This window comes from Ahaetulla prasina, chromosome 2 (assembly GCF_028640845.1).
Source record: "Ahaetulla prasina isolate Xishuangbanna chromosome 2, ASM2864084v1, whole genome shotgun sequence".
NCBI lineage: Eukaryota > Metazoa > Chordata > Lepidosauria > Squamata > Colubridae > Ahaetulla > Ahaetulla prasina.
The window spans coordinates 68,563,846-68,708,024 of NC_080540.1; the positions used below are offsets into that span (position 1 = coordinate 68,563,846).

General features: G+C 39.0%; 5 protein-coding genes across 12 annotated transcripts in view; 3 read left to right on the forward strand and 2 right to left on the reverse strand.

Annotated features, from left to right (window-relative positions):
* Positions 1-206: 206 nt before the first annotated feature.
* Positions 207-51,905, forward strand: LOC131193276 (platelet glycoprotein IX-like). Of its 3 annotated transcripts, none has more exons than XM_058173287.1 (2): positions 207-318; positions 50,353-51,905. In XM_058173287.1, exon 2 carries the CDS (start codon positions 50,382-50,384, stop codon positions 50,979-50,981), a length of 600 nt encoding a protein of 199 aa, XP_058029270.1. In that variant the 5' UTR covers positions 207-318; positions 50,353-50,381; the 3' UTR covers positions 50,982-51,905. The 3 variants fall into 3 exon arrangements, with proteins under 3 accessions (XP_058029270.1, XP_058029271.1, XP_058029269.1); XM_058173288.1 differs by lacking the exon at positions 207-318 and adding an exon at positions 27,219-27,280; XM_058173286.1 differs by lacking the exon at positions 207-318 and adding an exon at positions 46,171-46,486.
* A 2,897-nt stretch (positions 51,906-54,802) lies between these two features.
* Positions 54,803-61,294, forward strand: LOC131193134 (platelet glycoprotein IX-like). Its single transcript, XM_058173025.1, is given in 2 exon segments — positions 54,803-55,064; positions 58,481-61,294. A coding segment is annotated over 1 exon segment (678 nt). The 5' UTR covers positions 54,803-55,064; position 58,481; the 3' UTR covers positions 59,160-61,294.
* Positions 61,295-83,601: 22,307 nt separating this feature from the next.
* On the forward strand, positions 83,602-103,213 carry RAB43 (RAB43, member RAS oncogene family). Of its 2 annotated transcripts, none has more exons than XM_058168340.1 (3): positions 83,602-83,940; positions 88,706-88,883; positions 93,232-103,213. In XM_058168340.1, the coding sequence occupies exons 1-3, from the start codon at positions 83,731-83,733 to the stop codon at positions 93,480-93,482; spliced, it is 639 nt and encodes a 212-aa protein (XP_058024323.1). In that variant the 5' UTR covers positions 83,602-83,730; the 3' UTR covers positions 93,483-103,213. The 2 variants fall into 2 exon arrangements, with proteins under 2 accessions (XP_058024323.1, XP_058024322.1); XM_058168339.1 differs by having other exon boundaries at positions 83,607-83,940; positions 88,700-88,883.
* Positions 103,214-111,749: 8,536 nt separating this feature from the next.
* LOC131192087 (haloacid dehalogenase-like hydrolase domain-containing 5) lies at positions 111,750-130,333 on the reverse strand. Of its 5 annotated transcripts, none has more exons than XM_058170909.1 (9): positions 130,015-130,333; positions 129,273-129,344; positions 124,557-124,766; positions 124,069-124,181; positions 123,302-123,362; positions 119,799-119,832; positions 118,260-118,428; positions 117,066-117,254; positions 111,750-114,364 (listed from the first exon to the last, which is right to left on the reverse strand). In XM_058170909.1, exons 1-9 carry the CDS (start codon positions 130,144-130,146, stop codon positions 113,950-113,952), a joined length of 1,395 nt encoding a protein of 464 aa, XP_058026892.1. In that variant the 5' UTR covers positions 130,147-130,333; the 3' UTR covers positions 111,750-113,949. The 5 variants fall into 5 exon arrangements, with proteins under 5 accessions (XP_058026892.1, XP_058026891.1, XP_058026890.1 ...); XM_058170908.1 differs by having other exon boundaries at positions 118,260-118,431; positions 130,015-130,328; XM_058170907.1 differs by having other exon boundaries at positions 111,751-114,364; positions 123,302-123,395; positions 130,015-130,326.
* A 5,142-nt stretch (positions 130,334-135,475) lies between these two features.
* The window catches only part of ISY1 (ISY1 splicing factor homolog), a 22,068-nt gene continuing 13,364 nt past the window's right edge, over positions 135,476-144,179 (reverse strand). Inside the window, exons 9-11 of the mRNA XM_058171772.1 lie at positions 138,992-139,104; positions 138,052-138,138; positions 135,476-136,142 (exon numbers count right to left, since the gene is read on the reverse strand). Coding sequence (XP_058027755.1) covers positions 136,035-136,142; positions 138,052-138,138; positions 138,992-139,104 — 308 coding nt within the window. The 3' untranslated portion in view covers positions 135,476-136,034. The remainder of the gene's footprint in view (positions 136,143-138,051; positions 138,139-138,991; positions 139,105-144,179) is intronic.

Genomic DNA, 144,179 nt, shown 5'->3' on the forward strand with positions numbered 1-144,179 from the left:
ACCCTTCCATTAGATTAAAGCATAACTCTATCCACAAGACAAAGAAATCAATACAGTTAATCATTTCTAAAAACTCTACTAATGTCCACTGAGGTTTTCTTGCTTAGAAGGAATGGCTATTGACAATTGAAAAACAGACATCCAATTCATTTTCTACTTATTCTGGACATCAATTTTCTTCCTTAGGTAGGAGAAATGTGCAGCTGGTGTTTCAATGTCTTTTCCAGCCATGTGACATCTCTGCAGTTATCATCTTATGACCCTTTTGCTCTGAAGACCTACAAGAATCCAGCCTTTCTGAAAACTGATTGCATTTATGTAAGTGCCAATGTTTGTTTGTTTGTTTGTTTATTTATTTTGTCACAACAGTATATATAAGCATAAGCATGAAAGTAACTATATAATATATAAGCATACATATAAATATAAGTATGTAATAACTATATTAATTGGATATAATGAAAGGAAACAATAGGACAGGAATGGTAGGTACGTTTGTGCTCTTATGCACGCCCCTTAATGTGCACAAGGGTTCTTCCAAAAGCCAAGAATCCTTTCTTTGGGGCAATTTCAGAAGTTGCTTTATGCCCCTACATCACTTTTGTGCACACAGAGTTGTCCTTGACATTACAAAAAAAAAGGAAGGTGACAGCACTTGTCAAGAATATCAAAACTGGCCTTTCTACAGAGATGTAGGCTGGAGTTACTGTGAATATTCTTCATTTCACTGGTGAAAGGATTTTTCTGTCATATGTCCTGAAAACATCCTCAGGCAGGAATCACTACATCCAGTAAGAAAGTAATTAAATAAATAGCTGGCCAATGTGCTACAGGACTTTATTTAAAATCTATTTATACATTTTGGGAAAATAGGATCCCTTTTACTAAATGATGAGATGGAGACTTTGAAACAACTTCTCTTCCCTTAGGTAGGATTTCAAGTTTGGGAGCTGTTTTCACCTTTTCTATTAACTATCTCCTTTTCTACTTATGACTTTAACTTTGCGGCTTGTACCTTTAGGATTTATATTGTTTTATTTAGTTTCCTAGTATGTTTTATGTTAATTCTATCACTAAGTGCTATATTTATGATTTATGATGAATGTATTTTTATGATGACTTTGATCATGATTTATGACTTATAGATAAGTGATAAATTTATGTACAATGAAACCTTAAGCAACGAAGACAAATTCCTTTTGTGTCCAATCACACTTGGCCAATAAAGAATTCTATAGCGCAGTTCTGTTTGTCATGAGGTTAATGAGCAAGTTAATTTTGGAGAAAGGCATCTATATGGTACCTCCAGCATAGATCCTGATCTGATCTTTCTGATCAAAAACCAGGGTAATCTGTAGAACTTTAATTCAGAGAGCCTTTCTTTTTTTTTTTTTATTGAAAAAGTTTTAACAAACAAAAACATTTTTCCCCCTTTCCCCCCCCCCAACAAAACCTCCTTCCCCCCTCCCTTCCCCTCTCCCCCCCCCCCCGGCTTCCTGGGTCAATCACAAGGTATTGTTATACATAAACCAAACATAGAGTAAAATTTTCCCTTCTAATCCAATTAACCTCATCCAAATCTTTTCATCTCCCAACCCCCCCATTACATAAAATAATACTTCCTAATTATTCAAAGGCAATCTGATATTTCTTAATCTGATATCTGTTTTGTAAATAATCAATCCATTTTTTCCATTCAATTAAATATCTTTCCTGCGTATTGTCTTTCAAAAAAGCTGAGATTTTAGCCATCTCAGCCAAATTAGTAACTTTCAATATCCATTCTTCTATTGTAGGTAACTCTTTTTTCTTCCAATATTGTCCAATCAACAGCCTTGCTGCTGTTATTAAATTCAGAATCAATTTAGTCTCAATCCCTGTACAATCCGTTATAATTCCCAAAAGGAAAAATTGCGGCAGGAACTTTATCTTCTTCTTCAGGACATTTTGAATAATCCACCAAATTCTTATCCAAAAGGCCTTAATTTTCTTGCAAGTCCACCAAATATGAAAATATGTAGCATCATCACAGTCACACCTCCAACATTTCGCTTGGATATCAGGATACATACATGATAATTTTTTGGGATCTAAGTGCCATCTATAAAACATCTTATAAAAATTTTCCCTTAAATTCTGTGCTTGTGTAAACTTAACATTTCTAACCCAGATTTTCTCCCATGTTTCCAACATTATTGGTTCCTGAATATTCTGTGCCCATTTTATCATACAGTCCTTTACCAAATCCTTTTCCGAATCTATTTCAAGCAACACATTATACAATCTCTTTATATGCTCCTGGGTCTGATTTCTAATTTGCTTTATTAAATTTTCCTCCCTTTGCATTATACCAATTTTTTGATCTTCTTTCCATCTAGCACTTAGTTGCCCAAAATCTGGATCAGAAACAAAAATCTAGGTAACACATTCATTTTGATAGCCGCAATCCTCCCCAATAGCGATAGCTGCAATTTTTTCCAGACACTCATATCATTCTGAACCTTTTGCCATAGCAAGTCATACTTATTCTTATAAAGTTTCTTGTTCGATGAGCTAATATAAACCCCTAAGTATTTAACCTTTTTTACTACCTCAAATCCTGTTATTTCCTCTAGTTTTTGTTTCTGTTGTTTAGACATATTTTTGATTATCACTTTGTTTTATTCTGATTTATTTTAAATCCTGATACCTTTCCATATTTATCAATTGTTTCCAACAAAGATCTACTTGAATTTATAGGATTTGTTAAAGTAACCACTAAGTCGTCTGCAAAAGCTCTAACTTTGTACTCATATTGTCTAATTTTAATTCCCTCTATTTTCGTTAACTCTCGTATTTTATCCAATAATGGTTCCAGAGTCAAAACAAACCGTAGTGGTGATAAAGGACATCCCTGTCTCGTTCCTTTTGCAATCTTAATAACTTTTGTCAGACTACCATTTATTATAATCTGAGCTGTTTGCTCTCCATAAATCGCTTTAATTATTCTAACAAAACAATCTCCAAATTGCATTTTCTCTATTAATTTAAATAAAAAATCCAATGCAATCGATCAAAGGCCTTCTCCGCATCCAAAAAAATAAGTGCTGCTGAAGTATTCTTCTTTCCAAATATTTCAATATATTAATAATCTGTCTAACATTATTCCTCATCTTTTATCAAGACTGAGGTTTAAGATTTTTGGTCTTTACCAATCCCATTAACACCTTCAGGCATTGGTTCAGCCCTGCCATTGAAATGTAGAGCAGTCATATGCAAAGGAGTCCACTGAGATAATTAAACTTGATAGCGCAAGATTTGAGCATTTGAGCATCTATTCAGAAAGCATCAAATAATTTTTTAAATATATTTCACATTCAATTGATTATCCTAAGAGATTGCCTAATGGTATTCTGGTAACTTCTTAACTTTGTGAATATGAATCTATTTTTTTCCTACAGTGTATGACTCAACAATATATTTGGGAAGAAGACTTTACTAAGTGCAGTGAAATGTTAGACAGAGGCTCTATACCAGCGGTGTCAACTTCGATTTCATTGAGGACCATATCAGGGTTGTGTTTGACCTCGGGGGGCTGAGGTGGGTATAGCCAGGGTGGGCATGGCCAGCTCAACGTCATTCATATCAGGGGCTCCTGTGTTGGCTCAGGAGCTCTGCCAGCAAAAATGGGCTCCTGAGCTCCATTTTTGGCTGTGGCGGCCTCCTGTAACCCTCCACCAGTGAAAATGGAGTTCCTGAGCTCTGTTTTCATTGGCAGAGACACAGTGGGACAGTCCACTGTTTCCAGGGTGGCCCCGCAGGCCAGATCTAACTACCCTGTGGGCCGGATCCTTGAGGCCTTGAGTTTGACACCCCTGCTGTATATGAGCAAAAAAACCCAACCCCCCCCCAAAAAAATTGGAACTATTGTTGAGACTGTTGTCTTGTTTTCTTTCCTTTCCTTTCCTTTCCTTTCCTTTCCTTTCTTTTTGTAGCCAACTTAAATTATGCTCCATTGTTGTCATCTTCAAGAAAAGATTGGAAAGCCTTTTGTCTGGGATGGAAGATCTCCTGCCTTGGGATGGGAATTGGACCAGAAGACCTCCAAGGTCCCTTTTCAGCTTTGTGGTTCTATGAACCAACAGTACTGGCTTAGTCATGTTTGCATCAGAGTGAAAGGGGGCCAGACAGCTGAATCTTCAACAGACAACAAGAGGAACCACAACAGCAAGCATAAGAGTTTATCATGTGGCTTCTTTTTCTTCCTTCCTTTTTTTCCCTCCTCCGTCTGCTTTAGAAAAATTAATGATTTGGTGCATTTGACATCATTGTTAAATTGAAATCTAAACCAAAACAGCTGCAGTTCCATAAGATAGAAACTCATCTTGTCAAAAATGTCACAGTTTACAACTGCAGAACAACTAGCAGCTTTGACCATTGCATGTTTGTAATTTATAACATGCCATAAGATTTACTGCATATTATCTCAGATAGGTTTTAGGTGCCAAAATATACCCCCACATTTCTTTTAAGTATCCATATATACTCCTGGGTAACCCCATCTGCAGATAAGCCAATCCTCCATTTTTTAAACCAGAATACATGAAAAGTGTGACATGTATGGACAAGCCAATTGTGAATCACCTATCTGGTTCCATGCCCAAAGCTAGACTACAACTCATGGTCTTCCAGTTTCTAGACTGATGCCTTAACCACTAATCCAACCACTAACCCATGAGAATATAGTTTTAGAAAAATGTTAAAACTCCCTTCATGATCCACCTTCATTTGTAACTAAACTCCTGTGATTGTCCAGATTCTAGTTTTCAGTTCTGATTTGTCCCTGCTCACCATTCTGGGTAAGGTTGAAAGGAACTACAGTCCAGCAACAATCCAAATTTTATTTAATTGAATATAAAGAAAGGAAACAATAGGACAGGAACGGTAGGCACTCTTATGCTCTTATGCAGTCCCCTTATAGACCTCTTAGGAATGGGGTGAGGTCAATAGTAGTTTTTGACAGGTTGAAGATTTGGGGACTTTGGGAAGAGACCACAGAGTCAGGTAGTGCATTCCAGGCATTAACAACTCTGTTACTAAAGTCATATTTTCTGCAATCAAGATTGGAGCGGTTAACATTAAGCTTAAATCTATTGTGTGCTCGTGTATTGTTGCAATTGAAGCTGAAGTAGTCTTTGACAGGAAGGACATTGTAATAGTTGATTCTATGAGCTAAACTCAAGTCATGTCGAAGACGGCGTAGTTCTAAATTTTCTAAACCCAGGATTTCAAGTCTGGTGACATAAGATATTTTGTTGTATTCAGAGGAGTGGAGAACTCTTCTTGTAAAATATTTCTGGACACGTTCAATTCTATTGATGTCAGAAATTAGATATGGGTTCCAGACAGTCGAGCTGTATTCAAGAATTGGTCTAGCAAATGTTTTATATGCTCTGGTTAATAGAGTAGTGTTTTTGGAGAAGAAGCTACGCAAGATTAGGTTTACAACTCTTAAAAGCTTTTTTTGCGATGTAGTTGCATTTATTTTTATTTATTATGCAATTTACTATATACCAATTTGCTTCTTGTACAGGGGTGGGTTCTAAATTTTTTTACTACCGGTTCTGTGGGCGTGACTTATTTGGTGGGCATAACTTGGTGCTCATGTGACTGGGTGTGTGTGGCCAACTTGATGTCACTCACGTCAAAGGTTAGGGTTAGGGTGCCTGGCCTCTCCTTGCCTCAAAGGTCTCAACGAAATACAATTTCCCTGTCTATTTATTTACTACTACTGAACATCCAAAATATACTATTTAATCCTATGTATGTATGCCATATGTGTACATACATATTATAGTGTGTATAGGTGCACAAAAAGATACATTATCTACTATATATACTGTATACACACACACACACACACACACAGCTCTTCTAAAACTATACACATTCAACCTCACTTACCACATTTGGAAAAACACACCCAGAGTCCACTTTCTGCCACACATTTAACTATAACTTCTGTACATTTAGATCTTGTACATGCTTTATTTTCTGTCATGATTTATGAGATGACAACTTTCTATTCCAGCTTTTTAACTTGAGTTACATATGCCAGAAAGAAAATTCAAAATCTTCATCGTTGTCAAGGGAGTCTTGCATTCTTTTTTACTAATTACCTCACTACACAAGTGATCTAAAGGGAGTGCTCCAGTCACAAGTGGGGGGAGGGGAAGCGGAATGATTGATTCTTCCATACGAAATGAATCCCCTAGAATCCTATGCTGCTTTTCTGGATTATGTTTTATGGATGTGTAGAAAAGATTGCTGTTGCATATAATACAATGCATAGTTTAAATGTATTCAGTGCATTCAATTGCTCTGGCAATTACTGTACGTGTGCAAAAAAATTACTGGTTAAATATTCTGTTTATCAGTTTCCTTATTATTATGTCTTCATCCAAAGTTTTTTTGACAATATTTGGCAATATATGATTTTGAACGAGAAAGTGAGACCCTTCATAACCCAAGTGATTTCCTGGATATGTTGATGAAGTTTTTTGAAGTTTTATATGGAAGTTGTCTTCTTCCAGATTTGTCAGATCTTCATAATTTTCTGGTAGTTTCCCATTTAAATAGAAAATAGTCTGACCTTGCTTAGCCTTTGAGATCTTTCTGAGTCTATTGAATGCTATCACTTAGCTAGACTCCATAATTGAAGGAGGGATAATCAGCCGAAGGCTTTCTGCTTTTCTCAAGGTTTTTTCCAGGGTTGGACCAATAGGCAGCAGCTGCTCTTCGTTTCCACTGAGGACATTTTCCTGAGTCTGCCTGCAGCAACTCAAAATTAATTGTGATTTTAAAACAAATACATGTCTTACTTTAATCTCTGCATCAAATAAATGCTTATGTAGACCTTTGGGTGTCTAGCTTGTCCTTTCGCTATAAATTGAATTTAGTTGGTTAATAATTGTTATCTAAACATATATCATGGGACACGGTGGCTCAGGGGCTAGGACATTGAGCTTGTTGATCGAAAAGGTCGGCAGCTCAACGGTTCGAATCCCTAGTGCTGCCGTGTAACGGGGTGAGTTCCCGTTACTTGTCCCAGCTTCTGCCAAGCTAGCACGTAAAAAGCACATAAAAATGCAAGTAGAAAAAATAGGGACCACCTTTGGTGGGAAAGTAACAGTGTTCCGTGTGCCTTTGGCATTGAGTCATGCCGGCCACATGACCACAGAGACGTATTCGGACAGCGCTGGCTCTTCGGCTTTGAAACGGAGATGAGCACCGCCCCCTAGAGTCGGGAACGACTACCACATATGTGCGAGGGGAACCTTTACCTTTACCTTTAAACATATACCTGTCACCTTAATTGAATTTTTCAAAATTAATGGGATACTTAATGTGAATCATGTTGTTATTTCTCACTCAGAAATAGAATAGAATTTATTGGCCAAGTGTGATTGGACACACAAGGAATTTGTCTTGGTGCATATGCTCTCAGTATACATAAAAGAAAAGATACGTTCATCAAGGTACAACATTTACAACACAATTGATGATCAATATATCTGAATATATTGAATAATATTATAATATTAATATTATAATAATATTATATTATAATATTATATAATATTATGATATAATATAATATTATAATAATATAAATATAATAATAATAATAATATATATAATATATATATATATATATATATATATATATATATATATATATATATATATATATAATAATATATATATAATAATTATATTATATATATATAATATATATAATATATATATATAATATATATAATAATATAAATATAATAATATAATATAATATAATATAATAATAATATGAATATATGGTCAATAAATCTGAAGTGGACACAGTTGGCTCAACCAAGTTGCCCTTGAAAAGCACCTCTTTTCCCTTCAGTTGATCAGTAGATATTACAATCGCTTGTGAAGGGCTCAATAAAAGAGGCAAGCTTTCCTCCCAGCTAGGAAGCATCTGGCTGAAACAGAGTTGTATTACTGTTTCTCTCTCTCTTTTTTTTTTTTATTCAAAAAGTTTTACAAAAATTTTTTCCCCCTTTCCCCCCCTCCTCTCCCCTCCCTTCACAACCCCCCTCCCCCCCCGACTTCCCGGAACGGGCACAAGGTATAGTTAAAAATAAAACAAACATATGCTAAAAAATTTTCATCCCAACTTAATTATACCCCTACAATCATCAATTCCTAACTTCCCCCAAAAACAATCAAGAATAATACATCATAATCATTCAAAAACAGTCTGATAACTCTTAGTCTGATATCTACGTTGAATATAGTCAATCCATTTTTCCATTCCTTTAAGTATCTTTCTGTATTATCTTTCAAAAGGCTGATATCTTCGCCATCTCAGCCAAATTGGCAACCTTCAATATCCATTCTTCTATTGTAGGTACTTTTTCTTCCAGTATTGTCCTATTAGTAATCTTGCTGCTGTTATTAGGTTTAAAATCAATTTAGTCTCAATTACTGTACAATCCGTAATAATTCCCAACAAAAAAAAATTGCAGGAACTTTATCTTCTTTTCAATACATTTTGTAAAATCCACCAAATTTTTATCCAAAAGGCCTTTATGTCCTTACAAGTCCACCAAATGTGAAAATATGTAGCGTCATCACAATTACATCTCCAACATTTTGCTTGCATATCTGGATACATACACGATAATTTTTTAGGATCTAAATGCCATCTATAAAACATTTTATAAAAATTTTCCTCAGATTCTGTGCCTCGTGAATTTAACATTTCTAACCCAAATTTTTTCCCAAGTTTCCAATAATATTGGCTCCTGAAAATTTTGTGCCCACTTTATCATACAGTCCTTTACCAAGTCCCTTTCAGAATCTATTTCAAGTAACACATTATACAATCTCTTTATATGCTCCTGAGACTGATTTCTAATTTGCTTTACCAAATTTCCCTCGTTCTGCTCTATACCAATTTTCTGATCTCCCTTCCATCTAGCACGTAGTTGCTCATATTGAAACCAAGTATAATTTTTCCCTTCCTCTCTTAATACTTGCAGAGATTTTAACTGCAAATTACCTCTTTCAGTATACAAAAGATCTTTATATGTAATCATTTCCTGATTCTGTTCTATATTTATATTCTCTATTGTATGTCTAGGACTTGCCCATATAGGAACCTTATAATTTAGTTTATAAGAGTATTTTTTCCAAACACGCAGAAGAGCAGTTCTTAGCACATGATTTTTAAAGGCCTTATCCACTTTTTTGTCATAAATTAAATATGCATGCCATCCATATAGCAAATCATAACCTTCTATATTCAAAATTCTGTCCTCTGTTAAATTAAACCAATCACTTATTGCAGAGAGAGCAGCTGCTTCATAATATAATTTAAAATTAGGCATTTTTAAACCTCCCCTTTCCCGAGAATCTTGAATTATTTTCATTTTAACCCTAGCTTTTTTACCTTCCCATATAAATTTATTAATTCCCTTCTGCCATTCCTCAAGATTCTTATCTTTCTTAATTATTGGTATCATCTGAAAGAGGAATAAAAATCTAGGTAAAACATTCATTTTAATAGCAGCAATTCTCCCCAGCAAAGATAATTGCAATTTTTTCCAAACAATCAACTCCTTCTGAACTTTTTGCCATAAAACCTCATAGTTATTCTTATACAATTTCACATTTGATGATGTAATATAAACCCCTAAGTACTTAACCTTCTTTACAATTTCAAATCCTGTTATTTCCTCTAGTTTTTCTTTCTGTTGTCTGGCCATATTTTTTATTATCACTTTTGTCTTTTTCTGATTTACCTTAAACCCTGAAACCTTCCCATATTGATCAATTATTTCCAACAAAGATTTACTAGAATTTATAGGGTTTGTTAAAGTAATCACCAAATCATCTGCAAAAGCTCTTAGCTTATATTCATATTGTCTAACTCTAATTCCCTCTATCTCCTTTACTTCTCGTATTTTATCCAATAATGGTTCTAGAGTTAAAATAAACAATAATGGTGATAAAGGACATCCCTGTCTTGTTCCTTCGCAATCTTAAAAGGTTCTGTTAAGCTACCATTGATTATAATCTGTGCTGTTTGCTCTCCATAAATTGCCCTAATTATTCTTAAAAACCATCTCCAAATTGCATCTTTTCTATTAATTTAAATAAAAATCCCAATGCAATCGATCAAAAGCTTTCTCTGCATCGAGAAAATAAATGCTGCTGGAATAAAATTTTCTTTTCTAGATACTCCAGTAAATTAACAATCTGCCTAACATTATTCCTCATCTGTCTCCCTTTTATAAATCCAGATTGATCATTATGAATTCTTCGCTGCAGAATCAACATTAATCTATTAACTATTATTTTAACAAAAATCTTATAATCATTATTTAAAAGTGAAATTGGTCTATAATTCCCAGGTTTAGAACAATCCTGTTCCTCTTTTGGTATCAATGAGATAAAAGAAGTTCTCCATGAGGGGAATTCTCCTAGTTGTATCTGATTAAATAATTCCTTAAGTGGACCTAACATCTCATCCTGTAAATTCCTATAATAACTAACTGTGAGCCCATCCGTACCAGGAGTTTTCCCCATTTTTAATTGTTTAATTACCAAAATAATTTCTTCAGAGGTTATAGGCCGATTCAGTTCATCCGTTTGTTCTAAAGTTAAATTTTTAACCTTATATTCCTTCAAATAATTATCAATATCCCTATTCAATATATTATCTTTAAGATATAAATTTGTATAATATTCTAAAAAAGCTTTTTTAATTTTATCCTGTTGATATCTCTTTGCCTTTATATTCTATTTTTCTATAGTACGTTGTTTTTGTCTTTTCCTTAAAGTGTATGCTAACCATCTACCAGGTCTATTTGCGTTACAAAAAGTATTATGTTTGGCATATTGTATATTTGTTGCCACCTGATCAGCCATTATCATATTAAATTGATTCTGTAATAACTTTATTGCATCTTTAAGTTTTTGATCATGTGGGTTATGTATTAATAATTGTTGTTTCTTATAAATTTCCTCTTCTAATTACCTACGCTGTCTTTGTTGCTTATTTCTCTGTCTATTATTAATATATATTAATACACCTCTCATAAAAGCTTTACTGCAGTCCCAAACCATTTCTATCGATGTTTCATTATTCAAATTATAATCAAAAATTCTTTCATCTGCTTTTTACATTGATTTACATTATCCTGATATCTAAACAAATTTTCATTTAATCTCCAAGTTCTTCTACCTCTTTTCCATATTGCAATTCCATCCAAACAGGACTATGATCAGACAAACATCTTGGAAATATCTTAGTTTTCTTCACCCTAAAAAGCAAATCATTAGAAATTAAAATAATATCAATACGTGAGAAGGATTGATGCCTATCAGAGAAAAAGTATAGTCTCTTTCCTCCAAATTCGCAATCTCCATACATCTCTCAACTCAAAATCTTCTATCATGTCAAAAGGATTTAGGCAGCTTTGCGTGTGCAGGTATCTTCTTAGAAGAAATTCTCTTGTCCTTTCGTGTATCTATTACTCCATTCCAATCTCCCAATATAATGCACGATTTATAATCCCATAGAATCAACTTATCATATAACATTCTATAAAATTTTTCTTGTTGCTGATTGGGTGCATATATACCAAACAAGAGAGTCCTTTTTGTTTCTATTGTAAGTTCAATAGCAATATATCTTCCGTGAATATCTGCCTCTATTAACTTGGCTGGTATATCTTTTCTCAAATAAACCACTATGCCATGTTTTTTCTCCAAAGCTGAAGCAACAAAATGTTTACCTAACTTTGAGTTTATTAAGTACTTTTGATCTGATAATTTAATATGCGTTTCTTGTAAGCAAATCACATCATTTTTAAATTGTCTCAAATAATGAAATATTTTTCTTCTCTTCTGAGCTGAATTCAAACCATTGACATTCCAAGTCAAGATTTTATTTGCCATTACTGGCCTGCTGAAGCTTTTGAGCGATCAGCTGAAGATCGTCCTCCCGTATCTTCGGCCGTGCTCCTCCCACCGCTTCTGTAGCAGAATCCTGAACTTTACTTTGAGTTTGTTGCTCCTTTTCTTTACGCTTAAGGGCTCCCCTCGTCAGTCTTTGTTCTTGTGGTTGTTCCTCAGATGGTAACATCACTGGAATCACCTCAGCTTCCACACCCATTTGAGTCTCTTGAATTCTTTTTTCTATTATTTCTACTTCAAGTTTCAGCACGGTGGAAAGAAAATCTTTGGCCTTAAGCACTGTGTCAATACGATATCTTCTTCCTTGATAATACACTGTCAAACCAATTGGAACCTCCCATCTAAATTGAATCTGGTATTTCTTAAGTTCTTGTGTAAAAAATGTAAAGTCCTTTCTATCCCTTAACATCTTGGGAGGAATCTCTTTCAAGACCTTCAGCTCCTGTTCTCCTATTTTCAAGTTTTTCTGAAAAGCAACTTGCAAAATTTGATTCCTCACTGTTCTTTTCAAAAAATAAACCACAATGTCTCTAGGAAGTTTCTTTTGCCTAGCAATCCAGGAATTAACTCTATAAATTTTGTCAATTTGATAAGCAACCTCTTGTGGATCAAGTTCAATAAGTTCAGCCAGAGCTTCTGATAAATTTTTTTTTAAATCTTTCCCTTTCTCCTCATTCAAGCCCCTAATTCTCAGAGCTCCTTCCATCATTCTATACTGCATCACCACCACTTGATCTTCATTTTGTCCAATTTGATTTGCATTCCCCCATTCTATTTTCTATTTGTTGATTTGACTGAACAATTTCTTGCACCTCCTCCTCCACCACCTCCAGTCTTTTGCCAAACCTTGAAAAGCCATCAAAATATCTTCTCTTATTTTTTATTATTCTCTTTATTTCTTCTCTTATTTTCTCATTATTATCCATAATCTCCTTAAACCTTTCTTCAGACACTTTCCTTGCTCTTTAATCAGATCTTCTAAAGCTGGTTCAGAACCCTTCTACCCCCAGTCTTAGGTGGTTTAGTAGCCATTTCAGTTTTAAAATTCACAAAATATAAGTCTAGAAACTTCTTTTCCCTTTAAGTATAGGAAAGCTCACTTCACTTCTTTAGAATCCACACATAACATTTCTTATCTTCTTAGTTACACAGGCTGTTTAGAATTCCATTCGTCACTTTCACTCCCTTTCAGGCGCCATCTTAAAGAGTCAGTTGAAACAAAGAAAAAAAAGTTTCTCTTTTTAAAAGGGAGAAGTCAGGAGATCAAAAATACTTGCAATCCAGTAATTGTTCGCTCGCACTCATTCCGTCTGCTTAAAGAAATCCATAAAGATAAGACAAATAGCAGAGATGGACACTTTCTTCTTTTCCTGCTTTTGCAGGTGCGCACTGAAGTCGGAGCTTATGGCAGGAATATTTATGGGACCATCGACCCTCAGGGCTCTGCTTAATTAAAAACAAAGCCCCTGGGGAGGTCTACCACTACACCCCCGCAGCTCTTATCTTTTCCCTTTCATCCAGGGAAAAAGATTAAAGCCGGCTTTTCCTGGCTTTTACGATGTTCAGTGCGGAGCCCCTTTAATTAGGAGCTCAGCGAAGAGGTGGCGCCACCGGAAGTCTTGTATTACTGTTTCTCAATGGCGCTAAGACCCCAGATCATTGCTTCTACCACTTACTTCAAGGTGGGCTGAAGTAACCTCTGTGATTCATGGATCCCTTTCTTTCATTAACATATTCCCCCATATCACTGAAGTTCATTCGTTTCAAGGAATGGAGCTCAAATGTTATATTTCCCAGATGCCTGAAGGAGATTTTTTCCCCCCTGCTCAGCATGTCTTTCTCTATGCAATCATCCTTCCAAAAGGATTTTCCATGCTTCAATTAAGTTTCACAGGGAGGTATTATGAGAAAATTCTTCCCCCTGGGCTTTTCAGAGTAGAAAGTGTGGTCAAGCAGGGATCTTCCTAAGAGTGGAAAGGCATAGCTTAAAGCAGGAAGCAACAATAGCTAGCAACACCTTTCACCGGCAAAGGCAGTGAAATTGAAAAGCAGTATCAAGAGAAATTCAAAAATAAACATCAAGGGTCCAGTAAATAAAGGTCCAGAAAAAAATTATCCCTTTTTCACCAGGAAAGAAGCTTTGTGAAATTACAAAGTCAATTTCAACTCAGCCTTAGTTTCAAATAATAACGCCCTCACACAAATCCTCATTAAATATACTAAAAATGCTTCTCTGTAATTTAATACTAAGTCAAGAGATGGTTTTAGGCACAGTGTTGTTGTGCCTAGATCTTACTCTAAGAACGTATCAAGTTGTTATCTATATTTATAAGAAAATGAAGGCTTATCTACTTAGCTCTGAAGCTTATCTTTCTATAAAAGGGACACCATTTATATTAATAAGCACTATCTGCAAAAAAACATTCAAATTGAACAACGATTTCTTAATTTTGTTAAAATACCTGGATCCTTAGAAGTAAACGGTTACCATTTCACTGGAATTGCTGAAATTAACCTTCTCTTTATTACCCAATACAACTAAATAGGAGCGGGCCTTGGCCGAGATGTCCCGATCACAGTAGCGGCTGCGGGTGACCTAGTCGACATGGTTTGACTGGCCGGATGGGCAAACTGCTCAGCAACTGCGTGAGGGGTTTTTCGCCCTCGTGGAGTCCGCGGTTGCTGAGTGCCAGGCCAGGAGCCGAGTCGGCGGAACGGGTGACGAAATGGCGGTGGTTGGATGGGGCAGGGTGGTGAAGTTCCGGCCTATCTTCTGGCCTATTTTCCGGCCCTTTCCCAGGCAGCATTTTCTTCGGCCTATTTCCAGCGTTTTCCCGGCCCACTTTTCGATCTTTTGTGGCGACGGTGCCGATGGTCACAGGAGCCCCGGCTTAGCTTTGATCCGAAGAGGAACCCCGGCTAAGCAACGGAATGTAAGAACCCCGTCAAGGTCCCCACGGGTCCCCGCAGAGCGGAGGTCGTTGTAGGGGGGGTGGCCGAGGCCATGGAGGCGAAGACGTCTTGTTGGGGTGGTGGACGATGCCTGAGCTATCCGTGGCAGTGATCGTAGCAAGCTCTCCCCATCTTTTTCCCTCTCTCTTTGGAACTCTATCTGGACCTGTTGGGCTATTATGGGCCGGCTATTTCTGCCTTGGTGGCCTGCGTGTGTGATGGTGTTCAATGATAGCGCTCAATGCATGGGAATCCTGCCCCCCTTGGACTCTGGAGCTTGGATGGGGGTTTGGACTTTGGAGTTTGGACTCCTAGACTCTGGAGCTTGGATGGGGGCTTTAGGTAGTCGTGACTGCTATTCCAGGCTTGCCATAAGATCTGGCAAGCGTCTGTTTGCGTTTCAGGATTGGCCTCATTGTGCCTAATCTATGTTAAGATCTGCCTTATCCTGGTTCTTCCCCCCCCCCCAGCACTCCCTGTTGATGGGGAGTGGGGTGTTTTTTTGAAGGGAATAGATTGGCAGCTGCGTCACGTTTAACGTCTTGCACTTTAACATCTTTCATGAGGATTACATGAGAGAGCATCCATCTTGTCTTCACCAGCCTGTTTTATCATCTTACCATCTGTGGGCTCCACGTTATAGGCCCCTAAAAATGACTGCTATACCATCATTCTGTGGTTTGGGATGAACTCTTTTTATGCCAGATTGGCCCAACACGAGATATGAGATACTCTTCGTTGGAACTCCGTCGTCTGCGAGGTTCCCCCGCCTTGCAGAAATGGCCCTCTACGTTACCGGGGGCCTATCTCAATGACGGGTTTTGGGACCCAGAGAGATGGCATGCGGCACGAAAGAACCTTTGGGGTTTTTTAGATAGATTTTTAAGGGGAGGGAGGGTGAAGTTGGGTGATGGGGGAAATCTGTCGGGGAGGGAGCCAGTCCTCGCAAATGCTCATGGCGAGATCTTATCAGGTTCGGAGGTGAAGGGGGAGGTTCACTATTCTATTCCAAAGGGACGCTCCATCAGCACGGTAAGTGGGAGGGGCAGATATGGCGGAAGTGAGGGGCCGTATCAGGTTCAGGGGGTGCGCACTCACTGTTTAAGAGCGATTGCGCGCTCCGGCCCCTCAGACTTTTCCCGTTCCTCATGCAGCCGGTATCCTCAGGGCTTGGACCTTCGGCTGATGTTGTGTAATGCACGGTCCGTGGTTAATAAAGCCCCCCTAATTCGAGATCTTATACAGGGGGCGGCCGCGGACCTTATGGGCATTACGGAGACCTGGCTGGGCACGGAGGGGGGGTTGCCCCTTGTCGAAATGTGCCTGCCGGGTTTCCGAGCATTCCATCAGCCGAGGGCCCAAGGTAGGGGTGGGGGTGGTGGCGGTTGTTATTAAGGAGAGTCTAGAAACGAGAGAGACCACTGTTCCACAGATTTCCGGCTGTGAATCCCTTTTTGTAAAGTGGGGTCATAAGGGTCAGTTGGGCTTGTTGGTCACGTACCTGGGTCCTTGCTGCGTGACAACAGCCCTGCCCGAGCTGCTGGAGGTGCTTGCCGGGGTGGCGATTGAGACCCCCAGACTTATGGTCATGGGGGACTTTAACTTGCCATCGACCGGTGTGTCATCAGCAGCAGCTCGGGAGTTCATGGCCTCCATGACGGCCTTGGACCTGACACAAGTAGTCGATGGCCCTACTCACATTGGGGGAAGCATGCTGGATTTGATTTTCATCTCTGGGCAGTGGTTAAATGATCTGGATTTAGGAGATTTAGTTACCGAGCCTCTGTCATGGTCAGATCATTCTCTCCTCCGTCTGGACTTTCAGACCGCCACTCAACACCGCAGGGAGACGGGACCAATACGTTGGTTCTGTCCCAGGCACCTGATGGACCCAGAGAGGTTCCTGACGGAGCTTGGGCCGTTACCTGAGGGTCTGGCCCATGGCACGGCTGAAGAACTAGTCGCGGCTTGGGAACTGGCTGCGGCTGGGGCTCTAAACCATGTCGTGCCTTTGCGGCCTCTGACCCGGCGCAGGTCTCAACCAGCTCCTTGGTTTTCCGAGGAGCTGAGGGAGATGAAACGCCAGAGAAGACGCCTAGAGAGTTCCTGGAGATCCAGCTGTTCGGAGGCTGACCGGACACTAGTTAGGTCATATAGTAGGACCTACCTAGTGGCATTGAGGGAAGCGAGACGTCTTCACGTCTCTGCCCTCATTGCATTGGCAGATAACCGCCCGGCTGCCCTGTTTCGGGTGACCCGCTCTCTCCTTCAACAGGAGGTGCGGGATAACCCATTACAGGGACGTGCCGAGGAGTTTAGTGGTTATCTATACGATAAAATCTTTCAGCGGGAGGGACTGGATCAAAATTGGGTAGATCCAGGTGAGAGGTCGGAGACGTGTCTTGTTGAGACTGTCTGGGATGAATTTGACCCTGTGGCTCCTGAGGACATGGACAGATTGTTGGGGAGGTTGAATGCCACCACATGTTTACTGGACCCATGCCCCTCCTGGCTGGTACTGGCCACGCAGGAGGTGACATGAGGCTGGCTCCAGGGGATTACTAATGCTTCTTTTTGGAAGGGGTTTTTCCTACTGCCTTGAAAGAGGCAGTGGTGAGACCCCTCCTCAAGAAGCCTTCCCTGGACCCAGCTGTTTTAGGAAATTATCGTCGTCTCCAACCTTCGCTTTGTGGCGAAGGTTGTAGAGAGTGGTGGCACATCAATTACCCCAATACCTGGATGAAACTGTCTATCTAGACCCGTTCCAGTCCGCCGCCCGGATACAGCACGGAGACGGGACCAATACGTTGGTTCTGTCCCAGGCACCTGATGGACCCAGAGAGGTTCCTGACGGAGCTTGGGCCGTTACCTGAGGTCTGGCCCATGGCACGGCTGAAGAACTAGTCGCGGCTTGGGAACTGGCTGCGGCTGGGGCTCTAAACCATGTCGTGCCTTTGCGGCCTCTGACCCGGCGCAGGTCTCAACCAGCTCCTTGGTTTTCCGAGGAGCTGAGGGAGATGAAACGCCAGAGAAGACGCCTAGAGAGTTCCTGGAGATCCAGCTGTTCGGAGGCTGACCGGACACTAGTTAGGTCATATAGTAGGACCTACCTAGTGGCATTGAGGGAAGCGAGATGTCTTCACGTCTCCGCCCTCATTGCATCGGCATATAACCACCCGGCTGCCCTGTTTTGGGTGACCCGCTCTCTCCTTCAACAGGAGGTGCGGGATGACCCATTACAGGGACGTGCCGAGGAGTTTAGTGGTTATCTATACGATAAAATTGTTCAGCTTCGGGAGGGACTGGATCAAAATTGGGTAGATCCAGGTGAGAGGTCGGAGACGTGTCTTGTTGAGACTGTCTGGGATGAATTTGACCCTGTGGCTCCTGAGGACATGGACAGATTGTTGGGGAGGTTGAATGCCACCACATGTTTACTGGACCCATGCCCCTCCTGGCTGGTACTGGCCACGCAGGAGGTGACATGAGGCTGGCTCCAGGGGATTACTAATGCTTCTTTTTGGAAGGGGTTTTTCCTACTGCCTTGAAAGAGGCAGTGGTGAGACCCCTCCTCAAGAAGCCTTCCCTGGACCCAGCTGTTTTAGGAAATTATCGTTCGGTCTCCAACCTTCGCTTTGTGGCGAAGGTTGTAGAGAGTGTGGTGGCACATCAATTACCCCAATACCTGGATGAAACTGTCTATCTAGACCCGTTCCAGTCCGGCTTTCGGCCCGGATACAGTACGGAGACGGCTTTGGTCGCGTTGGTGGATGATCTCTGGAGGGCCAGGGATAGGGGTCACTCCTCCGCCCTGGTCCTATTAGATCTCTCAGCGGCTTTTGATACCATCGACCATGGTATCCTGCTGCACTGGCTGGAGAGTTTGGGAGTGGGAGGCACCATTTATCGGTGGTTCTCCTCCTATCTCTCTGGCCAGTTGCAGACGGTGTTGGCAGGGGGGCAGATATCGACCCTGAGGCCTCACGTGTGGGGTGCCGCAGGGGTCGATTCTCTTGCCTCTCCTGTTCAACATCTACATGAAGCCGCTGGGCGAGATCATCAGTGGTTTTGGGGTGAGGTACCAACTGTACGCTGATGATACGCAGCTGTACTTTTCCACCCCAGGCCACCCCAACGAAGCCGTCAAAGTACTGTCCCGGTGTCTGGAAGCAGTACGGGTCTGGATGGGGAGAAACAGGCTCAAGCTCAATCCCTTCAAGACGGAGTGGCTGTGGATGCTGGCACCCCGGTACAGACAGCTGCAGCTGCGGCTGATTGTTGGGGGCGAGTCATTGGTCCCGGTGGAAAGGGTGCACAACTTGGGCGTTCTCCTGGATGGGCGGTTGTCTTTTGAAGATCATGTGATGACCGTCTCCAGGAGAGCTTTTCATCAGGTTTGCCTGATCTGCCAGTTGCGCCCCTTCCTCGACCGGGATGCCCTATGCACGGTCACTCATGCTCTGGTTACCTCTCGCTTGGACTACTGCAATGCTCTCTACATGGGGCTTCCTTTGAAGAGCACCCGGAGGCTCCAGCTGGTTCAGAATGCAGCTGCGCGGGTGATAGAGGGAGCCGCTCGCAGCTCCCATGTAACACCACTCCTGCGCAGGCTGCACTGGCTACCTGTGGTCTTTCGGGTGCACTTCAAGGTGCTAGTTACTACCTTTAAAGCGCTCCATGGCTTAGGGCCAGATTATCTACGGGACCACCTACTGCTACCGATTGCCTCCCATTGACCCGTGCGCTCTCACAGAGAGGGACTCCTCAGAGTGCCGTCTGCCAAGCAATGTCGGCTGGTGACCCCCAGGGGAAGGGCCTTCTCTGTGGGGGGCCCCACCCTCTGGAATGAACTTCCCGCAGGACTCCGCCAACTTCCTGACCTTCGAACCTTTCGCCGCGAGCTGAAGACCTATTTGTTCATTCGCGCAGGACTGGCATAGGATTTTAGATTTTTTATGGTTTTTAATTTTTAAATGGGTTTTTATGATTTTAAATTTATTTTAATTTAGGCCAAATTGAATAAGTTTTTTAATTAGTATTTTATATTGTATTTATATTATTGTCTATTTTATCTGGCTGTGAACTGCCCTGAGTCCTTCGGGAGAAGGGCGGTATAAAAATCTAATAAATAAATAAATAAATAAATAAAATATGCTAAACCTGAGTCTTGCTGATTCCATTTTGTCTTTCAAAAGGACATTGGAAGAAATGTTTATTTCTAGCATTCTACTGGCAAATATGACCAGCAATGTTTGTTTATGTTTATGTTTATTCAGATTTGTATACCGCCCTATCTCCCTAGGGACTCAGGGCGGTTCACAGGCAAATAAAATACATATAAATACAAGATAAAATGTCCGTTAAAAAACTTATTAAATATAGCCCGATAATTAAAACAATATATATAATAAAACCCATTTAAAATCTAAATTTAAAAACCTAGTCCAGCCCTGCGCAGACGAATAGATGTGTTTTAAGCAATGAATATTTTAATTTAAATTCTTCTCTACACTGAAACTGTTTTACATCATAAAGGTAACATAAAGGGAAAAAATGGCTGGATTAGATTTGAGCTAATGTCAATAGCATTTAACATTTGTTTTGTTGCCACATTGTCAAGGTTCTCCTGCAACCTTTCTGTCAGCTCTTCTATACCCTACCTCTCAAATATTTGGACTTATCCTACCCTCAAATATTTGGAGTTTGGTTGTCACAGATATTTGCTAAAATTAGGGTCTGCAAGAATGATATTATTTTGTCATATATATATATATATATATTTGCCAAGGTGATTATATTAGATATCCTATTTGTGACCCTATGTAGTTATTTCAGAAAATAAGTCAAAAGATACATCAAGGTAAGGCAGAAGGATTTTTTCCCCCAGAACCTTTTACAGAGATATGACCCAAATGCAGAGGATAAACAGCTTATTAAAAGTACAAGGTGAGAATTCTGAAGGCAGCTTACTGTACAGTGATGTTTGAATTTTGTGCTGAAATGTGACTTGGGAGAGCACGGTTCAGTCCAACTTTTTAAAGGAACAGAATCATCCACTATTATAATAGTGATAATAATAAAATAATACATCATAGGAATAAGAATAAGTTATGAATCTGCATCAACAAAAAATCATGATTACATTACAAAGCATGTACTTTAGAAATCTAATTTTCATTTAATTTTATATTTGTATTCCCCAGGCACTGCAGTAAATTTCAGAAAATGAGCAAAGCCAGTGCAAAGTAGTAGGCCTTTGCTACAATAAGCAAGAACTTGAGACCTAGGAATCTGGCTGGCCAGGGCTAAAATTGGCAATATATAGAAAAAGACTTTAGATATAAAAACAAGGGGGAAAGGGGTGTTAATTGAAGACAAGATAAGAGCTTCATCAGATAAAGTGGTTCCTGGAAAAAATTGGTGAGTTTCTGAAGGAAAGGGAAAAGTCACCTTGAACAGGCAAGGGATAAAACAAAATTTTAGAATGCAAAAAATATATAAAACGGTTGAAGTTTAAGATTGTAAGAACACAGAACAATGGCATTTATTTTACACTGTAGTAAGGCAGGATCTACATGTTACCCTTGACTCCCAAACTGGACCATCCCTGAATAGAATAAATGAGTTTTTATGCCCATACTGTCATTTGGGCTGCACTGACTAAATGTTCCACTAGGAAACTGGAAACTATCAGCAACACAATCAAGACCACAAGAAATCCACTCAGGATAATAATAATATTAATAATAATAATATTTTAATTTTCTACATCCAGAAAGGATGTAGAAATCCTTTACATACACAATACCAGACCCAATACCCAAGGCCAACCTCCAGACACCCAAAGAGGTTGAGATTGGCCAAAGGTGGCACAGCCTATTTAGATAAACATTTATTTCAGGATACCAGAAACCCCACCTATTAATAAACAAAAGATCCTTTCCTTGGTGTGACTACCACTTTGAGCTGCAATGTTGATTAAGCAGCAAGCTAGTTGATATGGTAAATAAGTGGGGAAACCCTACAAGTTCAGCAAGGTGCCTAACCGGTGAGCATTCCCTTTCGGTCAGCTAGCTTATTGACATTCCCAATAAAACCTAGAGAAATCCTAAAGGGGACTCTGAATCTGTCTATATACTACTCTTCTAAAACTCTTCCCTTTAACTGAGCAAATTGGTGCATTCAGGGCAAAGAACAAGGTACCTCAAAAGAATGTATCTAGGATCCAGGAACTGAAATTTGGCAAGTTTTATAAAACATGTTATGACATGAAATTATCATAAAACTGTTTATGAAACCATACAACGTATTACGAAACACTTTCTGTTCTATAGACTGTGCTATACAGCTCTAGTTGGGCTATTTTCCAGGTAGATATGTCTTAATGTAGCCCAACTTTTCAAGTGAAGGGCAGTGTTTTAGAAGCTCTGTCACTGTTGAAAGCACTGTTGCGCCTGGTAAAAAATGTCTCTGAAAGGATGACCCGGTGGGTGGCAGGTTTTCTAGTATGAGATAAATTCAGAGAGCCTCCTGTTTCCTAATCCCTGCCAAGCTGTGCTCACCCAGCATATAGATAGCTGGTGGCAGGGTCTCCAGAGCTATTGTTTATTGTTCCTTTAGTTCTAGGGGTGGTCAGCTTTACAAGCAGATAGCTCATTTTGTGGGCTGTTGCTGACAGAATACCGCCGATAGTAATTTTCACCTGCAGTGCTATCCATAATCATAATTGAGGTCTCTGAACTGGACATGTTTGTCACCTCATTCTAACCCCAATCAGCTAATGGATTTATGGGTCAGGACCGCTGTATATAATACTCAAATTTATGATTTAATAAAAGCAGAGCTTTCCAGAAGCTAACCTAACTATTTTAATGAGCGATAACAGGCAGTTAAATGAAGTGTCCATCATGTCCTTTAAAAAAAAGGGGGAAGGAAAGCTTAACTTTTTTAACTTTCATTTCATATTGCTATAAGTCAGCAACATACACTGAATGCATAAACGTCTGTACACACAGAGAGAAAATAATAATAATAATAATAATAATAATAATAATAATAATAATAATAATAATAATAATAACAGCAACAACAACAACAACAACAACAGAGTTGGAAGGGACCTTGGAGGTCTTCTAGTCCAACCCCCTGCCCAGGCAGGAAACCCTCACCATTTCAGACAAATGGTTATCCAACATTTTCTTAAAAATTTCTAGTGTTGGAGCATTCACAACTTCAGGCAAGTTGTTCCACTGATTAATTGTTCTAACTGTCAGGAAATTTCTCCTTAGTTCTAAGTTGCTTCTGTCTTATATATACCTCAGAAAACTGCAGAGAAGCCATCTGAGATGTGATAATGGATTCTATTATGACTAGACTTTCAGCAGACACAATGCTATCCCGAGTGTTAGACTAATTCTGATTTATTTCCTTTCCTTCCAAAGGAGGTAGGGTTGACAGAAAGAGATAAAGTGGTCTCCTTCCATTCCAAGCATTTCTTTTTGAGGGCTCATTGCTCTCAAAATCAACACCAGTATGACTACTATCGTAAATAACCTCCAAATCAGAAAGTCAGTTTCCCTGAGTTTTTACCCAGCACACTTCCACTGAATTATCCATGAATCAGAAAATCAATTTGGAAAAATCTACTTCATTGTAAAAAATCTACACCATTAGCAATGCTGTAGAAAAATATAAGCTGCCCTTGAGTTACAGTGGCAGTTGTTTTGGGGATTGCCATTACTAAACAATGTGGTTGTAAAGCATGACATCACATGACTGTGTCACTTAATGATGACTATCCAGGCAGTCCTGGTTGTTGTTGCAGGGATTTGCAAGAAGGGTTGCAAATCATTAAGCGAGAAACAGAAGGAGTCCCAGATCAGGAGTACCTTGGGGGTGGGGCTGCAGGGTGGGGAGAAGCCCTGGGAGGTCCAGTGCAGGCTGTGCACAGCTTGCAGTGTTGTAGTGCAATACAATTTGCGATTTGCCAGCAAATTTGGAAAACTCAACAGTGGCCATAGGATTGGAAAAAGTCAGTTTACATTCCAATTCCAAAGAAAGGCAATGCAAAAGAACGTTCAAACTATTGCACCATTGCACTCATTTTACATGCTAGTAAGGTTATGCTTAAAATCCTACAAGCTAGGCTCCAGCAATATGTGGATCGAGAACTACCAGAAGTACAGGCAGGATTTCTTAGAGGCAGAGGAACTAGAGATCAAATTGCCAACATATGCTGGATCATGGAGGAAGCTAGGGAGTTCCAGAAAAACATCTACTTCTGCTTCATTGACTATGCTAAAGCCTTTGATTATGTGGATCACAACAAATTGTGGCAAGTTCTTAAAGAGATGGGAGTACCAGACCATCTTATTTGTCTTGAGAAAGACATCTTGAGAAACCTATATGTGGATCAAGAAGTAACAGTGAGAACTGGATATGGAACCACTGATTGGTTCAAAATTAGGAAAGGAGTCTGGCAAGGCTGTATACTGTCGCCCTGCCTATTTAACTTATATGAATAGAATAGAATAAAAAATTTTATTGGCCAAGTGTGATTGGACACACAAGGAATTTGTCTTGGTGCATATGCTCTCAGTGTACATAAAAGAAAAGATACGTTCATCAAGGTACAACATTTACAACACAATTGATGGTCAGTATATCAATATAAATCATAAGGATTGCCAGCAACAAGTTACAGTCATACAGTCATAAGTGGAAAGAGATTGGTGATGGGAACTATGAAACGATTAATAGTAGTGCAGATTCAGTAAATAGTTTGACAGTGTTGAGGGAATTATTTGTTTAGCAGAGTGATGGCCTTCGGGAAAAAACTGTTCTTGTGTCTAGTTGTTCTAGTGTGCAGTGCTCTATAGCGTCGTTTTGAGAGTAGGAGTTGAAACAGTTTATATCCAGGATGCAAGGGGTCTGTAAATATTTTCACGGCCCTCTTCTTGATTCGTGCAGTATACAGGTCCTCAATGGAAGGCAGGTTGGTAGCAATTATTTTTTCTGCAGTTCTAATTATCCTCTGAAGTCTGTATTTTTCTTGTTGGGTTGTAGAACCGAACCAGACAGTTATGGAGGTGCAAATGACAGACTCAATAATTCCTCTGTAGAACTGAATCAGCAGCTCCTTGGGCAGTTTCAGCTTACTGAGTTGGCACAGAAAGAACATTCTTTGTTTTCCTTTTTTAATGATGTTTTTGATGTTGGCTGTCCATTTTAGATCTTGCGATATGATAGAACCTAGAAATTTAAAGGTTTTTACTGTTGATACTGTGTTGTCTAGTATTGTGAGAGGTGGAAGTATGGAAGGGTCTACCACCATTTCTACGGTTTTGAGTGTGTTCAGTTCCACAAGGCTAGTCGTTCGACCTCTTGTCTATATGCGGATTCGTCATTGTCTTGAATGAGACCAATCACTGTTGTGTCATCTGCGAACTTCAGTAGCTTAACAGATGGATCGTTGGAGATGCAGTCATTGGTATACAGAGAGAAGAGAAGTGGGGAGAGCACACAGCCTTGGGGGGGCCCTGTGCTAATTGTACAGGTATTTGATGTGATCTTGCTTAGCTTCACCTGCTGCTTCCTGTTTGTTAGGAAGCTTGTGATCCACTTACAAGTCTGTTCCGGTACCTGTAGCTGGTTTAGCTTAGTTAGAAGAATGTCTGGAATGATGGTATTGAATGCTGAACTAAAGTCTACAAAAAGGACCCTTGCATAGGTCTTTGGAGACTCAAGATGTTGTAGGATGTAGTGCAGAGCCATATTAACAGCATCATCTGTTGATCTATAACAGCGGATCCATGATGGTTTTCAAGTAGGAAAGCACTAGCCTTTCAAAGGTTTTCATGACTACAGATGTTAAAGCAACTGGTCTGTAGTCATTCAGTTCCTTGATGGTGGGCTTCTTTGGCACTGGGATGATGGTAGAGCGTTTGAAGCAAGAAGGAACATAGCACATCTCTAGTGATTTATTGAAAATATGGGTGAAGATGGGGGCCAATTGGTCAGCACAGACTTTTAAGCAAGAAGGAGTTATCTTGTCTGGGCCTGGAGCTTTTCCTGGCTTTTGTCTGTGAAATAGGTCCTGCACTTCCTTTTCTGTGATCACTAGGGGTTGTGAACCCAATGAAATGGGGTCAGTTGTAGGAGGCTTGGCTGTTGTTGGTGTGTCTGAGATGGGGGTTGTGGAGATAGGTGGCTGTAGTTTCCTTTCAAACCTGCAGTAAAACTCATCCAGGTCATCTGCCAGTTGTTGATTACCTTCAGCCTGGGAAGGAGGTATGCCATAGCCGGTGATATTTTTAAGAGTTTTCCACATTTTTGCTGGTTCATTTGCTGAAAACTGATTCTTTAGCTTTTCAGAGTAGCTTCTTTTTGCTGCTCTGATCTCCTTTGTTAGTGCATTTCTGGCCTGATTGTACAGCATTTTATCACCTTTTCTGTAGGCACATCATGAGAAAGGTGGGAATAGATGAATCAAAAATTGGAATTAAGATTGCCGGGAGAAATATCAACAACCTCAGATATGCAGCTGATACCACTCTAATGGCAGAAAGTGAAGAGGAACTAAAGATGCCGATAAAGCAGGAGAGTGCAAAAGTTGGCTTGAAACTCAACATTAAGAAAATTAAGATCATGGCATCCAGCCCTCTCAATTCCTGGCAAATAGATGGGGAAGAAATGGAGGTAGTGATAGATTTTATTTTCCTGGGCTCCAAGATCACCGCAGATGGGGACTGCAGCCAAGAAATTAAAAGACACTTGCTCCTGGGGAGGAAAGCTATGGCAAATCTAGACAGTGTACTAAAAAGCAGAGACATCACCTGCCAACAAAAGTGTGTATAGTCAAGGCTATGGTTTTCTCAATTGCAATGTATGGCTGTGAAAGTTGGACCATAAGAAAGGCTGAGTGCCAAAGAATTGTGGCCTTTGAATTTTGGTGCTGGAGAAGACTCCTGCAAGTCCCTTGGCTTGCAAGGCGAACAAAAAAGTCAGTCCTAGAGGAGATCAACCCTGACTGCTCTTTAGAAGGCCAGATCCTGAAGATGAAACTGAAATACTTTGGCCACTTAATGAGAAGGAAGGACTCACTGGAGAAGAGCCTAATGCTGGGAAAGATTGAGGACAAAAGAAGAAGGGGACGACAGAGAATGAGGTGGCTGGATGGAGTCACTGAAGCAGTAGGCATGAGCTTAAATGGACTCCAGAGGATGGTAGAGGACAGGAAGGCCTGGAGGAATGTTGCCCATGGGGTCGTGATGGGTTGGACACAACTTCGCAACTAACAACAAGCGCAATGCAAGTTCAGGTAATCTGGGAAAAGAGAATGTAGAGGCTGGGGAAAGAAGGCCCTGGTGTGTGCAAGCAAAGAAAGGCTGGGGGAGGGGAGAGCTACCAAGCAACTTGTGACCTTCCCTGCCAGCTTCGTCATTGACTTTGCTTGTGAGAGGCCAGCAGAGAAGGACAATAGTGATACATGTCCATGGGATATTGCAACTGGTCATAAGTGCAAGCTGGTTGCCAAATACCCAAATTTTGTTTACACAACCATAGGGCACTGCAATAGTTTGAACTTCAAGGACCACCATAAGTTGAACAGTAACAGAATGAATGGCCATAACTTAAATACTATTGGTAACAATGGTGGGTTGCTCCCGATTCTGTCCAGTTCTATAGAATCAGTAGTAAAACCGGCAGGAAGGTCCACCCACGCACCCCAAAGTCATCAAGGGGCTTCTGCACATTCACAGAAGTGCAAGCATAGAAGCACCAGCACAAGCGCATGCGCGCTCCCGTTGCGAACTGGCAGCAAAGGTAAGTAGAACCCACCCCTGATTTTAGAATCCCCACAATTTTAGAGTCTCCAAGGATATGGTGTAGCAGGCAAACTGCACCTGTAACACCAGACTGCCTAGTGAGCTTAGTAAACAATTATTCTTTTCAGATTGAGGTGTATAACTACTTCTGAAAGGAAATCTCATTGGATGCAGTGAATTTGACATCTAAGAAATTATTTACAGTACAGGATTGCATTGATAGGCTTCTGAAGCACTGGGCAATTAATTAATGTTGCAGGATCATCCCATTTTATTGATTTGCCATGAGTTCAGAAACATTAGTTTAAATCAAAGTCTTAATTAACTAATGCCATTTTTTCTTAATGAGGTAAGAAAACTTCATTTTTGGATTTATTACCATCATCATTTATTTTTTTCATCTTTGCAACATAATCCCAGTAAAATATGAAAAAATAAAACAATTAATTGATTGAAGTTTCCCATCCTCCTGCAAGAAAATATATTGAGACAATTAAGATATATTTCTTGGGAGATAATTCCTAATCTTTCATATGAATCAAACCTAACAGTTCATATAATTGGTACTTTTTGCTTTTTGAATATAATATTTACTAAGAATTTTAATTGCAATAGTAAAAACTAAATTAAACTAAACTTAGAGAAAGAGAATAGAATGGGGAACAAAGGAATGAAAAGTGCAGCAGAAAAGAAAAAATTAAATTAGGAAAAATATAATAACAATAACAATAAAAATAATAATAATAATAATAATAATGATATATATAAACAAGTGACATCCATCCTTGGTCACATGTATAAACATGTTTAATAACTATCACCAATGTAAGGTTAAAAACAGATATCTCTTCATTCTATATCCCATCCTTTATCAATCTAAAATCATTAAACATCAACTTTTCAATTCTGGTGGCAACAAAGAAATCCATAAAGGGTTACTAGAACTTTGCAAAAGCATGTCCTATTTAAACTTTGATCAAAGAAATCAATTTTATATTCCTCCCTTTTACTTCTACTGTAATAGACTTTGATTTTGATTGAATGAAAAATTAAGTCTATTTAAGTCTCCTTTAATTCAGTCATAGGATTTTGTCTCATTCTTATTTATACCATCACATAAATTTCTTCAAGGCTTTAACAAATCATTTCTGTAGATACAATAAGAAAACCTTTTGGCTTATCCCAAATATGCTTTTTCAAAAGGCAACTAGACTTTCTGGTTTTCTTTTAAGATGTTTTGCTTCTCATCCAAGAAACTTCTTCAGTGAAGAAGCTTCATTGAAAAAGCACCTTTGGGACAACCATGACCTGGATAAGTGAGAATCTCCATAGATATTTTGGCTTATCATTTCATTCTTGGTATTTCATTTGTGTTTCCTTTTTAATTTTTAAAACTTCAGCCAGTTTCTTTTGTATATCCAGTAAAGCATCCAGTAGTGCCTTAAAAATCTGCAGAAAGGCCAATTGGGGCAAGTGATGAAATGTTTACTATTACATCAAGATACAAATACAAAAGAATGAAACTTGGATACATGTAAAGGTATTTACAGAATCTGATTATTTAATCCAAAAGACAAGATGAGTATCACAAGTGGAAAGAGCTGTAGAAGCTTCTTGGATGAGAAGTGAAAGGTCTTCAAAGAAAAACCAAAAAGTCCGGCTGCCTCTTGAAAAAGCACCTTTGGGACAAGTGGAAATGCAAACTCATCCTTTTGTACATGTATGCAACATCATTGAACACAGTACAACACTCATTTCATCATTTGTCCCATTTGGCAGACATTGCTGGACATGTTTTCTAAATTTTAACTTTTGGAAATTTGGTGTTATCATGGTTAGGAATGAACTCCTGTATACTTATTGAAGGAATCACCAGAAGTTGAACTGGAATTGGGAGTTTTTTACCTAAACGCTGAAAGAAAAATAAAACTCCATCCATCATTACAATTTGTAATAATGTTTTGGGAAAAAATCCTTCTGTTTAAATCAAAACAAAACAAGGATAGCTAGTCAATTAGCTTTTGTTAAGGGAAAGTGACATTCATAACCCTTTGGATATAAAAACAAAATCAAACAGCTTTTAAAAATGACCTGGCTCAACACCAAAACCTTCCAGAGTTCTGAGGTCACAAACCATAGCTCTCCTGATTCTCACTCTTTTATATCATCCATAAATTCATTCCTAATTGCTGTGGAGGACAAGAAACTGTCAGGACAATGCCACACAATTCTTCAACTTATAGCTCATCAGGCAGAAATGTCAGCATTGTTTGGTGCTGGGGCAAAGCTCTATTTGTGCCAGCTGTTTTTTATTTTTTTGTACAAAATCAACAACAATCTGCCCAAGTGCTGTCTAATCTCACCGCATATATAATATTCTATAATCCAATCATTAGTACCATTCAGTCGGTGGTAAAATGAATTGATATAACCTTTGGGCCCCTTATTTTCTCATTGTCAGAACATAAAATGGACTCTGATATAATTGAAGCAACAACACAAATCTTAGTGGGTTTCATATAATGCTTATTTTCAAAATAATTCTATTTGATTAAAAAGGGCATTCCTCTCACATATACATATGATTGCAGCAAATTTGCTGGATTTCAAACAAAGCAAGTTTTGATATAATTATCTGATGGGGAAAACAGTTTGGAGGAAAAGTTATGGAACTAGGATAATATCTCTATGCACTGTACAGCAGGTGATGTTTATGTATTATAGGGACGTTAGTAGATTTTACAAGCCTTTAGGTCAGGAGTCTACAACCCCTGGGCTGTGGCCCATTAGTGGGCCATGGCCTATTTGAAATTGGGCTACATGAGTGGCTGGCTAGAGTGCACATGTGCACACAGCTCAACCTGTATGAGCAGTGGGCCAGTGGGCATTCAGTGTGTGAGTGGCAGCCCGCTACTCACACAAGTTGAGCTGCATGCATATGTGCTGGCCTGACACTGATGCATGGGTTGTGTGCACAACCGTGCTGGCCCGCTGCTCATGTGGCCCAGTTCCCCTTTCTCCCCTACCAGCTGGGCTGCCATGCCGCAAAGGTTTGAGACTGCTGCTTTAGGTAGATCAGATAAGGAAAGCAATTACATATGAAGGCTAAAATGACTTTTATTGACAGTGGTTATAATAACAGAATCTTCCAAATCTGATTGGACTGTATCTTCTTGTCCTTCTTATAATTCCATTTTTATAGAATTAGAATACTATCTGTCTGGACTGCTTCTAGATCAGAGGTGGGTTTCAGCAGGTTCTGACCAGTTCTGGAGAACCGGTAGTGGAAATTTTGGGTATTTCGGAGAACCGGTAGTAAAAATTCTGACTGGCCCCATCCCCATCTATTTTCTGTGTCCCAAGTCCCAGCTGATCGGGAGGAAATGGAATTTTGCAATAACCTTCCCCTGGGTTGGGAGGGAATGGAGATTTTACAGTATCCTTCCTCTGCCACGCCCACCAAGCCACGCCCACCAAGCCATGCCACACCCACCAAACCACATCCACAGAACTGATAGTAAAAAAAAATTGAAACCCACCACTGTTCTGGATGTTCTGAATTTAAACAGGTTCATGTTTTTTTATAGCTCCAGAGACTAATTCAAGAATCAGTCCAACCAGGAAATGAATTGCCTCAGGTAGCTGGCTTGGATGAATGGAAAGGAAGTATAGGCTCAATATCAGTGGTGTGAATCAAGAACCCTGGATACGATACCTTAAAATAGGTTGTCACCTTCCCCTTCGGGGGAATAAAGTACTAACCCATAATCTATGAGACACTAAACGTAATCACCCAGCGCGGTTTGCTTTTGCATATAGAAAGTGATGGGTACTGCTATATATCCATCCTATCTTGGACTATCCTTACACTTTGCCATTCACCCAGAGTAGCTCCTGTAACAGACTGTCCAAAGTAGAAGCTTTCATTATTATAAACAGAAGAACACTAACACTGACATCCCCTAAACTCCACTGAAGATGTTACCTAGCCTGGTATTGAAACATTCAGAAACCAACCCACAAGCTCTGAGAATGAACCTTCACGCTCAGTTTTCATTATTATAGAGGGGAAAGAAGCCATTACCTTATTTGAGAAAAAGTAAAGGTTGAAATCTGGAATCCCATTGGGATAATTGGTGTGTTATTTCCTTTACTTGAAAGAATATACAGTTGGTGAAGTGGTTGTGACTGTGCTTATGATCTTACTTTAGCTTTCCTTAGCTTATAGTCCTGTGGAGGTACTTAAAAGTGAAAATTGGACACAAAGTTACTCTTTTGTCATACAAGTGAAAATGTTTGCTAAACAAAGACTAGCTATATGCTTATTTAGACTCTTTTGACCTATCCCAGATATGTAGAAGCTGCTGGATGCATATTAGCCTAAGGGAGAGAGAAGGGAATATAAGCATACATGCAATGAGAACAGCTTTCAGCTTTATTTGAGAGCACAAAATAGACTAGACTAGACTAGACTAGACTAGACTAGACTAGAATAGAATAGACTAGAATAGAATAGAATTTTTTATTGGCCAAGTGTGATTTGATACATGGAGAACATGGTTTGTTTTAAGGTCAGAATAAAACAGCCCACTCAGAACATTCTTTTGAATCCTTTCAAATTTATATGGCTTGAGGGTGAAGGTTCATTCTCCAAGCTTGTGGTTTGGTTTCTGAACATTTTGTTATCAGGCTAGGTAACTTCTTCAGTGAAGTTTAGTTCTTCTGTTTAGAATTTAGAATTCTTTATTGGCCAAGTGTGATTGGATACATAAGGAATTTGTCTTTGGTGCATATGCTCTCAGTGTACATAAAAAGACAAGATACATTCGTCAAGAATCATAACGTACAGCACTTAATGATAGTCATAGGGTACAAATAAGCAATCAAATCATACTAGGAAACAATCAATATTTTTCGGGGGGAAACTGTTCTTGTGTCTAATTGTTCTGATGTGCAGTGCTCTATAGCGTCGTTTTGAGGGTAGAAGTGGAAGCAATTTATGTACAGGATGTGCAAGGGGTCTGTTCATAAGGGCTTCAGATGTGGGTGTATCAAGTGAGGTTCTTTTGATGGGTCACATATGAGTCATCAGTGAGTCTTGTGAGGGGGCTTGTGATGAGATTACATCAGGTCAGGGTCATGGGAGGCAAACTGCTCGTTGCGCGTGTTGGTTGAGGGTCAGTGCTGTCTTTGGTTGACCGTGAAATTGTTTTGGATTCTGAGATGATCGTAGGCCATTGTATCTGTTGATGGAATTGCTTGTGGAATGCCAGTCTTTAATGAATTCACGAGTGTGGTGGATGGTAGCGTGGCTGTAGATTTTTGTGTTGCTCCAATCAAATTGCTGCTTCCTTGTTCTGAGGGCCTTAAAAGTAAGTTGCATGGTGAGTCATACTGAAATTGATTTGCCTGGTCTTAGTTCTAAAAACTTGGTTGAGGGGATGTTTTTAAAACATTTTTGATGGAAACAGTGAAAACACACTATTCTTAGCAGCATAAAATATGAAATGAACAGATACAGTAACAGAAGTATCTATTTTTGTAAATAACCCAACCGAGTTAGTCATTAGATCTAGAGAAAAGAAAATTATTTTAACATGCCTTTCAGTTGGTACATCTCCTTTATATGTTTTCTCACTGTTTTGAGATTTTCTTGTTGGATCTATTATCTATCTATCTATCTATCTATCTATCTATCTATCTATCTATCTATCTATCTATCTATCTATCTATCTATCTTTTTCAAGGAATTCCTCATTTCATATTTCTGTCGGCACCAACAGCAAGCTTTAAAAAAAAATCTCCCTGCCAGGTACAAGGTTAAAAAAAGAACTATATTGCTCTTTTCTGATATTTTTTATTCTCAACAGGAATAAATGCTGGCTGTAAAAAAAATTAGAGATGATGCTTGTAATTTTTCAATCGTATGACGTATGTTAACATTAGAAGAAGATGCAAGAGCAGCAATAAAAGAATGTAAGAATATGCAGAATAGGTACTGTATCCATACCAAAGCTTAATAAACGAGCTAAACCAGACTTATTTCAGTAGTTTCAGTAGTTTTTACATTTACACCTCAACACCTATTAACAAATGCTAATTGCACCTATAAACATACCCTTTTACATTATCTACTTGCACAAAAAGGCACAACAGAACACAATGTGACCTATCATTTTTAAAAATTTCCTAGGGGCTTAGTTACCCCTGCGAATGCGTCTTTGTTCCCACAGAGGCAATTTCCAAAACTATCCATTTACTCTGCACAAACCTGACACTACCCATTTCCTGTGCTGCACATACCAACCCAAGTGCTTTTTTTTTTTTTTACCCTTTTCACACAATCCTTCTCTACTGCATGATCTTTGACAGGGCAAGACCAGGTAAAGATGGACGGGGGAGGGGTTTGAAACAATCAAAAAGCTTTAGAAAATCCACATATTATCCTAATCAAAGAAAGGACAGTAATAACTATATCCTTTACTTGATTTGTATGCCAAATACACCATTTTTTTCCACCTTCATGGGAGAAGTTCAAGAGGCCAAAATAGATAAGTTTTCTTTTTTAAAAAAACAGACACATCACAACAAGAATACTTTGTTTACTGCAACAGGAGAGTTAATCTACTTCCTGGGTTCCATGATCATGATATTGCTTGGACCCTACCGAAGGTTATGCTTTTAAATGTTTTAATTGTCTATATGCAATAGCCCCTTCTATCCTATTACTTCAAATTCCTAAACGAAACGGAGAAACATTCAAAGGTTCATTAAAAAAAAAAAGCAAAATCACCACACACTTACTTTCCAGAACATTCTTTTTATCTCAGCAAATGAACTGTAAGGACTGCCCCACCACACAATTAAGATAGCAAGTAAAAAAAAATCCAGCTTCATAAACCAATAGACATTCAGGATTGGTTATGCAAAGGACTGTACTAAACAACTATTATCGATAAGAAGGAAAATAGGATCTGCCATCCATTCAGCACAAACCATCGATGCTTCTCAGTAGGAGACTGACTGCCAAAACTTTCAGCCGCAGAAACACGCAACGGGAGCACTAAAATTATTGATTTCTTTCCTCAAGATTATTGACTACAACCCACGAGCTGTAAAACAGAATCTAATTATCTCCATAAAAGGCACTAGGATGAAAAAAAGGTCAAATGCTATTATAGGGGAACTGGGGTTGGGGGATGGGGGGTGGAGTGAAATTATGTCCTTGAAGTCAGATTTAGGAAACACATCCTTGACTGTGGACAGTTCAAGGGTGAATTATTATACAGAAATTATCATTCATCATATCTGAAAGTTGATCTGCACTATCATTCTATGTGCAGATCAACTGAGCAAAGAGAATTTTTTTTAAAAAAAAATATTTGCCTGAATTTGGATGGTAGCAGTCTATTTTCCAGAGTATACAGAGATAAAAAGATGTTAAGGCACCGAACTAGAAATAAGGAGATCATAAATTCTAATCTCACTTTAGGCATGAAAAACTAGTTGGGTACTTTGGGGCAGTCACTCTTTCTCTCCGCCCAACCCACCTCACAGGGTTGTTGTTATAGAGAAAATAGGAGGAGAAAAAGAGTATTAGGGTAGTTTGCCATCTTGAGTAATTTATAAAAATAATAAATGCAAGGTATAAACAAATAAAAATAGATACTAAAATGAATGATGCCAGAAACCATTTTTTTCTGTAGCCACTCCAGTCATATCAGAGTTATGCTATTTTGTTTTTTCACAAGATGCTCAAGAAAGCAGTGACTTAAAATATATTTTCTTTTTTCACAAAAATAAAAATTATGTCAGTGATTCCCTCATTTATCCATAATGCAGTGTTATTCTGGATGGCTCCTTGAGCTTCTCCACCCCAAATGATCTTGAGTCATCTCCATGCCGCTGACCCACAGATCACCTATTTTAAAATGAACACACTGATTCAGAGAAGATGGATGGACTCACGGTAGTGATGAATGCACGGTTGGGAGAACAGGTTAGGAGAAACTGTCATGGAGGAGATCTATCTATGTGGTCACTAGGAGTCGAAAACAACTTGATGGCACTTCATCAAACCATGAATCTGACTCAGAGAAGAGCAGAAAGGAAGCCGAAAGTAGTGGGAGTAATATGGTGAGGAAACAATTCCATGTATTATTTCTATGGATGTAGCATTTCTTCAATCTGTATTTTGTTCTCCACTCCACTTCTATTAAATTTTAAAACAACAACTGTTGCTACGTACCCGTAAGATAATATAGTACCTTGTATTATAGTTCAATGTAGTATAGGTCCTGGATAATTGTGTGGGGTGTTTTTTTACAAGAAAAAAGAATCAAACAAAATAGGTGGGTTAAGATGGGGTGCAAAACATTATGTTCTGTATCTATTTTCATCACTCAGTACTAGTCTGGGGACTTCCAGTCCAGATCAGAAAATCTAGGGCTTTTACTCTTCTTTCAAACCGATGCATGATACTGAAGGCATTATTTCAATTTGGGGAAAAACTGAAACTTACATGTCAGCCAGTCTGGATTGTATGGGATATGGTGTAAGATAGTGAGAGTCAACTTTGCAATTGCCTCTTTGGTAGCCAAATTTTGTTGTGATGCAGCGAAATTTCTTTATTTTTTCCAAATTATGCCTAATTGTTTGTTTTTATTTCAAAGTTTTCAGTATTGCAATGTGATCTGCGTTCAAGGAAATTCATGCAAATAACACCATCTGTGTTCTAAAGTCATGAATTTTCCTCTGAAGTCTGGGGCAGGGGGGTGTCCCCTCATAGATGAAGCTTTGTAATGACATTGCATGGATTGATGCTTCATTTCTTGGTCATAATAATAAGCCCATTTTTCATTAGCTATCACAATGCTGTGAATAATTTCCTTACCTTCATTCTCATGGAGTGACAACAAATGATGGCACATGTCAAGTTTTTTTCTTTGTTGGCAGACTGATAGGAACCTGTTTTGCAGAAGTCGTTTAATATTGAAGAACTTTAATAATGTGATCCACATGTTCCTGTGAAATACTATTTTCTTTTTGAATGATTTGCCAATTGTCCTTAATCAGCTCACCTCTTTTTCTCATGGAAAACTCATTGATTGTACCAATTGTTTTACTTCATTTATCTATTAAAAAATAAAGGCAGAATTAAAAAAAATTAAATTGGTACTTCCCAGTTCACCACATTTACAATTTTTGGCCCAGCAAAACACAGTATTCACTTCAACAGAGCCATTGCTGTAAACACTTGCATTTGCTAGATCAATTTGCTAGATCAATTTGATATTTTTGATATTTGATATTTGATATCAATTTGATAGATCAATTAAGCTAATCCTAGGCTTAGAAAACCTAGAACTCCATCGCCTTCGATAAGACCTAAGTTTAACTCATAGAATCATCTATTGTAATGTCCTTCCTGTTAAAGTCTACTTCAGCTTTAATTGCAATAATACAAGAGCAACCAATAGATTTAAACTTAATGTTAACCACTTTAATCTAGATTGTAGAAAATATGACTTCTGTAACAGAATCATCAGTGCTTGGAACACATTACCTGACTCTGTGGTCTTTTCCCATAATCCCAAAAGCTTTAACCAAAAACTTTCTACTATTGACCTCACCCCATTCCTAAGAGGACCATAAGGGGCGTGCATAAGAACACAAACATGCCTACTGTTCCTGTCCTATTGTTTTTCTTTTTCTTCTTATATATATATGCTTATACTTCCTTATATTTCCTCATATATATGTTTATATACTGTATAATCTTTTTGTGTGATGCCTATATATATTGTTGTGACAAATAAATAAATAAATAAATAAAATAAAATAAATTGGAGGAACTACCCAGGCAATTAAAAAGTCAATAAATAACAGATTATTTAATGTGCAACCATGACTATTCACTGCAGGCTTTCGTTTCACAAACAATAGCATCCCAATCTTTTCTCAAGCAACTTCCCATTAACTAAACTAAATGTCAAACAATATATCAAAGCTATCTATCCAAATTTCCTACTATGACAAAGTAAAGTTCTTGAAGAATGTGATGCTGATTTGCAGCTTAAATCAGACAATAAAAGCTTTATAAATATAGAATTAGAGTCTATATTTTATTTCTTAATGTCAGAGTATTAATATTCATAGACTGGAATAGGTAACAGGTCAGCCAATGAATAGGCATAGCAACTACGTCAGCCATTTAGGACTGTTTGAAAACTGAAACACAGTATTTGTTTGTATGAGGCCATAAGAGACAGTTTGGAGTCTGGAGTCGTGACTTAGATTTGCTGAACTGTATGTAAGAGTTGATTTGGCCTCAGTAATGGAAGCCTCTGTACAATATATTAGCCTCTGTATTTCTCTACTCTGTGATGACTTGCTTCTATGAATATTGCTTCTGTGTTCCTGATCTGTCTGCTGAATTCTGCTGAATGATATTGTATATAAAGGAGTTTCTTATGTAGTTGAATCCTGCAGAATTATTCAATTGTGTCTGATTGTGTGTGCTACAACAAACTCTGACACTTAATGTTATGGGAGCTAAACTGGTTCTGAAATTCCATTCCATTTCCATTTATTAAAACAAAGGTGAGAGTTTCTTAAAATTGGTCTTCTGTATTTCACCTATTCTAAACCTAAGTCTTACTAGATCCTGTTATGGCACATGTGAGAATTCAATATAATTTAATAAGTATAGATTTTCTTTCAATGGATGACAATACTTCTTGGTTGTCAACCCTTTTGTAAAAGCATTAGAAGCAATGTCGCAATTTAAAACAGAACTAAAACCACCAAATTATATATATATTTTAATACTAGGTTATAGAAAAGTGCTTTAATATCAGAGCAGGAAGATAGATGCATTGAACTATATAAATAGCTAAAAGAAATGAAGGATAACCCAACGTGATTGAATGCCCCACAATAGTTTGTGTTCTGGAAGAGTAGTTTACATAGGCTTCTTCTCAGATTCATGTACCTCATCTGGAGGTTTAGTTTTATCCAATTAGCCTAAATTCCAGCTACCGAAGAGCAGCAGGATTTCAATCACTCCATCATTTGTATGCATGAATCACTTTACAAGAGAATGCAAGCGGAGCTCCCACAACTGACAGGATAATCAATTCTCAGAAGAAAACTGTCCATTGGAAGAAACCTTTGAGAATGCAAGAAAGTGGAACATTTATTAGAGTCTGCTACATTTTAGCTCTTCCATAAAAATGTGGGAAATTCTGCAAAGGGTCACATTCTCTCCGCTTAATATCAAACTAAGTGTGCTATGTAAATGTTAGAATGTACTTTAACATTAATGTACCTTGAGCACATCTGGTCAGGCAGGGATAACACTCCACCAAGGACATTTTCAAAGGAGGGAAGTGGAAACTATTGATCCAGGTTCCACACATGAGGGGATCCCTTCTGAAAGTTACTTTGTATTTGAAATGCCCAAATGGATCTTCCTTTTTTTATTCAAGGCAGAACTAATCAGTTACAAAATAATAGCAAGAGTTATTGCAGAATTACCAATCTTATTATGCACTCCCAATTACTGGAATATTGGCTTCAAAAGCAAACACATGGAGAAAAGATAGATATAGACTGGGTTATGTGTGTGTTTATTTCTTATGTTCAGTTGTGTCCAATTGAATACAATTGTGTTCAATGTGTTTCTCAGAGGTTGCCAGGACAAATCCCCATAGTTTTCTTGACAAGTATTTTCAGAAATGGTTTGCCATTGTTTCCTTCCTAGAGAAAATGACTGGCTCTAGGTCACCAAGCTGATTCTGTACTTTAGGTAGAACGGAAACTCAGGTTTCTAGCCTGATGTCTTAATCACTGCACAAAATTGGCTTACTTTATACATCTATAGATATAAGTAGATAGATATAGATGTAGACTGCAGCAAGAAGCATGTGTTGAAGGGGCTGGGGTTGGCAGTATTCAAAAGAACACCCTGCCCCAAGCCTCCCAAGGTCTTAAAAAGTCCTGGCTATACTGTATCAACTCATTGAAAAATGAAGGAACACATTACTCTGAATCATAGGCTAGCACAGTGGGATGAAACATTAAGTTATATATAAATGAGTACGATAAACATTAAAAAAATGAAAAGATAAAGTTGTTTATTTCAGATGATGTTTTTACAATGAACTGTTCCGCTCTCAGAATCAGAACATCACAGATTGGAACTATCCATATGTCTCTCCTCTTTCTTTCTTGAGCCTTCCTTATTTCCCAGTGTCACCTTCTGCTCTCTGGTGTAGCCGAAAGCAACCCTATTACTTACTAAATCTTAAGAGTATAACATCTCGGCTGCCAAATGGGACATAGTCAGCTGATGGTTGATTCTATCGTTATTCGCAACAGGAACTCTTGCGCCTGCGTAGGTGCCCCGCCTCGCAGGAATGGCCCACCACACTATCGAGGGCCGGCCTCTATGACGGGTCTTGGGACCCACAGAGGTGGCATGCTAAAAGAAGGGTTTATGGGGTTTTTAGAAAGGGAATTTTAAGGGTGGGAGGGTAAGGCGGGTAATGGGGTAACCCGTCGGGTGAGGGCCAGTTCCTGCACATGCTCATGGCGGTTTTTCTTTATTAGGTCCAGAGGTTATGGGGAGAGTGTGTTCCTATCTGTGAGGGTGGTTCTATTGACACGGTAAGTGGGAGAGGCAGATATGGCGAAGCGAGGGTCATATCAAGTTCGGGAGCGCGTGCTCGATGTTTGAAAGCGATCACGCTCCGACCCCTTGACTTCACCCGTTCCCGGATGGTCAGGATCCTCAGAGCTTGGGCCTCCGGCTGATGTTGTGCAATGCTCGGTCCGTGGTGAATAAAGCCCCCTCGTTTGTGACCTTATACAGGGGTTCCGCGGACCTTATGGGCATTACGGAGACCTGGTTGGGCACTGAAGGCGTGCCCTGGTTGAGTTGTGCCCGCCGGGTTTCCGTGCATTCCATCAGCCGAGGCCCAGGGTAGGGGTGGGGGTGGCGGTTGTGATTAGAGAGTCTAGAGCCGAGGAGACCACTGTACCTCAGATTGCGGGTGCGAATCCCTCTTTGTGAGATGGGGTCATAGGTGTCAGATGGGTATGCTGATCACGTACCTGGCTCCTTGCTGCGTGACAGCTGCCCTGCCCGAGCTCCTGGAGGTGCTGGCTGGGGTGGCAGTTGAAACCCCCAGACTTTTAGTCATGGGGGACTTTAACTTGCCATCGTCCGGCTCGTCATCGACGGCAGCTCGGGAGTTCATGGCTTCCATGACGGCCTTGGACATGACCCAAGTAGATGATGGCCCTACTCACATTGGGGGTGGCACCCTGGACCTGATTTTCTCTCTGGTCAGTGGTTGAGAGATCTGGACTTAAAGGAATTAGTCATTGAACCTTTGTCATGGTCAGATCACTCTCTTCTTCGCCTGGACTTTCTGACCGCCATTCACCACCGCGGGAGACGGAGCCGATACGTTGGTTCCGTCCCAGGCGCCTGATGGACCCGGATGGGTTCCGGACGGAGCTTGGGCCATTTCCTGAGGGTCTGGCTCACGGCTCGACTGAGGAACTTGTTGCGGCCTGGGAACAGGCCGCGACGGGGGCCTTGGACCGTGTCGTGCCTTTGGGGCCTCTGACCCGGCGCGGGTCCCACCCGGCTCCTTGGTTCTCCGAGGAGCTGAGAGGGATGAAGCGCCGGAGAAGACGCCTGGAGAGTCTTTGGAGGTCTAGCCGTTCGGAAGCTGATCGGACACTAGTGAAGTCCTATACTAGGACTTACCTAGTGGCATTGAGGGAAGCGAGGCGGAGCTACGCCTCCTCCCTCATTGCATCGGCAGATAACCGCCCAGCCGCCCTGTTTCGGGTGACCCGCTCCCTCTTACACCAGGGGGAGCGGGATGACCCGTTGCAGGGACGTGCTGAGGAGTTTAACGGTTATCTATACGATAAAATCGTTCAACCGGGATGGTCTGGACCAAGATTGCAGTGATACGGGCGAGATGCGTGAGGGCGGTCTTGGTGACATTGTGTGGGATGAGTTTGACCCTGTGGCTCCCGAGGACATGGACAGGTTGTTGGGTAGGTTGAATGCCACCACGTGTTTACTGGACCCGTGCCCCTCTTGGCTGGTGCTGGCCACTCGAGAGGTGACACGAGGCTGGCTCCAGGCGATTACGACCGCTTCTTTGGTGGAGGGTGTCTTCCCGGCCGCCTTGAAAGAGGCGGTGGTGAGGCCCCTCCTTAAGAAGCCGTCCTTGGACCCGGCTGTTTTAGGTAATTATCGTCCGGTCTCCAACCTTCGCTTCACGGCGAAGGTTGTAGAGAGTATGGTGGCATATCAATTTCCCTTGCACCTGGATGAAACTGTCTATCTAGACCCGTTCCAGTCCGGTTTTCGGCCCGGTTACAGCACGGAGACGGCTTTGGTCGCGTTGGTGGATGATCTCTGGAGGGCCAGGGACAGGGGTTGCTCCTCTGCCCTGGTCCTATTAGACCTCTCAGCGGCTTTCGATACCATCGACCATGGTATCCTGCTGCGCGGGTTGGAGGGATTGGGAGTGGGAGGCACCGTTTATCGGTGGTCCCCCTCCTATCTCTCCGACCGGCCGCAGTCGGTGTTGACGGGGGGGCAGAGGTCGGCCCCGAGGCGCCTCACTTGTGGGGTGCCGCAGGGGTCGATCCTCTCGCCCCTTCTGTTTAACATCTACATGAAGCCGCTGGGTGAGATCATCAGTGGTTTCGTGTGAAGTACCAGCTGTATGCGGATGACACCCAGCTGTACTTTTCTACACCGGACCACCCCAACGGTTATCAAGTGCTGTCCCGGTGCCTGGAGGCCGACGGGTCTGGATGGGGAGAAATAGGCTCAAGCTCAATCCCTCCAAGACAGAGTGGCTGTGGATGCCGGCATCCCGATACAGTCAGCTAAATCCGGCTGACCATCGGTGGCGAGTCATTGGCCCCGATGGAAAGGGCCCGCAGCTTAGGCGTCCTCCTGGATGACCGGCTCTCTCTACAGGACCATTTCACGGCCGTCACCAGCAGACCGTTCTACCAGGTTCGCCTGGTACCCCAGTTGCGCCCCTTTCTGGACCGGGATGCCCTATGGACGGTCACCCACGCACTCGTGACGTCTCGCCTGGATTACTGCAATGCTCTCTACATGGGGCTCCCCTTGAAGGGCATCCGGAGGCTGCAGTTAGTCAGAATGCGGCTGCGGGTGATAGATGGAGCCCTCGTGGCTCCCGTGATAACACCATCCTGCGCAGGCTGCACTGGCTACCTGTGGCTTTCCGGGTGCGCTTCAAGGTTTTGGTAACCACCTTTAAAGCGCTCCATGGCATTGGGCCGGGCTACTTACGGGACCGCCTACTGCTACCGAATATCTCTCACCGACCCGTGCGCTCTCACAGAGAGGGTCTCTCAGGGTGCCGGCGCGGCAATGTCGTCTGGCGACGCCCAGGGGAAGGGCCTTCTCTGTGGGGGCCCCCACCCTCTGGAATGAACTACCCCCCGGACTTCGTCAGCTTTCCGACCTCCGGACCTTCCGCCGCGGGCTTAAAACGTATTTATTTAATTGTGCAGGGCTGAGCTAGATTTTAAATTATTGGTTTTAAATTGGGTTTTATTTGATATTTTAATTCTAAATTTACGGGCTTGTTAGAATCAGTTTTTTAATTGTTTTATATTGTATTTATATGTCTTTTAAATGCCTGTACACCGCCCTGAGTCCTTCGGGAGATAGGGCGGTATATAAATTTGAATAAATAAATTTGAATAAATTTGAATAAATAAAGGTTTGGGAGTTTGGGGGAGAAACTAGAAAGAAACTGGAAAGCTAAGGAGAGTTAGACCAGGTTAGTACTTGGATGGGAGAGTTTTTTAGGACTGACAACTAGATTGGGAGGTCTACCATCCTGTAAATTGTCTATAATCTTAATATTTGCTAATGGTCTCCTATCCAAGTACTAACCAGCTCCCATCTTGCTCTGTTTTTTGAGACCAGCCAAGGATGGCTATGTTTTGGGAAACAGAGATGGATAAGAAATAGATTGGGGATGTGCTTCATTTTGGATCCAAACTCAAACAGGTGCTTTGGGGTATACGTGGGTGTATGCACCATATCTGTCACCCGCTTCTTTAGAAAGTTACGACTTTCCTATGCTTATAGAGTAGTCATGCATGCCTAGGAAAATTAAAGAGATGCTAACTGGATACCCACATCTACAGAAAAGCACCCTTTTGATTTAGATCTAAAATACTATGTCTCCCAAGACACCATTTTATTTGCTGTACTGATAGGATTCCTCTTTCTTCATTCCAGAGGGACCAGTGGCTGTAGAAGAGAATAACTGAACTTCAACTGAGCGCTGGGTTTCTCTGGGCCAATAGTGACACCTATCATGCTAACAAAAGAGTCTGAGCAAAGTAAAATAACTTAATGCTACTCCAGAATTATTTCAGAAGAAATTCAGCTTTTTTGTCCTCTTTGTTTCTGGGGGTGAACTTGAATATATGTCAACAGAATTGCCCGAGTAATGCTGAGGAAAAAAACCAAACAGGTTTCAGTTCTAAAATGGAACATGTTAAGGAAGAAACAAGCATAAGTCACTTCTAGATGAGACAGGTGGCATGCACATATAATAAATTAAACAAATAAAAAGTAACAATGAGTGGCAGCTTGGAAAAGAAAATCGGAAGTAGGGAAGAAAATTGGCTTGGAAAGCCTGTTTTTCAGTACATTGAAATCAATACAATAACCAACCAGTTCGTAAAGTAGGAAAATGGTTAGTATAGTATAGTATTGTATAGTATTGTATTGTCATTGTACATCATGTACACAATGAAATTGGTTATAATAATCAACAAATTTCTTACTTATTAAATGCTCAGCCAATTTTAATCTGGTGGCTATGCCCACTCATAGTGGAAGCAAACAGATATTTCTTAAATCAGGGACATCCTCAAGAGGAAGTATAAAAAAATCAAATGGCCGCATTCACATTATGGAAACCATTGCCCACCTATAATTAAAGTAACACACATAAAAACACAGGTGGGCTTTCCAGTGTGCAGCTGCCATATGACTTTTTTGAACCTCCCCCCACGGACGCACTACCTCAGCTGATTGTTCTTACATTTTTGGAGAACAGAAATAAAATAAAGTGAAGAGGAGAAATGACACTTGGACTTCATTTAGAATTCCGTTCCATGAATATTCTCCAAATCAGAACATCTTCCCCTCCCCTCACACAGTCTGATGATGCAGACAGGAAATGCAGAAGATACGTTTTTTGGGGGGGAGGTCTAAGTCTGCTGAACTGACTGACTGAATCTTTGCTGGCTGATTCCAGCGCTGCATTCATTAAAAGTCTCGTGAGCAACAGATTGTGACAACAAAACTGACAAGCTGACAAGGTGTTAATTTTAATGGGAACTATTTCTATTTCCACATGAAGATCATTTTGAAAAAGGTTGAAAAGGTTTATTCTCCTGCTTGTAGCTATTTTTCAACCAGCTCTTAAATGTTAAGAAACAAATGTGTACTATAAATCATTTTATAAGTCAAGATTACCAATTAATCTTTAGCGTTCTAAGGAATAGACCTAGATACCCTTTAGGCCAGTTTTTCAAAATAAATAATAATTAAACAGAGTTTCAAAACAGGTGGTGGAGCATGGCATAATTTTAATGCCGAGATTTCTTTTGACTCCTCATTTTTCTCTTAAGACAATCATTTATCATCATTTTTAAGAGGCAGGGAGCCCAAGTATACAAACATACAAAATTGTGATTAATTTAAAGTTGCGTCGGATATTTTAAACTTCTGCATAGGCTTTGTGGAATGAAGAATCATGGTTACGTGAGGATGATGTGTAATGATGTGTATGAAAATCTGAGGGAGAGGAGAGCTGGTCTGCAAGTTCCAAAATTTTCTATGATAATCATAAAGCATGAAGACTTGACGGCTGTTTATTAACCTAGGCAAAAGCAGTGCCATGGGGGTGTCCATGAGAAGGGATAAAAAAAAAACAGCTGTAACAGTATGACTTTTTATATGGCCCATGTATGTAGCACATGTAAAAAAAACAACAGGAGTTTCAATTGCATGATTGCAGATGCCATCCTAACTTTCTTGACCCTCTGCAGAGTCAGGCAAATCTCATCCGTTAAAAACCAATCTTCTTCAGACTGGGCCACCGTTCACTTGTGCACTTCACTTACCTTGTTTTTCCAGTGAAAACCACTGGGCCAAAATGTCACTCCTGCAATTCCCAATTCTCTCTGAAGCAGCATTCTACTGAGTGAGACCGATGGTCCATGTGACCAAGTATGTGTCTATCCCTGCAGCCTAAATGTCTCTTGTTATTAGACCGACCAGCATACATAAACCATGGATATGCTGGGTAGAATACTTTACTGGTGAGGAGTGCATAGAGCAAGGATGAGAGAGAAAGATGTGCACCCTTAAAGGAAGCTCTCCCACTTCCCACCACCACAGGAAACACCCATCAAGTATCTGAATGGCCCTTGAGTTCAGGAGATAATGATGGAGACTTGTCTTCTGTGGGAAGCCCTTATTAAACTCATTTCCTTCCTGAATTCAAAAACCACTTATTGCATTTGCTCCATTGGTGCCAGTTAAGAAGCTTCAGTGAGAAGAACATAGCCTCTATTTAAACAAAAAACAAAAAAAGGTAAGAAATATGATTCAATTCTCTTTTTAGCTTGCACCTTTCTCTTTCTTTCCCCCCCCCTTTTTTTTGGCACCTTTTCTCCTAGCTTATTTTTCATGTTAAACTGCTGAAGATAATCTGCAGCAGACCTATCTGATTTCGTGTCATAGTTTCTTCTTGAATAAACACACCCACAAAACCAAATCACCCTTTTCCTACTGTAGAGACTGTTCGTCTTAATGAACCCCCATGCATAAAAAGCAAGATGACCCAGACAGCCAGTGCTGACCAAAGCAGCCTCTGGGTAGACTTCTCAGCCAGTGTGCCATCCACAAGAGTCAAGTTAGGGACAAGACTAGTTGCAGTGTAAACAAGGATGGTGGCAATCTGAATTGAAACCCCACTCACCCAATAAGTTTCCGCTTCACAGAGCTAATGCAACCACATTATCTTGCCTGATCTTTTTTGCTGCTCTTTCTTCCTCACCAGATCTGTTTTCCCCTCTTCTGGCATCTTTTTGCTCCTCTGGGCTCCTTATGCCAGTGTCTCACTGGGAAAACCAAGGGAAGCTGAGCAATGCATGTACGCAATCATTTTAAAAGATATGAAACTCCTTCCAAACTCCCGTGAGGAATGGAAACTTGCATGCTATTCATCATGCTGCTTTCTTGTCTACATTCCCAAAAGTTATTTGTAGTCTTTGGCCATCTGTAGGTGGATCAGCCCTTGCCTAGATAGGCAAATGGAAGTCCCTGTCCCCTGAAAATTAGTGAAGCCCTCCTGCTTACTCCCATTAATTGAACATCTCTTTGAATTTCAGTTAAATGTCTATGAGGCAACTGATAGGAATGGCATCCCAAGTCTAAATATTTTATAAATGAAATTTGATTTTCTATCACATTAACTGTTTAGAATTAGCAGGTTATGTGGGTTATATTCCAGATAAGAAAGTGACTAACAGTTTAATCCAGTGTTGGCTAACCTTTTTGCCATCGTGTGCCAAAAGGGGAAGCACAGGGGGGGTCGTGCACACATGTGTGTGCCCATAACCATAATTCAATGCGTCCCGCTCCCCTGCACATGTGCGTGTGACACACACCCCGGATTCCCCCCACTTTTGGCATGCAGTGGCACGATGGCCCCAGTAGGCCCATTTTTTGCTGTCTCCAGGCTCCAGAGGCTTTCTAGGAGTCTGGGGAGGGTGAAAATGGTTCCCCCCCAGAGGCCCTCCGGAGGCCAGAAACAGCCTGTTTCCTGACTTCCGATGGGCCTGAAAGGCCCGAAAATCAGCTGGTGCGCTGCATCTGAGGTAGGGCAACACTTGCGTGCCCACCGATATGGCTCCATGTGCCACCTGTGCTATAGGTTCGCCATCATGGGTTTAATCCATTAAGAGCAAATGTGACTGATCTCAAGAGACTTAACTTCCAAATAAATGTGCAGAGGACTGCGTTGGAAGTGCTGAGTAATCATGCAATGCACAGACACGGCTGTCTCAACTTTATATTCAGTGCTAAATTATTATTTTAATAAATAGTACTTCATACTAAGATAAGGATTAAATATTCCCTTTGGGGAATCATTGATTTTACCCTGACTGATAAATACATTCTAAGCATCATCTCTCTGTACTTTAAAAAGTTCTAAAGATTCTTAGGGACAATTTCTATAATAAAATTGAATATAGTAATAGGATATTATTGTACTTTGAACAAAACCTATAAGCCCTTGGAGGATTATTCTAGGCTTCATTAGAAGAAACAGTCTATCAAAATCTTTTTTCCCCCTCTACTTTGCATTGGTGAGATCGTTGGCAAACCTAGCACTTTCGGCATATAGAATGGAACATTTTTAACACCACCCTTCATAATCGGTAAAGTTGTTAAAATGTTAGACTAGAAATCACTAAACTGTGACTGCTAGTCCTCCCTTAGGCACAAGCCTACCTGTGTGATTTTGGGTCAGTCATTTTTCTCAGACCTAAAACAAAGGAACTAACTCAAGGCACTTCCATTCTGCCTATTATGGATTATCTATTTCTAGAAAATTTTAAGAAGAGGCTGGTCAGCCACCTCTTGCAAACAGCTTAACTGGTTTTCTTGCATACTGAAAGATGTTGGATTACTTGACCCTTGTGGTCTCTTCCAACTCCACAGTTCTGTGATTTTATGAATGATGAATCTAATCAGTGTCACATGTTGAGCTGGGCAACTATAGAAATTGAAAAATAAAAGATCCAACATATACAAGAATAACTATCTGATTGGCTTTTATTTGTGCTTGATTGGCTTTTTATTTGTGCTGCCTTAGAAAAGTTGGCCATCCATGTAGCATTACAACTATTCAAAGACCCATTTAAAAAATCAGATCACTGTCTGTGTTAGGTAGGGTATCATTTTTTATGAAAAAGAACACATACATAAGAAGTATAGAACTCAAAGCTTCAAACCCCTGTGTGTCATTGGCTTATTTAGCACTTCATCTCAACTGAATGCATGCATTGACTCCATTGAAAAGCAAAGCTTTTATGATAACATCAGATTATGAAAGATGCATCGATGTTTGCTGTATAATGCATCACCAACAATGCAAGCTGTAGTCTTCAGAAAATGAGCAGCTGAATGAGCCATCAAAGACAGAACAGAAAAAGAAGAGGGAGAGAGGGAGGGAGGGAGAGGGAGAGGGAGAGAGGGAGGGAGGGAGAGGGAGAGGGAGAGAGATGTTATTTTAAAAGAGCTTAATTTTTTAGCAGTGTGAATATAGGAATTTTCTGCCTGGTAGAAAAGTCCTCCTTATCGCATAGCAGTGGTGATTCCTTGGAGAGAGTGAGAGCCACACGAATGTGATCTGTATCAATTCTGAAAACTACTAAATGACTACTATGACAGTTTATCACCTAAAGCAGTATTTCATAGCCACAGCAACTTGAAGATATGTGAACCTGACTTCTGGTAAAGTCCACACATCTTAAAGTTGCAGAAGTTGAGAAACATTGGCCTGAATGAAGAAGTTAAAATAATGTAGGCAAAAAGGGCCTTATGACCCTCCAGAACCTCTTTAGACTCCACCCCACAAATCATAGTCTCTGCCGAACTCCTCAGAATGGATAGCCATATTCAGTTTTTAGACAATTCTAGAGTTTTTGAATAGACCAGCCTTTCTCAATTATTTTGCCCTGGTGAAAACCCTTGAAATAATGTTCAGGTCCTAGGGAACCTTGCCTAAAAACAACAAAATGTAGGCAAACTCCACAATACAACTCATTTCTAACCTACACAATTCACATTTTACAATGTTTACAAAAACAGCAAATGTGAGTTGCACTGCATGAACATTCATACCACTGTGAATGCTGGCATTAGGTGGCATGCAAAGTTTTCTTTTTCAGTCACAATCTCTCATAGAACCCTAACTGAGAAAGGCTAGAACTGGAGCGTGGGGTTAATGTATTCAAAACCCAAATATTATTGTTGAAATTAAAAAAAGCATCAGCATCCAAATATATATATATATATGAATACTTATGGCTGCTCAGCAGGCTAATTGAGGTGAAAAGAGAAATCTAAACTAAGATGGAAGAAGGGAAGAGGGATCATCTAAGAGATATGGCCAGTGGGGAATCAATATTTGTTATCCAGGAACTATCTTACCATGACATTTTGGTGATCAAATTTCTTCCCATATAGAAGACTTGGGAAGTCTAACTAAGAATATAAAATGGCTTTAACAAGGATTGCCTTCTGGGTCCAAATTTAACCACACAGTTTGGGCAGCACTACCATCACCTCCTGATGTTCTTGAATATAACTCCCATCTTCTGGTTGAATAGAACAGACAATAGCTCATACATATTACATTTGTGTATTTTTTGTTTGTTTGTTCCACAGCTACAAGCAAAACAGCTACAATAATCTCAATGATCAAAGGGCTAATCATGTTGTTGTTCTTAAACACAACCCAAGCTTGGATCTGCATGCTTTGTCCTTGCAAGACTCTTGATTCCTGGGGTTGGGCAGCAAACTGCAATTTGATGGAACTCCAGGAGATGCCCCTCCTGAATTCGAGCATCAAAATTCTTCATCTGCAAAACAACAATTTGACCACTGTTCCTCTTGGTGCTTTGGACAGCTTGACCAACTTGGAGGAAATTAATTTTTCCAACAACCCTTGGCACTGTGACTGCTCTATTTTATATCTCAAGGAGTGGCTGGCAGACTTCAATAAAAGTTCTCTTGCAAAGGCTACCTGTAAAACTCCAGCTTCTCTAAATATGAAAGCCTTGAGCCAGCTGAAAGGGAATGAACTGGAGGGATGTAGGAAACCCCTGCCAATCAGTTGCCGTGATTTTTTTTTGAGGGACTTTGGTCTAATTATTTTGGCAATCGTTGTCTTAATTTTAGCAGCATGTGTTTTGCAACGTTCAAAACGGTTAGTTTTCCAAGCCAGCAGAAAGCAGCATTCTTCTGAAGTCCCACTGCTACGGTTCCATGACCTGGAAAATCAGAAGTCCAAATGAAATGCTGCCGTGGGCAATAAAATGTTGTAAGAATAAAACCACCTATGTAATATTGTATTTTTGTGAACTGAAAGTATCTATACTCACAATTAAAGGCCTCTTTTGGTGAAGATATCACACTTTCTCAAGCACACACATTTCCATGTGTATATGTCAATAATCACAATATCATTGATATTAAGCCAATAATTCTGACGGCTGTATAAGTTGTTTTGCTATGTAATTATACTCTACTTATTAATGCTCTGATATGCATAACTGAAATGTGTTTCCATGCATCACAGGTTCTGTTGCTATGGCACTCAGTCATTCAGCCATATAATCATTCACAAAGAGAATAAATAATCCTGATCTTACGCAAACTTTGTTCAGTGTGGTAGTAAAGCATATTCTTACATATAAAAAAATGGAGTTACTCACATATTCACTGAATACCAGGACAGAGAATTTAGAGCTTTCATCTTTTACAATTCCATCTGAAAAAAATAATTTGAATTCTATAAATTATGGTTTTGCTAGCAAAAATATTTTATGGACAGAATATTTAGGATTGGAAAATAGTTTATTTTTGCAGCATTGCAATCTCTCTCCATTTAGAAACTAGAAGTTATCAATCCATTTACTGAAGGGATTATTAATTTTTTTAAAATATGGACATTTAATTATTCAGCAATTTGATGAGTAAGTTTGGTAGCTGTGTCACAAATTCATCCATATTTCCTTCACAGAGTTCTACTTGGGCTTTTTGCCAAGCTCTGTTTCAGATGACTCTTTTAATGAGAAATTGCACTAACAATATACTGTACCATCTACAGTATATTGGGAGTCGGGGTGGTGTTTACAATGGTTTCCATTTATGATCTTTCTGTATTTTCCCATTATTTGTTTTCCCAATATGTATTTATTATTTATCTTCTTGCTTGCTCTGAGAAGAATTAAAGGAGGAAAAATGGACAAATTGCACAGTTTTTGTCTTGCTAGTGAATGTTGAGAGTTATCTAGATTAGAATATGGAAGTATCCAAGGACTTCAATTTACTTCAAACAACTTTAGTCTCAATTGTATAGGCTGAGTAGTCCTAGTCCATAACTGGTGTGAAAATCATTTTAGAATAATGCACCATCATGCCTCTTATTATTTAATAAGCACTATATCACTGAAAATTGTGTTGGATTTATTGATTTAAATGAAGCAAACTTATAGTTCATGTTCCACCAATTCTAGTAAAGAGTTCCACAACACAAATTTCCAGGTTTTTCTTTATTATTCCACAAATATACTTCAAATTATTGAAGTGTCCTCAGTTATGCTCGGAAGACATCTGTCCTTGTGATCTATATTCTATATAGATGATATCATGTCTGAATTTAAGGGTTTTTCATCAAAAATCAATTTTTTATGCTAGAGAGAGCGTGCCAGAAATAAATATATTTGCATGAAATTACAATTATCTAACTAGCATTGGATCAAAATTTAATCATTGTAACATATTACAAATATGTAATTTAAGTTAGTCTGGATATAAATTCAGTTAGTCTTGACCATAAATTTAAATGAAACTGCTCTAAGCATGGCAGACTCTGGATTTATCAAGGATTATCATTATCTCCTTAAAGTCTAAGCCCTTTTACAAATGATAAAATGTTTTACTTAATTTATTTCATCAATCTGGACTTAATACTTCCATTTTTATCATGGGTTATATGAGATATAAATCATACACTATATCAGTCCTTTCCAGCATGATTCCCTACTGGTAAAAGGAACCCCAATTGCCAGAATTCCCAAGCAAACACATCACTGAAGGAAATGTTAGCTGGTTGCTCAGGGAAGTATAGTTCCAACACATTTATAGAATTCCCAGTGAGGAAAGTTTATTATCCTACTGTATTACAGAAAGGGACTGGCTTCGCAAATGTCAGAGATCTACCCTCTCAGCAGCCATTGCAAGCCTAGCTAATGATAAAGAATGGTAATACCACACCTGACTCTGCAACCAACCATAATTTTATTAAACTTGTATGTTAGCTGACTCCTAACAACCCTAAGTAGCTCACAAAAGTAAAATAAATTACAATCAAATCAATAAAACATAAAGATAAAACAAGGAAAGCATGATGAAGTGAAGAGTCTTACTCTTTCTTGCCATAGGCTTGGGTAAAAAGCCAGGTGTTGATGTTCTTCTAAACAACAGCAGCAGAGTGGAGGTCTATCCAGATCTCGGAGAGAACCTTGTCTCAAAGGCTAGGTGCCAGAGAAGGCACCCTTCAGGAGTCTCAATAGTTTAATCAAAGGAACACAGAGCATGCCAACCCTGCCAGATCCAATTGGCTGCAGCAGATACAGAAGCAGGCAGTCCCTCAAGTAACCAAAGTCTATGCCATGTAGAACTTTATAGGTAATCAGCATCTTGAATCACACCAGGAAGAAAACTAGCAACCAGTGTAGCTCATGAAACAGAGGTGCTACATGGTCATATGGAACCATGCCTATGACTTAGGTAAAGCTTCTGGGTGATCCTCAATGACAGCCCTATGTAGATAGTGTTGCACTAGTCAAGACACAGTGCAACTAGGATATAAGTGGCTATCTGAAGGGCTTCCTGACCTAGGAAAAGGTGCAGTTGGCATCCCAGATAAGCCAATTGGTCAAGGAAGCCTCAATCCAGAAATCCACAACAAAGGGGCCACCATTGCCCTTGAACTCCTGTGCTCAACAGCTGTGTTTCAAGCCAGTATTATGTCACTCATATTAATCAATAGATACCATGGGAAGAACAAGTAGACAGCCAACATTTTTAGTTTTTGGATCATTCTTTTTTTAAAAAAAAGAAGGTCAACATTATCCAAATTCATCAAAAGAAATGAAAAAGCGATAGAGAACCAGTAACTGGTTGTTGCATGAAGAAAACTGGCCTGGATTGGGGATTTTCCCTATTGGAAATCCCAGGGTTGGAAACCCCTAAGTCTTCAAAACCACAAGCAATCTCTTTTGCCTTATAGAATACTGTTCTTTGCTGAAAATATTATAATTTGTTATTTTATGATAACTGTCTGAAAAACCCCTAAGCAATGGAAACAAATCCTTCACTAATGATGTGCAAAGAAATGTAACTGCATTGTAAGTTTTGCATCATTTATAAATTAATGAGTTGCAGCTCCATTATGTGTGTAGTGTTTAAATTCCATCATTATTGCTGGTTAATGCAATATATATGATAATTGGTTTTTGTGCGAAGGTAAACCTAGATCATTTTATTTCATGTAAAATTAACATGAAAATATTTTCTGCTCTAGAAAGTTCATTAGGAATATGAGAGTTTCACGTAGCAGGCAAAATGGAAAGAAAACCCACACACGTGTCCTACCATTCTATGCTGGAGAAATGTCTATCAACATCTGAAAAAAAGTCCTTGATTCTTGTTCATTGAATTCACATCAACGTAGACATGTACCAATTTTCATTTTCCATATTTTTTTTAAAAAGGCTTCTTTATTTTAAAGATATTTTTGGAAATCAGAACTAAAGTTAGTTATAGCAGAGAATGTAAAAATGTTGCTCTGGGAAACATAAACTTTAGAGGTCTTGGAGAATTGTTGAAGGAGTGCAGCTTTCTTATTAGAAAATAAGCAGAGCTCTCCTTATCAGAAGGAACCAGGGTGTTGTTATCAGGGGAATTCTTCCAGAGACAGAGTGAGTTAAGCTGCAATGGCGGATGAGGGAGTATCACAAGCTTATCTTCCCCGGCCACTTCTTTCATAAGCTTCGGGACACTTCCTACATAGCCAATCAAATGGATTTCCATAGGGCGTGCTGTTGATTACAGTTCTCATTGTAACAACCCACAGAAAGGTGGGATAACTATGCCAGCCACTGAAAATGGATCATGTGCAAAAAGTTTCCCACAGAACTTTGGAAAGGTGATGTGGTCTGTGAATCAGCTCTATCTTTTCCTGTACTGAAAAAAATGCACAGGGTTGAAAGCTGATTTTCAGATGCTGAAAATCAATGTAAATATTTACAAACAAAATTAAGAGAATGCAAAGGTGTACAGAAGACGTTCTCATGTGTCTTTGGCTTGAGGTAAGTTCTTTTTCTGGTATCAAAGGTGTTTTTTATGTCTTTTTATACTTCTAAAGAGAAAGAAGCAAAAAACTGCAAAAAAGACCACAATGGTAATAAAAATAAATTATTGTTTTTGTTGGTCGTACAGTCAGCCAGATATTTAGACTGGATTTGGCATTTTTATCCATCTATCAAATGTTTCCCAAGGCATAGGCAGATGTCGTTTGATAGGGTTAAAAGTTCATTGCAGGATGTAAGCTATTCCAAGTGAAGCTGCCTTTTGCAATTGATTGATGGTGATTTCGTCAATGCCAAAGATGTTCAAGTGATGCTCCAGCTGTTTTGGGCCCAAGGTACCTATTACTATTGATACTATCTTTGCTTTCTTTTGTCATAGTCATTCTATTCTATTTGCAAGTCTCTGCATTTTTCTCTAGTTCTTTCTCTTCTCTTCTGCTGTTTCTAGGGACTACAACATCATTATTAATTATTGTTATTATCCCATATTCTTCCATTTTATACTGTAGGGTTTCTAAAACTTTTAAATGGTTTCTATTTTATTGCCAACTTAATAGAATAAGTGGTCTTCCATCATAAGCTAGAAGAATCTATCATAAACTTTCCATTTCCATTGTTCAGGTTATTGCCTATTATCAATATGTGAAAGCAAGACTGGGGGCACCTGAGGATTTCTAGAAATGGAAGCTCCAATCCCTAAAATAATTCCTTCCCACAAAGGGAAGGAACCCCAAAAGAGAACTAAGCATATTCGGGGCTACAGAACATTTAAGTAAAAGCTGTATCGAGAAATAGAAAAGCAGATTCACATGTGAAACATATGAATTTGGCAGGTCCTTACTTAAATACAGAGGACCTACTTTTTAAAATAAAAATAGATTTTTAAAAATAAACATTTAATATTTTCAGGGCACATATATACAATATAAAGGAGTAATTTTACATGAATGGCTTTAATTGCTTTAAGTACTTGCTTTTTACCCTATGATGCATAATTAAGTTTTTTGAACGGGTTGTTTGAAAAATTGCACGCCTCACATTTTGCTGCTTACTATCAGAGACAGGCATTTTGCCTTGCTTTTATTTATTTATCAAATTTTATTTATGCTTTGAGAATGCAGCTGAATTTGCTGCTACAGCTGCAAAGGGGGAAGGGCCAAAATAGGGCCCCACCCCCATCTCTCCCCTGTCTTCACTTAGCTCGTAGTGGTATATTCAGCTATTGCTTTAAAGTTCCTTGAATTCTATATATTTCTCTCCAGACGTAAAGCCCACAACGTTATTTGCTTTTATTTGTTTTATCAAATTTAGAGACAGAACACTTTGTGCTGTTAACGGTATAAAAGAGAATAAAAACAGAAAGAAAAACCACAAAATATCCTAAATGTCTAGAAAGATAAATACGAAAAAAAAACACAACACCTATCCCATACCAAAAAAACCCCAATAGGGTCTCAGTGACCACAGCAGGCCTGAGATCACTTCTAGGTAAGGGCAGGAAAGCTTTTCCTAGTTAGGTGTTTTTTATATCGGTTGGGCCTGCATTTTTTGGTCTTTCCAACAAGCTTGGAAATGAGTAACGTCTGAGATAACAGCTTCAGATAATTTTCTGCTCTGCATTCAGCTCCATCTATCTGTTCCTTGACTAAGCAGATGATTCCACTGGCCTACATTTTCAGCCTTTCAAAAAGAGTGCCACCAGCACGCAGGTAGTCCTCGACTTACAACAGTTCATTTTTTGACCAAAGTTATAACAGCACTGGAAAAATGACTTACAACCATTTTCCACATGACCATAGCAGTATCGCCACAGTCATGTGATCCGAATTCAGATGCTTCAGAACTGATTCATATTTAAGGTAGTTGCAGAGACTCGGGGGTCACGTGATTTCCCCTTGTACAAGCTTCTGAGAAGTAACGTCAATGGGGAAGCCAGATTCACTTAACACCTGTGTGACTAACTTAACAACTGCAACCATTCACTTAACAATTGTCGCAAAAAAGATCGTAAAATGGGGCAAAACTCATTTAACAGATGTCTCACTTAGCAATTTTGGACTCAACTGTGCTCGTAAGTCGAGGACTACGTGTAAATAGGGGCAGAATATGCAGAACTGGCTGCTTCTGTGCTATTCCTATCCTTCCTCCACTGAGATAATAAATGTCCACTTACTTTATTCTTACAATAATTCTATAATGCAGAAAGGATTCTGATAATGGCTTTCTCATGATTACCCAATATTCCTGGTGATCGCAGATGTGAATTAAATTTAATAATCTGTCCATTCCTCCTCCTTTGACAGATCACTCTTTTATGACTGTTCAAATAAAATCGAGTAAGTTGGTGTTATACTATATATCACAACTCTTTAAATTTTGCATAGGCATAGCAGACCAATAAAGTTTCCTCAAATTTTGGATTTTTTTTTTATTCCGTGAAAAAGACGTGATCCTCCACTTCAAAACCTACTAGAAACTACTTTCCCATAATTTGAGAACAACATCCCCTAGGGCTGAATATGTTTAATTTATTCTGTAAAAAATGTTGCATTCTGAGCATCTTAATGCATTTCTCTGTAAGTAGGTTGTTCCCGCAATTCCATTTAGGAACTGAAAAGATTCAGACCTGAACTTGAGAACTGAGAAAAACGTTTCTATGCATAAGCCTTTGTAAAGATCAGTGCTTACCTTTGAAGGAAAACATTCATCTTTTGCTTCACAGATGGTCTAACACAATGAGAAATAAATTGTTTGTATGAAAATTAGCTTTCCCTTCCTGCTGGCTGCTTATAAAATTATTGATTTCTTATTTGAAAGGGGCAGTCAGGAAAAGATTCAACTTAGATGTAGACTATCATATATTGCAAAAGCTAAATTCATTCTGTGTCTGATATGAAAATATTTTTAACTATAATATTAAAGTAAACCTCAACTCCGAGGGGGATCTTTTATAAGCAGCTCAAAATATTAAAAAATTAAATCACCTATTCAAATATACGATGAGCATGAGATATTAATTTACGTCAGGGATGTCCAAAGATCTGTGGACTTCAATTCAGAGAATTCCCCAGCCAGCCATGTTGGATGAATATTTCTGGGACTTGAAATGCACACATCTTAAAGTTGCCAAGTTTGGATACCCCCAGTGGTGGGATTCAGCCAGTTCACACCACTTTGGGAGAACCGGTTGTTAACTTTCTGAGCAGTTTGGCAAAGTTGGAAGCAGTTTGGCTGTTGGAAGAAATCATTAGGGCAGAGAACCGGTTGTTAAATTGCTTGAATCCCACCACTGGATACCCCTGAGTTATTTCAACATATTTTACAGGTTTATTGTGGAGAATGTTGAGCAAAATTAAATGTTCATAAACCTACACTAATTTATTTCTTTTTATGGTTATCCTAATTTAAATTTTCAGGATGATCCCATGTCAAGGCTTATTGATTCTTCTGTTTCTTGAAGCTGCCTTTGCAAGCCACTGTCCACACCACTGTACATGCTCTCCACCAGGAAACAGTCCACTAAAACTGAACTGTAGCTTCATGGGAATGATGGTGCTTCCACTTTTGCCAAGTCAAACACAAGAGTTGTACCTCCAAGGCAATAAGCTAGCCACGATACCTGCAGGAGCATTTGACCATCTTCAGGTGTTGAAGATCATCAATCTATCTAGGAATCCATGGCATTGTGACTGTGGGATTTTGTATCTGAAAAACTGGTTGGAAGACCAAGAGGGAAGCTTAGCTTCTAAAGATGTTAGGTGTTTTTCTCCTCCTGCACTTCGCAAAAAAATGATATCTGAGCTCAAGAGGAACGAACTGCAGTTGTGCTTCACTTCCCGTACACTTTGTTCCGATTTCTTGTTCAATGATGCATTCATCTTCTTTTTTATTCTTATTCTTTTTATTATCAACTGTTTCTTGATAACAAAACGGACTAAGTTTAAAGTGGATGTTTATGACAAGAATTTATAACCAACCCCACCTCCCCCCACCCCAGACCCAAGAACACTGCCTGCTATTTCTCATCAACTGAAAAGAAGAACAGGGAAAAGAGTACCAAGCCATTCATCATTGCTTGTGACTACTGTGCATTAGGTTGCGGAACAAAGAGAAAGGTCAAACAAATTATTTCTGTTTATCATTAAAAGTGAAACGGTCAACTGAAAAGCATGACTATTTAGATTGTTTGTTTTAAAGAACAGAAACTCATTAAGAATATCTACATGGAACCAAAACCATAATTTGCAGCTTCTAAGGTAAAACTGAAATCAAAGAATTAGTGTCTCATTTTAAACATACTTTTGATTTTCATAACGTGTTGGAAATCATCTGATGAAAGCACCTCCCATATTTGTGTACTATAATTCAAGTCAAAGATCAGGTGGACAATTATGGCATTTGATTAATAAATCAGTATACTGAATTATTTAGCATCTGTTGACCTGGATTCTGTCCTGGTTGTGGTCATTTTCATTTAATCCATAAACAGTTTTTGGCAGACAGAGTCCAGATGCTCCAGATGCTGATTAGTATATGCCACAATTAGAAATTCTTTAAAGACTTTCTGTTTACACTAATGCAGTGAGTAGTATACACATCTGTCTATGTTTGCTGCTGTTTTTGTTGTTATTAATATATCTATCAACAACACAAAAAGCAGTTAGCAGCAGATATGATTTCTTGGCAAGATTGCATGGGAAAACTTATTATCAAAGTGTATTGGTTTACAGTAATTGTCTTTTTCTGAATTCAATTCAGGATCATTGTACTGATCTCAAAGACTCTAGTTTGAGAAAATACTCTCTATATTTAACGCTTTGTACCAACCTACTTATAGATTATGTGTCTTCCAGATCACCCACAGAGAGATGTTTGCAGTCAGGCGAAGAACATTTTAGGATTGTGCACCCTATTCCTTTTCCAGGAATACTCACTTGGTGTTTATCTTGCAATACATGGAAATATTTCATGAATATCTTTGTTTTATTCTGCATTTTTTAAAATGTGCAAATTCATGTCTACTGATGCTTATTGTTCTCTAATATTTCTGCAACAACTGATTGTTTTAAACTGTTTTTAACCATCTGAAGGAGGAGGCAAGGGCAAACCACTTGTTACCAAGAAAACTGTGGGGATTTATCCAGGCACTTGCCAGGAGTCAACACCGCTTGATGGCAAATACACACAAAAAAGAAGAATTTAAGTTAACTTTTATCAGCCTGGTATTTCCACATTAATTGGACTACTCCCATCACCATGGCCAAAATAACTATGGATGATGAGAACTGTAGCTCTACATGAATATAATTTTTTTGCAGTTTAGGAGAAATCATACATTCAAGAAGCCTGCAAAACATACAAATAGAAATTGCAATAGTAAGAATGATTTTCACCAACAAAACCAGAGAAAATAATTTAATAAATTATTTCCTTGGATAATAAGAATTTTACCATAATGACTATTAAATAGTCATAACATTCAGAAATAACATTCTGAATGTGTCATACAATACTCTTCTTCTCATCAAATAACAGTACTGAAAAATTAGAAGATGGTATCAATCAGTATCACTCTGTAGATGATACTTTAGAAGGTCTGTTTAAAAATGGGATTCACACTCAGCAAAATAACAAAATTCAAACCCAAAGTTTCAAATTAAAAGGGTTTGAATCCTAATGAGAATCAATCAAAATACTGCCACATAAATCATGATAAAAGCTTATCTATCTACATGAATTGGAATACAATTCATGGAATTTACAAAGTAGACTGGTGAAAGCATTTGAACTGAATTGTTTCTGTTAGGATGTCTGGCAATTTCTCTCCCCACCCATCACCTAAGGTTTTCATCTGCTTTCCGCAAACAAGCATTTCAGTATAAATGGAACTAAGATGACCTATCTTTCTGTATATTTTTAACTGCACGCTTTTAACATAATTGGTCAAATGTAGCCTTCATGTATCACATACATTTCATAAATACACATTTAAGTCTTTCTTTGATTCTCCCACTGAAATCAGTGGAATTCAGCTGATTGATTTTACTTGGGATGGGCTCCTCCTCTTAAAAATAAAAATGACTTATTCTGATCTCAGAAGCATAAACATATATAATATTTCCTGTAAAAGGGATCTAGATGCAAGCTGTACTACAAGATGGAGTGAATATCCCTGTTTTGTGTAGAAAGAAGGAATAAAGCTTGAGTGAAGCCTGGCAAAAAGATTTCAGGGGAAAAAAAAGAGAATGCCAAAAGTTCGGCTGCTGCCAATGCTTTTTTTTCTGCCCGCATTATTTATGTACCTGAAGCAGCTGCAAACCATGAGGCACTTTATTCCACTTCACGCTTTCTCCTTGATCTCTAGAAAGAATTAGACAAGCCCTTTGCAATTTTCACAGTCACAGTTCTTAAGTTTGTGAGATAGAGCTCCCTAAGAGAATACAGGCAGATGATAAAGGACACACCACCAGAGGCCTTGGCACGAGACAGAAAGAGAAAAGAGATTCTTTAAAAGAGACGTGGTGGGAAAAGGAATTAGAAATCAGAACCACTGCAGGAACAAATGAAACATATATTCTCCTAATGCAAACAAGCATTTTAAAATTATACCAATAGTTCGATTATAATTGCCACAGAACCAATTGCCTTGTGTATGTAAAAGGAGTTACATCTGTGGAATTGTTTGTGAATAGCAACATGGATATTGTGCACTCAGTAACTATTATTCAACATATTAGATCGTGGGTACCACAAGTTTGAAGCACCTATTGAGATGATGGATGCCTAAGTATCAGTACTGACATATACTTCAGCTGCAGCTCCACCATCAACATGTAGAGCCATTCTAAAACATGCATGAGTCCAGAAGTAAAGATTATTTAAGTTTCTCTATTTGGAAAAGGAGCCTTTTGCATATGCATGGCTCCAGTCTGGGCTGATGTCAATTACAGGTGATCCAAGGAGTGCAATGGATGCTTGTCTGTTACTATCTCAAGAAGGGCTAACCCAGATGTCCCTGATGGATAAACTATAATGTACAGTTAGTCCTTGACTTACAAAGTAATAGAACCTACAAAACATTATTGTAAGTTATGACAGTCATATAGCAGGTCATCATATGACTCATCTAATTTATGACGAATAGAATAGAATAGAATAGAATAGAATAGAATAGAATAGAATAGAATAGAATAGAATAGAATAGAATAGAATACATTTTTTTATTGGCCAAGTGTGATTGGACACACAAGGAATTTGTCTTGGTGCATACACTCTCAGTTTACATAAAAGAAAAGATACGTTAATCAAGAATCATAAGGTACAACAATGATAGTCATAGGGTACAAATCAGGAAACAATCAATATCAATATAAATCGTAGGATACAAGCAACAAAGTTACAGTTTTACAGTCACAAGTGGAAGGAGATGGGTGATAGGAACAATGAGAAGATTAATAGTAATGCAGACTTAGTAACTAGTTTGACAGTGTTGAGGGAATTATTTGTTTAGCAGAGTGATGGCATTTGGGAAAAACTGTCCTTGTGTCTAGTTGTTCTGGTGTGCAGTGCTCTATAGCGTCGTTTTGAGGGTAGGAATTGAAACAGTTTATGTCCAGGAGTTGTGAACACAACAATCATAAAGCAAACTCCACAGCCATTTGGTGAATGCCATGTGGATTTTAGGAGCAGAGATAGATGCTCAGGCAAAATTGTATCTATTATCTGCCTAATCTTTTGCCAAACCATCATTTATGATGCAGCTGGATAGTAATAAATAGTCTGACCTCTGCCATAAAAATCTACCCTCTCTTCTGTAGAAAAGATGGATGACAATGATGACGATACATTTGCTAAGACACAGTACAAACAACCAAGTTAAAAAACAACAACACCGCATGCATGTACGTACATATTTATTTGGTTTATAGAGCCCTTCTTTTGGTCAAAAGCTCAAAGCAGCATACCCAGCACCCTCTCCTCCTATTTTCCCACAACAGCCCTATGAGATAAGTTGAGATGAGAGAGGAGACAGTTTTTTGTCCTGATGACATGTATCAGATATGGGGTTATGGTTATGGTTAAGGTTAGAGCTCACAAATCTCTAACTGCCTGTATCTGTGCAAAGCTTTGTAACATTTATTCCCCTGCATCAAATACTATTTGACTCTCCATAACTCATAATGATATGCTAGTTCAAAGGTTTTCCTATCTGGATGAACACTGTAGATTTCTCTATATATATGTCAGCCCCCCATTAGGAAGATCATCCCTGAAATCAATTCCATAAAAAGCCAAGTCACATGTACTAAATGGCTACAATCACAGAAAATTGCAATTCTAACTGTGATCCTCCTCCTCCTCCTCCTCCTCCTCCTAGTTCAGTGGATTAGGGAGGCCTCTATCTGAACTACTTCTGAATGTTATCTGGCTGTTATCAATTTTAAAAAAATGTTTCATCCCCTTTTGCCCAAGGGCTGCCTTTAAATATGCCAGTTCCTGCATATCTCCATCAAGATCATAGCCTTACTCTCTATTATATAGGACTTTAAAACTTCAGTTCATACAGTTAATGAATACATGCATAAATCTTTGGAAGCATATCCATTATTGTTTGTAGATCCAAATTCTAAGCTGTAATAGAAAGTGTCTGACAGGAAAACATTCATTAATTTCTACCATTACATTTAAGCCTTGGGGGTTAAAAGGCTCATCTGAGTACTCAAATACCCATTCCAGATGTGTCTTCTTTTTCTTCTCCTTCCCTCCCTCCCTCCTTTCCTCCCTCCCTCTCTCTTTCTCATCTGGGGAAATCATGATGGCTTAGGAAAAAAATCCCATACAATGGTCATGGTACAATAAAATAATGAGCAATCATTCAACAGAATATAGAAACAATAGTTATAGATGACAAAAAAAGAAAATCAATCCCCAAATGTTCTCCAAAAGAGCTACAACTTAATCAAATTATAGAAGGCAATCAGAAAGACATCAGGCTAGTTCTGGAGAAGATTTTTCCATATCATAATTGAGAAAGAACTGTTTCTCACCTCAGTCTCCTTTACCTCATGAAGATGGGATATCATCAGCAGTTTCTCCTAGGAGAATTGTCTCATGCAGGTCAATTCACATACGGATTGGATGAAACCTGGCTTAATAGCAGTAAGTCTTAATGGACAATCAATTAAATATGAGCCAGTAGTGTGCAGCAGCAGCCAAAAAAGCCAATGCAATCCTAAATTGCATTAACAGAGGGATTCAATCAAGATCAAGTGAGGTACTAAAACACTCTATAAAGCCTTAGTAAGACCACACTTAGAATACTCGATGCAGTTTTGGTCACCACACTATAAAAAAGATGTTGAGATTCCAGAAAGAGTGCAGAGAAGAGCAACAAGGGTGATTAGGTGAACGGACACTAAAACATATGAAGAATGGTTGCAGGAATTGCATATGGCTAGTTTAGTGAAGAGAAGGACCAGAGGAGACATGATAGCAGTGTTCCAATATTAGAAGGGCTGTGACAGAGAGGAAGGGGTCAACCTATTTTTCAAAGCACTGAAGGCCAGACAAGGAATAATGGATGGAAACTGATCAAGGAGAGATTCAACCTAGAAATAAGGAGAAATTTTCTGACAGTGAGAACAATCAAGCCATGGAATAGCTTGCCTTCAAAAGTTGTGGGTGCTTAATCTCTGTAAGCTTTTAAGAAGAGACTGGACAGACCTCACCCCATTTCTAAGAGGTCTGTAAGGGGCGTGCATAAGAGCACAAGCGTGCCTACCGTTCCTGTCCTATTGTTTCCTTTCGTTATATCCAATTAATATAGTTATTACATACTCATATATATATGCTTATATACTGTATAATTATTTCATGCTTATGCTTATATATACTGTGTGACAAAATAAAATAAATAAAAATAAATAAATAAATAAAAATAAATAAATAAATAAAAATGGTATAGGGTCTCTTGCTTGAGCAGGGGGTTGGACTAGATGACCTACAAGGTCCCTTCCAACTCTGTTATTCTGATCTATTCTAAAATTCTGCTTAAAGAAAGCAGTTCTGCTGGTATCTAGGTGCAAAGGTATATACGATTTCACAGTTTAAAAATAGCATTTTGGATTGCACTGGAAATGTATTAGCACTCAATGCAGGGTCTACAGATATAATATGTCTACTAATTGGCCAGACTACTGCATTTATTGATGATCAATATGCCCATAGACAACTCTGGAAATTTCAAGACATGACTTCTAATGGAATTATTACAAAGTAACACACTATTTTGATAACTTCTAATTATGTTTTTAAAATCTAGAAGAAAATTTGGATTATATGTAAATTTTAAAAATTGAAAATGTAGGTATGCTTCAGAATTTAACTGCCATTACCGCACTTTTATTCCTTAAAAGAGGCCTTGCTTACACAGAACAGACTTTAGGGCTAGCATTTGGTAATAGGGATAAGCCATCCAGAAGCAAGATGCTGATAGGAGACCCAGTTGCTGAACATTTGGAAAGTCATGGGGAGAGAATATCTTTACTACAGGACCAGATGTTGTTTGGAAGAGTGATAAAATATGAAGCAGCCTCCCCTGCCTGAATAACAGTTCCCAGGTGGAGAAGATGGGACAATAGCTTTCACGCCGCTACACAGCTCTAAAGTAGATTATCAGATTTTAACCAACTCTTTCAGTCTTTGCTCTGTGAATGGGACACCTGGATTATATGATTGTGAACAAGAAAACCTAAGTGCCATTTGCTTCAAAATACTAGAGTGAAATGGTTTCATTTAAGAATCTATATCCGGCAGTCATATCTTCCAATAGAAAAGAATATATGCAGTTCAGAGCTGAAACTATGGAGTCCTTGATGGGCTCTGTGCCTGGTGTTTGCTTGCACATGTTTCATTACTCAACTAATGGGATGGGGAGGTTCCTATTTATAGACAATAGCTTGTCCTACTAGGTAGAGGTGGTGGTTTTCTCCTTGGTAGCTCCTTGATTAAGGTATTGTTTTCTGCTTGATTGTTTGCCTGGTGTTAATATTTTACACACAATTACACTAATAGTGGATTCCACTTACCTTCGCTACTGGTTCGGAACTGTGACCGTGTGCATTTGTGGGCTCGCTTTGCTCACCCGCGGCCCTTCTGCACATGCACAGACCATCTGTGATGACGTCTGGGCGGGTGGGCAGAGCCTCCTGCTGCTGCCACTACCAGTTCGCCTGAACTGGGGCAAACCAGTAGAAACCCATCACTGAATTACACGCCATTCAAAGGAGACAATAAGAAAAAGTTAAGCAGGAAATTAAAAAAAATCTAGAAGCCAACACCCAGATAGGCAAAGATGATCTCTTAGGACGTATTAAGAAACTTGCTCTGTCTTTCAAACATAGCTGCTATCTTAATCACAATATTTAGGCCTGCTGGTTAGGAACTGGCTGTTCTCAGAGCATTCCTGAATGAGTAGAAATGAAAGCACACTTTTTCTGAAAAAGAAAGGTCCTTGTTACTTTTATTTTTATTTTAAAGACGCAAAGACTAGAAAATACAGGAATCATAGTATCATGCAAGCTGTTGAAACCATGGATACTAGAGAACAGATGATGAGTTAGAATACCCAAAGTTACATATAAGATTAGGCTCAGTGGGATCTCATTACTGAAAGAATACAAAGGAGTTTGGAGATGTGAAAAACATTGAGATTGTAATGTGTCCCCCTACACAGCAAGATGTGTCAGCCCCAAATAACCTATGGTTACAAGATCTTGTCCCCTGGCAATTCTGCAGACTAGCAAGAATATTAAACTGCCATGTGAAATTGAAAGCACCAAATGTGGATAAATATGAGTGAGTAATGTGCCTAAACACAAGGCATATCATATACACTCTGAAAAAATATAGAGAAATTTTAAGTTTAGTCTAACAAAGAGAAATAGATGGATCAGTCATTTAGCTAATATCAGGCTAGGTTTACATGTCACATTAAACCAAATGGTTTTTTTACTTTGAGTATCAAGATCTGTAAATTATAGCTTATCATTATGTTATGCAAGCCCAGCCAGTTATATGAATTAAATCAGGAATAAACCAAATTGCAAAGTAAATCATGGCATAGTGTAACATCAAGAACAAAATAAGATCATAGTAAAGTCAAGCTTTGGCAGTATAAAATACATACCAAAAAGCAGATTGAAATAAGCAAAGCCTTGAGACAACAGTAAAAGATCAAGACGGTTTTATAGCAACAGGCATCTGGCAAAATAATAATACAGTTTATGTGAATCACAAAGTCTTTAGATAGCACCTTTTAATGTAAAACGGGTAACACTGGCAGGGCAGGATGTGGGGGGGATGTGTATAGTACATAGACAATGATTAGAATGACAAAAGTGAAAACCATTGCTTTCTATAGTTATTAGTGCTTTCCAGGACTAATGAATTATAGCTGTTCAAAGACATGTTCCTTCCACTGTAGTACCAGTGTAGCAAAATATCACTAGAGTCCGGTGGCACAGTGAATAAAATATAGTATTGAAAGCTAACTCTGCCCACTGCCTGGAGTTTGATCTTGATGGGCTCGAGGTTGACTCAGCCTTCCGAGGTTCGTAAAATGAGGACTCAGATTGCTGGAGGCAATAATGATGAACGTATCTTTTCTTTTATGTACACTGAGAGCATATGCACCAAGACAAATTCCTTGTGTGTCCAATCACACTTGGCCAATAAAAAATTCTATTCTATTCTATTCTATTCTATTCTATTCTATTCTATTCTATATGCTGACTCTATAAATCTCTCAGAGTGCTTAAAGCACTACAGAGAAGTGCTATTGCTATTTCTATTATCATGGTATCTGCAAAGGCTAAGTCAGGGCTACCCTATCTGTACTGCAAAAATAGATAATAATGGTATATCAAAAAGAAAATAGGAGAAAAAAACTAATTGTGGATTTTTTTTCAAACTAGCTATGAAAAGAAATACTAGTAAGGACTTCAAATTAACATCAAGTTATTTATGAAAAAGTTTTCAGAAGAGGTTATCCTGGAAAGACTGGCTTCTGTTTGAAAAAGTGCTTCCACCCTAATGAAATTTTCAGGACTGCTGATTTACACATAGTGCAATGAATCCTCCTCCCCCCACTTGTCCCACAAAAGCATGAGGATAAAGAAGAAGAATATACTCATATGATATGTATCCACTCAGAAATAATCAATACAATTTAAATAAAAATACAACACAACTGGGGAACGACAGATCAGCTTTGCTTGCTAAGTCTGGTGTCTAGTGTCAGTAATCAGCTTGTTCTTTTTAGAGAGTCCTTTGTTGTTACTTATTATTAAATAAGCATACATACCTTAAGTTGCTACTGAAAGTAATTTAACCAGGTAGCAGCAATCTCTGCTGAAGAAGTGTTAGTTGGATCATTTATTTTATTTTTCAAAATAGAAAGCCAACAGGTATAGAATTGAAAGGTATGAAAACTACCTTTCAGATCTGACCTAAAAAAATCCAGAGTTTTTCAGGCCTATGTGAAACATTCTCAATTAACACTAGTGTTCAGCAAAGGTTTTAATGTTTAGATTCATTGCAGCAGTCCTTTCTGCTGAAAATATCAAAAGCATCTTTTGAAATAAACCTTTGTACTGAACACTGCATACTGTTAAAAACAAACAGATTCATTTCTTGTTATGATTAAATTAGCATTTAACAGATTGTACTCAATCCAATCCTGTCTTGGGTTGCGACAATCTGTAAGGATTTCAGTATAGGCTCTCTTAAAATGTATGTATGCGTGCCTCTCGCTTCTGCTTAAGATTCTGACAAAATAATTATATATTACGAATTTTCAGTTCAAAGCACTGAAAAGACAGCAGCATAGGTATTATTTGGGCAACTACTTGCAGGCTCCTGATATCAGAGCAATGGAACGGGCAGCTTTTCAAGGTGGGATCTGCATCAGTGAATGCCACATGGTTCAAAAGCCACATGGCATAATTAGAGCCTAAATGCCGAGGGAAGGCCATCTGTGCAATATAAAGTTATTCCCAAAACTTGCCAAATCATATATCATTAGTTAAACCACACATGCTCACCAAAAAGCTCCTTACCAAACAATGATGGTAATGGTAATCACTGCAAAATCGGTTCCCGATATTTTTGTAGAGCAAGCTAGGCAGCATCCTGCACCTTATCACTATTTTTCTCAGTGCTCCCTGAATCAGCATGTCCTGAAATCTGTCTTAATTAGCTCTGTATTGTGCCAACTTGACAAATAACACAGAATGCTAAGTAGCCAGGACTACTTAATGTTAACAGGCAAACTGCACACATGCCTAGCACACATGCCTAGCATCAAAATTCTTTCGTTAGACATTCTGAATGATGTTTAAGACTCCCCACGACCAGTTGAGGCAGAAATGAAATAAACATAAAGACAACAGAAGAATAAAAGAATAAAAGAGCTAAGACTTCAGTTAAGCTAAATCATCAGTCTATTCAAATTTAACACAGAAACATCTCAAGACACAGATGCACTATATGTATGCGTATGTGCGCACACACATACATTCCAGTGCTGTAGTGGACATTAGATTTCATGCAAAAAAGATGCTTATGAGTATGCACTGCCTACCCATTCTTAAACTGAATGTGTCTTTATCAGGAGTGAGCAGGGCTGATTTGGCATGGCTGGTGGGTGTATGTGTGTGAGTGTGTTTTTATAAAATCACAGATCAAAAATTTGTACTTTTATAGACCTGCATAAGCAATGTGAGATACAGAAAATTAATATGTTTTTTCAAAAAACTAAATAATATTAAAACAAAGATTACGTAATTTTTTAAAACAAAAATATGAGTGTGTATGTAAACAAGTCTAAAAAATCTATAGGGAGGGATAAAAACATTAGATCAATACAAAAAAATAATATGTGGCTAACTAAGTCTATTGCAATGCAATACAATGCAATGCAATATACTCTTAACTAACAATTCAAATACTCATTAAGATTAGTTTGAGGCACAGGCAGGGATGAAATACCCCCGGTTCGGACCGGATTGCCTGATCCAGTAGCAATGACAGCAGGTGGTTCGGAGAACCAGTAGCAAAAATCTACATACCCCTTCCGCTCATGCTCAACTGAGCCCCATGATCATCAGAGGGTTTTGGGTTTTTTTTACTTTTAAAAGCATTTTTTTCCTTTGGCTGAAAAAATGCTTTTAAAAGTAAAAAAAAAGCCTCTGATGATGGTGCAGCTCAGCTGGGATCATCAGAACCCTTTAAAAGCATTTTTTTACAACCTCTTCGGCCAAAGAGGTTGTAGAAAAAATGCTTTTAAAGCCTTTGGCGATCCCAGCTGAGTTGCCTGATCATCAGAGACTTTTAAAAGCATTTTTAAGAACCTCTTTTTACAACCTCTTTGGCCAAAGAGGTTGTAGAAAAAATGCTTTTAAAAGTAGAAAAAAAAAAGTTGGCCACGACCACCCAGTCACATAACCCCACCACCACCACCAAGCCACGCCCACAGAACCAGTAGTAACGAATTTTATATTTCACCCCTGGGCACAGGTCATCATCTGACAGGTTCTAAAACTGCTGAGCAGAACCTGACAACATTGTATGTTGTGGTATAATTACAAGCAGAAGAGAAATATAAAATTGTTCTGTGCAACCAGGATATTTATACAGTAATGATGAAATGAGGCACGCAATGTTAACACAAACACATGCTCTGTTGTTTCTGTGTGTCCAGAGTCAAACTGTCTCTCCAGGTAGGGAATTTTCCTGTATCACCCTTAGGATAGCTGTGGAGAGAGCATGACATCATGCCAGTGTAAAGGTCCTTTGGTAGCTAGGTATTTTGAGTTTGGTTAAGTATGTGATAGGAAGAGAAGTTTTCCTGGCAAAGTTTTTCAGAAATGGTTTGCCCTTGCATCTTTCCTAGGGCAAAGAAAAACTGACTGGCCCACAGTGACCTAGCTGGATTTATGCCAAAATTGGAATTAGAACTTACAGTTTCCCAGTGTCGTGTCCCACTCCTCCGCTGACGGCCGGGTCAGGGAAATCCAAATCAGGCGTGCCTCTGCAGCTCTGCCAAAGTCCTAGCAAAGTCCTCAGGGCAGGCAGGAGACCAGAAAGTGACTTCAGCAAGATATGTTTAGACTTTGCCTGACTCAGAGAATGCCAGAAAGCAGGTCCTTTATATAGGCCATGGGGTATGGCTCCATGACTCAGCACTTATCCAGGCCTGCCCCTCCCTTCCTTCTGTTGCCTCCGCCTATCAAGTCTTCTGACGCGAGGGTCACTCCAGTCTGCAGCTGTTGGCAATTGACCTCCCTCAGGCTCACATGCTGTGGAGGAGGGGGAGGGGTCTAGTTGCTCCGTTTGCCTGGGCATGGAGCCAGAGCTGGGGGCTGGAGATACTTCCTCCTCTTCAGCCTGTCTGGGCATGGAGCCAGGGCTGGGGCCGGGAGGCATACTAGGACATTCCTCCGTGTTTGGAAGCAGATAAGAAGGCCCCGGCTGTGGTGAGATCGGACGAGACACAACACCCAGTTTCTAGCCCAATGCCATAACCACTACACCAGACTGACTCTCCTATCATATTGATATTTAAGAAAAAACATAATCCTGTACAAAGTAGACTGAATATCATTATTTTGGGCTGCGCTTCCTTCTCCAGTCCATTGCTAGTCCAGTCCATTGCTAGTATCCATAGCTATATCTACAACTGGTTCATATGTTATAAAATAAACAGGTTAGAAAGGCTTTACTGTAGCATTGAATATACCACTAATGCTGTTCCATAGACAGTTCCACTTTTGCATTCCGAGTGGGGGCTGTAGTTTTTTTTTAAATATTAGGAAAAGTTAAGCTGTTTGTAAAACCAGCCAACTTTAATTGATCTCAGAAAAGCTAAATAAGGTTCGTAAGACTCAGTTAGTATTTGATGTGAAACAACCAAGTCTAGGCTAAACAAGGTAGTTGAAAAAAACATCCCCAAAGAAGCCAGCATCAAACAACTGATCATGAATTCAGCAGGAATCAAACTCAAGTTTTTATCTTTAATATCATTCTAGGCATACACAGGAATTTTGGTGCATTTCCTCAAAATGGTAAGACATAAACATTCAGTTACAGGGGTGTTTGAAAGGTACAATACAGCTTGGAGATCACATATATACTTTGGGCTATGAGTTGGATTGATTGGGGGAAAATATTTTAGCTCAGCGTAGAGTACATGATTTGAAACAAACTCCTAAGTTTGATTTTTGGCAACTGCTCTCTAAAATCATGGCGAATTGCTGCCAATCTGTGTAAAGAATTATGGGTAATTTCTGGCCTTTGGAACTAATTTCAGTTCTTTCTGGAAGCAATCAATTCAAACTTGTGGCAAGTAAGATCATCCTATTTCCAGTGATCTGCTGCACAGAGAAAGATAAGTGTGCCAGGGAGGAAAAAAAAGTGGGATTCTGCAAAAAGGAGATTTTATTCAACCAAGATTTACTTAAGTTCCATCTATAATTGGTGTATGGCTCCTGAAAGATTATCCCTATTGGAGCGCTCAACAGAAAAAGCACTGTCGACCGCAACTCAGACTTTTCAGTTTCTATAAATGCGATAGATAAAAATTCATCAGACTTCATATTTGTGAAAAATGGCACTATTAAGATTATTTTTCTATGTTTATTGTGAATTTGAAAATATGCTTTTTATTTTGCAAAGAAAGTTCCAATAGTTAAACAGATTTTATCTCAAGGGTCTCTGAGAATCAAGCTTATTAAGATGATGTTATATGGCTAACAGGCTATATCTCATCTTGTTTAAACCATTTGGAAGCTTGGAGCTTCTTCCAGCTACTAAAAATGACTAGAAATTATACTTCTTTCCATCTGGCATCCAAATAGCTGAAAAATTAATCTCCCATATTTAATTTACATCTCATTTTAGAAAAAAAATCAATTTTACCCATCTTTTTTCTCAGGGGTTTGCCCTGTATACAAATAAGCACTATCCAGAGGAAGTTTTTACAAGAAACTAAATTGTTCTAAAAGTATACTGCAGAGTTTATGCAGCATACAGTAATTCATTTTTATTATACTTAAACAGAAAGTAAATGATTTAGTTAAGCAGAATTTAAATAGTATGTACATATTTAGATATAGATATAGTGTCAGGGTTCCAAGGGACACCCCCAATGAAATAAAACTCTGAGGCTTGAGGTTCCCCACAGTTCCACTTTATTAGAGATGTCATGTCGGCACAGCTGGGAAAACCCAAAACTGAAAGCTTCCAGGTTTTCCACACTCAGTTGGAACTCAGTTCACAGCCCTGCCCCACACCCACATGTTCATCACATTGTCCAAGCAACTCTTCACACTCAATTGGATACAATCTTCAGGCAGTCTCCATCAGACGCAGGATGTCCTTGAAAACAGAACGTTGTTATGACTAACTTTCTACCACTCCAACAACAACCTCCCTCCCAACTTCCCCAGCTAAAATATGTGGCAGTTAAGAAGCAAAAAAAAATTGCCTTCCAAAACTGACATATAGCATTTAGACTTATATACCGCTTCACAATGCTTTATAGCCCTCTCTAAGCAGTTTACAAGAGTCAGCATATTGCCCCCAACAATCTGGGTCCTCATTTTACCCACATTGGAAGGATGGAAGGCTGAATCAACCTTGATCCTGGTGAGATTTGAACCTGGTGAGATTGAATATCTTTGTTTGTTAGATTTATAAGCTGTGCTGTAGGAAGATTCACTCTACTGCTTGTGAGAATTGTGTCATGTTCCTTCATAAAAGTTCCTACTTTCTTTTATTCATAGCTCTTTCAAACTCTCCATATCTAGCAGTGGTGGGATTCAAAATTTTTTACTACTGGTTCTGTGAGCATGGCTTGGTGGGCGTGGCATGGCTTGGTGGGCGTGGCAGGGAAAGGATACTGCAAAATCCCCATTCCCTCTCCACTCCAGGGGAAGATTACTACAAAATCCCTATTTCCTCCCGATCAGCTGGGATTCGGAAGGCAGAGAATAGATGGGGGCGGGGCCAGCCAGAGGTGGTATGTACTGGTTCTCTGAACTACTCAAAATTTCCACTACCGGTGCTCCAGAACTGGTCAGAACCTACTGAATACCTCTGATATGTAGCCTTAAGTATATTGCAGCTCTAGTTAATTATTTCAAGTGAGAGATTGGAATTAATAAAAAGCTACCTCTACCCAAATTTGACTCTTGAAAAATAAAAAAAAAAGTAATATTTATCAAGGGGGGTGGGAATCCACCAGTGATGTCTTTCATATTATCAGGAAATCTAAAAGCATTTTAAATAAATAACTTAGAACTACCTAAAACATTTTACTTTATTTTATAAGGTAGATAATAGAGCATGTGTTACCAATGAAATGTAGCTTTGAAGATGTTGCTTCCTTTAGGATTCCAAGTGGCCAACAAATGAAATTAAATATTTCATTTCATCTCTTTAGAAAATATATCTCCTGTGAATCACTAAAGAATTGGTACTCATGAATAAAATCTGAATCAAAATTCCTATGATGGACTCAGAAAAAAGATAACAGAAAATAACAAAATAACAGAGTTGGAAGGGACCTTGGAGGTCTTCCAGTCCAATCCTCTGCTCAGACAAGGCAAATTTTGATAGACTAGACTAGACTAGACTAGACTAGAATTCTTTATTGGCCAAGTGTGATTGGACACACAAGGAATTTGTCTTGGTGCATACGCTCTCAGTGTACATAAAAGAAAAGATACATTTGTCAAGAATCATAAAATACAACACTTAATGATAGTCATAGGGAAAAAAATAAGCAATCAAATCATATTAGGAAACCGTCACTATAAATTTTAAGGATACCAGCAACAAGGTTGCAGTCATACAGTCATAAGTGGGAGGAGATTGATTATAGGAGATATTATGAAAAATATCTTCCTATCAGTAAGATCAGTTCAGCAATGACAAAGACCATCCATTGTATTGGTAATAGGTTCTCTTAACACAGAGTAGGTTCAAGAGGAAGCCAGTTGGAAGGATGGTTTAATTCACATTCCGGCAGTGAGCAGAATATTGGATTCAATGGCCACATTACCCCTTCTTTGTTTGTGATTCTATGTAAGATGATACAATAAAAAAAACCACAGAGTCCAACTTTCATTGTTTGGCTACTATTCATTGCTAGGATATTTTTCTTCAAGCTGTTCTTGAATAGGAAGTGCCTAGCAGGATCACATCAAGAATTCCCTCCAAAGGTGGGAAATAACAATAGCTTTTCAAGCTAAAGTCCTCGCTAAAGAGAGAAAAGGGAAGCCATTGTCATCTTTAACCGCTTGCCCTGCATTGTCATCTCCATAGTGATTTCCTTTGCCATTTCCTATTGCTGTCCCTGCACTCCAAAAATTTGATGTTTTGTCTGTGGTGGGAAAACTGTATAAAAAGAGACTTTTGACTTTTTTCCAATGGCAACATTATCTTCCCTTGGGCTTTTTACCTTTTTGAAAACGTTTGTAACAAATTCTCTGCAATTGTAAATGTACAAAATGCTGATTAACAAGAGAGAAATAGCAGTCTTTAAAAACAAATGGGAAAGGACAGCTGGAATTTCTCAAGAAAGACAAAATATTGATAATTAAATATGGAGACCTTAAACACATTTGCTTAACTTTTGCTCAAATTCTGTCAAGGAATGATGGTCCTTATACTAGATCAACATTGTCATCTAGTGGCCATTTAAATACTCTGATCAGGAGAAAAATGAGCAGAGTAGCTGCTTTTCCCTCTAAAATATAAATAGCAGGAGATCACAGGGATTTTTCCTTTTAACTGTGAACAGCTCATTTCAGAATTTTGATTAGTTATTTATTTAGCCAGCATCAATGTTACATAGCTGTGCCATGAATACAAGATAAAGCTAGTTGGTTAACATTTAGACATGGGTACACAGACTGGGAGAAACTGGAAAGGTGATTAACAAGCATTTTTTTGATCTGATCAGGGGGTGTTTTTTTACTTTCATCCAGCACTTGAAGGACAAAAGGAGGCAAACATCTCCTCTCCTTGGAATGTATGAAGGATCAAAAGAAATGTTTTACCCCTTTGGAGAGACTCAACAGTTTTAACTACATAAACAGGGTCGGAACAAAGAGCATTTTGAAGAGCTATCTTTATCAGTTGAATGCCTCAGATTTTCCTTTTCCTTAATAATAATTTTATTAATAATTATAATTGAAAAATATTAAAAACTAATGCATACATAAAAAATACAAGAGTAAAAAAGAAAAATTAGAAAGTGCAGGAAAAAATAGAAAGAAAAATAGAAAAGAAAAAGATTAGGAAATAACTTTTCCCTTGATTACAAATATGAACAATTTTAGTTAACTTATCATCTTCTCTTATAATACAACAAATGCTGTCTTCTTCCCATATCTCATCTCTTAACTATAAAATATAAACAGAATCTTAAAACTGCTTATAGCGGCTTGCAAAGCTCGAGCTGAGCCTGTGGGCCACCAGGTCATAAGCCAGCAGCAGCTCCTTCCTGTCACTCAGCCCTTGCCTTGGGGTGACAGGAGAAGGAGAAGCCACTGGCAGGGAGGCGAGCTGCCCCAGTAGGACTGGAGGCGGGCATGGCTGGACGCTGCCTGGAGCATGAGGCGGGCAGGCCTGTTCACACTAGCAAAAGTTCATGCAACCCTCTCCTGCCAGGGAGCATGACCGCTTCCTGGCCAGCATGCCTCTTACCGCTTATTGCAACCACTTCCCTGCCAGTGGATCTCCATGAGTGAGGAGATGCACTCTCCTCCGGTCTCCTGCTAAGAGACAGAGGCTGCTCCTGGAGCAACCAGGAGAATGAGAAGCCGCCAGTGGAGGCAAGCTGCCACAGTAGACTGGGGCCATTTGCGCCAGCAAAAGTTGGTGCAACCCTCTTGTCCTGGGGCAGCTTGCCTCCCCACCAGCAACTTCTCCTTCTCCTGGCTGCTTCAGGAGTAGCCTCTGGCTCTTAGCAGGAGACCGAAGGACTGGAGGAGAGTGCAGCTCCTCACTCATGGAGATCCACCAGTGGGGAAGCAATTGCAGTAAGAGGCACGCCGGCCAGGAAGTGGTCATGCTTCCTGGTAGGAGAGGGTTGCACGGCCTGCCCGCCTCACGCTCTGGACAGTATCCAGCCATGCCAGCCTCTGGTCCTAATGGGACAGGTTGCCTCCCCGCCAGCGGCTTCTCCTTCTCCTGGCTGCTCCAGGAGCAGCCTCTGTCTCTTAGCTGGTGTGAACGGCCTGCCACCACAGCCTGCCACTGCCCTCTCTGCCCACCAGCTGTTCCTGGTGCTGCCAGGGAAATGGTTGCCGGGTGCGAAACGGTGGCTGCAGCAGGAGTAGCAGGCTGGGGCTTCCCTCCCTCCCTCCGAGGCCTGAGGCTATGCCAGAAGCCCGCTTGGGTGGGGAAACAGGGAAGACCCAGCCCATCCATCATTGCCACTGCCACCGCCCCCTCGCACCCAATCAATCTGCTCCTTTCAGAAATTTGTTTTTTTTCCAACACCAAGACTTGGATCCAGAGGACTGCAGACTGCCTCTGAGCACATGCAGAGTGGAAGACTCCGCTACCCTTCAGGGCTGAATGCGGAAAAAGTCACCCCCAAGGCAAGGGCTGAGTGACAGGAAGACGTTGCTGCTGGCTCTGTACCTGGCGGCCTACAGCCCAAGCTTTACAAGCTGCTGCGGTAACCATGCAGCCTCGCCAACTCACCAGAAAGCCCACCGCATACAGACACAGCAAGAATCGGTTAGGCCAAACTGCTCTGTTTTGCAATAGCAATGTTCCAGGCCCAAAATGTGGTGCGGGGGGGCAAGGGCATGTGGGGGACACGCGTGCACAGTGTGGGGCGCATGCACAGGGAGGAACATGTGGAGTCGTAAGCACATACACATGGGGGGGTTCGCATTGCATTATGGGTGCTGGCACGTGTGTGCACTATTGCGCGCACACACACACACTTCTGGCACGCAACGAGAAAAATGTTCGCTGTCACTGTTCTAGCTGCTAGGTTGTAGGTAATGATATGTTTCTTTCTTCGCAGGAAATACTAAAAAAGTGGCCTAATTGTGTCATGATTGGGCATTAAACCATGATTAAATTAATGTTCTTTTTATTAATTATTTAAAAATCCACCAAACTTAGTCTAAAAGAAACTTTTATAATGCCACAATGGATACTGTTAATATATACAGTAACACAGGGCAACTACTAATGGCTTAGAGAAGGCAGCATTTGGGTTGTTGTTGTTTTTTTTTGCTTCAGCTCTATTTTATTATACATGCAAATTGTAGTATTGTGCTCAAATTATATAGCTTCTTATATAGTTACTCATATAGCTTTTTGCACCTGCAAAGGAGAGATATATTAATCCAGAGAACTATATACATGCAAAAACAGATAAACAAATCCACAGCAGTGCTTACTTGTCAAAAGTTTTGTTTCTGTTTCCCAGCTGGCAACATCACTTTACATAAAAATATGAAAACTTTTTAGTGCTCATACATTTTATAACAGCTGCTCACAAAATGTATATTATAGAAATACACTGTATACTTTTAGAACTAAAAGGATCTCATTACTTCATTTTGTGAAACAGAACAAATGGGAGAAAGCATAAAAAATAACTGAGAACATCATTTTCAGGAAATCTGTTATTAGTATCTGACATTTTATTGAAAAACTGTAGCAACAATGCAAAATGTTAGGGTAAAAACTTTGATGAACACTATATTCCAAAATAGGAGATACATTTTATTATTTATGATATTCTTTCATAACAAATCAATGATGGATCACTTCTCTGTACTAAAACTCAACTTTTTCATTAGATACTGTAGGAAGTAAGCACCCACCCCACTCCTAGAAGAATAAAATATTTTAGGAAATATTAAAAAGGCAGTATATATTTCCCTGGATGAGAAATGGAGAAACATGTTTTAAAGACAAAGCAGCTCTCATCTTCCTGCCTCCCCCCCACCTTTGTCAATGGGCCAGAGGCAGAAACCCAATTCCCACTCCCCTTTGTCAATGGACCATCATCTGCAACACAATAGGACCCATCTAGCAACAGAAACTCCCCACATGGCACCTGGGAAGATTACATCAGTCAGCAACGCTAGCTAAGACCCCACCCCCTGGTAGTCTGACAACCAATCAGGGTACTCTTCCTGTGCCCCAGGAAGTTCAAAACTCAGAAAGGGCATAAAACCAAGGCATGCTCAGCATCTCGGCCCTTTTTCTGTTCAGGAACTCAAACCATGTGATCCTGTCCACTATTAAATCATCTTTCCAAGCAGTCTACATGTGTCTTTTTCCCCACTTGGAACTGAACCCAGATGGACATTTCTTCGAACAATACTTCTACACAATCATGTTGGCAATCAATCAGTCCTGCAATAGAAAGTCAATGTTTTTGCTTTTTGTTTTTGCTTCAGAATCTAACAGTCCTATTAGTACTTTTGCCTAATCATTACAGTAAAATACAATGGTATTAAATTAATTGCTTCTAGTTCAGTGTTTTACCTAAGATAGATTCCTTAGTTTACCAAATTATAGCTGCCGGCCAAATGGAAAGTTTAATTTGTACCAAGAATAAATTTTGCAATGTACTGTCAAAACCAGAACTTAATCCTGGAGTATGTGAAATACAATAAAGCTGGATTAACATATGCAAAACAGAACTCCCTAATCAAGTAACCAAAACAGCTCCAGGTCTTCTTTGATTATAATTATAAGTTAAAATTATTGGCTGCCCAATTCTTGACTCTGGGCAGCATACAATATAAAACTCACAATATAATGCAAATTAAAACAATGCCATATGGCAATGCATCTGGAAAAATAATACATGCCAATCATATTTACAAAATACAATTCAGAAAACAGTGACTTAAATCACTAGGACTGAAAAATATTTAAAGCTTTAAATAACTGTTATAGCCCTTCTCTTCTCACTTAACTACATAGCCATGCTGTCAGACTTCAGCTGTGCTCCTGACAGAGGCTACGCAATATAAGGTAAAGGAGAAATGTATTATTTCCTTTTGCTGGGTGAAAATAACTAAAGTTGAGAAAGATGAAAAATGCCTCTTTCCCCTGACAGATGTCTTTATTAAAGGATATAACTCTATCAGAATATAGAATGTATATAGGAAAATTATTTATTATGTTTAACTGAAGCTACAGATAAAATATTTCATAAAAAGAAAAGCAGGGGGGAAATAAAAAAATGTTTTAAATAGGAAACGATCCAGTAACTTTCAAAAGATGTTGTGAAAGAAAAATAAAGACAAAATTAATCATAAGGAAGTGGGCAACAATCAGTTTAGACAGAGTTTAAATGGAATGGCATTTCAATGACCAAAAGAAAGGAAGAGAATTAAAACAATGGACTTTCCAGTTAAAGCAATGACTGCAAAATTTGGATACTGAGTTAAGAGTGAGAGATAAAAGATAGATGCTTTCAAATTATAAATTTGGAAATGGCCATTAGGAATGCTATAGATGGAAAGGAAGAAAATCAATCGGCCCTAAACTAAATAAAACTGATGGTCTCCTGAGACAATAATCAGCAAGCAGAAACACACATCTTTGGAGGTATGAGATATAGGCAGATAATAGATGAGGAAAAATTAATATGCTTGGCAAGGCTTCGGGAAATAAAGAAAGGCAACAGACTGCACTGCTTGGGAGGAAGATCTTGTCAGTTAAATTATATAATACTTCACTTCACGTACAATACAACCCCATCAAATGTTACGATGAGGTCACAGAAAAGCATATAGGCCTGATTTACTCAAAAAGATAAAACTAATGATATACTGGTTTTCAATAGATTTTTCAATCCAACTAAAATCCATTTAAATGTGCTACATTTTCTTTGTATTTTAAACCCTTTTTAAAGTAAAGGCTCAAAGCACTTAATATTTGAAAATGAAATACTTCAGGAAATATGGGCATTTTTCTGCATATTCTCCAGAGAGTGACAAGTTCTGTGTATATGAAATATAAAGTCTAAAAGGCAACATTTATCAGTACTGTGAACTGTAGCTACAATACAAAAGTCACAGTATTCTGTCAGATACAGGTATGACTTTAGTAATGAAATATTACCTCAAAATCCAAGTAAAAATATACGTACTGTACCCATTCTTATTTTCATTCCATACTTAATATTTTAGAATGTTAAATAGCCCACAATTCATATTTTAAATATGCAGAGCAGATCTAGCTTTTACACCCACACACCCACCACCATTTCTGACTTTCCTTCGGAGATGTTCATATATTAAGATATATTCCTTGGAGGGTTTTCATTCCATTCAACTACAGTATATGATCACACTTTTATTACAAATCATGCTAATCAAATTCTCAAGGATTGAGAAGGCAGGCCAAAGCCCATTGTTTTTCTTATGTCCATTTTACGAAGCTTGAAGAGAGTTTATACATTTGTAATCACTAATCTTACAAAATATACAAGTCAATAGTTTATTGACACTATGCATAAATTGAACGCTGTTCATGGAACTGGCATAATTCTATGACCAGATCAATTGTACATGTACTGAATGGAATATTTGAATGCATTTATTAATGTCTACAGCTATACTTCGTGTTTACTTTTAAAGTTAACTGCAAAACATTTCTCATAAACAATAGTGGCAAATGTTCACACCAGGGAAAACTGCAGATTTATTTTGATTAATAATGATTACTTTGAAGAATACTTCTATAAAAACTGACTAGAGAGAATACATCTAACTTTCCATTCAAGAAAGTTTGACAGCCATAGATGTATTTCTTGCCGAGTAATCTATCGTGACTTAGAGATTTGGTTATCGTCATTTTATGAAGGAAAATGTAAGATAATTTACAGAACAATTTACTGCATAGCAGAATCAGTATTTTTCCCTTTCATTACCAAATTTGCTTTCTTGGCTAGGCACTGTTTCTGAAATTAGTGTTCTAATCAAATTTGAAGCTCATGGATACTGTATTTGAGCTCAAAATCCAAACCATTTCTAGAGGTATGCAAGTGATACAGAAAAGTCCTGGCTGGTCCTGGAGTTTTGTAATCCAAATATGGCCCCACACACATATGTAAACATGCAGGTACAGACACACATATCTGATTTTCATACTGAAGAAGTATGCGCCCCAATAAACAATAGCAACATACAAGTAGAGCACAGATCTTGTGAGCCTGGCAAGAACAGCTAAGCAACCTGAAGCAACAGACACCTCCTGTGATATGCTGGAAGAAGAAACAACAACTAGACCAGGGGTGTCCAACATTAGCAACTTTAAGACTTGTGGCCCAACTCCCAGAATGCTGATTGGGGAATTATGAGAGTTGAACTCCACAAGTCTTAAAATTTCCAAGGTTGGACACCCCCGCACTACAGTAAACTTTTACAAAGGTAGATCCTAATCTCAGACACCTTTACAGCCCTTCATAGTGTCAACAAGCATACAGAGGACTAGCTCTGAACTCCCTTATTAAAGCTTTGGAAACAAACATACTTGTAAAGGAAGGTAAAGTTATTTAACTATCAGCCTTAGTGATGGAGAGGCATATAGAGAAACACAGTTATTATTACCATGTAACATTTTTCCATTGTGTGAAAATTATGGCTCTGGTGCAAATTTTGGCTCAGGACTCTGAGAAAATGTTCTACATTTTAACACAACCACCTGTTCCTTTTGTCTTGTGGAATACCTGGTATCCTTTGTACCAAAGAGCTTTGGTAAAAATTACTGAAAACTAGTAAGCAAACGCATTCAGTATCCCTGTATTTCCTGCACACTGAGGGACATCTTGTATAAAGCATGTGCTCGTTTATTCCAAAATTACAAATAAAGATGAATTATAAATGACTAAGTGAATCTAGCAATTAATTGCAGGGTTGCGCCTTTCCTGCCAACGTTTCCTGCTGCAGGGAGCTCATCCAGAACTTATTTGATCACTAATTTTTACACACGTTGGACTGGCCACCCTCACTGTGATTGATTCCGTAGTTTTGCCGCACCCTAAAGACCAATAACATTCTATGTTTGCTTCCAAGCAGATCAGTTTTTGTTTATTTCGGGTATTCTTCTAGGAACTGTTCCCGTTTAAAGTGCACTATGTCAACTATTTGCATGTAAAACAGACGTTGCGTCTAATTCTAGGGAATTCAGCGATCAAAGGTTCAAGGTGCACAGCACACACCCAACACACGGGAGGGAGTTTCTCTAGGCGCGCTTCCCCCTCAGGGCAACCAGAGAGAGAGAACGTAACACGGAAATCCGGCCATCTTAATGGGCGACCTCGCCCTCCAAGCCGGGGGCGGGGCGGGCAAGGCCGCTAAACCCGCCCACTTAAGCGTGAAGGGAATCCTACCCTGCACTTTCGCCCCACCCTCGACGCCTGGCGCGTGGGAGCGGGGGGGGGAGGGGAAGGAGGAAGGACGCAAGCTCCCGCTGCGCATGCCCACTGCTTCGGCCTGGCAGAGGAAGGCGGGCGGGGAAGGATGCTGACTGAGGCCGGCGCTGCGGCTGCTAGACGGGAGCGAGGGGACCTGCGTCGGGCAGGCGCGGTGGGAGCAGCGCCGCGGTCATGCCCAGCTCCCCGTCGGCGCCTCCCGGGCCGGACCCGGAGGAGCACTACGACTTCCTCTTCAAACTGGTGCTGATCGGCGATGCCAGCGTGGGAAAGACGTGCCTGGTGCAGCGCTTCAAGACCGGGGCCTTCTCTGAGCGCCAAGGCAACACCATCGGCGTGGACTTCACCATGAAGAGCCTGGAGATCCAGGGCAAGCGAGTCAAGGTGGGCAGCGGGCGGGCGGACGGGCGGGCGGGCGAGGGATGGGGGACGGGGACGAGGAAGGGAAAGAAAGAGGGAGGGAGGGAAGGAAGTGGCCTCGCGGCCATCCCCCGTCTTATCTCCCTTCGCGCCGCGGGCCGGGCAGGTAACAGGTGTGCGGACAGAACAACAGCTGCGGTCGGGGGAGAAGAAGCTGGCATGGCAACGTCCCTTTCCCGGGAGAGCCAAAGGCGGCCGAACGTCTTCACCAGCCGACCTGCTGACATCCGTGGCTGGGCCGAGAGAATTCGTCGCCAAGGCAGAATTTGCCGAAGGGTTTGTGCTGGCAGGGTTGCATTTTGGATACCTTTTAAAACCATTTAAATCAGGGGTCTCCAACCTTGGCAACTTTAAGGCTTGTGGACTTCAACTCCCAGAATTCCTCAGCCAGCTAGCTGGCTGAGGAATTCTGGGAGTTGAAGTCCACAAGCCTTAAAGTTGCCAAGGTTGGAGACCCCTGATTTAAAAGAAGTAGGATTGGACTCCGTGTCTCTCCCTCTCTCTCTCTCTCTCTCTCTCTCTCTCTCTCTCTCTCTCCCCCCTCCCCCACCCACCCCTTGCTAAGTTCAGAAAGTTTTTTAAAACACACACACACACACACACATTTAGGTACTGCAAGGTTGGTAAAAATGCCTCAAGGGATATTCTTTGCCTTTTTGGAGGTGCTTAAGAAACCTTTGAAAAGCCTCTTAAGCTTCTTGGAGAACCTCAGTGATGATAATTCCAGGCCTATTCAACTAAAACTACCCATAGGAGCTTTTTGGTAATATTTGAAAATAAGATGACATTAGGAGTTCTTTTGTAATTGTGTTGATACACAGTTCCGTGGACTTGGTTTGGAGCCTGTTTGAGTATGAAAGAGTCCACTTTGCTTTTGATAGGAGTCCACTTTGCTTATCTGATGAGTAATAGTAAGTATAAAAACTTGTGACAAACTTTGAGACAAACTTCTTTACTTAACTTAGGAGATGGCTCCACATCTCCTAACTTTTAAGATTCAGTTGGTATTGTTTAGGAATTAGGTTGTAATCCCCATATAAGTAGTTTTGTCATGACAGGGCCCATAACTCATGCAAATATTCTGCTTGTATGCTAAAGCATAGATGGGCAGTCTGGTTTAAGTATCATTCCAGAACAGAATTAACAGAGTTGGAAGGGACTTTAGAGGTCTTCTAGTCCATCCCCCTGCTCAGGCAGGAAACACTATATTGTTCCAGTTCTGTGGAGCATTGTAAAATTAACTGGGAGGATTTTTTTAATGCTTTAAATCAGGATAATTTGAATTTTTAAGTTTTTTCCCTTTTTCATATCTATATGAAAAAGTATATTGTATTGTATATGTATTGTAGACATCTAGATCTGAATACACTAAATATGCCCTTTCACTATTAAAGGTAGATTTTATAAAAATGCCCACGTTTCAGGAAAATACTAGTATTTGCCCTCAGTACAATAAACATGTTTTATTATAGAGAACATGAATGCCTGTAATGTACACTTTAAAAAAAAATAATTGTCATGCTTTGTAATGTGGATCAACAACATTTCATGTACATAAATAAAAGGGGAGGAACTTAGATATCCGGGTAGGATTTTGTAATTTGACCTGGAAAAGTTATTGGCATTGTGTCAAAGAGTTTTAGGATTTTAATTGACTTTAACAGACATGTTGTGTAACTCCTTTATTATATGACACAGTACACCAAAGTGGGCTATAAACCTGTTCACAGCTTGGGAAAGTAAATAGAATGCTTTTCCAGACCTTGTTTTTGAAAGTAATCAAGAAATTTTCCAAAGACAATGTGTGCAATATTTTACAATTAGTTATTGCTAAAGTATAGGTTATTCTTGGTAGGTAAAATTTAGTTATTTATATCCATATGGAAGTTGCTTAATTCTCTTTTATTCCAATCCTAATGTTGTAATAAGATATATAGATATTAACATATATTTAAAAGAAAGCCTTTAAATATACTGATTTAATAATAAAATATTGAAAGAATCAGTGTTGAAAAGGTTCACTTAAACTATTGAATCCAATTCCTACTCTGCACAGGAATCCAAACTGAAATACCTATGACATCTGCTTGAATACATATTTTGAAGGAAAGGTACTATCCTTTGGAATGAGATAGAATAGCTCTTGGCCTACATGTGGGTGACTAGAATTCAGAAGATAACCCAAAAGTTATGCCCAGAAGGTACACCAAAAACATTCCAGCAGGTTCAGCTGTTGATGATTATGAATTGTCTAAAAACAGAGTTTTCTAAGCAAGAAGGGGTTACAGATAAACCTTACTTAGTGACCACAATTGCTTTTCCATTGACTCAGCCTGAAGTTGGGTGTGAGGCATTTCAACTGCAATCATCATAAAATGCATACCAGTTGTGCCCAAGTGCCCAAATGTCAGTTACGTGACTAGAGGGGCATTGTGACAATCATAAATACAAGGACTGGTAGTAGAGTTACTTTTTAAGTATCTTTGGAGCCTAAAATGGTCATTAAATGCAAGATGTGCCTGAATACAGACTTGGAAATACCTTATTCCTGTAAAATAAGTATTCAATGTTATTTGATATAAACATCTTTATTTGGACCTCAATAGTAATCTTGGGTCTTTTTCCGGAAACTGCGGAAATGTGGCAAGGGCCCCTCCAGAATATTCAACAACTGCTCTTGAAACTTTTACTTTAAGAACTTAATGCTGTAGGGAGAGCTGTTTGTGTCTTCTACAGAGACAACTTCTTAGAAGAAAATAAGTCAAAATGCCCCACTGTATGGAGCTTACATAATACCTCTTGAACTACAGTACTTTTAATGCTGATTTTGACAATTGATTGGTTTCAAAGCAAAATATTCAGCCACAACATTTATATGTCAATATTTGCACACAAAGTTGACAAAATTTCTTCTACTAATGTTATTCTCTAAACTCACATTGTTCCATCACATTGTGTGCTTGCTTTTAGCTAAGTTAATAGGCATTATAGTATTAGGATAGTTAGCAAGGAGATGGAACTAATTAATATTTCCATATTTACTATTGCAGCATAAAATAGAGCAGATTTTAAAAGTATTTCGCATAGCATATTAAGAAATAGTCATAGAGCAACTCTATAATGTTTCAAAGACACATAATTTCAAATATGATATGTGCACCTGGTTTTGTATGTAAGTAATACAGGTTTGCAGTGTGATTTTTGCAAAAACTATTAAAATAATTATATTTACTATTTTGAAGTCTATGAGTACAGAAAGAGCTGTTCACATGTTTGCTTGTAAGGCTTGGAACAAGCTGTAGTCTTACATTTTTTCAAAAGCAGAGGGCAGAACTTTATTTTTGCCTCAATAATATATTATGATTTAAGTGGAAAAAATGTGATTAAAATGTATTCCTTGAAAGAAAGGAAGAAATATCTATATACACTATCTATATACAGGTAGTCCTCACTTAGCAACTACCTCATTTAGAGACTGTTCAAAGTTATGACAATTCTAAAACAGTAGGCTTAAAAGACTAGTAGCTTCCACAGCATCCCACAGTCACTTAATTACCATTTGTGATCTTTAAGGATGGCTTCCAACAAACAGAGTCAATGGGGAAGTCAGCAGGAAGTTACAAGTCACAGTCATGTATGTCACGCTTAATCATAGTAGAACTAACATAAGCCTGGCATTGTCCCAGTTGCAGTCAGCTAGTGAAGACTACCTATACTTTTTCATAATTACATGGACTGTTGTTAATAAGAAATGTTAATCAAGACTTTAAATGTAACTGGTTATCAATGTCACCATTTATTTATTGTTTATAATTTTTATAAATCATTCATTCCAGAGGCTCTAGATCATGTTGCCATCACTTGATGTTTTGTGACATTTTCCCCCTTCGCAAAGCTGGGTTGGTTGTGGTCCACGCGTGATACATCCAGCCCACAAGTCACCAGTTTAACACCCCTGCTCAATAATATCAATAATACAGTATGAATAATAATAATAATAATAATCCAATAAAATACAAATAAACCTATAACAAATGCAGTATCTCTAGTGACAAAGATATTACTGCTAATCTTGATTCCTATTCTACAGTATTTCAATACAATCCGTATTTTCAAAATATGTCACTCAGTTCATACGAACACAAGGCAGTGTTTTCTAATGCCAATCCTAAAGTAAATCATATAAAAATCTAAAGCAATACTTTTGTTTAAGTGGTGCCCTTTTGTTGGACTTGAAGTTAAGTATATTCAGAGGAGTGCGGTGCTTCAGAGCTTGTGGGGGTGCACACATAACATGGCCAACTTTGAAAACAAATGTGTCTTCCAGGTATCATAATAGTACTGCAGCAGTAAAGAACGGCTTTGTGATATAAAAAACAAATATAACTGCACTTGTGGTTAGAGGTCAGTTCTCTGTACATCACAGTTATAATTGCCCTAACCTTCCTCCCTTTGTGGAAACCAGTAATGTTGAAGAGTCATGGGTGCTTATCCACCATTGCTCTCTTAAACTTGCTGCTTCACTTTCCTTTGCCAAATAGATCGGGCATGTTGGCTGTGGCAACCCAGCGATAATGTATTGTAATTCAGCTGGAAGTGAAATTATTTTGTGCTGTTTATATGTTTTTCAGTCAGTATGCATAAGAAAAGGTCATCTGATAAGTACAACCAACAACTTATGATTGAAGAACTTACAGGCTTACTTCTTTTTTACTTCCTTTAGTTACAGATCTGGGACACGGCTGGTCAAGAAAGGTTTCGGACTATAACCCAGAGTTACTATCGAAGCGCCAATGGAGCTATTCTAGCCTATGACATTAGTAAGAGAGGCTCTTTCCAGTCCATTCCTCGCTGGATCGAGGATGTGAGGAAATATGCAGGCTCCAATATAGTACAGTTGCTAATTGGTGAGTGTGGAAAGTTGGTAAGACAGAAATAAAAAAAGAATTATGCCTATATATGTATTGGGAGACAATAGCAACTTGTGCAAAGGCATTTTCCTCATTTCCAAAAATAAAAACATTTCTTCCTCATTTTGGATTGGATTGAATTACTGCATAATAATTGATGAAGCAGGAAAAAAAATACTTTCAAGCTCTTATACAGTTTACTTTGTTTACTTCAGCCTTTTATGGTTGTCTCAATATTCCATGCTTTAAGGATCTTTATTTAACAGTATATTTTGACCAAGTCAAGCCACTTTGTGAGTCTGTGCTTTCCTATCTGTTGGGACATGTTCCATGCTTATGCCATGATGGCCCACAGAGTATTAAGTAAAAATCTTTGGGGATTTTTAAATAGGGAATTTTTAAAGGGGGGGAGGGTAAGGTCGGGTGTTGGGGGAAACCCGTCGGGGAGGGTATGTCCAGTCCCAGTGCACGCTCACGACATTATTACAGCCGGTCCGAAGACAGGGGGGGAGGGGTACGTGCAGAGCAAAGAGTATTATTCCATCTGTACGGTAAGTGGGAGAGGCAGATATGGCGGAGGCGGGGGGTCGTATCGTTCTTCGGGAGCACGTGTTCGATGTTTAAAAGCGATCACGTGCTCCGGCCCCTCAGTCCTCACTCGTTCCCCGGAAGGTCAAGACCCTCAGAGCTTGGGTCTTCGGCTGATGCTTTGCAATGCCCGGTCCGTGGTCAACAAGGCTCCCCTGATTTGTGATCTGATTCAGAGGGAGTCCGCGGACTTCATGGGCATTACGGAGACCTGGTTGGGCACAGAAGGGGGTGTACCCCTGGTTGAACTGTGCCCTCCGGGTTTCCGTGCATTCCATCAGCCGAGGGCCCAAGGTAGGGGTGGGGGGGTGGCGGTTGTGATTAAAGAAAGTCTAGGGCCGAGGGAGTCCACTGTTCCTCAGATAGCTGGCTGTGAATCCCTCCTTGTGAAGTGGGGCCACCGGAATCAGATGGGGCTGTTGATCACGTACCTGGCTCCTTGCTGCGTGACTACAGCCCTACCTGAGCTACTAGAGGTGCTTGCTGGCGTGGCGGTTGAGATTCCCAGACTTTTGGTCTTGGGGGATTTCAACCTGCCATCAGCCGGCTTGTCATCAACGGTGGTTCAGGAGTTCCAGGCCTCCATGACGGCCTTGGACCTGATTCAAGTAACTGATGGCCCTACACACATTGGGGGAGGCGCGCTAGACCTGATTTTTATCTCTGGTCAGTGGGTTAATGATCTGGATTTAGGAGATATAGTTAAAGAGCCAGTGTCATGGTCAGATCATTTTCTTCTTCGCCTAGACTTTCGGACCGCTCACCAACGCAGGGAGACGGAGCCAATGCGTTGGTTCCGTCCCAGGCGCCTGATGGACCGGAGAGGTTCCGGACGGAGCTTGGGCCGTTCCCTGAGGATCTTACCCACGGCACGACTGAAGAACTGGTTGCGGCCTGGGAACGGGCCGCGGCTGGGGCTTTGGACCGTGTCGTGCCTTTGCGGCCTCTGACCCGGCGTAGATCTCAATTGGCTCCCTGGTTTTCCGAGGAGCTGAGAGAGATGAAACGCCGGAGAAGACGCCTAGAGAGTACTTGGAGGTCTAGCTGTTCCGAGGCTGATCGGACACTAGTGAGGTCCTTTACTAGGACCTACCTAGTGGCAATGAGGGAGGCGAAGCGTTCCTACGTTTCCACCCTCATTGCATCGGCAGATAACCGCCCGGCCGCCCTGTTTCGGGTGACCCGTTCCCTCCTCCATCAAGAGGGACGGGATGACCCCTTACAGGGACGAGCTGAGGAGTTTAACGGTTATCTATACGATAAAATCGTTCAGCTCCGGGATAGTTTGGACCAAGATTGCGAGGATCCAGCTGAGATGACAGAGACACGTCTTGTTGAGGTTATTTGGGATGAGTTTGATTCTGTGGCTCCCGAGGACATGGACAGGTTGCTGGGGAGGTTACATGCAACTACATGTTTACTGGACCCGTGCCCTTCCTGGTTAGTGCTGGCTGCTCAGGAAGTGACACGAGGCTGGCTCCAGGGGATTATAAATGCTTCTTTGATGGAAGGGGTTTTCCCCGCCGCCTTGAAAGAGGCGGTGGTGAGACCTCTCCTCAAGAAGCCTTCCCTGGACCCAGCTATTTTGGGTAATTACCGTCCAGTCTCCAACCTTCGCTTTGTGGCGAAGGTTGTAGAGAGTGTGGTTGCATGGCAGCTCCCCCGGCACCTGGAGGAAACTGTCTATCTAGACCCGTTCCAGTCTGGCTTCCGACCCGGTTATAGCACGGAGACGGCTTTGGTCGCGTTGGTGGATGATCTCTGGAGGGCCAGGGACAGGGATTGTTCCTCTGCCTTGGTCCTATTAGATCTCTCAGCGGCCTTCGATACCATCGACCATGGTATCCTGCTGCGCCGGTTGGAGGGATTGGGAGTGGGGGGCACCGTTTATCGGTGGTTCTCCTCCTATCTCTCTGACCGGCCGCAGACGGTGTTGACAGGGGGGCAGAGGTCGCCCCGAGGCGCCTCACTTGTGGGGTGCCTCAGGGGTCGATTCTCTCGCCTACCCTGTTCATCATCTATATGAAGCCGCTGGGTGAGGTCATCAGTGGTTTCGGGGTGAGTTATCATCTGTTCGCTGATGATACTCAGCTGTACTTTTCCACCCCGGACCACCCCAACCAAGCGGGCGAAGTGCTGTCCCGGTGCCTGGAAGCTGTACGGGTCTGGATGGGGAGAAACAGACTCAAGCTCAATCCTCCAAGACGGAGTGGCTGTGGATGCCGGCATCCCGGTACAGACAGCTGCATGTGCAGCTGACTGTTGGGGGCGAGTTAATGGCCCCAAAGGAGGTGGTTCGCAACTTGGGCGTCCTCCTGGGTGGGCGGCTGTCTTTTGGTGGACAACTGGCGGGCGGCTCCAGGAGGGCCTTTTACCAAGTTCGCTTGGTTCGCCAGTTGCGCCCCTCCCTTGACGGGGATGCCTAATGCACGGCCACCCACGCTCTGGTTACGTCTAGGCTGGATTATTGCAATGCTCTCAACATGGGGCTGCCCTTGAGGTGCACCGGGAGGCTGCAGTTAGTCCAGAATGCGGCTGCGCGAGTAGTAACGGAGCCGCTCGTGGCTCCCACGTGACATCGCTGCTCCGTAGCTTGCACTGGCTTCCTGTGGTCTTTGGTGCGCTTCAAGATTTTGGTAACTATCTTTAAAGCGCTCCATGGCTTAGGACCCGGTACTTACGAGACCGCCTGCTGTTACCCTTTGCCTCCCACCGACCAGTGCGCTCTCACAGAGAGGGTCTCCTCAGGGTGCCGTCCGCCAAACAGTGTCGGCTGGCGGCCCCAGGAGTAGGGCCTTCTCTGTGGGGGCAGTGACGCCTGGAACGAACTTCCCCTGGCCTGCGTCAAGTGCCTGATCTTCGGACCTTCCGTCGTGAGCTCAAAACATATTTATTTATTAAAGCGGGACTGGCATAATTTGGGTTGAATTTTAAATTGGGTATTCTTAATATTTTTAAATTTTTAAATCTAAATTTTAATAATCAGCCTTTAAAATTTGCTCTTTTTAAATGTTGTTTTAAATGGTATATATTTTGTTTTTATTTTGGCTGTACACCGCCCTGAGTCCTTCGGGAGAAGGGCGGTATAAAAATTTAATAAAATAAAAAATAAATAATAAATTAAGATGTTGAAAAGTATGCATGATGCTGGCATTCAATTATTCAAAATGAGATTCTCTTCACTAGTATGCAACTGATAAACTGATAAATAAAATTTGAAATTTTTCATCTGTTAGGTATCTCTGTCCCTTTTGGGCAGGTTTCTGACATAAGAACTGGCAAAAAGTGAACAAATGTAATATAAAAATTCATTGTCATTAGTTCCAGAGATAACTAAATGCAATATAAGTAATATCCTATTAATACAGGAACATATTGGAAGGAGTAAAAAGCTCATTTCCTGAGACTGAAGTATTATGTTGAAACGCAGGGTTTGTCAACATCAAAGTGGGATAGAATTATAAATCCAGGATCCAAAAAATTAATGTTATACTTTCCAGTGGCTCAGATTTATCTATTTTATCTATTTTTATCTCTTTATCCTGATATTTCATTGGCTGTTTTTTGTCATCTCTGAGGTAACTGTAGTATCTGATCTCTAGGCTGGTTATTTGCATCACTTCTGAGATCCTTCAACACAGTTTTATCTATTCCTGCCATTGTCTTTTTCCCTTGGCTTCCCCACCTGAACATTTCCCCTATTCTCCAGAATCCACATTTAAAAATTAATCTTATCAACAATTCTGTTTTCTGCTAGGAAACAAGTCTGACCTAAGTGACCTTCGGGAGGTTCAACTAGAAGAGGCTCAGAGTCTGGCTGAACACTATGATATCATCTGTGCCATAGAGACTTCTGCAAAGGACTCCAGCAATGTGGAGGAAGCTTTTGTGAAGATGGCCACAGAGCTAATGATGAGGCATGGAGGCCCTGTGTTCAGTGAGAAAAACACAGACAGCATCAAACTTGACAGCAAGGATGTGGTAGAAGGGTGGGGGTGTGGCTGCTGATCATAACAATTTCTCTAATTGTTACTGGAATTTAGAGGATACATTCCCTTCTCCTTTGCCCTGGGTCTCCTCTATACATAAACACTTTGCACAAGCTTTGTGTTTTGTAAGTTAAGGGATTAACATTTGCAGCATGTTTTTAATATGAAGGAACTTTCTTGTGTAGATCTGAAACTGTGTAGCAGTCATTCCGTAGCAATTTCTACTAGATTTTTTTTTAGAGGAATTAGTGCAATTTGGCAGTAAATTGCACAAAATGAAGCTACTAAAATATCTTCATACAAAATGGTCTGAGTGCAAAACTGCTAGTTTACTATTCACTGACATCTCAGTAAGGGACTTATCAACTTGGATGACATTTAATGCTTTTATGGCAGCAAGTTTTCAGGCTGCCTGTTTCTCTTCACATTCCAGGGGGAAAAATGTATTTAAACTTACAAATGGTAACATATTTTTTAGGGATATTTCAAGTATGAAATATTCAATTTTCTGCATAGGATATAGCAGCTGAACTCCTTAAATTATGGAATTGTGCTTTCCTGGATACTAATACTGCTATACAAGATGTGCAAAACGAGCATTTTTCTCCTTTTTTTTTCCAAATAGAGAAAGCAGTAGCAATTGTATAATATATAGAGCAAGGCTCTCCAATCTTGGCAACTTTAAGCCTTGTGGACTTCAACTCCCAGAATATCTCAGTCAGTTTTGCTTTGCTGGCTGAGGAATTCTAGGAGTTGAAGTCCACAAAGCTTAAAGTTACCAAGATTGGAGACACCTGACATAGAGGTTTTGTTTTGTTTCATTTCATATTCACCTCAGAAGACTTGATCCTGAACACATTTCACTGGATAGTAGTTCCATGGGTTTCAGTGGAATTTTCTTGGAAGTAAATGCCTTTGAAACTATATAGGGCTTTATTTCAAATAGGCTGAAAATTATAAGTTAAGATAGATTTAATAGTTTATTTTGCACAATTGATATAGATTCCTTAGTTAATACTATAGATTGGTGATTCTCGTCTTCATTAATTTCAATATGGTTAGCATACTTCAGAGAAACAGTTTATTTGAATACCTGTCCCTTCAATCCTAACCTCTTCTTCTTTCATTACTATTGAGCATATTACAAATTATCCCAGCTAGAGGATTTCCCCCCCCCCCCATTTTTCGGTATTTTCAACAATTATCGAGTTGGCTCTTTTTGAACTTTATCTGGTCAGTGGTATTAAGTTGTTAATAAGTATATGGTAAATGTTGAATTATGTGTAGGAGATAATTGGTCATTTTCGTAAACTGACCGATCATAGTACAGAGCTCTCAAAATCATCAAACAGTTGCTTTGTTTTGTAAGACAATGGCTCAGGAATTCTCATTATAAGGCATATTTGCTAATTTTATAAGATACTTCTTTTATATCATAGGCCCTGGGTTTCCTACTGTTCACTCCTTACCCATTTCTTCTGCCCTTGATTTCTTCCATTATGCTACAACACAATTTTCAAGTTAGCTTCCATGCTATTTTTTTCAGGACAAATCAGTAGCATATATTGTAGAAGAAGTCTGCAATCTATTAGTCAAAAACTGCTGAACTATTTCTACTTTGTTAATTTAAGATAAATATCCTTGTTTACATTGGCCAGTGGTTTAGAAGTGCAGATATTAATAACTATTGCCTTTTTAGAGCACCTTAAGCTGGGAAATGAAGAATAATTATAATGACTGCAAATCTTCCAAGCAACTTTTCAGTGTCCAACATTATTTCTAATGGGCCCTAGGCACCTGTCTGAGAATCAAAGATTTTGAATGAAATCCTTGCAGTCAGTTATGTTAAAACGGGTTTGATACAATGGTACTATTATGGCCATGAATACCTCCCTGAGCACCCATAGGCTTTCTAACCCATCTGATTTTTTTAAAAAAAGATTTCTTACTTTTAAAAAATCAAATGTGAAACTAACATAATATGCTTTCAAACTTGTGGATATGCCCAATGCGTTTGTCTAATCTATTTTAGGAAAATGCTTAGCGTTTTATGATTGGAAACAAGTTTCAGTTCAGTTAGCAGAGATTAGGATAACACTAGTTTTGAGAGATTGCTTTTGTAGAAGATCAATATGAGAAAGTTAAAACACTTGAACCTGTTTTAATTTTTGCAGTATAAAGTTGTCTGGCTGTATTATTTACCTTACTACTCGAATTTTGATTCCAGTGATTATCCTGATGAATGTTTTTATTGAAATTTCAGAATAGTAGCTTTAAAATTGAATGTTTTGTAAGATGTAGAAGAAAGGGGCCTTAATTTCAGTTAGATGTAGTTTTATAATTATGTCTCCATAGAAAAGAGGTAACGCCTGAGAGATGCGGCTTCTAAATTCTATTTTATAGATATAGATATAAACCAGATTTCTTCAGGTTTATTGTATCCAGCCTTTTATTCCTAAGCAGTGATTACTAACAGAACATTGGCATTACAGAAATGGTTGATTTCGTGCTGTGAATCCAATACTTTAAGAATTAATATTATATAATTTCAGTTTCTGCAGCTGAGTCCTTGAAAATGAAAGAAAAAAATGAAACTGAATAATCTTAGCATGATTGATTGAACCAAGCACAGATCCTAAATTCATCTCCTCATATAGTAGCTTTTATATCATGCATCTGTACACTTTTCAAGCCATAGGTAACCCCTTTCCAAAAGGCTGAGGTTTTGGCAAAATCCTGCACAAGGAATTTGATGGGTGCTACCTTTTAATCATTTCTGTATGAGAGAGGGCAGTTTAAGAATAGTCCCTGCATATCTTATGCATATGTAGAAGGACAAGTTTGATTTTCCAAGAGTTAAATGAGAGAGTATACCCAACTCAGTAAATAAAACTAAGACGAAAGAATTATATCAGCTCCATTTCCAGTTATTAAAACATGAAAACAAATTTAAATCAGTTTCTTTTAAAATGCAGCATAAAATTTGATGTCATTCATCATTGCATTCTTAAGAATATTTATTTCCCGGAAGGGAGACACCTATGGGGTTTCAGCATAGCAAGATCATCAGAAAGTATAAAAAAGAATCCACAAAACAAATATATATTTTGATGAAAACTGAGCGATTAACCAAAGAGGGAAATTTCAATATCTGTGATATAACCATTGGTGAATCCTGCACTTACTAGTTTAGTATCAGTCTGACTCCAGGTGGGAAGGAACTCAGCCTTCAGTGGACGATTTAATGGACACGTTGGTTTAGAAATGGCGAGTTCTTTCTTCACCGTGGCAGAAAGGGCTGCAAAGATCTCGGCCTATTAGTGATCTAAGGAATTGATGCTACTGTATTTCAAGCCAATCTGATATAACGGTGTGCCAATAATGATTTTTTTAAAAGAGGATTCTGTGAATGGACATTTTTTTGGGGGGGTTGTTACATTATTTATATAAATGTGTTCAAGTGTTATGTGAATAGACTCCTTTCATATTGGTTTCGTAGGGCTATAGTTCGGTAAACATTCCCAAAAATAATTGAGAGCACACAGTTACTTCAGAATTAACTTGCTGCTTCATATTGCTAATACACATTTTAGCAGCTAAGATTCTTTAGTATTTTATAATGTGATGTAAACTGTTTATTTATTTGTTCCCAGGTTGGAAAGCAATAGCTTTCCTCAAATTGATTTTTATGAGCTGTTAAGATGGGGTTGCATAGTACTGACACAGTTACCAATTTCTTTTCTTTCTCCATACATACTGCACTTCAGTAATTATTGTACAAAGACTAGCTCTTGCTTCAATTATTCATTGCAAGGACAAGAAAATTAAAGACCAGATTTTAGAGAATATTACAAATCTGTCTTATATTACTTCTATTGAATTTCTGGTAAACCTACAAATTGGAAACAGAATAGTGCAAGATTGTCTGGGCCCCTGCAAGCTTTTCTGTAATTTGCAGGTATTTGGGAGAATGGTGGCCATGATATTGCTGTTGCAAATTTCAATTAAAAGTTAATCTTCAGGGCCCTTCTTTATATGAGGAGTTGAATAGGATGCCTCTCCAAGTAGTAAGGCAATCCATACGGATTCATTACAATCTTCTCCTGGGAAAGTTGAAGGAAAAAGACAATCATCCTTGTGCAATGACAAATAAGAACTTAAGTAGTGTACAGTGTAATAGCCTTGGGGGTATCTTCAGTGGAAATACTGAAGATTGAACCTGTATCTGAGCTAGTGGCTTGAACATAAATTTTAAAAGACAAAATTGTCAAAATATTTAGTGACCCCATTATCAGCAGGAAGAATTCAGTCAAGAACATTGTTTTTCTTTAGTCTTTTGAATAGAATGGAAGTATTGTATGGAGAAACCTGTTTGGAAAAGAGTCATATTTCAAATGGATTTTTTCAGTAAAATATAAAAATAGCTGTATGTCATAAGGAGTGGGAAACATTTATTTACTTGCAGCAAAAATATGAATTTAAACTCCATGCCTGTTTCTTTAAAGACTCAGGGCTCTTCACAGCACCTCTATGTGCTGTTGATCACTGTTTGACTGTTCCGGTAATGCTAAAAAAATCTCATTGGCCTTTAACCATAATGTAGATAATCTGTAGGATTAATTATGTTTATAAAAATTCATTATTTTGTCTAAATCTGTTTTTAATGTAATACTATAAAACAATTGCAAACTCTGTTAGTCTTGTCTGTTCTGACATAAATACTACCTATTTACATTCCAAATACACAGGCACACACATAGAGGCACACACAGGGGCGCGCATATACATACAGTCACATTCCATGGATTTATATTTGTCTGGCACTCTCTAGCATAAAATAATATGGAGGTTTCAGGTAAATGAAATGAAGCACATGAAACGTGCCAGAGTCAGTTTGAGATATTAAATGCCTAACTATTGAAAACCATTCTCAGATTTTTAAACATTTCAGATGAACTACTTTTCTTGCACAGATAGTAAATTTTATGGTCTGTTTTTTGCATAAAATGCAGGGGAATATGCTACAGAAATACGATTGTAAATGATAGTATTAGATATGTATCATGCAGTTTAGAACAGACTGCTTTTTGTGACAGTTTGAAAAATAAAGTACACTGAATTATGTCTAAAATTGGTTCCAGCTTTTCCAAAATAATACCTTTGAAGTCTTATGATAGAAATGTGCAGACACAATTTATGGCTTTAAAATTTTTAAAAATTTTCTAACAATCTATCTCCTAGGGAAATTCTTTAACACAACTGCTGAGAGAATTATATAGTTTATACCCAGGTTGTTCCAGACTTTAAATGTTATTTATGATTAATGCTTTCATTTTCAATATACTATGATTGATTGGCAGATTAGGCAGAATTATTGTTTACTCTTTGTAACCCAATGGATAGACCTTCTCCAGGTCTCCAATCTGGCCTTTCAGGACTTCCAATTCTGCAACTCTTGCTGAGTCAATTCCATCATGGCAATTCCATCTTGCCATTATCTATCTGTCTTTTTGTTCCTTTCACCTTTACTACCATTATGGATTTTCAAGAGATCTCAGTCTTTTCGTCATGTAAATAAACATGTTTATTTTGTTTTGGTATTCCTTGGATTTCTCAGCTTCCAGCTTCGGTATCTTTACCAACATCTTTGTAAATCTACTCTTCATCTCTTTGAATGGTTCTCTGAAATTCTTTGTTAAGTTGTCCCAAAGGTGCTTTTTCCAAAAACAACTCGGCTTCCTTTGTTTTTCCTTTTCTCATCCAAAAAGCTTCTTCAGTTCAGTGAATGAGAAGCGAAATATCTTCAAGGACAAACAAAGAAAGTCCAGTTGCCTTTTGAAAAAGCACCTCTGGGACAACCATGACTTGGATGACTGAGAATCTCCATAGGCATCTTTGTTAAGTTCCTGAAAATTTGGATTTCTTGGCTTTGGCTTTTCTTCCCTTTTTGGCAATTTCCAAAGTGCATTCTGACGGTAGCTTTCCTTCATTGGTGTTTTGAAGACCATGTAAGCAATAAATAAATCATTGGGTTGACTGATAAGTCATTCTTTTGCTTCATTCAGTTTTCTAGGTCATATATAGTAGTACAACTACTTTCTGCTTTACTATTTCCAGCTTTGGCATCTTAATTTCCAGCCACAACTGACATATTTTGCTTGAATTTTCTATCAATTGATTGAACAATTGGACTTGACCATAACATCCATCAACCCCCCTTGTGTTTTGCATTAGTGATTGGAGTATAATTTGGATGTCATTTTAAAAGGGTTGTCTATAAATCTGACTGATATTATTTGGTCATTAACTGCATTGTACCTAAGTAACTGATTGAAAAACTGTCCACTTGCAGTCCATCTTAGTTTGCTGATGCCTAAGGTAGGTAGGTAGGTAGGTAGATAGATAGATATTTGATTGATTTCATTTTCCAATGTGTTGAGTTTTACTGTATTCATGCTTCTTATTTCCATTGTTTCTTCTGTAATTCTGTCTTTGCAGTTTTATATTTTCTCTTTCTGCACGGAAGCACCTGCAAATAGATGCCCCAAAGACTTTAATTCTTTCATAAATACCATTAAACATTAGTACTGCTACACAGCTCTTTCTCAGTAATATGTTGAATGCCATCCAATCTGAGCGGTCCACCATCTTTCAGCACTTTACATTGTCTATCCATATGGTTTCCTTACAAGATTAGTTTATCATTGCTTTCTCTTGTGCACTGTTTAACTGGTTTTGTTCTTGGCACTAAAGTGATCATCCACCTCCAGCATCTTCCTATATCACAGTTGCTTGATATAGGTGCCTTTTCTCACCAGCTGGGCAGTTGGGTGGCCTTCATGCCCTGAATTACTCTGCAGGGAGTATCTGTCTTGGCATGCACCCCCAATGTTCTTTGCTCACCCTCTTTGGAATAAACCACTGCTACCACCATCATGAGGTCAGAAGAAAATGTATATTACAGAAAATGTTCACTTATCTCTTAATTGAATTATTGTTTATTGGATGACATTTAGACTTGGCAAAGCAGACAAAAAAATACAGTTAACCAGTATTGGATTTATTTTTTTTTGTTCTATGGAAGATAACTCATTTATAAAAATATTAAAATTTCAATTAATTTTTTAAAAACTGCATTTTAAAAAAGATGTCTGCTTTATGTATTTATTTACAATACTGTACAACGTTTATTTTAATTCATAGTCTATGCAAAAATGTTAAAATTTGAAAAATGTATTTCATTTAGCCCCTTCCCTTTGGGCTTTAGAAAATGTCTGGAATTGGGAAATGTCAGAAGTACATAAGCACATATGTATAGTTATGTCTGCAACATCACTACCGCAACAGATTAAAAGAGAGTATCAAATGGCATAGCAGATGATCTAATCTACATACAATCAATTATGCAATCTCAGTTTTTATGTTACATATAAGCATGTAGAACAGAAGAGACTTTGCACATCTCTCTTTGCACATCTGTAAAATGTTGAGAGAAATTGTATGCTTCTGATGGAGCAAGGAAAAAGAACTTTGTCCTATTTCCCCTTTCTAATGTACAATGTGTTTTCACATCTTTGACAAAGATTTAAAAATGTAAATATAGTCAGATTATGCACCACTTTCTCTGAAGTCTTTTCCTTTTAAAACTAAGCAACAGCAGAATTTATGTCTGCTTCCCATCAATCTCCCTACTCCACCCTTGGATTCTCTGACCCAGTTATGATAATGGCATTGGTTCTGTGCATTGATTTCTAGCTTACATAATTAGGGAGATGACATCATCCTTTTTTCTGAGTTTCAAACTTGAAGATCAGTTCCATTGTAAATCATTTGACTTTTTTGTGAATATAACAAAATATAAGAATATATCTGCCTCCCTCATGGTGCTTGAAATCCTAAATTCCAATTTAACTGTATAACTAGTATAGACATTTTCAGGGTGTCATAAATAGTGAGGCAATCTGAAATATTTATGGTTACATAAAATGCTCATTAGATCGTAACTTACCTCCTCTCATTGCATTCTGGGAAATAAAGTGCATGTATAATTCACAGGCATGCTTTTGTTATATCGATTATGGCAAATGTCTGCACTAAAAATTTAACATGGGATTTTCAGGTATTTGAATTGTGATGAACAAAGTGTGGAGAAGCTTGTCCTATTTCTTCTCCCAAAAATAATGTTTGAGTCATTTGGGTTTTTAAGATCTGCCTATTTTCTCAAGTTCTCAAATTATTAGGTTTCTTGTTTCAATTAATCAACAGTCATCACCTGGGGATACCCTCTATCCTAAATTCCATAAATTAGATGTATGGGCTGGATCAAACCTTCTTTCACAGATTTCCATGGAGAATTCCAAATGTGACCAAATGTGCATCTTCATAGGAGATGAATGTTCAAAGCTGATACTGATATTGCAGTGCAGATAAAATACATACCTCCATCCACTCCCAGACATGAGAGGACACATCTGTCTCTCAATTAGGGATAGGATATATAGACTGTTGCCATTTTTTAAAATCTGGCCAACATAGTGTATATAATACAAAAATGCAAAATTGCGATCTGTGGAGAAACGGAGTGAGCTTTATTTTAAATACGGAGCTTGTGCCTTAGAAATGGTTCTGACTAAAAGTGAAAGGCCAGATATTAAATGCACATTTTTTTTGCATAGCTACACACACAGCCCAAGTTTAACGAAGATTGGACACATTATTTGCAATTGACTGATTTCTGCCATAATCAATAAAGTACAAGTTCCTTAAGATTGGTATTATGCATGTTTAAAATAAAAGTATTGGCGTGACTGGGGCAATCCTAGTAGCATCCCTAGTTTACACATCCTGGCTAATATGACTTCTAATGCTGTCAGAACCAATGAGTGCTAAAGGAGAGAAAGAAAGTAATTGGTTTGCTCTAACCTTGCCGTCTTTCTGCTTGGAAATACTCTGCCTTTCTCAATTGCTTTCCTACTTTTGAAAATACGATTTGGAAACATGTTGATGTTGGTTGTTTTACTAAGAATAAGATTTCAGCATTTATGTGTGTATTATCATCTCATTGCTTTTAAGCTTAGCTATAACCCGATGGCAGAATTTGTGGAAGGTACAATAGGACAGGTGCAAGTATTTCTAGACTGAGTTGTAATGGTAGAGATTTGTGTCAGTAAATATAGCTTTGTCTGAAATCTAACAGAGCATCTGCACAATTTTTGAAGTGAGGGCTGGTTTTTTTTAGACAAATCTTTTAGTGGTGTGGGCTAACAAAGGTTCGTCATATGCTCTGTGCAGTAATTGTGCCTAACTAACTGGTATAGCCTGACTTTTAAAATCTCTTGTCCTAAGGACAGGCAGCTTTTCTACTAGCTGGTTCATACACTTAGTAAGATAAAGCACCAATTCATATTGAATTCACTACTTCATTTCCAAAGGGTTTGAAGAAGTCTGATGTTATTGAATTGTTCTCCATTTTTTGAAAACAGTTTTATTGCTTGTAATAAGGCTTCTTGGGAACAGACATAGAGGCCCATCTGTCTTGTTTTCCCTTATATAGAGTTTACTAGAAGAGGTGAAAACAAGATAACAAGGGAACAGAGTATCAATGTTGACATTTTATTGGCACCTATTTATGGATTTATTAAAAAAGTTTATTTTTAAAAACTATAAAATTTACTTTTTTTGGTAAAATATAGCAAAATCTGTAGCAAATACATTGTACTGTCTATAATTAAAATGAGCATTTGGCTATTACACTGTGTGTTTCTTTTTTTTTATATAAAAAAGTTTTATTTTTACATTTATATCCAACAGGACCCAGATTATTGGGGGGGCAATAAGTTGACTTTGTAAAAATATACAAATAGAATGAGACTATTGCCTTATACACTGTAAGCCGCCCTGAGTCTTCGGAGAAGGGCGGGATATAAATGTAAACAAAAAAAAAAACACAACTCATCCAATGTACAGTCATATACAATTAGTCGGGCTTGCCCAGTCACCACCCCCTCCTTTTAACTCTCTTCCCTCTTCTACCTTCTTCTACTTTCCAGACCTTCCTCCCCTTCTCTGATCAACATCCTCTCCTCCCTCCACCCTATACCTTCCTTCTCCCTCTTCTACCCCTCTTCCTTCCTCTTCTCCCTCTTCTACCCCTCTTCTCCTGTTTCCTACCTCCTACTCTCTCCTCTTTTCTCCCTCCCCACCATTCTAAAATGGTAGCTGGGCAGACCCGACCCTACATTAATTATATTTATACATCTTCAATAATCCCTGTACATTAACATTAATACTTACACACTGTAAGCCGCCCTGAGTCTTCGGAGAAGGGCGGGATATAAATGTAAATAAATAAATAAATAAATAACCATCACTCCACCCTCAACCCCCCCCATTTCCCCTCCCCCTTACCCCCCCCCCCGACTTCCCAGAACAAAATGCAGGGTATCAAAACTAACAACCATAATCCAAAATAAATCTTAAATTATAATCTCTAGTCACTCCACACATAATCACACTCTCAATTCCCCTCTCCTTCAAAAATATATCTAATACAAAATATTTCCTAAATTTACTCATATGCTATTCGATATTTTTTTATCTGATACTTATTTTGAATATAATCAATCCACATTTTCCATTCTAAAATATATTTTTCTTGTGTATAGTCTTTCAAATAAGCAGAAATTTTTGCCATTTCTGCCAGATTTGATACTCTGAGTGTCCATTCTTCAATTGTAGGTAATTCTTTCTTCCAATATTGAGCAATCAAAAGTCTTGCAGCTGTTATTAAGTTCAAAATCAATTTAGTTTCTATATCTGTACAATCCATAATTATTCCTAGTAGAAAGAACTGTGGAGTAAACTTAATCTTTTTCAGAATGTTCTGCATTAATCCACCATACTTTAATCCAAAATGCTTTAACTTTTTTACAAGTCCACCATATATGGTAATAAGTGGCATCTTCACAGTCACATCTCCAACATTTAGCCTGTACATTAGGATACATACATGACAACTTTTTGGGGTCTAAATGCCATCTATAAAACATCTTATAAAAATTTTCTCTCATATTTTGCGCTTGTGTAAATTTAACATTCCTCACCCAAATTCTTTCCCAAATTTCCAACATTATTGGTTGCTGAAAATTTTGTGCCCACTTAATCATAGAATCCTTAACCAATTCAGTCTCTGAGTCTATTTCTACTAATACATTATACAACCTCTTAATATACACTGTGTGTTTCTTAATTAACTGCCATCTCACGTTATTCAATTCAGTCAGCAAAGCAAATAAATATTGAAATCAAAAGAATTATGTGAATTCCACTCCCAACCTCCCCAAAAAAACAACTTTATCCATTAGGAAAGAGGATTGATCAAGCAATGGCCAAAGTGACAAATACCTTCATCATTTTTCAGCTGATTGCAGCAATAATTACTGTGTTCACACATTATACTCGGCCAAGGATCACAGCTGAAATCTGCACTTAATATTTAATAATTTGGAGGCAGATAGAAGCTACACTTTGTACAGCACTTTTATGTTTTGTTTTAACAGTAGTAATGTGATTTTCAGCAGTAAAGGAACTAGCAGTCAAGAAATACGCCATGGACTAGCACTTGGTTGAGTATCAATGAAGTCCTTGGAAAAGCTGCTCATGAGTTGTCTATATTACAAAGTTCAGAATGAAACAGGCAGTGGTTTTCCTAATGACATTCTATGGATGCAAAAGTAGGACTTTGAAGCAGGGGTGAAATGCTCCCAGATCAGACCGGCTCCCGCGATCCGGTACCGATGGCAGCTGCTGGTTCGGAGGACCGGTAGCAAAAATCCCTGGCCACCCCCCTGCCTCTGCTGAGCCGTACCATCAGCAGAGGGGTTTTTTTTTACTTTTAAAAGAAGGTTTTGCTTCAGCATGCCTGTAAAAGTAAAAAAAAAAGCCTTTGAGGATCCCGCCCCCTCAGCTGAGATCGGCAGAGCTTTTAAACTTAAAAAAAAATATTAAAGGCTACTCTGGGGATCTCACCTGAGTTCCTCATCAGCAGAACCTTAAAAAACATGTTTTCTACAAAAAACATGTTTTTTAAAAAAAAATTTAAAAATTTTTTTTTTAATTTTTTTAAAAAAAACTTTTAAAAGAGTCTAAAACACCTGATTACTGATCGACCTCATGGCTTTCTCACAGCCGGAAAGCCCCAGTTTCGCTTTCAGCACCAGACAGAACTAATCTAAACTTAGCTAATCTATTTCATCATTGAGTGATTAATGCTGTCTGGCTTTCCTGGCTGAGGAACTCTGGGAATTGAAGTCCACAATAAAATAAAATAAAATAAAATAAAATAATAAAATAAAATATTTGTGCAGCTTTTTGAGATTTGGTGTGTTTCTGTAGTGTTTCACTCTAACTACACAAACACAAAATCTCACAAAGCTGTATGTGTGTGTGTGTGTCAGTTGTGTGTGTGTGTAAAATGTGAAAGCTGGTTTTTGAGCTTTTTGTGGCTATGAGAAGTGCAGCTGCTTTTACATTGTGTGTGAGTCTGTTGTGTTGTGTGTGTGTAAAGTGTGAAAGTTGGTTTTTGGTACCTCTTATTGTTTTTTTATACTTTGTTTATTATTTTTATTATTTATTGTTATTGGCCACGTCCACCCAGCCATCTGACCACCAAGCCATGCCCACCAATTAAGCCACGCCCACAGAACCGGTAGGGAAAATTTTTAGATTTCACCCCTGCTTTTAAGAAAGAGGGTAGAATGAATATTGACATTTTTGAACTTTGGTATTGGAAAAAACTGACAATCCCATGCATGGCCAAGAAAATAAAACAAATGGCTCATCAAACAGATCAACTCAGATAACTTATTTGAGGCACAAATGACACAAATCACACTTTGGACATATTGTGCAAAAATGTAGCTTTCTGCAGGAGTTTAACACACAGAAGAGAAAAAGGATGGCAGCAACAAGATGGCTGGACTCAATTATAAGAGCAATCAGTGCACAGTTGAACAAGTGGAAGAACCAAATTAGAGTGAGATCCCCCCCAGAGAAAATCTATTTAATATGGTCACTAAGAATCAATACCAACTGGATGGCATATAATCAAAACTATTCTACAATTTATGATATACAGTCTTTGTACATGTCCTTTCTTATCATATTGGAAAATTGCTGCCAGTTTTCAACAGTCACAACTTTAAATTCAGTAATGCAATCGGGAGTCCCAAAGGTGCTTTTTCAGGAGGCAACTGGACTTTCTTATTTTTTCTTCTGAGGACATTTCACTTCTCATCCAAGAAGCCTCTTCAGCTCTGACAGGATAGTGGGGAATGAAGGGTGTAGCTATCCCACTATCCTGTCAGAGCTGAAGAGGCTTCTTGGATGAGAAGTGAAACGTCCTCAAAAGCAAAAACAAAGTCTAGTTGCCTCCTGAAAAAGCACCTTTGGGACAACCATGACCTGAATGACTGAGAATCTCTACAGACTTTTAGCAACCAGGATAGCTTTCATGAGTTCAGGAGGATGTCTTCAAACATACATGTTTGTACTTAATCTGACATTGTGGGTCAATTGCATTTTATAGCGGTAGCTGAATCTCAAACTTTAGAACACTGGAGCTGACTGACAATTGCTGTGTGCTGTTCTTGACGACTTATTTACAGCTGGGTTCAGTTACACTATGTGGAAACCCAGTTCCTTGAGAAATCTACAATGCTTGGAAGAATGGAATGAAGACGACTAGAGCAAGAAGGATGGATTCAATTATGAGAACGGCGAGTACCCCACAGAGAAGTCCAAAAGGCTGAGGTGAAGACAGATCATCCTATAAAGAATTTACCAATATTGACTTCTAATGGTCAACACCATCCTTATGGCCCTTAATCAGTCATTTAATGTAATACACTCAGGTCCACTAAAAGCAAGATTCTAATATAAAAGGATTATTTTTAAAAAGGCAAGCATTCAACCAATGCTGTTGGTTATAATGATAAATCTGATCTCTCACATGCTAAAGTAGCTTGCTCTTCAGCCACTGAGCCCTTAATATTTAGTGATAATTGTGTGGATTCCATATTGCTACCATGACTATAAGATACTATGGCCTTCAACAACCTGTATAAAGTTTTGCTATACTTGTCATCATTTTCCTGGAAAGGATGCAAGTAATGATGAAATCATGCTTGCAAGTTTAGAATTATGGAATAGAATAGAACTGGATGGGACCTTGGAGGTCTTCTAGTCCAGCCCCCTGCTCAAGCAGGAGAACCTATACTATTTCAGATAAGTGACTTCTAGTCTCCTTAAAAACCTGCAGGGGTCCATGATTTCTGAAGGCAAGCTGTTCTACTGGTTAATTGTCCTCACTGTTAAGAAGTTTCTCCTTAATTCCAGGTTGCTTCTCTGATTAGTTTCCAACCATTGTTTTACAATTTTGTGTATTTTTTCTTTTTGAATTTGGTTAATTTCTAAAAAGTGTGAACATATGCTTGCAAGACTAGAAAAAAACTACCGGAAATAGCCCATTTGTTCCTGTTTATCTGTGATAAACTCTAAAGACTATAAAATATGCTTAATTCTGTTAAAATCCCCTTTAAAAAAATAGAACAATAGAAAAGTGGGAACATTTTCCCACTTTTATAGCCATTGTCTACTCAAAAGGTAAATGTAGATACCTCTCCTTCAAAAAAATTCTCATTTTATACATAGTCACAGTGCATCTATGTAAGTCGCATTAAATATATTAAATTCTAAATCACTATATAACCATTATCATTATAATTGGGCATCAGTTATTCCTTAAATTTGGGGTTTCAGTTCATTTTTGTCTTTTAATTCAGATCACAGACTGATTCAGGAAGGACATACAACTGATCTAGTGTTCTTCCCCAACTTTCCCCAGGGATAAAGTTACTCATTTTCTTAAATTATCTTGTTGGCTCAAGAGAAAAAAATATCATTTATCTTGTTCATTCAAAAAGAAGGGTAAACAGCTTGAAAAGTGTTTATTGAATAAAATCCTGGTCCTATATATGGTAGGAGGTAGGCTTCTTTCTCTCTCTTTTAAAGTTTCACATCAAATTTAATCCTAAATATGAGGGTCACAGAGCTGGGTTTGTGACCAATGACTTGTTCAGCATTGCTGACAGAGGAATCAATGCAATGACAAACAGCAGTAGTGAAAATCTCCTTAAGAGTTTCCTCTCTTGATGTTAACCTCTTCCAGACTATCGACCAGCAAGTGTCTTCCATTCTTCCATTGATCTTTGTGTCAACTCGTAAAGCATTCCTGGCCTGCTCTTGAGTTGCTATAGACAAGGGGGATGGAAAAATGAACGCTGCAGCTACAGCGAGGCAGCATGTCGGTCAAAACAAAAGCACATTCCAGCCGTATTTCTGTCAAGGCCATTGCCCGGGTTACCCACAGTGGCCGGAAGGGAGTGGTCTCTACAACTCACAAAATTGCTTTGTTGGGGAATGTGACTGATGACACACCTGGGGGGGAGGGAAGAAATAGAATCAGAGTTGGAACGTAAATTACATTGGGTCAGAATTGCCTTCACTTGGAACATGCTGACATGAAGCTCCTAATAAATAACTGGATTTCTTTTGAAGCTTGGCTGGAGGCTCATGATTTAATTAGGGCATTGGTCGGAACCCTGACACTTTGCCAAAACCTCTGATGTGCCTGCTGGTTCTAGTTATTTCTAGGCACTTGATTATCCAGGTATGTGGTAGAGTCAAGTGCCAACTAACAAATACAGGAAGGTAGCAAACTCAGCTACATTCAGGTTGGACTTCCTTCTCTTCCTTTTTTTGTTCATCATCACCACCCCTCATCAATCTTATTTGGTCTTAGAAGTTCTGAAGGTCCAGATCTTTTCTATTCCTTCTAGATGTACTGTTATGTATATAGTCTGTGATTGCTCAATTTTTATTTATTTCTTAACCCTGTGTCCATCAAGGTTTGCACCCATCCAGTTTTTTAAAAATGTGATTTGTCTTTGTTGATTGCCAGAAACCACCAGTCTTACTTCTTTGACATCTGATAATATCAGGTTCTCCATTTGGTTAGTTCTGTACTCCTGCACACAAGATGCTATCCCTGCCTCTTCTGTATACCACTATTTCCAACTCCCAGATCTTCCAAATCAGCATGCCAATTTCTGAAAATTCTGGGAGTTTAGAGTTAGGTAAAACAGATTGCATTTAAGAGGTGAACGTTTATTTATTTATTTATTTTATTTATTCGAATTTTTATACCGCCCTATCTCCCGAAGGACTCAGGGCGGTGTACAGCCAAATAAAAACATAAGAATAATACAAATAAAAACAATTAAAAAAACTTATTAATTAGGCCGAAATTAAAATATCACTAAAATAGTATAAAACCCCTTTAAAACTAAATTTAAAACTAAAAACCCTAGGCTAGCCCTGCGCAAATAAATAGATGTGTCTTAAGCTCGCGGTGGAAGGTTCAGAGGTCGGGAAGTTGGCGCAGCCCTGGGGGAAGCTCGCTCCAGAGGGTGGGAGCCCCCACAGAGAAAGCCCTTCCTTTGGGTGTTGCCAGTCGGCACTGCCTGGCGGACGGCATCCTAAGGAGTCCCTCTCTGTGAGAGCGTACGGGTCGGTGGGAGGCAATCGGTGGCAGTAGGTGGTCCCGTAAGTAACCCGGCCCTATGCCATGGAGTGCTTTAAAGATAGTAACCAAAACCTTGAAGCGCACCCGAAAGGCCACAGGTAGCCAATGCAGTCTGTGCAGGATTGGTGTAACATGGGAGCCACGAGAGGCTCCCTCTATCACCCGCGCAGCTGCATTCTGAACCAACTGCAGCCTCCGGATGCCCTTCAAGGGGAGCCCCATATAGAGAGCATTGCAGTAATCCAAGCGAGATGTCACGAGTGCATGAGTGACCGTGCATAAGGCATCCCGGTCTAGGAAGGGACGCAACTGGCGGACCAGGCGAACCTGGTAAAAAGCTCTCCTGGAGACAGCTGTCAAATGATCTTCAAAAGACAGCCGTCCATCCAGGAGAACACCTAAGTTGCGCACCCTTTCCATCGGGGCCAATAACTCGCCCCCAACAGTCAGCTGTGGGTGCAGCTGACTGTACCGGGGTGCCGGCATCCACAGCCACTCCATCTTGGAGGGATCGAGCTTGAGCCTGTTGAACTGGAATGAAGTATATTCAGATCAATTTTTGTCCAATAGCTTTATTTAGTCTAGGACTCCATAGACTCAGAGTTTTGTAAAGATTAATCATCAGAACAGTAATGATTGACCAGTAATTAAATAATCTCTTCCTTGTAGTCATGTGAACATGCTACTGCTTAATGCAATAGTTTCTGGCAGTAGTCCACAGCAGACCTGGTTGCTGTTTTTTTGGAGAACATAATACCTTTCATAAGGTTGCTAATATGAAGGCAACCTAATATGAATTTTCTTTTTTAACAAGATTTTGAAAAATTTAGCCATCTATATAAGTATTTCTCCGTTTTTTTAAAAAAATGAAAAAAGGGTTAAGAAAGGTTAAAGCAAAAATTGAAAGTTCATTTTCTCCAGAATGCCTGAGCATTTTCGATACTGCAAAGTTTGAAACTCAGATAGCATATATGCTGCAGGTCAGGAAAACTATCACCAAGTCCATAACTATGCCAGCATGGAAAGCAGGACTCTTTTTAAAAAAAGCTTACCCAAGTGAAACAAAAAGGACCTGAAACTTTGAAAAAGGAAGAAACTAATTTAAAAAGCATACAAGCTCCATGTATGCCTTAAAATCTCTAGATGTGTGCGTCTGAAATAGATTAGATGACTATGTGAAGGAGGAGAGAAACATGAAGTCCAAATGACATTCTTTGCATCTGTGTTCTCAGCAAAACACAAATCTTCAGTAGAGGATTTCTGAAAAAGTTATATTCCTTGCTATGCAAAGCAATGTATAAATTGATTAAATATTGATGATATTCAAAACCTCCTGGGCAAATAAAGATTTGCATGAAAGAGTAAATGACTGCTATAACATAAATATTGAATTAGTTGTGTGTTTGTCCTTCATATTTAATAAGTAGACAAAGGCCATTTTAATAACAAAGTATAAATAGGATTTGAAGTGTGTAAGCCAAGAAATTATAGGGATGGAGGCCATGCTCTAAATAAACTTATGGAAAATATGCAGAAGAAAAAAAATGCAGAAAAGGAATTAGCAGGATTTCCTATTAAAACTTATTAAGAGTGACACATATTTATTTTATTTATTTTATTTTATTTTATTAAATTTTTATACCGCCCTTCTCCCGAAGGACTCAGGGCGGTGTACAGCCAGAATAAAATACAAGGTGTATACAATTAAAACGCAATTAAAATATAGCAATTACTAAATGGCTGATAGTTAAAATGAATTTAAAATTTAAAATATTAATAAAACCCCAATATAAAACCAAACTATTTATGCCAGTCCCGCTTGAATGAATAAATATGTTTTTAGCTCACGACGGAAGGTCCGAAGATCAGGCACTTGACGTAGGCCAGGGGGGAGTTCATTCCAGAGCGTCGATGCTCCCACAGAGAAGGCCCTACTCCTGGGGGCCGCCAGCTGACATTGTTTGGCGGACGGCACCCTGAGGAGACCCTCTCTGTGAGAGCGTACGGGTCGGTGGGAGGGATAGGGTAACAGCAGGCGGTCTCGTAAGTACCCGGGTCCTAAGCCATGGAGCGCTTTAAAGGTGGTAACCAGAATCTTGAAGCGCACCCGAAAGACCACAGGAAGCCAGTGCAGACTACGGAGCAGTGGTGTTACGTGGGAGCCACGAGTGGCTCCCATTACTACTCGCGCAGCTGCATTCTGGACTAACTGCAGCCTCCGGGTGCACCTCAAAGGCAGCCCCATGTAGAGAGCATTGCAGTAATCCAGCCGAGACGTAACCAGAGCGTGAGTGACTGTGCATAAGGCATCCCGGTCAAGGAAGGGACGCAACTGGCGGACCAAGCAAACTTGGTAAAAGGCCCTCCTGGAGACGGCCGCCAGATGTTCATCAAAGGACAGCCGTCCATCCAGGAGGACGCCCAAATTGCAAACCACCTCCTTTGGGGCCACTAACTCGCCCCCAACAGTCAGCTGCGGATGCAGCTGACTGTACCAGGGTGCCGGCATCCACAGCCACTCCGTCTTGGAGGGATTGAGCTTGAGTCTGTTTCTCCCCATCCAGACTCGTACAGCTTCCAGGCACCGGGACAGCACTTCGACCGCTTCGTTGGGGTGGTCCGGGGTGGAAAAGTACAGCTGAGTATCATCAGCGTACAGATGATAACTCACCCCGAAACCACTGATGACCTCACCCAGCGGCTTTATATATATATATAAATGTTTGGGTGAAAAGACAATACGTGCTTGCACTATCAAAGTTTTGGTAAAGTTCCTTGCCACAGATTCATAACAAAAACTATACAGGATAAGAAAATATGTACAGGAATTTTAATTGTCCCAAAAACAAAATGAAGAAATTAGAGATAATGGATAGCTGCCAACTAAAATGACTTTAAAGAGGGATTAGAATGTTGAACAAACATTTGTGCTTTCTAAAATAGAAAATATTTTACTGGACAGACTGCTGCAGTTAACAGAAAGTTTCAAAGTTACAATTTATAGTTTACATTTATGAGATATATAGTCCTTAAAAATTAAGCATGTAACATTTAGTAGCAAAAGGAAGAGAAAACATAATCTTATCAGTACCTGATTATCCTTGTGGAGCTTCAAGTTAAAACTAAAAGCTCAAGGAACTGTTTAATCCTGCTGTTCAGTGCAGCAAAAACACCAGAACGATTAATAATAAAACCCAAAGGGCAAAGTCTGACAGAAACAACTTTAAGCAGCTTATTCAAAGTGGGATTTGAGCAAAATTGTACTTGCTGTCCTGCAAACCTCATTCATTTTAATAGATTCTGCATACACTGGTACCTACCTCGGGAAAGCCCTTCTGTTCACTTATGAATTCTGTCATTCAATCTCAAATTTAATACAAAAGAAAAGCATCAACATGCAGCTTTTGTGGTTCACACAGAGCACTGATCCAAGGGAAGGTAATGAAATAAAGAAAGTTGGATACTACAGACAGGCACATTTTAATTCCTTGGGAATTAAGTGCAATGTATAGAGCTTAATAGCGTACTTGTTTTAGAATTTTGACTGCCAAACACACCTGTTTGACATTAATAATCAAATCTGGAAACTGGGATCTCTGAACCAGGTGTCAATATTTAGAAGAAAATTCATTAAAAAGTACAATTTATAATAGTTTTGGTCATTAAAATAAATTGGTGCAGAAAAGAACTATATGGGGTGTACTGTTCTGGGTTTTTGTTTTTTTTTTAGAAATGTACTAGAAATGTTACTTATAAAAACATTAGTATGTTAGAGACTGTTTTATATTAAGTACCCCTCTTAGTTTTTCAGAAGGAAAAGGAATATAACAGCAACACACAGTCATTAGGAAGTCCTGAAGTTTTCATGTGGCGCAAAGTTTTCCAGCTGGAAGATGAGATCAACAGCAGCTTCAACATCTGACACTACGTGGTTTGGTTCTACTAAAGCAGGATCAAACCTGAAATCTCTGTGTCCATGAAAGACAGTCTCAGTGATGTTCTCCCTTGTATCAGAAGGCACCTCTGTGTGGGGGTTATAAACTCCGGTGCAAACAAGAACAGATGTACATCTTGTGGCAGTAGCTGATGCAAGTTCATTTTCCCAAGAATTCTCAAACTCCTCTTCCTGAGAAACGGTGGCAGATCTTGTGCCCCCTAGTGCTTTGGCCTGGACATGAGCCTTAGAACTTCTTGAGATCCTCTCTTCAAGGTAGCGGTTGTAAAGGTTAGCACCATAAATATCTGTCATCAGGTTGTCCCTAGAAAACCAGGAAAATTCCATCACAACCAAAATATAGACAGTATATGTATAATTATTAGGGTAAGAGAATTCATTTTATCAAAGGTTTTCCATTTCAGTCATTTGTCTACCCCCAGTTAGAATTTGGAGAGGGGCTTGGAATGAGACATAGACTACTCTTTGCATAATTTGACATCCCCTTTTCATGGGAAACTATATGTGTCAAAGTTCCCTTTGCGGAAATTTTACTGCTGATCCAGCAGTTTTGTAAACTCAAATCCTGCATGGCATTGCGCTGGGCTTCTTATTCTTTTGGATAAATAAAGTTTAATGGAATATTTAAAGAGTACAGATAGTCCTTGGATAATGATAGTAATTGGGACTGTAATTGGGAATGTGGGCAGAGGAAGTAATTGGGAATGTGGGTAGGGGGATGTTGTCAGCATATTGCCCCCAACAATCTGGTCCTCATTTTACCAATCTCGGAAGGATGGAAGGCTGAGTCAACCTTGAGCCGGTGAGATTTGATCTGCCAAATTGCAGTCAGCCGGCAGTCAGCAGAAGTAGCCTGCAGTACTGCACTCTAACAGCTATGTCATCACAGCTCTTGGGATAGTAGGTTTCGCAGAATTGATTTAAAGGAGCAATTTGTGCTTTTCCGTATCAGCTTCTCATTGACTTTGCTTATGGGAAGCATGTGACTGCAGTCACATGACTGCGATGCTGCAACTGTCGTAAGTGTGAACTGTTTGCCAAGCATTATAATAGCAATCATGTGTGTGGGATGCTGTCGTGGCTAGGGCCTCTGGTGGCGCAACAGGCTAATGCAGCCTATTATTAACAGCAACTGCTTGCAATATTGCAGGTTCAAGTCCCACCAGGCCCAAGGTTGACTCAGCCTTCCATCCTTTATAAGGTAGGTAAAATGAGGACCCAGATTGTTGGGGGGCAATAAGTTGACTTTGTATATAGTATACAAATGGATGAAGACTATTGCTTGACATAGTGTAAGCCGCCCTGAGTCTTCGGAGAAGGGCGGGATATAAATGCAAAAAAAATAAAAATAAAAAAAAGAACACTGAGGACTGGTTATAAGCCCCCGTTACAACTTTGACTGGTTGCTGAAGGAGCGATAGTTAACTGAGAATTGCCTGTATTATTTTAAGTATTTAAAATAATAAATTTTAAAAACTTGTGCATTTTTTAAGGTTGCAAATATGAACCTAATCTTTTCCAATCTTGCCAGTGGAATGTCTATGAGGTCATCTTCCAATTTCCTCGGGGGTGGGGATGACTGAAACTATAGTTCAATGCAAGCAAAAACCATTATTTTGAAGGTGAGCATGTTACAACCTCACGAGTGTTCTCACTGTGCCAGGGGTCTCCAACCTTGGCAACTTTAAGCCTGGCGGACTTCAACTCCCAGAACCCCCCAGCCAGCAAGAGCAAAAGCTGGCTGGGGAATTCTGGGAGGCTCCAGGCTTAAAGTTGCCAAGGTTGGAGACCCCTGCACTGTGCAACCATTTCATGCATATCCCAATATCAAATTGATACACTCAAGACTGCCAAAAGTTATAGATGACAACTAAATTAAAAAATCTGACATCTCAGAATTTTAACTTTCTTTTTTTTATCCAAAAAGTTTTTATTGGTCAAAAAAGGTTTATACAAATACATATCAGGTATGGTAAATTTTCATTTTTCTTATACAAGATAAGAATTTTACTCAAAATTTTAAACACATACAACAGCCATATGGCAAGCAGGTGATCTGGTAGCTAAGTTTATCAATCTTACATACGCAATAAAGAAGGGTCAAGAATAATCAGAATATCATACAAAGGAGAATAAGGAAAACCAACACAATACCAAATATCATTGTCACTTCCTAGTTTTGGATCTCAGAACTCTGGGTTCAGCCTGACCCAACTCCAGGGCCGCAACAGCGGCAGCCGCAGAATTTTAACTTTCAACTGAAAAGGGCTTTATAAAAACTGTTTCCCACAAGCATGAATACAATCTGAAATGCACAAGCAGGGTAAGGCACAGGGCAAGCTTCTTTAATTTATCATGCCAGGATACAGAAATAGAAGATAAAGGAAGCTGCTGGATCCTTTTAGCACTTCCTAGGCTGCCTTTTTTTGGCAGCCATGCAATGGCATTTCATGCTAAATAGTCTCATTTTACAATAGGCAGGATTATATTGCAATGGAATTACTTTCAAAATCAATTTGAAGCTTAGCTACTACTGTACAATTAAGTAACCAATTATCCAAAAGTTCTCTCATCTAGCTCTTCCAAAGTGAAATCTGTAGTGTTTGAACTGAAATCTCAAGCATGACATCCATGAATTACAAGACAATCTTAGCTGATGCTTCCATTAAGGAGACATGACTGTAACACTTAAGCACACACGAGCAAGATCTTTGCTAGAGGCAGCGAGATCTTAAAAGAGGGTTTTAAATTAATTGGCAGATTGGATAGTGATATGTAGAAATACAGGACAGATTTTGTTATTGATCTTCTGTCTAACCTGTCTCAAAGAGCAAGAGTGAATTGGCACCCTGCAAAACAATTACTTTTCAACATATTTTCAGAGGGCAATCTAAATACTCCTTTCAATTTTCTACCTCCATTTAACTTGGAACAATAGCTTGCCTGAAATTTAACTTTTTTGGGGGGAGGGTAGCAAATGAGAGGGAAGAAAATAAATCTCCTACCCAATGGCATACAACGTTTGAATAGGGCTCTTCCACTGCTTTGCAGATGCTTGAGTCCTAATGAGGTACTCTGCATAGTGATAGGTCACTTCACTAGGCTTTCCCATCAATGCTTCATATTTCAATTCTTTGCCAGTGATCTTCTTATAAATATTTTCCAAACAAACCATAAACGTTCCATGCCCAAATCTGCAACACAGAGATAAAATTTGGTCAATAGAGGTATATCTCTGGCTAGGATAAAAGCAATGTATTACATTAAAAGGAAGAATTTTATATATACTATTTATCCAAATCCTTAGCTTCTCCTCTGTGAATTACAAGGCAAGATTGCTTTGACTCATTTTGTCTTCTGCCCACATAATTCTTGGCAGTTACTTAAAAGTTGAAGAAACATGCCAAAACATTTTAATGGTGTAGAAAAAAAACACATCTGGGCAAGATAGCCTCCACAAAAAGTTTACAAGGCTGAATTAATTAAGTTTACTGTGAGAATACTATCTTGATGCTTTTGGCAGGACCACAAAAAAAAACAACAACCAAAAAAACAACAACAACCAACACCACTAATGCTATGGTTAGAATCAGAGAAAAATAACAGTTTAATTTCAAGAAAGCCATTAACTCAGAAGCAGATACTATATGTAGTAGCAGTCAACTACTACAACAGTAGTCTAATTGACAATTCAATTAGGTATGACAAACTGAGCTATTCATTTACTATAAATAAAAAATAAACTTTATTCTATGTATACTTGTGTACAAAAACTAGAATTCATGTGTTTCCAGTGATACTTCTAATACATCTGGAAGTAGTATTTCCAGCCAAACCCTTTCCCATAGAATTGCTGTTCTTATGAGAGGTCTCCTTTTGCCTCTTTCAGGATTTATCAGGATAATATCCCAAGCATCAGTTATTACTGGAAATGCCAAAATGGCATTATACACCTAAAATGGATTTCTACATTCTTCCAAGTGGCTGACAAAGCAACAAGTGCATTTTAAATGGGAGGGAAGATGTTGCCACTATCCAAATATTAATTCAAGCTTTGGATATATTCATTGAACAATCAATTCTGTCTCAAATCAAACAATTATGACACGACACATCTTTGACTACGGTAGTCGTTGAGAATCTATGTTAGAATCTACAGAAAAATACCTCCAGAACAATCTTTGGCATCTTTGCCTTACCTTGGGGATTGAGCTTCAGCTGCCCACATCAAGTCCATATTACAAGCCAATACAGGAATATGTGGGTACGTTCGTTGATAAGGATTTCCAGGATAGCCACTTGTCAAAAGAACATCTATTATCAATTGTAGGTTGGTTTCCCACCTCACTGGCTCACCAAACAAAATAACTGCTGTAAGATAAGCACAATATCAATGTGTTACACGGGCGTGATTGTAAGCTATTTCTTAATGCAAAATAACAAACACACCACCTTTCCTCTTTCACGCACACTATAACAAGAATAGGCAAACCATGGGCCCGGACTGCATTTAATCATTGAATCTATTTTTAATCAGCCCGTAAAGGCTGCTGTGATCATGCCATCAAAATTTAGCAGCAAATAAAAAAAAAAAGCACATCTTAAAATGCAGAAATCTTTTTTTTAAGTATCACAAAATCATTTGGGGTAGCATTACATTGGTGTGTCCACTGATATTTAAAAGAAAATAATTACTTTGTATTTAAAGTACTTCAGTCCTTTTTCTTTTTAGAAATAGAGAAGAAAAAAACACAAGAAAAAAATCAAACTGTACAAAAAACAATTTTTAATGTAAACTGCCAGTGGAATATAATTACAAATCTTAATACAACTTCTGTAACGTGAATTAGCATAGAATATTAATGAAGATATACTTTAAAACAGGGGTCTCCAACCTGGGTCCCTTTAAGACTTGTGGACTTCAACTCCCAGAATCCCTCAGCCAGCAAAGCTGGCTGAGAAACTCTGGGAGTTGAAGTCCACAAGTCTCAAAGGGACCCAGGTTGGAGACCCCTGCTTTAAAATGAATGTTACTAGTTTTTTCATTAGTTTTTAAACCTCGTATGAAATTGAAACTGTAATGATGAGGTTTGATAAAGAATTAGAAACTTCAAAGCTTAACATTAATGGCAGATTTATAATGTAGATAGTAGATAAATAAAAGAAACAAATAAAAATGAGCAACCTGTCAGTATCATTGTAAAATGACGTATATATTGTATATGATGACTGTCACATTCTTATTCAGATATATCATAAAGGTAAAGGTAAAGGTTCCCCTCGCACATACGTGCTAGTCGTTCCTGACTCTAGGGGGCGGTGCTCATCTCCGTTTCAAAGCCGAAGAGCCAGCGCTGTCCGAAGACGTCTCCGTGGTCATGTGGCCGGCATGACTCAATACCAAAGGCGCACAGAACACTGTTACCTTCCCACCAAAGGTGATCCCTATTTTTTCTACTTGCATTTTTATGTGCTTTCAAAACTGCAAGTTTGGCAGAAGCTGGGACAAGTAATGGGAGCTCACCCCGTTACACGGCAGCACTAGGGATTCGAACCGCTGAGCTGCCAACCTTTCAATCGACAAACTCAACATCCTAGCCCCTGAGCCACCGCGTCCCTTCTAGATATATCATAGCAGCTAGCAAAAATTAGCACAATGCTTTCAGAGCTATCAAAAAGCAGCCCATTTTACTTGGAGTAAATTTCAGAATTAAACATAAACATCTAGACATGCTGACCTTCAATCTTGGGGAAATCCATTGTGGGCAAGTGCTACAAATTAAAAAAAAAAATTACATTTACTAAGAAAAGTATCCTTTATTAGCATAAAGAAGAAACAAAGTAAACAAACCTCTGAACATTATGGGCACAGCCCATGTTCTGATTAAATTCCCAGCACCTCTAAAAATAAAATTTGTCATCACAAACATAAGGAGACGAGCTACTTCCCATTTATACAACTTGCAAACTTGTGTCTTAGATCTTGAATGTTTTGTCCCATAATCTTGCTGTAAAAGAAGTCCGCATAATTGCCAATGTGTCTTAGAAATGACTCCTGTGTTTATAACACAGAATCCCCTCTTAACACATCACTTATCTTCTTAAGCCTAATTCAACATGCCATCAGAGCTGCTTCTTCCTCCACTCTTATGACTGTGATCATCTGAAAGTTCTTACTATTAACCACATGTCATGTCCACATATTCAATTGCAGCTCATTTGGTCTTTAGAAGTTGCATTATGTTTCAACAGCACAATATAACTTCTCATCGTTCCCATCACCCATCTCCTTCCACTTATGACTGTATGACTGCAACTTTGTTGCTTGTAACTTATGATTTATATTGATATTGTTTCCTGATTGCTTATTTGTATCCTATGACTATCGTTAAGTGTTGTACCTTATGATTCTTGATGAACGTATGTTTTATTTTATGTACACTGAGAGCATATGCACCAAGACAAATGTGTCCAATCACACTTGGCCAATAAAAAATTCTATTCTGTTCTATTCTATTCTGTTCTGTTCTATTCTATTTCACAGATGTGAAGATGAAAACCATAGTCATGCATTCTTCTGTCTTCTATTTTTAATGTTTTTTTATAACATACACATTTGTTGACTTAAGTGTGCTGAATTTCAGCTTCACAGTTAAAATTTACAGTCTAAAAGTATGAGGCGGCTGATTGGGGATTATGGAACATCATATGAAAGTAACTTCAGGTGTTTTACCTGGCAAGCAAACTTAACCAACCTCCCTCAAGACAATGCTTTCAAGTTGGATTTAAATAATCACGGGAAAAGACTGGGGACACCTGAACTAAACTATATCCTAAAATTGGCTAACCAGATCAATTACTTTCAACACTCTATTGAATTAAATTATTTTTCTCTCGATTTCTCTTTTCTGTAGCTGCATGTGTGTTTGCTGCAAAATGGTGTACCAGCAACATCTACGTCATAGTGTGCTTACCACGGAAAGAGCAAAACAACTGCATCACAAAATAACAAACCATAACCATTCTTTTCTGCAAAACAACCAAGCCTGTATAGCTAATTATAGAGCTAACTATACATTGACCTGAACTCCAGATGTCAGGAGAGACTCAACTGATCAGTCCAATGCTGCTCCCCTCTTTACACTCTTCCCTATTACAATACTTGAGCCTTTGTGTTATTAGTCATCAGTAGCATTTCCTCAGTTGCTCTCTTGGCTGCTATCAAATCTGTTCTAGGATCAGTCAATATTGAGAAACTCTAAGAAGAAAGAGTGCAATCTTTTAAATGCTGCAAATGATGCAAAGAAAGATACTTTAAATACATCCTTTGTGTACACAGTGCGTAATTTTTGACAATCAAATTAGCAGTACATGTTGCATCAAGGAAACAATAAAACTTGAGCAATTGGACTTTCACCACTACATTACTTTTTTTTATTTGGGCATATGGGGAAATATTTATCCACACTCTGCTATAATCTGAACTAAAATCCACCTTCACTTTGTTGCTACTGGCACAAAAGAGAATTGCTAACAAGAAGTCAAAGAGTTTATAACATAGAACGTCACATTCATCTGTTCTTGGTATGAATGTTGGAAATACATCCCTCAGCACATTTTAATGTATGTTTTGTTTTTATTGAATATAGTTTTATATTAACTTATACTTATTTTATTGTATTAAAGATCATCTGACTAGGTAAAGTGAAGTCTTCTTTTAGTCAAACTTGACTGTTGACAATTGATATCTGTGTAGTTTTCTTAACAACAGAGAAAGGGTGTTGTTGCTAAACCTTCCTGGTGTTTTTCAAGTTCCTGGTCTGGACTACATTACCGGTAATCCTCTGTCATTTCTTACCCAATTAGTAAACTGACACAATTTACTTTCTGGGTCTAGAAAAGATAAGTAATACTGCCACTTTCTAAAACATATTCAGGAAGGTATTTAGCACTTGAAAGGTCACCGTTTTTTTCTGTCACGCGCAAGCCCCATCTTCAAAACTGGTTAAGAGTTTCAAGCATTTCTGGTTTGGTTGGGAACAGATAAAGACGTCTGAATCACAGCAATGTGGTATTGTCCTTTTTATGTTCCTGCTTCTACTATTATCCAGCCCACCTATTGCTCTGCTTACTGCTTTGCTACTACGTATCTATAAGAGGAACTGGGACCATCTAGGTGAGAGTGGAAGCAGCAGACATTTAGCCTTGGAATAGAGTGCTGGGTCAGAGGGCCAAAGTGGTTTATGAGAAGAGATGGGCTGAGACTGCTTTGCCAGATAGTATATCACTTCTTTTGATTTGTAGAACGGTGAGGCCCAAAGTTAGAGAAAAGTGACACTCCCAATATTTCATGCCTAGTCGTCACAATTGCCCATGTGATACTCATTATAAGTGTACTTCCAGTTCCAAAATTTTGGAATCGTCTAGTTTTGAATCTATTTGATTTGATTTTTTAGAAATAACTGAAGGTGGTCCAACACAGCTTGCTCCTCCTATTTTCCCACAACCACTATTCTGTGAAGTGGGTTGAGATGTGACTGGCCCAAAGTACCCAGCTGGGTATCATGGCTAAACAGGAACTTGCAACTCATGATCTCCTGCTTTCTAACCTTGTGCCTTAACCACTAGACCAAAAAAGAATCAATGTAAGCCTTATTCATCCTTGGAAAGAACATCATTTATATCAGGGGTCCCCAACCTTTCTGTCACCAAGGCTGGTTTTGTGGAAGGCAATTTTTTTCACGGATCTGTGTGGATGGTTTCATGCACATCCTAGATCTTGAACATGTGCAGATGAAGCTTTGCTTGTTTGTGCACCAGCGCAGCCCAATTCCTAACAAGCCATGGCCCAGGGTTTGAGGACCCCTGATTTACATGACAAGTAGCCCAACAGGCTACTGTAATGGCAATGTAAAGGGCCGTGGTGGCTCAGGCTCTAAGATAGCCTGTTATTAAAACACAGCAGCCTGCAATTACTGCAGGCTCGAATCCCACCAGGCCCAAGGTTGACTCAGCTTTCCATCCTTTATAAGGTAGGTAAAATGAGGACCCAGATTGTTGGGGAGGCAATAAGTTGACTTTATAAATATACAAATAGAATGAGACTATTGCCTTACACACTGTAAGCCGCCCTGAGTCTTCGGAGAAGGGCGGGATATAAATGTAAATAAAACAAAAAACAATGTAAAAAATGTGAAAGGAATTATTAAAGAGAAAAAGCAATAAAGTACAGTACACTTACCAAAACTTTAGGTCTTCTGTCATGATCCACCATGTCCAATAAGGGATAGGTTTCTCGCAACCTGTCAATTGTAATAGGCCGACAAAATCCAAGACTAATGACATATTGGTTATGGATAGCAATGCATCTATGTTTTAATGAAAGGCATATTTGTTTTGCATTCCCCAAATAATACATTTGAAATGGCAGTGACAGACATATTCTAAGTACAGGAAATATTTCTATATCCTCTGGGAGAATACATACAATACAGGGAGAGAGATAAACAAGTCTTTGTTCATGGGCGCACCCAGAACTTTACATTTAGGACTCTTACAAAAGCTAATTTTTATTCAGAAGTACAACAACGTCCAATAATAAGTTTCCTATTAACTCATTTATAATTTACGGTACATTCCAATCTGAAGCATTAATGAGAGTTCCTAATAAATGACTTCAAAGTGATTTCTAGGAACTTTGCTTTGAAAATCTTTAACTCTGCTAAAAGAAAGAGGAATTTTGAATTAGTGGAATTGATTCAAGGAGTCAGGAGGCAAAGGAGATCTACTCCCCCTTCTTAGTTTGTCTTATTTTTTTACATTCTGTATCGTCCCATTTGAGATTTCCTAAATTCATGGAGTTGATAGGAGACATTTTCTCCTTTCTCTACAAAAGGTATCTTTGAAGCTTGAGAAAAAATAATACACACCACATGCTTAACTCTAGCACATCCCCCTATCATGCATCTTCGGCCCAATGCAGAATAAACCCAGTATTTCCAAGGATACTGCTTAGCGATGTCAAGGACCGGGCCTTGTCCTGATACAAGAACACATTTGTCATGGTAACGCCTGAACATTCGCAAAGGACTGTGGGACATCATAACTTGGTCTTTGGAAATCTAGGAGAGAGAAAAAGCGGATAATCCGTTTTCATTCTTGTACAGATAACCCTTGAATTATGAATTATTTGTTCAGTGGCTGAAATTACAGTGATTTGGGGAATAAGGCTTCCGAAGGTTCGAGAGAATGGAGGCCACACTTGTGGTGCTTTGGAAGCCTCATTCCCCAAATTGCTTCCAAAAGAAATGGAAAACGTAGAACAATTTTAATTTTAATTTTAAAAAATGGCAAGATTTGTAATGAAGCTTAAGAAGCTGCCTCTATGAGTTGAAGGCAAAATCCTAAGCTATAGATAAATATATATTTCCAATTCATGTACGGTAGAGAAGAAAGAAAACGGCAAGCGTTCCAATAGATGGAATAAAGTTACTTACTGGAACTTCAAGAAGATGGGACAGCTGGTCTGCTTTCTTCTGACACAGACAATTTCCTGCGTTAGTAACAAATACTACAGGCACCAAAAGTTGTCCCTGAGAATTAACTAGTTTTTGAAAGGCTTTTCGGGCAGCAGGAATTGGGGTCCTTCCTCGTACCAATACTCCATCAATATCAAACAGAATGCCAAAGGTAGGTTGTATACCTAGCTGAAATGAAAGAGAGAAACAAGACAAAGAAAAATCTTGTTATCAACCAGACATCATGTAGCTTAAATTCATAAAATGCTTGTACAGTGTTACTCTTCTTTGCTTCAAGCAACTTCATTTAAATACATGGTTCCTCCTCCCTTTCACTGTATATTTACAACAATCATGTGAAATTGCTAGAAGTGGTTAGAATTATCTTAACTCTGTGAGGGTGTTTACACCAAGGAGCATGCTTGGCTCAAGGCTATATACTGAGCTTTATAGCAATTGGGATTTTACTTCTACTATTCCAGGAAACACATTTTGGCACTTGTACATTCTATATTCATGCCAAGATCATCAACACATTGCCATATTACAAATTATTATTAATACTACAAATTAAGTGTGGCACTGAAACTTAAAAAAAATAAATAAAACTTGGTTCATGAGCAGCATGTCAAGATTGATATCTGGGAAATTTTTTCATAAGAATTCGTTGTTGTTAGTTGAGAAGTTGTGTCCGACCCATCGCGACCCCATGGACAATGTTCCTCCAGGCCTTCCTGTCCTCTACCATCCTCTGGAGTCCATTTAAACTCACGCCTAGTACTTCCGTGACTCCATCCAGCCACCTCATTCTCTGTCGTCCCCTTTTTCTTTTTCCCTCAATCTTTCCCAGCATTAGGCTCTTCTCCAGTGAGTCCTTCCTTCTCATTAGGTGGCCAAAGTATTTCAGTTTCATCTTCAGGATCTGGCCTTCTAAGGAGCAGTCAGGGTTGATCTCCTCTAGGACTGACTTGTTTGTTCGCCTTGCATGGGAATCTCAGGAGTCTTCTCCAGCACCATAAGAATATTATGCTCTAATTCCCATATTCCTTTGTTGGGTATCCAGTAATAATACAATGTCAATGAACTCAAGGCTATAAAATGTAAAGTGCCAAGGTCCTTAAGTTGTTGTGAGCCTCAGACAGCAGATTTGTACAAGCAATAGGGCATAGGCACGTCAGATTTGGAAAGCACAATTTTACAATTTTACCACAATTTTACCATAATTTTTTTATATTGAGAAAGATAATGTTATTTCCAACTATCTATCCAAGATTATTTGTCCATCATGAGATATAAGATATTAACTAAATAATTAGATTAGAAAAAGGGATCATGTAGAGAGGAATTTTAGCTACTGGAAAAACCAAACTCACTTCTTACATTTTCGACTCAGATATATTTGTTAAACCATTATTTCTATACAGTAAGTCTTATTAGGGATTGGATTATATTAATGTTTTGGCTTGTTTCAATTTACAAAATTCTTATTTTACTAAAAAGAAATATACGTTCTCAGAGAAAAATTTAAAAAAATAAAATGCCTGAAAATACACGTTCCAGAGAACATGTATAATTCAAATGTTCCAACTGGAAGCTTATGGCATAGCTAAGACAAGAATTATATTGGATTTTTCAGTGTATAATAGTTCACATCCTGCATTAATTTGAGCATATACTATGTTTTAATATAAGCTAAGAGAAGAAAATAAGCATATAAAACAAGTAAAAGTACACAATATTTTTTTATGGTTTTCAGTGTTTGAATTAGTTGAAACAAAAAATAAAAAAAATTTGGTATCTCTCTGTAAGTGCCTTCTTTTCTGGTTCAAAAACTGGATCCAACAATGGACATATTTAACATTTTTATTGAGGATTCTAGTAGCAGCCTTTCTTATATTGCTTTTTAGTTTAAGTGTTAGCTATCTCTACAAATACTAGATGCAGGAAAGTATAAGTGGAAATTAAGTCATGACAGTAGAATATGAATTGGTATGAAATACATCATGAATCAATTCAAAGGAATGTAGTTTTCCTACTATAAGTGTCCTTTCACATGTAGGAAAGACAGCACTTGTTATTTTACCATTTTTACTAGATGATGTTACAGCAATTGTAATAGTTTACAATTACCAAAATTGATCAAACAATTAGAAACTTTTACTGGGCAAACCTCTCCCTGCATACAGGCACAAGAGGATCATTAAAATCATAATTTCCAGTGTACAATATTTGTATTTACATATAATAGAATAGAATAGAATAGAATTTTTATTGGCCAAGTGTGATTGGACACACAAGGAATTTGTCTTGGTGCATATGCTCTCAGTGTACATAAAAGAAAAGATACGTTCATCAAGGTACAACATTTACAACACAATTGATGGTCAATATATCACTATAAATCATAAGGATTGCCAGCAACAAGTTACAGTCATACAGTCATAAGTGGAAAGAGATTGGTAAAAAGCTGACTCTTCCCACTGTATTCACAACCATCGTTTATATGATTAGATGTTTAAGTAGTTAGTTTAGAGAATTAAAAATTTATGCCAAGTTAGATACTGGCACTTATATGCCCAATTACTGCATAATTTCACTACACATTTGCCCACAAGGTATATGGAGATTGTAATAACATATTATTAGTCATTTTTGTTTGGCTTTGTCCAGAAACCAGAAAGAAACTTGGCATAATGTCTATATTCCATTTGCCATAGCACAGGTGGAAAAACAACATTATCCGTTTGAAAGGTAGAATTGATTATGTATCAAGATGGTATCAATTTTTAACAAAACCATGTACTGTAGATAGATTATCTCCAGGAGAATATGTCCCCAACCTGGTTCTTCAGGCTTTCAATGACACATTTATTACTGCTATCAATGAATTCATCATCTTCTGCTCTTTCTTTCCCCCTTTCCCAGCATTACTGGCTTCTCCAGATAAGCATGTGTCCATAGTGTGACTATTTCAGTCTTGTCATTTGTGCCATTAGTGAGATCTCCGATTTGATTTGCTTGGTGACTTATTGGTTTGTTGTCTAGGTATTCTCAGGTTTTCTCCAACACCAAATTTGAAAAGTGTCAGTACACTTCCTATCCTGCTTCTTCAAAATCCAACTTCTGTACAGTGCAACAGGAAAAAAAAACCCACCATTGCCTGCACAATTTTGATCTTTTGAAATGAAGAAACATAAAATAAGTGAAATCAAAAAGGAAAATAAAAGAATATAACAAGTCCAGCAATCTAATTTTTAAATAGTCAGCTTGACTATGCTAGTAATGATGGCTGCAAGTATCAACACAATCCCACATTTTATCTTTGGGATTACTCTTTGTACATGAAAACAAACTGAATGAACAAATGGCTATTGCAAAATAAACCCATTGCAAAAGCAAACCATATAGCCACCTATATACCTTATTATAACTTATAATTCAAACAATGAAATGTTTCTGAAAAAAACCCTGAAAGTTCACGCCTTTTACAATATTGCAACCCATCATCATTAATATCAAAGTTGCAGCTCAAGTTGATTTGCTCTTATTTGTGCCTGTCTTTCAATAGGAGAGTAGTGTCTAATTTCAAACATTACTGTATTTTTCATGTACACTTTCTCTAGAGAAATATAAACACCCCTGGCATCAAAATAATATAGGAAAAGATAGGTAAAGGGACCAGGATCCTCTCTGATCATCCCAGGATAGAATGATACCAAATGTGGTGTGATAGTGAAATCGGCAAAACAAAAAGAAAATTAAAAATAAGGAGGATCAGGGCTATAGGGAAAAAAAATAGTTTCACTATAGGAGAAGCAGTAGGGCAGCAGCTTCTAATGTTGCCGACTGTTCCATTCTAATCCCCCCCATCATGTGACTCAAAGAAGCAGCATTTGCAGCCTGCATTGTTCCTATACATGGAGAACAGAAACAGAGGTGCAGCATGTTATGTTGGTACTTGGAGGTTAAAACAGATGTTTCCAAAGACCACTGCCTCCAAAAGGGTTTAAATGATTTCCACATTCTGCATGTTCTTCTGAGTTTGTCTTTATCCTAATTTTTGAAGCAAATATTTATCAACTGATTGTTCTCATCTAACACCTTCTCATATATATGGCTATTGATAATGAATGCAAAGATTAATGCTAGTTTGTGAATCTTAATATTTAGCACATTGTTAACTCTGACATCTGATCCTCCTCTAAACTTAAAGGTAATACTAATTTATGCACTCTTTTCCCCCATCCAGTACACAGTTCCTCACTTAAGGAACTACAGCAGTAGTGATGATTGCAAAAGGAGTGCTACTAGTTCAGACAGGTTACTTGAACCCAAATAACTATGCTTAAACTTGAAATGTTAAGAAGCTTTATATACAACTCCGAGCCTAAACGAGCTAAGAGTTTCTCCAGCTAGCAACACAGAATTCCTATGTTTAGTTCACTCAGAGATGACTAAAAAAAAGCACATGCTTGAAAACCAGGGTGATTAAGAAAACATTAGCAATCTTTATCATTTAAGACAAACTCTTCTCTGTATGAATTGTTTCAGACAAGATAACCGGGCTTAAAATGCACTGAGAATGTGTACAGAAAATATTTTGGAATACAAATTCTTGATCACTCAAATTCGAGCATGCAAGTTAACAGTTTGGTGTAAGTCAAGAACTCATTAAATATATAAGTTTCACACTACCCAGGAGTGCAATCTCATGGATTTGGTCAGGAATTCCGACTTTTCCTGCATCAAAAGTCCAGCCAACCGATGCTGAAAGGACAAGAGTTTTTAAGAAAACTGACAAGCAGCAGAAGCAATCATCATCCCTAACCGATTTGACAGGAATCGAATAATTTACTCCTGAGCAAAAAGAGTAAAAATAATAATAAACGATTAAAAAAAAAAGCAACCGGGTCCCCAAAACCCATTGCTGTGCTGCTTGAAAAAGGCTGAAGCCCTGGCATAGCTGTTTCCTGAGAAAGCCAGAGGTGGAATATAACAAATTCTACCTTCCCTCGCTGACCCGTTTCCTCCAAAGTGGGGAAAGTGGCAGTAAGCGTGAAATGAAAAAGAGAAGAAAAATGCTCTTAACCGGGAAGACCTTCGGTGTTCGCTACCCCCCCCCCATCCCGGCATTCAAACCCAAGAAAGCGCGAAGCCCCCCCCCCACCTCCTCCCAATCAAAGGAGCGCTTCCCCGCGTACGGCAGGGTCTTCCGAAAGCAGATGGCGCCAGGCTTTTCTTCCCCTCCCCTTCTGCTCCCGTTTGAAAGAAACGCCACCCCAGCACGGGCAGAGAAAGAGCTCCCGCTACACCTTACGCTCTCGGGGCTTGCTTGGGTCGGGGACGTCAAGGGATGGACAGGGAGGAAGGCTCTTCCCAAAGCGCCCTCCCCCCCCCGGCATCCCGGGGCGAGAAAAAGCGGGCAAGCCCCTCTTACCTGGGCTCTGCCTTTGCTCCCTCCGGAAGCCGCGGGAGCCGGAGCCTCGTGGCAAAGCCTGACCCTCCCCGGAGCTCCCGCAGCCAGAGCTCTCTGAAGACGCCGGCAGAGGACGGGCAGCGGGCCCCGCATAGCGCCCGTCCCTTGCGCGGGCTCGCCCAAGACCCGGGCAGCCCTCCTGCCCTCAGGGCTCTCGGAAGAGCAGCGGGCGCCTCAGCGCCATCGAGCCCACAGCCAGAAAGCCGACGCCGGCTTCTCCCTAATGCTTTTCTGCGGGCCCGCCCCCTTTTTGCCTCTACGTCACCCAGGAGGTGGAGCCTGCCAGGCTACCGACACGGCTCTTTCGCGTAGGTCGTAGCCTCCGGCGTTTCTACTGGGACCCTGAAGAGAGAAATCGCCGGGGCGGCCTGCCCGCTCCGCTTCCCTTTGCCGATGGTTACGGAACTCAAGTTCTTATTCGCCTTTCTTTTTCGGGAGTGGGGGGCGGGAGGGAGGTAGATGGACAGTTTGCATAGGGGCTTGTCATTTTCTCCTTTTTTTTTTTGCAATTTTGCCCCATTGATCGGAAAAGCAAAGGAGTCCCGGATTTTGGTTAAAAAAAGGTAGAGAGCCTGTATAGCTAGCTATATGCAAGACTATTTTACCTAAATTAGATAAAATAATTAATAAGTATATGGAAATAATAAGTATGCTCCAAGACAGAGTGGCTGTGGATGCCGGCATCCCGGTACAGTCAGCTGAGTCCACGGCTGACTGTTGGGGGCGAGTCATTGGCCCCGATGGAGAGGCTGCGCAACTTGGGCGTCCTCCTGAATGAACGGCTGTCTTTTGAAGATCATTTGACAGCCGTCTCCAGGAGAGCTTTCTACCAGGTTCGCCTGGTGCGCCAGTTACGCCCCTTTCTAGACCGGGATGCCTTATGCACGGTCACTCACGCCCTCGTGACGTCTCGTCTGAATTACTGCAATGCTCTCTACATGGGGCTCCCCTTGAGGGGCATCCGGAGGCTTCAGTTAGTTCAGAATGCGGCTGCACGGGTGATAGAGGGAGCCCCTCGTGGCTCCCGTGTGACACCTATCCTGCGCAGACTGAACTGGCTACCTGTGGCCTTCCGGGTGTGCTTCAAGGTTTTGGTAACCATCTTTAAAGCGCTCCATGGCATAGGGCCGGGCTACTTACGGGACTGCCTACTGCTACCGAATACCTCTCACCGACCCGTGCGCTCTCACAGAGAGGGACTCCTCAGGGTGCTGTCAGCTAGGCAGTGCCGTCTGGCGACACCCAGGGGAAGGGCCTTCTCTGTGGGGGCTCCCACCCTCTGGAACGAACTCCCCCCAGGACTTCGTCAACTTCCGGACCTCCGAACCTTCCGTCGCGAGCTTAAAACACATTTATTTATCTGCGCAGGACTGGATTAGATTTTAAATTTATACTGGTTTTAATGGGTTTTATTATTTATATTGCTTTTTAATAATTCAGCCATGTAGAATAAGTTTTTTAATTGTTATTTTAGTTTGTATTTATATGTACTTTTTTACTTGCCTGTGAACCGCCCTGAGTCCCTAGGGAGATAGGGCGGTATATAAATGTGATAAATAAATAAATAAATAAATAAAGATGAGTCGCTACCCGAAAGTAGGAATTTCAGTAAAGAAAGATGCTCCTAATTTAATTTCCATTTGGCGAAACGATTTTTATAGCAACAATCTGATTTTCACAAAAATGAATTTGTATTGAATCCATTTTCAGAATCTGAATCAAATAATCAAATGGCAATTGATTTTTTTTATATATCACCACTGGCATTTGAGGAAAATTGGTCCATAATTTGGAATGCCTGTTGTTTTTATACACACATTACATTGTCATTGGGACACTGCTTTTGGTAAACTACAGAAAATGGAAGAAATACTAAGCCAAAGAAACTAAATAAGTATGAAATAGAAATTCGGCTAAGTCTAGATTGTACAAATGCCATTTACTCTACCACCATAACATTCTGTCATTGCAATGCATTCTGAGTTCCACCACTTTTTGTATTTTACTTTTTTTCTGAGGTTCTGATAACCTTCCTCCAATCTCAACTTTCAGTCTTTTCCTCCTCTCAGTTCACCCATTCTTCCTTCATACATTCGTTTTGTGACTCAGTCTTCATTCATTCTATGCGTCTAACAAAATCATCATACTTTAGTGCAGGTCGCTCACTTTTGTATTCAACCCACATTCCTTCAGCACTCGCTTATCCTTGTCCATCTCTCTTCCTGCTTTTTCACACACACTCCTAAATGATCTAAATCTTACAGAATTAAATTTAGTTTTGTTTTTCCTAGTAACACAGATTATCCTCAGTTTAAACTAGTTGCTTAGCAATCCTTTAAACTTCAAGGTGGAACCTACCTGGGAGGTATATTAAACCCAGATTCAAAGTTCTGACAGGCCTCCCTGCGGTCATGTGACCATATTTTGGACATTCAGCAACTTGGTCATATTAATGGCTGGTTGCATACTGGCTACCACTTTTTTATGTTTTTGCTGAAAACCAGCATTGGTTGCTTAAGAACAGCTGCAATAAATGTCATAAAATTGGGTCAGTCATGTGACCACTTTACAACTCTCTCGAGTTATGATCTTGATGGGCAATCTCCATTAGTTTTAACTTGAAGACTACTTGTATTCATCTCTTACTTCCATATAATAATACTGATAGAAGCACTAAATATAACTCTTTTTGCTTCTTTCAGTAAACATCAAGTGTTCACAATAGACCATGCACTGACATTCTATCAGCATTTGCATGTGTAAAAGTCTGTTTCCCAAGGTATACAATTTAATTTACTATGATTTTTATCATTTATATAAAATGGTTTTCTGTTTTTCTCTCATTTCTCTTTCTCTATATTGTATTAATTTTGAAATTTATGCTCCTCATTGTATCGTACAATACTTATATACTAATATATTAGTATACAATAATATACAAATATATTCACTTTCTCAGTCAACATGGCATTATCTGCATACAAAGTACACTTATGGACCCAATCAATGCATATCTATTGTCACCATAAGCATCTCTGGTACATTTATCTATAAATACATTCAGCAAATAATGAACATCACACATCCTGATCTTATTCCCTGCCCAGTGTTGAACCATTTCATTTATTTACATATAAACTGTAGGAAAAGGACTGGCAGACCAGGGGAAGGGCAAAGAGGGATCAGTTTAGAGTGGTTCTATAGCCATAAGTTAACTAAGTCCTACCCTTTAATTGCTGTTGAACCTTATCTAGTTCTAACCAGGTGCTGACTGTTAGTTGAAAAGACTTTTGTGCATATGCCTTTAGGAATAAATCAGTTAAATTGAACCTTCCTATGTGGACCCGTTTCTACCCTGGCTCCTGACATACTTCTATCATGTACTGCTATTATATTTAGCAAACAAACATAAACCCTGCTCATTTCATTATACCTCTGTGCAAAATCAACTACATTTTCTTTCATTCTTCAGTCACCAAATAACCCATTTCTTTTGTACCTGTTACATCCACCACCTACCCATTCATTTCAACTAGCAGTATAATGTTTCTCTGAATTGCATTTATTTAGAATACTGCAGTTTTCCCCAAAACTCGTATCTGGTACTCCCATCATCATTATCACCATTCATACTAGAAAGTAAAATCCTATCACCACCTCATAGATTCCTATTTTTATATCCACCACATAAGAAACTAGATAACATGAATTCATACTGAAATATCTTAGATCTTTCATTCCTAACTCAGCATGTGATCTATCAGTGGTCCACTTCAGAGCCCCTTTTTTCAAATCAGTTTCAGACATACAACATTTTTTCTTTTTTTCTTTCTTTCCCTCCTTCCTTCTTTCTTTCTTTCTTTTCTTTACTACTTTTACATTTCAAATCACTACGCTCTACAATATATGACAGTTAATAGTCACATGGGCAAGTATATGGTTGTCCAACCCAGGTTTTCATGCAATAGGATAGAGAAGCTATGGATGAGATCACCATCCTTAGTCACACCTGTGCCAATTCAGCAGTCCCTGCTAAGGACTATATGATTGATTTGGACACATTTTGCTAGAATGCTGTAAGTGTAACTCAAACCCAGTTTCATCCCAAGCATGCTATTTTCTATGCATACTAGAAACTCTTAATTTAGAGGCTATTTTTCAAGCCATCAACTATTGCCTATACCCCATAGGTACGCATAATGCTGTAGCACGTATTCTGGAGGCCTTTTTATGATCAGGAGTGAAAATCTGAATGTGGCAGTCTCCCAGTTGAGCCAAGTTAAGCTAAGTACTTGGTGACAGATAGACATCCTTTAAAAAGCCATATAACCAATTTAAGTCCTATCCTGAAGGAGATAACTAAAACATGCAAGGGCTGAATTTCGTTTCTGTAAGAAAAAATAACACGATCCAATCTGAGTTGATCACTGGGATCAAAGGTTTATTCTTCCAAGCTTTTGGACTCATGCTGGAGTCCATCATCAGGAAACTTCCCTCTTTCCAAAATATATGCACTGGCCTGTTCTACACATTTGTATTTATGTGGTTCCTGGTTTTGAGTAGAATACATTTATTTTCGAAACAGTATTTTGGCAATCACTGTCCCCTAGATACTGTATGCCCCCAAAAATTCAGGTTCAGACACACTTTTCAAATTACAAAACTACATTTTCAGAGAAATGCAACAGTTTGCTTGAAAGCTCTGGTGATTTTGCAGTGTCCAGCTTCTTTCTCAAGCCCTCTAGTGTATCCAAATCTCTAGTGCCAATCTCACTTACCATGATGGGAACAGTTTAAACTTTAAAGAATTGGCTTTGCCAATTACAGTATGTCTGCTTTGCCAATAATGGGTGTATCTGCATAAAATCTATAATCTTGTATTATTTTTCTCTTGTTCCCAGTACTGAAATTTTGCTTCAAGTTTATATATAGCTGGTATACTATGGTATGATTTTATAAAGTGTATTTAAAGATTCCATTCTTACCAGTACAATACTGATAAGACTGATAAGACTGATTTGACTAATAAATACTTTAAAAATGTTTTGTTCTGCCTCACAATTGCTAAATATTAGCATCCACACTTGTTAGTTTGGTAGTAGAAAAATGGGTCACATTATAGAAACTCCATGTTGCTCCATGTTGGACTAATTATATAATAATGTACTGTATTTAGGTATCATTGTAAAAAGCCTATGATAAAAAGTCATAAACTGAAAATTCACTTTTTGTACGCGCATACACACACAATTTTACATAATATGTGTGATTTTTTTTCAGTTACTCATCTTGTTGATACTCATATATTCCTAGAATTCATATTATTTATAAATTATTGTCTTCATAGCTGAGGAATTGTAGTATTTTTAACAAAAGCAATAAACAGTTAAATCTGCGTAATGTTTTACTAAAAAAGGAGAGATTTTATAAAAAAGTATTTACAATTTTATTTGCTGAAATATTCAGCATTTCAAAAACCCAGCCAAGTGAGTGTTTTTTCCAGTAGTATAATACATAGTTCCATATTAACTGTATTGAACATTTCAGTTCTCTTGAAAACTCAAAATAAAATACCATTCCACAGATGTAGAAATGTCTGACAATTACAAATTTACACATGATAGACAAAATTAAATATAATAAATCTTCTAAGAGCTACTCAACATTTTACTGAAGTGAAGACTCATACAAAACGTTACTTTCTAATTTAACAGTTATTACTAAGGTAAAACAAAACAAAGAGGAAAATAGGTGGACAAAGATAAATTCAAAACAGGCTAGCTATTTAGAGCTTGAAGGTGGAAACTGAAAATGAATAAATTCTCATAAGTTAGGATAGAGTGAAAAATGTGTAATAAAATGTATTTTGGAAAAAATGACCATTTTCATTCTAGAACTTGCAAAGTCTTATTTCTAGAGAATCAAGAAGATAATGATTCTGTAGACTCAAGATAGATTATAAAAAATAGAAGGGGCAATTACTATAATCCTAGAAGTCTTTTAGCCTCTTCACTTTGAGCCAGAAGAGCTTCACTGGCGTATTTTTGAAGAAGTTCCATCTTCTTTCTTCGGACAAGAGCTTCTTCAATCTGTTAAGTGAGCAACATTCAATTTGAAAACTTGCAAATGGAAAATTCTTTAGTAAAAGTAACTTAAGAAACTGACCATAACAGAATTGATTACTGTGTTTCTCCAAAAAGAAGGTCATATTTTCTTTTGACCACCGAAAAAATGCCTACGCCTTCTTTTTGGAGGGTTCTAATTATTGACTCACCTTGGGGCAGTGGCATTGACAGCCTGCCCAGCAGAAGCCTGCTACTGGCCCATTTCTTCTGTAGCCGTTTGCTGCCAATCGCACGCATTGCCCAGCCTCTTACTTTCAAATGCATGTCGGAAGGCATTTGCAGCCAATAATAGAGCTCTGGATTGATCCGGAGCTCTGTTATTGGCTGAAGATACCTTCCGGCAGGCATCTGAAGCTGAAACGGAGAGGGCGATGCGTGCAAGTGGCAGCAAGCGGCCGCAGAAAAAGGCAAGGCAGATGTCGGGGTATGCGAGGCCTCGTAAATAGGGGAGCTCCACTCCTCCATCCCTACCCTAGCTTATGTTTTACATGTGTGCCTCGCCCCACCCCTGCACCCTGGGGTGGGCGGGGTCTTAATTAGGGCTAATTTTGTGGGCGTGGCTTAATTTGATTGCATGTGCTCAAAAATATGATAGGGCTTCTTTTTAAGGTGGATCATCTTTTTGGAGAAACACAATAGGTCAAAAATTACTTTGGCCATAAACCTGGTACCTCATTTAATAAAAACAATGCCAGTTACAACACTATTTTTCAGAAATGAGTATGAAAATTGGTAAACTGTTCAACTGCAGCATCTTGCAAATGCACTTACAAAAATCATTCATACAATGCAAGAAATCAAAACATAACTTGCCAATTAGATAATATTTTAATGATTTGCATTGTATGAATACATTTTAAAGATCCTAATTTCCTCCTCACTAATACAGTAGTGAGCCTAAAAATTACACATACCTATCCTTATAATGGCAAATCAGCTTTTCATATCAAAGGAAAGCTGGAAGGGAATGAAAGGGAGGGAGGGAGGGAAGGAAGGAATATAATGACAGAATAACAGGGAGGAAAGGAAAGGAAACTTAATGGGAAAGCCGACAGGAAGTCAGAAGTTGATTCTGCTCCCGCGGTCATTCTGATTTCTATGTTTTTTAAAAAAATATTTAAAACAATGGCACAACAGGACAGAGGTTGTCTAGTAATGAATTAATTCCAAACAAAGAAAGAATTCTTTCAGTGTCCCAAAGGTGCTTTTTTCAACAGGCCAACCTATGTCAAAACTGAACAACCCTCTCTCAACAGAGGGGGAGGGATACGGCATCATCTATCCCCAATCTACAACACAGTCCTTTCAACAGTTCCAAGAAGGCTCCACACCCGTTTGCACCACTCAGATAAACCGATAAACCTCCAGGTGACCTTAACAACCCGCTAAAAAGAATGCAAATGACCAGCTGTCTGCAAGGAGCATAAATCCTTCCATTCCTCACCATCCAGTCAGAGCTGAAGAAGCTTCTTGGATGAGAAGCAAAAAGCGTTCAAAGAAAATCAGAAAGTCCAGTTGCCCCTTGAAAAAAGCACCTTTGGGACAACCATGACCTGGATGACTGAGACTCTCCATAGAAATTCTTTCAGTGGCACTTTTACCATTCCTCCCTTTATTTCCGAGTGTATGTGAACACCTATCAATAGTAATAGCCTATTACAGTATATTCTGAGGAAATCTGCTTACTTTGAAATATACTAATTGTTTTACTGCAACTATTGCACAAATCTACTTCTTTCAAAGTTAAACTTCTTGTATATCCTTCCTTCCCTCCCTCCTTAACTCTTCCCTCTTTCTTTCTTTTTCCTTGCCTTTCACTTTTTCTTTTCCTTCCTCCCTACCTCACACATCTTTCAAAGTTAAGCGTCCTTACCTCCTGTTGTGATGGAACTGGGACATGAGCAATAAACTTCTGCTGACTATCCTCACCATCTGTTTTCATTCCATTTTCTTCATCAGACTGCAAAGCATTGAGAAAATGTTGAATTCTAAATTTGTTTAGCACTTCATTAGAACTTTATCTCAAAATAAACAGAATAATCCCTTTTTCTCTTGCTTGCACTTCAGCCAGAGTCCAGCTAGAAATCAGAGTTAATTATATTTGTTTTGCACAAGACAGCATTAGAAAATGCAGGTCTATCAACTTGTGAATATGTAGCTGCACATTTATTTTTCATCTTTTCATCAGTCATGATGGAATACACTAGTTTACTATATAGACTATATAACTGTAATGGCGAACCTATGGCATGTGTGCCACAGGTGGCACATGGAACCATATCTGCAAGCATGCAAACTGTTGTCCTAGCGCACCTCCAGCATGCATGTGCGCGCCAGCCAGCTAGATTTTTGGCTGACCCTGTCCATGCCACCCCTATGCCCCACCCACGCCATCCCAGGAGTCTCCATGTGGCCCGTTTTGGATGCCAGGTAAGTACAGGGTTCGTGCGGAGGCTCTGGGACAGCGTTTCCGGCCTTTGGAGGGCCTCCAGGGTGTGTGTGTGTGAGGCTGTTTTCACCCTCTCCAGGCTCCAGGAAAGTGCTGGGCCCACCGGAAGTTGGGAAACAAGTCATTTCCGGCTTGGGAGGCTTCAGGGAGGCCTGCTAGGCCCAAAACGGGACTGGGGGGTTCGTGCACGTACGTGTGGGGGAGTCGTGTGTGCATGTGCAGGGGGAGGCATTGACTTATGGGTGTCGGCATGTGCACACATGACCCCCCCCATGCTCCCCCCCACTTTTGGCACATGATGGCAAAAAGGTTAGCCATCACTGCTATATAATATATAGCATAAGGCTGGAAATAAATACAATACCTCATTGTCATTTACTGCATAAATGTTTTCTTCTTCCTCCTCATCTTCCTTGTCACCTCTTGCAAGATGTGCTTCTCTCTCTACCTTCCACCTTTCCACTGCTTCTGCAATAACTGGAAAAGCAAAATAGCCACAATTGACAGTTGTATTGAAAACCACAAACTACTAAGAAACAGCAACTACTCACTGTTATAGTGGACACCCTCTTTAGGATAAGTAAATATTCACTTATTATTGAAGCTTGTTTGCCACTATAATTGTTTTTCTATTTATGATATATATTCATAGATGATTACGGGAACATTTAATATTCACTCTGGTCATATCAGACTGCATCATCTTCCCCTTAAAATGTCCCAGCTGGTCACAGAGTTGTTTAGTTTTATATATATATATATATATATATATATATATATATATATATATATATATATATATATATATATATATATATATATATATATATATCCCTAAAATATAAGCAACTTAGCTATGCAACTCAAAACTTATACAAGAGAAAAGATCAATACTATGGTGACTGGAGAAAAAGACATTTGTAAGCTGTAAAAAAGAGGGAACGATGTTTATAATTTTATTTGTGATTAAGACTTACCGTATTTTTCGGAGTATAAGATGCACTTTTTTCCCCAAAAAAAGAGGGTGAAAATCTGGGTGCTGCTTCTACTCCGAATGTAGCCCCGCCCAGCTTCTCAAACGGAGATTTCAGAGGCTGAAAAAAGCATCAGAAACAAAGCTTCAGAAAAGAAGCCCCCCCCCTTTTTTTTCCCCTTCAGGAAAAAAGCTTCCAAACAGAGCTTCAGAGGCTTTTTTTTCCTGAAGCTGTTTCGGAGGCTTTCAGAGGCAGAAAAAAGTTTCTTCTGAAATGGAATTTCAGAAGTTTCAGAGGCCAAAAAAAAGCAAGGCATAGAGCTCACAACCAAGGAACCTGTTGCTAAAATTCACCTCTGGGAACAGCTGATTGGGGTATTCTGAGGGGCCGATCCACCTGCCAATCAGCTTTTTTATTTTCCTCCCCAAAAACTAAGATGCATTTTATACTCCAGTGCGTCTTATACTCCGAAAAATACGGTATATGGCTGCTCAATTCAACATAGACTCTGGGTGGCATATAAATTAAAAGCAAATGCCTATACTGAACAAAAAGTAAATGTGATAGTAAATCTAACCCTAACATACATCAACCAAGTGGGCACACCAATCCCAGAATTTGGAGAGAAAAATGTAAGTTTTCAGATCTAGGGCAGTTCCTCTAAAAGGACCTATTAAGCAGTGAAAATCTGAAAGAGAATAAAATACCAAATGAGCAAGAACTTTTAATAAAATAAGTTAAATATGATTTATTAGGTATAATCAAGGCCCAATAAAGTAACAGTTAAAGGGGACATAATGTACCTTTTTTTTTCAAAAGAGAAACAGCAGAAATGGAAGAGTTGCCATGAATATTAAAAATACCCATTCTGCTTGGAAATCCAAATTAATTAACCTGATGATGCAGTACAATGCATTTGGTTAAAATTAGTGAAGGAATATCTATTTAGGCTTAAAGCATTTTAGATTTGAAGACAAAAAGATTATTTGGAAGATGTGCCAACATGAATACAGCACCGTTTTTCAATTCCTTAGGTCAAATGTGTCATTGCTTAAGATCATGTAGCAGATAAAGAGGGCAGCCATGTGGTCCCAGGAAAAGCTGCTGCTGCTTTAAGGAGTTGCAGACAGGCACTAGCTGCCTTCATAGTGTGGAGCATAGAACTAGATCTAAGAATTCATTTTGCAATTAACTATTATTCTAAGGTTCTTTTCACACCTAAGCAAATACCTCTGTAAGTATATAGCTCTTTCTTCTAGGAAAAAGGTGCTAGATTCAGCAATACTGAAACATAACAGCAGGTTGAATCTTGTCTGCGTTACCTTCAAATAATACTTCTGATTGCTAATGTCTGGTTTAGAAGACAGAACACGTTCCCATTTTTAAAAAAAAGAGATGGTTGGGTGGGGGGGAGATCCATGGAATTATAAATCAGTCAGTTTGGGAGGAGGACCTCTGAAAACTCTTGTATGAATCATAAAGAGACTGACCCATATGCATCTTGAAAAGAAGCGATCATGGATTTGTCTTAAACAAGTTTTACCAGATTAGTCTTATCTCATGTTCTGATCAGGTAACTTCCTGAGTAAACTGTGCAAATGCCATAGAAATAGTTTCTTGATTTCAGCAAAACATTTAACAAAGTATCCTCTGACACCATAATTAACAAACTAATTATACTCGGCAGGATGGGATGAAATAGCTGGAGTGAAAGCTGTACTCAGTGCTTTCCAATGTTTCTTCATCATACTGTAGTGAGGTATTGAGCAGAGTTCAGTCCTTGGCCTTCTACCTCAAACAGTACGAATAAATTTAAAGAAATGGACTGCAGAAAATTCAATGAAATTTAACAAAAACAAATGCCTATTACCTTGCTGAAGAATACATATACATACAGAGGTATTGGCGTGGGTGTGAAAAGAACCTTAGATTAATAGTCAATTGCAAAATGAATTTTTAGATCTAGTTCTATGCTCCACACTATGAAGGATTAGAGTGAAAGACAACAAGCATGATCCAGGAACCAGAAACTACATCTTATGAAAGGAAATGATAATTTACACCCTTGACAAGAGAAGGCTGGGTACGAGGAAAATCTGCTCTCCATCAGTCCAAAGGTCAGAATATAGAATTACAAATGTATAAGATATAGGAACATAGTTTTTGGCAGAAAAATCTTAAATGTAGATTGAAAATTGAATTAGTATCAAAAGAGAAGTAAGCTACCTTTCACTTGTTGTGTTCAACTGGTCTATGTAGGCACTGCATTTACTGTGTCTGTTGGAGGTGGTTTAACCTGGATTTCTACACTGAGCAGGGGACTGGATTAAATGCAGCTATCCCTCAATTTACTGTACAACCACAACTGAAACTCGAATTTTGGTTGTAAGTTATTGCAGGCAAAACTGATTGGACTCTAATTTAAAATTCTTTTTACAATTGTTGTTAAACCTGCTACCACAATTGTTAAGTGAATCATATGGTTGTAAATCTGAATCTAACCAAAGGGTGTTTTTTTTTTTTTTGCCAAATGTGATCATGTGACTCCACGATGTTGCAATCAATCATAAATTTGAGCCAGTTGCCACATGCCTGAAATCATATGCTGGCAGGGCAGGTGCAGCAGTCATAACTTGAGGATGGTTCATGAGTAAAAGCCCACCATAACTTTAAATGGTCGTTAAGTGACTGACCATACCTCAAGGACTACCTGGGGGACCTTTCCAATTCCACAATTCTTTAAATCTATCTCATTTAATTATTTGTGTCAATCTATAAAACACAACATAATTCTGAATTCAAAAGCAACACAGCAAAGCACTCTGTTGACAAGAAGTAAGTTCTACTAAGAGATCACTCACATTCACTTATAGAAATTTAACAAAATTAAAAGAGGCAATTTAGTTATTTCCTTATTTCGGTTCATCTAGTTTTATTTAGGCCCATTCATTTCTAAAACACATGCATCAATTTCCTCTGTATCCATGTGATAAATGAAGATCCATGTTCTGGAGTTAATTACCATGAAACCAGATTCAGCCAGGCTTACCAATAAACAGCAGCAGCATTTACTGAACTGCCTTAAATAGCAGGAACAAAAACATCTGATTGCTTCCCAGAAAAAGACTACACAATATAGGCATTAGGCTGGAAAATAAGAGTCAATAAGCTTCCAATCTCACTTATCAGCCACGGTATTAAAAATGTTTGGTACAAGAGATTGTGTTTTAAAACTAGAAGCAAATGTAGAGAGCCAGTTTAGTCTCCTGGAATAAGGCACTAGGCTAGAAAGCGGGAGACCATGGCTAAGTCAAGTCCTGACTTAGCCATGAAAGCCAGCTGGGTGACCTTGGGTCAGTCTGTTTAACCCATCTCACAGGTGGTTGTTGTGGGGAAAATAGGAGTAGGAAGGTGTGATGGATATGTTCGCCACCTTGAGGTTTTTTTGTAAAAATAATAAAGGTGGGAAATAAATATATACAAAGAAACATACATAAATAGTTTTCCTCCCAAAACCAACTTTCTGTGAAATAGTTTGAGCGGGGTTTTTTTTTGTTTTTTTGTGTGTGGCACGTGTTAGCCAGGGATCACTGAGGTGGCTGGCTGCCTCTGTGATTTTTTTCAGGCAGTGTTATCTTTACCTGCAGAATGCCTGAATACTGGTAGGCAATCGGGGGAGGCTCCTTTCTTGTCTCTACATGGTTTATTCACTCACAGGAATCGAGCCGACCTCACTGGTGCGCAGGCCCAGCATCTTACCATGTGAGCCACCATGGCCCGTATATAGGTTGCGCTAATAGAAAGCGTCAGACCCAAAGTCACCCGTGACTTCCATGGCTGAAGGCAGACCATAAGCCAAATTTCCCCACTCCTAATGTGACACCTTAACCTAGACTACACTGTGGGTTGTATTAGTGAGGAAGCTGCACCTTGATATAGGATGTTGACTTCATGTTAGATCTTTGGAACAATATTTATGAAATGAAGAAACAATCTGTTTCCTTGGTATCCCAATAACAAAGAAAAGAACAGTGAATACAGAGATAGACTTGCAGGGAGATATAGCAGTTTTGGGCCAGGACTATTTGCTTGCTTTAAATCTTAATTGGTTTTCTGTGGGTTAGTAATTCTACTGCTTGCTAGTGCTTCAGGAAGACAAAGACCAAGAGTTTCCTACTTATTTAAGATAGGTCTGTTTGGTCTTAAAATGATATTTCTCAATCCAGTACAGTAATTTTAGTAAGAACCCCTTAACTCACAATTTAATCCTGAATGAGTAAGTGGGTCTGGCTCACTCTCGGTTGAGAAGACATTTTCAGTCTACTTAAAACTATTATTTTCAAAAAATGCAGGGGTGTGCATGATCTAATGAATGAAAAGATGAAGTAGTAGCAAGCTTTAGGAATGTATATCTCTGAAAAATTGTATTTGAAAATCTGGACATACACATTTGTGATAAACCATCAAGACACTGAAATTCTGCCTGGTATTTCTGAAGTGACCTTTAAACTGATGGTGCTTACAGTGTCTAATTCTAAATTTAGTGTATTAGGGGGACATCTAATATTGGTGTCTTAT

What these genes read in the sequence shown, in the direction of transcription:
- RAB43 (XM_058168339.1), top strand. Translation starts at nt 83,731, where the DNA reads ATGCCCAGCTCCCCGTCGGCGCCTCCCGGGCCGGACCCGGAGGAGCAC. An exon ending in TCCAGGGCAAGCGAGTCAAG is followed by an intron (nt 83,941 to 88,699) that starts GTGGGCAGCGGG and finishes TACTTCCTTTAG; the next exon opens with TTACAGATCTGGGACACGGC. An exon ending in TATAGTACAGTTGCTAATTG is followed by an intron (nt 88,884 to 93,231) that starts GTGAGTGTGGAA and finishes GTTTTCTGCTAG; the next exon opens with GAAACAAGTCTGACCTAAGT.
- LOC131193276 (XM_058173287.1), top strand. Translation starts at nt 50,382, where the DNA reads ATGATCAAAGGGCTAATCATGTTGTTGTTCTTAAACACAACCCAAGCT.
- LOC131192087 (XM_058170906.1), bottom strand. Translation starts at nt 130,146, where the DNA reads ATGCGGGGCCCGCTGCCCGTCCTCTGCCGGCGTCTTCAGAGAGCTCTG. An exon ending in ACAGAAGACCTAAAGTTTTG is followed by an intron (nt 119,833 to 123,301) that starts GTAAGTGTACTG and finishes TTTAATTTGTAG; the next exon opens with CACTTGCCCACAATGGATTT. An exon ending in GGATTTCCCCAAGATTGAAG is followed by an intron (nt 118,432 to 119,798) that starts GTCAGCATGTCT and finishes CTTATCTTACAG; the next exon opens with CAGTTATTTTGTTTGGTGAG.